The sequence below is a fragment of the Prosopis cineraria genome, unplaced genomic scaffold, assembly GCF_029017545.1.
Source record: "Prosopis cineraria cultivar Desert tree isolate PC_DT_omini unplaced genomic scaffold, ASM2901754v1 PC13, whole genome shotgun sequence".
In the NCBI taxonomy this organism is placed as follows: Eukaryota; Viridiplantae; Streptophyta; class Magnoliopsida; order Fabales; family Fabaceae; genus Prosopis; species Prosopis cineraria.
In genome coordinates, this window is record NW_026555344.1 from 2,860,681 (window position 1) to 3,004,859 (window position 144,179).

The following is a 144,179-nucleotide window of genomic DNA, read 5'->3' on the forward strand; positions in this document are numbered from 1 at the left end:
ACCTTTGAGGTGCATTAGGCACCCCATATTAGTTAGTGAGGTATTTTTTTTCAAGATCATTTTTCAAAAGAATAAATATCTTCCTCTATTAACAAATCACAAATGAAGGGAGATTTTTGTTCTTTTAAAAAATAATTTAAAAAAAATATTTTTTTATTAGTACAGGATATCTAACGCTTATTAAAAAAAATAAGGATAAAAATACACTTTAACCTTTGTTTCATTTTTTTTGTTCTCTGTTTAGTTTCATTTTTGTTGTAAGTTGTAACTCTTGTCTTTTTCTCTGTCTAATACTCTCGTTTAAAATGTAAACAATCTAGTATACATAAAAAAACTTTTTCTATTTTACCATTTGTATTTATTAACCTAAATTCTTTTGTAAATTGATCTCTAACTCATCATTAAATCTATTGGTAATTGAAACTAAGAGTTAAAAAAGCAATATATATTTTTATAAGAATGATATTAACATGGGATTTTTTTTCTAAAACTTGCTCACATTTAAAATTGAAAGGAGTATGTCATTTGCTCCTGTTATCTAGAATATTCTCCAAAAATCATATATCATTATTGTATATATATCTCAATCATTATTAAGAGATATTATTTGATATTATTATATAATTATTAATCATTGTTGTATTATTTATTTTCTTTGTGTATATAATGTACCCTTCAAACCAATAATAGATATGATATTTTTTAATCCTTAATTAGTTTATATCTCTCATTTTTAATAGCTTTCATGGTACCAAAGCATTAGAATATTATTTTTTCATAATAAGTCAGTTTTTGAATAGTGTTAGCCTTCGATATTATCGTCCTTTGTCACGAGTTCAAATGTATCTCAAATCTATTTTTTCATATCCACAAGGCAATTTTGGTAAATTGATGTTTGCATGTTCGTTAATCGTTGGATTGTGATAAAATTGGATCAGCAGATACAAAACATCCAATGCATCATTTTCAACTAATGTTATTAGAATCGGACTGGACATTAAACTGGTTAAGGTATTGGTTCACGGTTCAAAAGTTGGACCGGGGTTAGACCGAGGTCGAACCTTTTATAATTAAATTAATATATTTTAAATATTATATATTAAAAATTATAGAGAAAGTTGTAAAATAAAGAAATCTAATTACTTATAAAGCAACAATCCATCCATACTTGCTTTTGAAAAAAAAAATATCCCACCATAATTCAACATTCAATTGATCTTTTAAATTAAATTCTCCAAAACCATGCTGAAGATAGAAACATATCTTTCAACTCTTATTACATCCGGTGAATCCAAAATAAAAGGCTGCAAAACATTTACATCTTCAACAGCACCAATACATATATTTGAGAAAAAATAGTTAGTATTGATATATAAATAATAAATGAATAAAATATAAATTGAACTCTACTTTAATGTAAAAAGAAGAGAAGCATTTTGCCTTATGGACCTGTCCATAAAAGACTACTAAGTCAAAATTTATAGAATTAAAAGCAACATTCAACACCCAAACTCAAATGACAAAACCATTAAATAATAGAAATTAATTATAAACTATGAAGCATAAATAATGAGCAATCAAAGAAATCACGAGCTATGACCTGTTAATGAAAATATCGTGAGTTGGAAGTCACGAGTAGTCATAGAAGCTGAGCAATAACAAGCATTCGAAGAAAAGTCGAGAAATCATGAGTAGTCGAAGGGATCAAGACAAAGAGGTCAAAAAGATTTATGAGCAGTCGAGAACAAGTCTGATGACTGAGATGGTGAGACAAAGACCTGAGATGAGTGTGAGTTTGTGAGATTGAGGAAGAAAGGAGAAGAAGATGTCGTAAGGTTTTGCTTTAACTGTTCTGGTTCAGTGGTTTTACCACAGAACTTCTACATATGCCTTAACGTGAGCAAGAAGAAGATGAGAGCCTTAAGTTTAGAAAATTAGGAATTTACTCGTTTGGGATCCATTTATTCTATATGAATTCGACTGCTAAAAAATCAAGAAAAAGAAAGCAAAACGGCATTGTTTTGCAATTTTAGGAAGGAGAAAAAAATAAGAGGGAACCTCCTCAACCCCTTGAACTAGCGGTTCTCTCGATTTTAGCCGGTTCACCTCCAATTCAAGCAATCTGAGCGTAATTCCCTTTTCCCTTGGTTATGTGTCATTTTTGGACCGGTTCTTGATCGAATCAGCAATTCAATCCAGTTTTGATAACCATATTTTTAATAGTTAGATCGTTTGATTTTTACATAGTGTGAGTTATTCTATTTATACCGCAGTCTCTGGTTTGGGTGTTTTTTATCCTTCATTCCCTTTTGTAAGCTTATTTTCCTTAAAAATAGAACATTCATAAGTTACTCAATCTATCTCAATTACTTTAAATGATTGCAATTATCATCTTTGGTTGGAAAAAATGTGATATTACTTAGTCTACTTTAGGATTTTCTCTAGTTAAACTTGAAACTTTGTTATGCACGCTTATCTCTAGTTCCTTTAACCCATGACCCATCTGTTACCCTTATCTACTCCCACTAGTAAATCCACTTAGTATTTTGACTCTACTTGTTGCAATCATATGACAGATTAAGAAAATTTCTTCTCCTCTATGACCCCTAACTTTATTGCATATCTTATACACACTGTTGATAATTCTCAAAATCACATTGATATTGTCTCTTTATCTTCCTTGTCTATTCATGATACATATTTTATCCTTTCCATTAGTTTCAACCTTCTTTCTATTGGACAATTTGTTAGCATGAGTTATAATGTGTTATTTAACAAACGTAGTTGTGTTGTGATGGATTCTCAAACAGGACAGGCTGTTGGGACTGGGCATAAAGTTGGTCGTATGTTCAAGCTCACCTCACTGCACCTACCTAAGATCATTACTCCCATATTATGTGTTGCATCTACATCCTTTTCACGTGATTCTTTTCTTGACTCATGGGATCATCACCTTGCTCACTCTTCTTTGAGTAAATTGCATCATTTAATTTCTAGTGGTCTTTTAGGTCATATTCATAATAAGTCTTTACAATGCATTTCTTATCAAGCTGCCAAACAATTCATTTTGTCTTTTTATAAAAATGATTCTATTACTGCTTCTCCATTTGATTTGATTCATTTTGATGTTTGGGGTCCTGCCTTTACTCCCTCTATAAGGGATCCCGATACTTTGTGATTTTGTTAATAACTTTTCTCGTTTTACCTGAATTTATACAATGAAACATCGATCTAAATTACCTAAACTTTATATCAAATTTACTACTATGATTCATACTCACCGTTCTAAAGTTATCAAAATTTTTCATTATGATAATGCTTTAGAATATCATGACTCTAAATTACTTATCTTTCTTGATTCTCATGACACCATTTCTCAATATTCTTGTCCCTACACTTCTAAACAAAATGGTCGTGATAAGCATAAACATCATCATATTCTTGATTTTGTTAGCATTGCTCATTTCCTCTTCTTATGCTAAATGATTTTGGGTGAAGCAACCTTAACCTCTATCTTTTGCATCAATCAACTCCTATCTCCTATCATTGGTAACATTTCTCTTTTTGAGCATCTCCATAGTTATCCTCCTAATTATAGTTTTTTTAGAAGTCTTTACTTGTGCTTGTTTTGTTCTTCTTCTATCTCATGAGACAAACAAGCTTCAAGCTCATTCTCCTGTCTATTGTTTTCTTAGTTATGATTATGAGTATAAGGGTTATCATTGTTGGGATCCTCTCTCTCATCATATTCTCATTTTTTAGCATGTTGTCTTTTGAAAAAATATCAAGTTTTTGTCTCTAACCAATCTCTCATCATTCCCATCTTCTTTATCTCTTATTTTTACATATATTTCTTTTAATCTTTTTCCTAGTGATTCCAGTACAGACTTTTCTACTGAATTCGTTTCAACGCCATGCTTACTTCAAATATGCTTACTGTCACACCTCTTGCTCCTCTAACACAAGTCATGCCTACTGAGTCCATATCATCTATAGACTTTTGATCTATTCGTGTAAGAAATCCTCCCTCTTACCTCAATGACTACCATTATTCTCCTACCATTCTCCAATTTCATGAACTTAAATATTCTAAGGAAGCTTCTCGTGATCCTTTTTGGTAGCAAGACATGGATGAGGAATTGCATGCCCTAGAGAAAATGCATACTTGGGATCTCATTAATCTTCTTCCTAGTAAAACTTTTATTGGGTGTCGATAGATCTATAAAAACAAGACTCATTTAGCTCTTTAAAGCAAAGTGTAACATCATGGAAAACTAATCAAGATTTAATTAAGTAAAAGAGAGTAATTGAGTGAATTAATGTGGTGTGTGGCCAGAAAGGTCTAAAAGTGTGTTTGGTTGTGATTTCAGCCCTAAATATGAATTCAAAGTAAAGTTGGGCCATCCGAGCATCAAAAAGGGAGAAGAATTGAAGAAGAGTCTTTTGTGCCACATGTCACGATAAGAGGAACATTCGCCACAGCGCACAGAGGCAACCAAAGAGGGATGAGCCTCTTTGTGTCATACGTCGTAGTGCACTACCAAAATCCTGCTTAAACCAATTTGTGTTTGTTTGAAAAATTAAAAGAGAGAAGTGAAGAGAAAATGAGAGCACATAATTACCTCTACTAGGGCATGAATTTAGGACCCATTAGAGATATTTTGGAGCTTCTCAACACACAAGGTAGGTACATTATGCCTTTCTCACCCCTTTTCTTCTATTTTCATGAAGGTTAAAATTAGGGTTTAGGTTGGAAGAGTGATTTTCAATCCATATGAGCTATAGGTCTAAACATATTGATAGTTTTTTGTGAGTTGTTAGTGGTTGAGGACCTTTAATACTTGAAAATGACAATAAATAAGGTTATTGGTAGTGTTTGATGGCTATTAATGGTGGTTAATGGTTCATTAATGATAATGTGAGTTGTTGAGACCTAATAAGCCTAATGGGTATGATTGGGAGTGAGTTTATGACTTTGATGGAAAAAAATATGGAGTGGAATGTTAGAAATTTCTCATAAAGAGGGATATTAATAAATATTCATGTGATATAATTGTAGATTAATCAATTAGCACCATTCAAGTTTGAGAAGAAACTTCAAAAGTTGGTATTTTAATGGGTAAACTTTTAACCTCTCAAAGGTTTAAGGTAACCAGGAAAAAATCTTATTTGTATAGTTGTATGTTAATTATTTGTTTTGTTTTACCAAATCATTTAAAAATTCATTCAAGTGCTTGAGAACTTATTGATGTAAATGTTGCAATGTAATATATTGTGATGTGAATTTCGTATAGGAATGTGGAGAATTAATATGCATGTTTGTACAACTGTGACTGATGTTGATGTTTAAGAACATGTTTTTATGGAAATTATAAATAATAATTTATATGTGTTGTATAGTGGAGAAAATATGGTTATAGATGAAATATGATATGATTATTAGTTGAATTGCATGATATGTGTAATATATGCATAACATGATCATTGGCGAGAGTTTTCTTAAGAAGAGGAGTAGATTGGTGAATCTATGTGGTAATGACAGCTTACCGTTAGAATCGAAAGCTTGCCCTGGAACCAACCGTTAGAATCAGGAGGTAGCCATTATCACATGATTAATTTAGGACTGTCTCACTTATTCTTCAAGGGACTCAAGCCTAACTAGTCTACACTGATTTATAAGGAGGCTAGATTAAGGATACGACACCCCATAGTTATTAGTATTAGGAAAAACCGTGATATACAAGTGAGTGAGTTAATCTTGGCTTGATAGCTCCTCACAAGTGAAAGGCTAGGTTAATATGAGTTACGGACATAGCCACTGACAGCCACCGATTTTATGTCAGAGGTAATATAAGGTTATAAGGTTGGCATTGATCATGCATTTATAGTTCCAGCTATATGGTTGTTATTTTTATGACCCCAAAATGTGTATATTTATGACAATTTAAATGATAAGTGTTGCATGCCCAGTCAGGTGATTGTTATTATTATGGCTGAAGATATATTTGCTATATGTGCATGATATTTGAATTTATTGCCATTTACATTTATTTTTAATTGATATGTAATTGTATAGGCTAGGTTGACCTTGGTTACTGAGTGGTTGTACTCACCCCTTATTCTTTAATATTTTTAAGGCTTAGCTCATCAAATTAAGATTGAAAAAAACAACCTAAGGCCTAGGATTGAGTAGAAATCATTCTCATAGGCCTCTAGTTTTACTTATATGTGTATTATGATGGTTAATTTGCCAACTAGAATTTTATTCCATTATTTTGTCTACTTGCATTATAACTGAAAAATATTTTTTATATTTTGTACCTTGAGCTAGTGGCAATATGGTTGTAAAGTTTGTATAGAGATGAAATATGAGTGCAAGTAGGGTAAAGTATATTTTGATTATTTTGGATGAATATGATTTTATGTAAAAAATTACCTCCACCTTGTGTTTTGTGAATTAAGGGTTGAGGGTTGAATTTATGATATATGTGTGTTAGAATAATTGTAGTGTGTTGCACGAGTCTTAAATAGTCCATTGAGTATAGTCTAAAGGTTGGTATAACTTTTAGCATATGGGTGAGAGTTTGGACACCCTAATTGTGAGTTTTTGTGAAAAAAGAGTAAAATTGGTATTGGGTGTCTAGCTTTTAATAGAAAAATGATTTGATTGTAAAAATTGTGCCAATAGCTAGAGTTAGGAGAAAGCTCTCTACAGACACTAAGATCACCTCAATTAGATGTCGAATGGAGAAATAAGACACATCAGAAGTTCATCTAAGGTGCTGTCATTTGATAGCAAAATTTGCTATTAAACTCGTGCAATACGCCTTAGCATATATTACAGAGGTAACATACTACGGTGCATTTGCAGTTAGCTGCAGCGCATATGCTATTTTCTACACAGTTCACTGTTTGATATTATATGTAAATATTTTGATTCTTTCTTGATTCTTATACTTCCATAAATATTTTAAACTCTAATTTGAGAATATTAAAAGTGTATGGATCATTTTAAATTATGAAAATTTGGTAATCCTTCTTAAGTTTAAACCCTTGATTACCTTGAAATTGATAATTAATTATGTTTAAGTAAGTAGATTTTACACAACGTAAGGCCTACTTAGTAGCCCAAAGTTTCACTTAGGAGTATGGTATTGATTATGAGAAGACTTTTGCACCTATTTCTTGTATGACTTCTATTCGTAGCCTTTTAGCCATTGTTGCTATTAAGCACTAGACTCTTTATTAAATGGATGTTAAAAATGCCTTTCTGAATAGCAAACTAAAGGAAGAAGTATATGAAACCTCAACCCGAATATTAGCATCTGAAAGATAAGGTTTGTCATCCTTGTGGAGCTTTATATAGGCGTAAGCAAGCTCCCTATGCATGGTTTGCTAAATTTAGTAATATTATAAGTCAACTAGGTTTCATATGTAGTCCTCATGACTCAGCTCTGTTTGTTTGCTCTACTACTTATGATATAATTTTGTTGTTATTGTATGTTGATGACATAATTATCACAAGCAGTGATGATACGGGAGTCTAAAAGCTTAAGACATATCTAGGCTAGTAATTTAAAATGAAGGATTTGGGAAGATTGAACGATTTTCTTAGGCTTAAGGTCTACCATGGGAGAGATGGTATATCTCTTTCTCTAGTCAAGTATGCCATTAATTTGATATCCTGAGCTCACCTTTCTAACGATGAGGTTGAAAATACTCTTGTTGAACTGAATGTTCATTATACTTTCACTAATGGAATTTTATTGGATAATCCCACCTGTTACTACCAGCTTGTTGGGCACCTCATCTATCTTACCATGACCCATCCTAACGTTACTTATGCAGTCCACGTTATCATCTAGTTTATGTCAAAGCCTCGAACTACTCATTGTATAGAAACTCTTCAAACCATTCGATACATCAAAAGCACTCTGTATTACGAGCTTCACTCCTTTGCTAACTCCTCTCTTGTACTATAGACTTACTCTGATGCCGATTAGGGCAGTGATCATGATTATTGACGATCTATGATTGATTTTTATATATTCCTTGGCCATTCCCTTATCTCTTAGAGAAGTAAAAAGCAAACGTTAGCCTCTTGCTCTAATGCTGAAATGGAATATCATGCACTAACAGACACGACCACTGAGGTACTTTAGCTCTGTTGCTTACTTGATGGGCTAGGAGCATCTCAAAGCTCCTTTGCAAACATATTGTGATAGTCAAGCTGCAATCAAGATTTCCCACAATGATGTGTTTCATGAACGAACCAAATATGTTAAGATTAATTGTCACTTTACTTGGCAGCTTGTAATTTAGGGCACTATTTGACTTATTCAAATTCAAATCAAACATCAAATGATAGACTTGTTTATGAAGTCCTTTCATCTAGGCTGCTTTCATTTCTTCGTAGACAAACTTAAGTTGCTTTTTGTTAAGCCATCTTAAGTTTGAGAAGGGATGTTATCCAGAATACTCTCCAAATATTTTCTATTATTATTATATATATATTTCAATCATTATTAAAAAATATTACTCAATATAATTATATAATTATTCATCATTATTGTATTGTCTATTTTCTTAGTGTATATAATATACCCTTTAGATCAATAATAGATATAACATTTTTCAATTATTCTTTGGTTTATCTCTCCCTTATCTAATAGCTTTCAACTCCAATAAAATTACCATTGGCATTTTTTTATGGCCACTGAAAATATCATCAAGAAATCAATTTCAAGATCAACTTGTTTCAATGCAGCACATTTATCCCCTTACTAAAGATACAATAACCAAGCAGTAAGCATGGGTGTATCTCCTAAATTCTAATAGAAATTTATATCTACTTTGTCACATTGTAAAAACTAGTCTTTTTGTCCCACTGTACTCAACTCCCGGTTAGTCACTTATAGTATCAATATCATTGGGACTTGCTTAATTAGGATACTTAAATTTAGGTTGAACTTTTCCTTACCATTTTGTTGGATAAAATCAAAAATTACTTTGCCTTGTGGACTTCTTGTTTGCTGGTTAGGATACTTAACTATTAACCGAGAAATTACTTTGCCTTGTGAACTTCTTGTTTACTGGTTAAGATGCTTAGCTCTTAACCGGAAAGCAGCGAGTTTGAATAGGTAAAGGATTGAAACGGAGGGGTATATAATAATAAAAATAAAAAGTACTTCTATTATTTTGTTTTAAATTTGATAATGAAAATAACAGATGTATTCAATTATAATATAGGAGAATTTATTTAATCTTAAAATGAAAAATATACCATTCGTCATTTTAATTTAAAATATGTGTTTAAGTCTCTATTTTTTTTTCAAAGATAACGAATCATTTAGGATTTATAGCTTGACCTTGTCCACCCCCTTTTTATGATGCAGTGGACTTCAAATCATTTATTTAATTAATATTCATGTATCTATGTACAACATAAAAAATTATAATAGTTAATAATATAATACGATTATAAGGACCAGTAGAATTTACAATTTAATGCAGAGAGCCTTCCAATTCTATATTCTTGTCCAATCTAAATAATTACCGCTAACAACACCACATTAATAAATATATAAAAAAAATACACTCATAAATATTGAATAGTACATGTTTTTTTCTTTTGACTGCGTTAAAAAAATTATACAAAAAAGATTAAATCTTTAAACTCTCTACCTACATCCCAACGCACCATGATCAATCTACAAAGTTATGTCGATTAAAACAACCGTAATAAAAATAATTTGCTGGTAACCATTAGCACAGCCATAAATAATGTTGGCAAAAAAAATAGCCATCATAAAAATAATATTCTAATAACCCTTAAATTTAGGGAAAATGACGCCTAGATTCCCCACAACAAATGTAACCACCGGCAAGTCCGACCAAATGGTGAAATTCTCTTACAGTCCTTAGGTCTTTATGTGTGAATAAATTTGCAAGCAAAATGACCCATTTGTTTTGACTAAATTTTTGCCACAATCACCTTCCCCATTTCCACCATTCTTTCCCTTCCCTCCATCAAAGATGAGGGCAAAATTGTGGGTTCATTTCAAAGCGGTGGAGAAAGCATGAAAGAGCAGGAACACAATGTGGGTTCAAGCATTTCAATTTTTAGAAGCGAAGAACGAGATCCCTATTGGATTGGGGCAGTGTGGCAAAAAAAAATTAAAATTAAAATCTAAAAATCCCAATCACGATAGCGAACCGATCAAATTTGTTTAAGTTAAAGTAGACAGAATAAGTACCTTTTAAATGTCAAACTTCTCAAGCTTCCCTCAAGCGTTTGGACCTCAAGAGCTGACAATACAGATTAGTTTCCTCTATCAATATCCACACGAATAACTTGCCAATATGAACAACATGCTAGCACTCCTAGTAACTAACGTCCATCCGTCTGTGCAGAAGCCTTGGAAGATCTGATCTTGTGGCCTCAGTCAGATGTTCCTTTTCTTTTCTTTAGGCTATGTTCGTGGCTTTCAAAATATTTTGCCATTGAGAGTCTGTCTCTCTTAGGAAGCTCATCCCTCTCTATACTATATAGATTAGGGTTTTTGTCTTCCCTTATGAATTTTAAAAAATAATCACAATTATTTTGAAAATCATATCTTATCAATTAATTCTTAATTAATTTATATTAAAATAAATTTAATTTAATATTGAGTATGTCCAACAGTTCAATTCAAACTATTTATTTTAATTTAAAAGAAGAGCCAACGAAATAAGATTTAATTTATCTCATAAATTAAATCTATGATATCATATCTTATTTAAATTTATCTCATAAATTTAAATTATAAAACTGATATAATATCTTCTCATATTATGTTAGTTGTTTAATTTAATTTATCATACAAAACTAAACTTAAAACTAACACAATAATATAATATAATATATGTCAGACACTCACACAAATATATACTCCCTCTGTTTAAAAATGTAAAATATTTTTTGAGGAGTTAGATGTTAAAAAATATGAGACATTTTTAGTCTTTCGAAGTATAATCATTACCTTTTTTTTCAAAAGTATCCCTATTGATGGTGACTTTATATTTATTATAGGGTAGTTAATAGGGGTAAATATGAAAAGATAAGATTAGTTTGAAAGTAGGTAAGAATTTTATTGGGGGTGAGATTCGGTTAAAAATACCTTACATTTTTTAACAGAGGGAGTATATTTTTTAAATATATATATATAATATTATATTTTGAATTTTATATTTCATAGACATATATATAAATATGTTTATATATAGATAAGTATTTATCAGATAAATATTCAAATACATACATACATACATAAATATATAATTTATTCACCCTAGACAAAACATTACATTCATTAAATCTAGACATATTTTAGATTTAATGAACTTGAACATTGTAGCTGGAGTTAGGTTGTTCTTGTGTGTGACCCTGCAAGCCCATATAAAATTAGTAGTAAACCAATAATGCTACTAGCTCATAAGTCACAAGTGGTTTCTAGCAAAACATTGCAACTACCTAATTTACATAAAGATCGATAATCCAATGTAACCTATTATATAATCATGTCATATCCCTTTTATCAAGCAATATTTTAGTCAAGTGTGAGATATAGAGTTATCATTCTTCTTTAGCTGACGATTACTTTCTTGATCTATAAGTGAACTGACTATAGTAATGAAAAAAACCCTTTCTATTATAGTACGACCATACATTTTCTCAGTCTTACTTATCGAGAAGCCTAATAATATCTTTTAATTAATGTGAGGGATAAATTTTATCTTAACCACTCATATTTCTCTGCATGAATATCATTAAATTTAATCATAACTTTTATGATCACTTGATTAAATGTGACTTTTAACTAGGTCAAAGTTCAGCTATCATCATGTAGGAATCCATAATAATCTCAGGTCAAAGGGCTTAGTGACATACTTATATATAGAGCTGGAAATACAGGCGGCCTCGGCTCTTAAGGGCCTGAGTCCTAAAGCCTGGTTCTTCATTTTGAGCCTCATTTCTCAAACCTGACCTTTATGTGAAGGGCTTAGGGCCAAGCCAGCAAGCCCTTTTTCAAAAAATAACAAAATTAAAATTAAATTAAATATTATAAATTAATTAAAATATTTTAAAATTAAAAAAAAATTAAAATTCTTATAATTTTTTAGAAATTAAATAACATATTTAGAAGTCTAGTAATAAAATTTAAATTTTGGTTAAAAAATATTTTATTTTTTATAAATACACAAACATAATAATTATGAAAAAATAAAAAATATCATAAATTTTATACTATACATTGATATTTATTAAATTATATTAAATTAATTTTAGAATGAATTAAAATTAATAATAATATAATGCGTGTAGAATCAGGTGAGCAGGTCATTGGCTTCAAACACATGTTCCACCAAAAAAAAAATAACATAACAGGATTTGAAGGGCTGCTTGGGCCCGAGCCCTTTTTTGCAGGACTTATGAGGGCCAAGCCCTCAAGTACAATTACTTTAAAAAAATTATTTTTAAAGCCCGAACCCTGATTTAAATAGGACTTCTAAGCCTGGCTCTTATTCCTGACTCTAGTTATATGTGAAATAAGCTTATGACTTGTACCATGTAACTTTTTCATAATGGGTTGGTCCAGCATCTTGTATCATTTCAAGTGTCAATGACTTTAATTTATATTTTTATAATTAATCAAAATCAAACTAATGATCGATCAGAGACATTTAAGACAATCATTATAGTTTATTCAATAATATAGTCATCATGATGAATATGCAATTAATATAGTAATAAAAAAATTCATTAAATAATGTTCATAGTGTAATAATTGATCTTAGAATATAATTTTCAACATAAACATTATAGCCCAAGAGGAGCACATGCGTGCTAGGTTCATTTCTTCCTCTGCTCCATCAAGGGAAGGCATGAGGGAGCGGGCATGATGAGAAGGAAGGAACATGATGAAGAAAAGGACAATGCCCTTGCCATATCCCACACATTGCTCCCCCTCTCTTTATCACATCTCAATGTCAAACTCTCCTGCTCATTGCCTTTTCACTCTTTTCTAAATCTTTCAACAGTCTATATCCCCTCACTCCCTCTATCCCTTACATTCTTTAATTTCATCCTCCATTATCATTACAGCAATCAATCCTGCCCTTGCCGTCGCCATTAATGGAGGGAAGGGAAAGAATGGTGGTGCAAGGAAGACAATCGCGAGAAGAATTCATTCAAGACAAATGGATCATTTTGCTTGCAAACTAATTCACACATAAAATACCTAGACACTACAAAAAAATTTCACCATTTGGTGGGATTTGTTACTAGCTACATTTGTTGTGGGGGAGCTAGGTGTGATTTAAGAGAAAGGATTATTTAAAGAATAAAAACAGAAAACACGGGCAAAGAAGGGCAAAGAAAGGTAATTTCACATTATTCATAAACCATATAACTTCTTATAGCCTGATTCCTCTAATAATTTAGGTGAGAAACAATAATTTTATTTTATCCCCTATAAAAATTATATTTTGATTAATTTGATGATGATTCTCCAATAATTTATTATAAAATATTGAATGTTCAGTGATTAGTAAAATAATAAACATAAAAAATCAGTAATTTAATTTAATTATATATACACCACTGTTAAAATAAACCATATGCACTGAATGTCGGCCCATGTGAGCAGCGTCAAGATGATGTAAAAACTAAAAAGTGTCATTGAAGAATGAGGAGGGCCTGGCATGAATACAAGTTGCGTATTATCATGTATCAGGTGGCCGACGTGTAACAAGTATTAGCATTACATATAATAGCAGCGTCATAAAAAAATTATGAAAGATTATAAAACATTCAAAAAAATAGATTGAATTAAAAGTTATGATAATTCCAAAATCTACTGGCCAGCTGCATTCCAGCAATTTTCCTATGGCGGCTTAGATGTGGTCAATGATATTTGGAATTTATACCTGGGAGAGGAGAACCATAGATAAAGCCTATGGAAAGAACATATTCATGCCGACAAGAAAATTTACCTAAAAAAAAATTATCCAAAAAAAAAAGAAAAAGAAAATTTACAAAAAAAAAGTAAATGATAAAAAAAATTTAATTATCTACAATAAAAAATTCATTTATTTATACAGGTCCAAATGAATCAACTTAAGAATAGTTTTATTTTTTTTCACCTTTGAAAATAATTCCTTTTAGGCCTTTGGAAATATTATAATCTATTTGGCCAGGCTATATGTTCATTCAGTGGGCCTTATTTGTAATTATCCCTTTATACTTTATACATATATTTTTTTATCTTATTTATAAGTTATTTTCAATATTTTTATTAAAATTAAGAAAAATTTTAAACTTCATTAGCTCCATATAAAAATCCAACAAGGTTTTCACCTTATCCTTGGTAAATATACATATTTTAAAACAAAATAATCTGACATTTAATGACCTTTTTAATATTTAATAGGGACAAAAAGGTAAAAAGACATAACATAATCATTAAGGTATAAATAAAATTAAAATAAATAATCTATTTCTCTATCATATAAATTGGACTTGGAGAAGTTTTTTGATAAAATTATTTAGAATTTCATATTCAAAATATACAAAACATAAAATGTAGCCCATGAAGATGAAGGCCCTGTGGAATGTTAGCCCAATTAAAGGATTAGATGTTCGAACAATATCAAATATTTTTAATATTTTAATATGTAATAACTGTTTTTTTTAAAGTGCCTCTAATAAATAAATTATTTTATATTTATTTTAAAATAAAATATTATATTAAATAAAATATATATATATATATAAATAGTATTAGTTTGAGAATAAGTAAATACTTTATTTAGGTGAATTTTAGTTAAAAATACCTTACATTTTTTTATGAAAAGGAATACAAATTTTTTGGTATAATTTATTTTACTTGTTTGTATTATTAAAGTTTTAAATTTAAAGCAAATCTCTCACAAAAAATTTAAATTTAATTTTTCAAAAATTACCCAAATATTTTTTAAAAAATAAATCATATAATTTTTCTTTATTTTTGTAGAAATTACAAGTGTGTGTGTGTATTATTTTTAAAATTTACACTACTTCTCTTGGAGATAGACAATAATTTTTATAAACTTCCCTTAAATTTTACTGCAGTTAAATATGTTTTATTTTTAGTAGTTACTCATTTAATCTTATTTATAAGATACAGAGATAATATTTTTTTTCTTATATTTATTAGGCACATTAATGATTATTGTGTCTATTTTAACTCACCCTTATGTCCTTATTAAATGTTGAGAAGGTTATTAAAAATATTATAATATTTTATTTTTAAAATATGTGTATTTAATAAAAATAAAATTAAAAACTTGTTGAATTTTTATATAAAATTAATAAAGAGGTTTAAGACTTTCTTTGAGTTCAATAAAATGTGTTAAAATTGACTTATAAATATGACTAAATAGAATATTTTTATTTATGCATAATATTCTGAGCAATTAGTTTCTTTCCTGTTTATCAATTCAACACTATCCATTAAACACCAAGGTTAATTAAATTTCCCTTCCAATTTTATCGGAGGTCCTTGAGGGGACAAGCTTAATATATTAATTAAATATGCTCCATGGAGACAAGTTTAATATATTAAGTATTAACTAAGTATAATCGATTTGACTCAAGTTGGGGAAAAACAAAAGACTAAATTAATTAAGGCATAATGCGACTTTGAATACCAAGACGCTTAATCTGGAAGACAATACGTTAGAATAGATATTATAAAGAAGGAGCACTTCTCATGAATTAATGACACCTGTGTTTGCTTTAAGGAGGGAACACCACTAATCAATAACAATACTTGGTGTTTGTTTCATTTTAATTGGTCCATGTCGTTGAGATATCTCGTATCTGTATGAACTAAGAATGCTGAAGACAAAATCTGAAAGAAAACAAATACTTAAGCTATTTTAAATCAAACACATAAAAACATCACCTTAAAAATAAATTAGCATGTGGGACGGATTTCCAATTTGACTGACCAACACAACACGTGGAACAAAAAACGAAAAGAATATCCAACGGTCAACAAAGCAGTAACCATTGAATTGGACCTCATTGCTTCAAGTCAGTCACCATAAAGATCAACACATTTACACTTGTCATGTTTCAACTCGTTGTTAGGGTAAACATAGGCGAGTTTTCTTCAAACTTCACTTAAACAAGTTCCATTTGTATTGTACCTATAAAGCCTAAAGTTGACATGGTACTTTTAAACCATCGCCCATTAGTTTACAGTTAAATAATTTAATAGGATTAGTTAATATAAACACGCCAATCCAGAAGGCTTGTAGATCAGGTTGTAAAGTTTAGACATGGCCTATTTACTAATCGAGTAGGCTAGGATTAATTTAAGCATGGAAGGTTTATAAAGATTAATTTTTGATAAAGATCAATAACATGACGTCAAATATTATTTATTAAAAAAGTCTTTAATAATTTGACTTAAAAATTATGAATTTTTCTTATTTTACTTCATATTGTATCTATTTAAAACGCATATTCTCACCACATGTTATATTTTACTTGTACTTAATTACTATTATTGATTATAGTTAAACATTTCCACTACGTATTAGACAATATAATATAAAAAATGTGTCTATCATGAGTTATTTTCACGGAAAAGATTTTCTTGCAAACATTTGTCATAAATAATCAATGTCACATATTTAGAAACGGTGACGGATGATGCAGAAGTTCTTTACTAGTCTACTAATCAGGTCAACTCTAAATTATGCTAGAATAGAATATAGGCCATCTGACATACTCCTAACCTATTTCCATTTCTAATTATTCTACACAAGTGAAAAGCTTTTCATTTAAATAATTTTTTAAGGAAATCAGCAACATCACCCATACCAATATCAATATCCAACGTAAAAAAGTACAGATAGCAGCACTGCTTATAATTTGTTTTCCTCTTGAACATTTGCTTTTTTTTTTTTTTTTGAATTAGAGAGGCAGCTACTAATGATCTGAAATTATAAGAGGAATGGGACCCACAACCTCCCACTGACCCACTTGAACATTGAGATATTGATCATGTACATTTGTGTTAGACAAATTAGTAGTTCTCCTCCCTCTCTTTGCTGAAACATATCTGTTTATAATTGAAACACCATCTCTTCTTATCAGGTACTTTGAGATGTGATAATGTCAGTTTCTGACTTATTGCACTCTTTATGCATTCAACCTTCACAATACACAACAATTTTTACATTAACAAGGTTTCTCATCTTAATACACTCCTGTATTTACTCTGTCTCAAACTCTCACTCCCAACTTAAGTTACAATCTTGATTTTGCACCATAGAAAACTTGTCAAAATTTTGAAGCTTGAGTTTATGATCTCCCTGGTGCTTTATAATGTTAAGCTTATTGATTTATAGACAGAGAAAAGAGATATGCCTAGGCATGAAAAAGATGGCCATCAATACTGTACAAACCGTATCTGCTATGGCAGCATTTAGCAAAAGCATAAAAATGTATTAATCGAATACTGATTAAACCCTTTGGAGATATCAGTAACTGTATTCACCTGTATTAATCGATTGCACATTAAAAACTTGCTTTTCAGAGGCACCCGTTTCAGAGGTCAATATCACTAATTGAAATGATAAGCCACAGACACTTCCAGATTATAATCTCAACATAATTGGTAATTCACAAAGCAAACGAAGGCAAATTCTCATGAACCAAGTTCCTCACCTTAACCTTCAAAGCCCCACTGATTTTCTGCACATTCTCAGCAATCCCAAGCAGTTGATCTTCCTCCATCTTAGTTGCTGAAGAAACCAAGACAACCTGCGTGCCACAAAGCTCATCATAAATCCTCTCGAATTCTTCCAACACTTGCTTCACAATCCCAATCTTGTTCTTCTTAAGCAGCATCTTCACCAAGACCACCAGATGCCGATGGAACCCCCCCTGCTCCACCAATGCCCTCACCATAGCTGGCTCTTGAAAGTTCACATCTTTCAGAAACCCCATGAGCCTCTGAACATCCCTCTGAACCACGTGAAGAGAATTGCTGCTTTGAGCTATGTCTATGACTGCTGCAGCATACCCAGTAGCAGGTTGGCGATAGACGATTGGATTTTGAGAAGATGGGGTGCGAGAAGAGGAAGAAAAGACCAGAGAAGGAAAACCCTTGTGAGATAAAGGCTTGGTTTTGGAGGTTAAGTTAGGTTTGGAAGAGGAGGAAACATGGGCGTGGGATTGTGGAGGGAGGTTAGGTGATGAACAAGGAGTGGTTTTGAAGTGACAGAAGTCACGATGAGTTGAAGGAAGGGAAGGGATTTTGAGGGTTGAAACAGAGCTTGAGAAAGTATCCATGAGGGGAGGGAGAGAGAGGGGTAGACGATTTTGGGGTTTGGATTGTTGCGGAAGAAGAAATTCATACTCGAGGGGATAAGTTTTGGCCACGAAGTCTGATGTTGGTGGGGGTTTAATTGACAGCAACCATTTTCCGTGAATCGATTTTTGTCTGTTTAACGTGAAATTCAAGATGGAGGCCAGGAGTTTCATCAGTCGCGAGTTCACCTAACTTCATCAATTTTTTTTTTAAATAAAAATAATTTGTATTATTTAATGGACAAAAAATTATCACATCCCTCTAAAATTATCCTTCAATTAAAATTAATTTTTAATTATCTTTAATTTATTTCTATATAATATCTCTCTATTGTATTATTAATAAAAATATTTATTAAATAAAGAATTTAATATTATTGACATTTTATAAAATATCCTATATTTCAAATTTACACTAGCTGACAAAAAATGTGTTATATTTTGAAGTAGGGTAGCGCATAAAAAAAATATATATGTACCCTTATTCATTAGGCTCTTCTCCCCTTTTTCATTAAATAGAAAAAAATTCATAACATAAAAAAATATTAGAAAAATGTAATGTTTCAATTTTTTGCTAACAGTAATTTTTCCATACTAATTCCCTATTAACCTGAGTGAGAATTTTAAAATCAGTTTTTTAATGTTTAAAATTAGAGGGTCTTTTTTTTTTTTTTTTCCTGGTATGTTGCCATCGAGTTGGTGGGTGGATGGTTTTTGTTTTGGGGAAAGAGAGAAGGGGGCCAGGGGAAGACCCGGTCATTGGATAGCTAGTAATTTTGGGCCTGAGTCATACTAAAGTCCAACAAACAAGAAAAGCTTACACCAACCTGAAGGCCCATAATTCTGACCTAAATATAGGCCCATAAATGTTTTGGATTTTCTTTCTTTCTTTGGTTGAGATTCCCCATTGTCCACATCACAGTCCACACTTTCCATTGGCTACGAGGTTGCTCAATAATGAAATTGCAGTGTTAGCTCAATCCTTGACCTTGTAGCTGGTGACTACAACCGGGTAGTCTTAGAAATAAATTATGATCTGCTTAATATTTATACTTAGTTCACAAAATTGATTCAAGTTTATCCAAAGCTCAGCCCAAAAGATCTGACATGTTCAATTTTAAGAACTAGATACATGTTCCATGTACTCTAAAAGATTTAGGAAATGAAATATATTGAATATCCATGGTTTATAAATATTACCAATTGTGTGATTTTTTGATTTTATAAGTGATGTATATGGGAAGCAGTTTCAATTCCTTCATTAAATGTTCTTCCTCACAAATTCTTTGGCTGTAGTAGCTTCCTATTTTTAAGAAGAAGTCAATGGACAGATATATTGGGGAATCTGTGACAATGACTAAGGAAGCTCTGCAGGCCGCAGATGCCTCAACTTTGAGAGCAAGTGAAAGATGTTCGTTACCAGGCTGCGTAAGTTTTCCTTGTTCATCCTTACTATGTGTGTCTAGTTTTATCACTAGCCTTTTCCCAAAAAAAAAAAAAAAAACCTTTACTATGTGTATTTTAATTTTTTTTGGATAAATGTAATGATTTGTTGGAGGATGATGTGATTGCCTGAGAGCCTTTGTGCATCGACGAGCCTCTGTAGAAGTAGCATCAACTTAACCAATAATTTTGAATTTGATATTTGAGTAATCTTTTACTTCACAATCCATGATAAAGGTAACTACTTAAAAATTTAAAAAAATATAGTTAAAATTTTTATTTTTTGAAAAAAATTATATATCTTTTTAATTATATTTTTATTAAATATTACATATATGTGTTTTAAATCTTTTTTAAGGAATAATAATGAAACAAGGGTATAATATTTTATACATATATATATCACCCAATATTATATATTTTAAAAAATAAAATGTCATATATTATAGGCCAAACGAGTTTATTGAGATTTGACTTGACTTGGACTCAATTAATCAAAATTTAATGAAACAACAAATACTGGATGGACGGATGCAAATGCGCATTAAAAGGGTTAAAAAAAAAAAGGAAGAATGATAAAGAAATTTTAAAAAATTTAATTAATTTAAATTTAGTTTCAAGTATCAAATCTAAAAAATTTATAATGTATAACTGTATTATGATAAATTTATAACTTATTTTTTAAATTTTTATATAATTAAAGAATAAAAAAATTATTTTTTTTAATTAAAAATTAAAATATAAGTTACAAATTTATTATAATAAAATTATAAAATTATAAAATTTAGTTAAAAAATTTTAAAATTTGACACTAAATTTAATTTAAATTAATTCATCTTTTTGAGAGACACCTCAATATTCTCCAATCAACTTTTAGATTAAAAAGGAATCTATGAATAGTTCAACGAGTCATGAGATATCTGAATCAATCAATAATAAGATGTCAATCAATTAAGATTCTTTCACTTGAGAGATCTTATTACCCTCGTCCCTAAAAAAAAAAAAAAATGCTATTATTAAATATTAATACTCAAGCCGAAAAATTTCAGTTTTCTCAAATATAAATTAAAACATTTCACTTTTCTATATATTACTTATATCTTTTTTCTAAAAAAAGGTTAGTCTTTTAATTATTATTATTTAAAATAATATTTCGAATTGTTTAAACTAAATACAAAATATCATTCTTTATTAAATTATTTACAATTCATTTGAATCAATGAAATTCGAATTGAGGCCATACTTGTCTAAGTTTAAAAAAAATTAAAATTTATATCCTTTTAGATCACACGTATGAAAAAAAGCTAATAATTATGTTGATTGGTTGCTAAAGTTGGTAATATGAGGCGAATTTGTAAGCTCAACCTATCATCTTACAAAAAAATGTAGGTTGAGTTTAAAAAAATGGGTTCACATATAACTTGAATCCGCAACGGCCTAACCTTGCAAGTTGGCGGGTATTTAAAATAAAAGATAAAGAAATCACATGATCATTCTCTCAACTCTCATCATTATTCAAATTATTAAAATAATTCAAATTACATGCATATTACCTACTACCGTTATTACCTATCACATTTAATTAGCTAAGAAAACTATAAATCCAAGACAAGTTGAGTGCATTGGTGTAGCATGCATCTGACCAAAATTTTTTTCACAATATAATTTGAGTAAAATATTTTTAAATAGGCACAAGCAATATATTTATCTATTTTTGCAATAGTGCTCTTTTGAGTGGTATATAAATCATTTTTAACTTTAGAGTCGTTTAAAATGATTTATATATCAACATTCATATTCTCTTCAATGACTTTTGAATTACGAGTTACTAGGCTATCAAGCTGTAACCAAATTTTAATTTATTTTTTCTTGTATTGTCTTTATTAATAAATTTTTTACTTCAATAAACTTAGAATTCCTCAGCTAACAAAAAAAAAAAAGTTAGCCTGTGAGCATTTTACTCAAATTAATATTAAATTTAATTTCACTTTCTAGACTTTTACATGTTAATTATATTTTCATATTTAATTGTATAATGCTAATAATTAATGATAGATAAAGCTTCTAACATCATAATAAACTTATAATTTAAAAACTAAAAAAACGTATATAAAAAATATTTTGGTATTGAGGGGTTAGTGTGGGTTGGTACTTGGTAAAAATATAACCCGCATAAAATACAAGTTATATCAATCTGCTTTACCAAACTTACAACTAGTTACAAGCTAGTCCTCCAATTGACCCGTATTATCAATTTTATTGGCTGCTGCACTAAATTTCCAATGTCAGTTTGATGTTAAGATTTTTTATGAGCCATCACTTGCATGCAAAAACTTTTGAGAAAATTTCATTAAACCCCTTTTGACCAAATTTATTCTCAATCAATCCATTGAAATTGTAAAATATCAATTTAGTTCTTGTAAGTCTCATTTGGGCTAAATTGAAATCAAGTTTTTGGGAGAAATGACATAAATAATGTAAATCCTCTCGAATAAAAATAACTGATATATAAAAAAAATAAATAAATGATATAGAAACAAATTACAATTTTTATTAATAGTATAACACCACTATGAATAAAAACAAACAAAGTTAGGCACATGAATAACTTATGTAGAGAAAATGAACAACTAACATATAGAAAATGAACAAATGATATAGATAAAATTTGCAATTCTCATCACTATCATAATATCACTATGAATATAAACAAATAAAACTAAATGCATAAATAACTAGTATAGAAAAAATAAATAGTTAATATATGTAAAATTTGTAACTATCATTAACAACATAATACCATCATGGATATAAATAAGTGAAATTAAATGCATAAATAATTCGTATGAGAAAATGAACAAGCATTACATGAAAAATAAATAACTAACACAGGGAATTGGGTTATTTGTATCATTTCTCAAAAAAATTTGATTTCAATTTTGCCCAAATGAAACTCATACGATTTGAAATGATATTTTAGAATTTTAGAGCTTGAATGAAAATAAATTTGGTGGAGGGGTTTAACAAAATTTTCCCAACACTTTTTGTATTAGAACATAACTTAGTTTATCACTCACCTGCAAGGATTTCTCCGTAGTCTTTTATTAAATTTCTTTCTTAAAAAAAAAAAAAAAAAAACTGTGATGGGAGATGACTCATTCAGGCCTTTCGGTCAACGAATGGTTTGCCTTTTGGGTGGGGGGTGGGGGTAGCAGGGACGAAGAAGCTGGATCTTGTTGTGGACGTGGGCCTTCAACAAAGGTACACCAATTCTGTCGGTGCCAAAAACAAAAAAACAAATAAATAAAGCTGTTCTATTGAATTTATTTGATTTAGATGCTCCATATTTAGTCGATAAATATATTCAATAATAAATAATAATATACAAAAAGTGAGTAAATAAATTAACTAATTAACATTTCACATATAAGGTTACGTGTTTTGCCAATTTATTCATTGAGTGCACTATTTATTAGTGTACAGAATGAAAATTCAACTTCAAAGGAAAGGAGTTGACCAGTATTTCTAAGAATGTTTTTTCTTCTTTAATCGAATTTGATGGTCATTTCAATGACCGTGGATAACCCAAATTAATTGAAATCTGATCATCTCTTTAACACGATAGCAGGAGGGCCCATATTCTGTTCATGCTAGAGATGGACTCTTTATTTCCACTTTATTCCTCTTTGAAATTAAGTAAATAGATAGGACATCTGAAACAATTAAAAGTATACTTGAAACTCATCTGGATGTGTTTGATTATCAATTTTTGCCCATGCATATGTAGCAAATTCTCACACCGATGGCAGAATTTGAGTCCACAATCTTTGTATATTATGAATCAAATTTTTAGCAATTAGACTACTTTCATTGGCGGTCAGTGTCCCTTACCCTTACAATTAAATACTCATAATATCATGCCTGGCTCGCTATGTCTTGGAATTTATGACATTCTGTTCTTCATTGAGGCACGGATAGGCAAGGACCGCGTTTTATTGTTGGAGTGGAAGCGGTAAAAATGAAGTTGTTTGAGTCTCTGAACTTATGTTTATGAGGTAATTTTAGCACCATGTCAGATTAAAACAGGTTAAATATCATCATCCCATTCAGAAATCCCATTATTTCTATCTACCACAGCATGATCATGAGTGAAGGACTTTTGTATATATAAAAATAAATATGCAAAAAACAAAAATGTAACTATGTGTAAGGTTGGTATATCCTGTTTACTGGAGTGTTCAAATACACACAGAGACAGAGACAGTTTATGGAAGGAAAAAATTATTTTCATACACAGTTAAATGATTCTGTCCCATTCTCTCTCTCTCTCTCTCCCTCTCTCTCTGGTTTTTTTTTTTTTTGGTAAAAAGGAATATTCATTCAATCAGAATAAAAATTGCAGAAAGGTAATTATATTGTGTCATTCTTTTTTACAATGCATGAATGTACTACAATGGAGGATTCATTTCTTTTTTTTCTGTTTAACTTCTTCTCTCTCTCTCTATTTTTTTGGTGTCATTTTAATGACTGTTTGAATCAATTTTTGAAGCCTTAGTGAACCTCTTTACAATAACACGGGCTTTCAGCTTGGAAACCAGAAACGGCTAAGAAGACGCAGACAACATTATACCTAAGGAACATAGTTAATAAATCCTGGTCACCATCATGAGTTGTTTCAACATCCCTTTTGCTTCAATGATGCAATCGGTAGAAAAAATCCATTTGAAACAGACGAATCAATGATAATAGTAGCATTAAAAAAAAAAAAAAGAGGGACGAGTGAGATTGAGAACTTTAAAAAAAGAAAAGCAATGAACCCATGGATTACGGCAGAAATTGGGAACGAACTGATGTGAACTATATAGACAATTTCCAAATCTTCCACCACCCAATGACGTAATTTCAAATCCCATTAAGGAATTAACTTTAAGCAAACCATCATATGTCATTTCATAAAGAGATTACATTATACTTTATACTGCCAAATTAGATTATACTGCTTTTGTTTTTAAAAATTATAATAGACTTGTCCTTAATTTACTTTTCACATAGACAATAATTTTTATATAACGTGCACAATGTCATCTACTAATTTATGAAGAAGTGTTGGGAATATTTTATATTCGTATTAAATACACATCTACTTCAGGCATTTTGGTGTAATAAATGGCAATGTTGATGCAAGTGATGTTCATAGTAAATGATAATGTGCGTATCAGTGGGAATGGAGCCCTGCATGCCATGCCTCAACTAAAATATCCTCAGAGTACAATAATTCCCCGATAATAGTGACAAAATAATCTGTCTGTGTTGTAATGCATGGTACCCATAATTTGGTAAAGCAATAAAAGTGAGACGAGGACTGTGACGCATTTCCTTGCCTATTTCTTTTGCCACCAGTAACTCAACATTCAGTCTGGCTTCTCTGTCTCCCAACATCTCGTCTTTTTCCCAACTTCTTCCCTCTTCCCCTCCACTAGCTCCCAACTGACCCCCTCACCGCCAAAATCCTTCTTGGACCAAACTTGTGTCTTTCTGCAGGGAAAGAGATTAAGCTGAGACCAAGATTTGAGCCTCTAGTTCGTCCGAGGAAAGGAAAAGCAGAGGCTCTTTGTTTTCCATTTTCTTCGCCATCAAATTTTTTGCTGGTTTCAGGAAGAGGAAGATGAATCAGGAAATGAATGGGGTTGATGTCGAAAGGTTTCAAGAGAATGGGCATGAGAAAATAGATTACGTGTTTAAGGTGGTAGTGATAGGGGACTCTGCTGTGGGCAAGACCCAAATTCTCTCAAGGTTTGCAAAGAATGAGTTCTGCTTTGACTCAAAGTCCACCATTGGTGTGGAGTTTCAGACTAGGACTGCCACCATCAATGGCAAAGTCATCAAAGCTCAGATCTGGGACACTGCAGGCCAGGAAAGGTTCAACTCTCTTCTCTCTCAATCTCTCTTGACCCTGAGTTTTCCATATAGTACCAACTAGATTATTATTATTATTATTATTATTATTATTATAATCAAACAATTTATACCAAATTGACCTTGGATTTTTAGAGGCCATTCTATCAAAATCATACATGCTGTGAACTCAACTCCTAGTATTTGAATTTTGAAATTTTCCTTCCCCAGGGCTACATTGTAACAGTACCAAGTAGACGATTATTGTATTAAAGCAATGTAATGCCAGGTTGGCCTTAGACATCCTAGGCATTTTATCAAGCACAAGTTGTTGATAGATTAGTATTGAAATCTCCCTTCCCCATACTTACTTTGGCTTTCTACCAGCCCCCAATAAGAACTCTGTACATCCCTGCAAGAGATTTATCCACACAGATCATGCCCAGTTCTGGAAACCACATTTGACAAGCTATACAGATAAACTACTATGGAAAACTTCAGCTGAGTAGGTAGGATCTCGTATCAAATGTAATTGCAAATTTTCCTGGTGATAATATTAATAGGTACAGGGCAGTGACAAGTGCATACTACAGAGGAGCATTAGGGGCAATGCTGGTGTACGACATAACCAAACGGCAGTCGTTTGATCACGTAGCGAGGTGGGTAGAGGAGTTACGAGCACACGCGGATAACTCCATAGCGATAATGCTAACAGGGAACAAAGCTGACCTGGTGGATCTGAGGGCGGTGTCGATGGAGGACGCGGTGGAGTTCGCGGAGGATCAGGGCCTCTTCTTCTCGGAAACTTCGGCTCTCAGTGGGGAGAACGTAGAATCTGCGTTCTTCAAATTGCTGGAAGAGATCCACAGGGTTGTGTCCAAGAAAGCACTGGAATGTACAAATGGGAACGCCAATCATGGTGATCATTGTGCAGCCACGCTTAAAGGATCCAGGATTGATGTGATCTCGGGTCCTGAATTGGAAATTAGCGAGATGAAGAAGTTATCTTCCTGTTCCTGTTGATGGGCAGTGAAGAACTTTATATGTATTTTTCCCCCTCGAAATTCGGCTGTGTGGCTATCAACCTCGTGAGTGTACTCTACTTTTCATCTGAGGCATTGCTCTCCATACTCACAATTTAAGAGCACTTGCTCTCTTAAGCAAATATGACATTAGTTCGAGACAGAAATAGAGTTAATTAATGAATATTCAATCATTCAATCTCTGATTAACGAACAACTATATTGTCTACAATGAAGCAAATTTGCACGGCTCGGATTGCTGGTGAAATACTTAAAATGTTCCTACGAAAAGAAGCCGAGGGAGTATAACTTTTGCGTTAGATTCATTTTCGATACACTGCCTTTCTCCCAAACCCTGAACACAGACAAGTATATCATAATTTCAATCACAGCCTTTTTTTGATAGAAGGAGATATATCAATCGAAAAGATATGGTCCACATGGCCATGAATCATTAGGAAAATGACCACGAGTGAAAATTGAGATGAAAATACAAGAAAAATAACAGTCATAAAAGAAAATATCTTGTTCAACTGGGTTGCGAGGGAAGCTCTTGTTAAAATTGGTAGGATTGAAAGGCTTCTTTTCTTGACATGGGATGAAAAGGTTAACGAGAGTCATAATTCTTTTATAAAAATCCATGTCATTTTGATAGGCTTTTCAGTTGGGCCAACACCAGGAGGAGGAACTGGACCCAAATTCATGCGCGGAATGCAATCGGTAACAAAATAGGCCGTTGGGAGTAGGCCCATGTGATCATGTGCATGTACTATGGATTCATGTAATTGAAAAATTGCCTTTGTGAGGAATGAGATGTTTTTTTTTTAATAAAAGGCCACGGAGAATCGTGTAAGAGATTAATATCTAGTCATGTCTATAGTCATGTAATTGAATAATTGCCTTTGTGGGGAATGGGGATTTTTTTTAATAAAAGGCCATGGAGAACCATGTAAGAGATTAATATCTAATCATGTCTATAGTCATGAGGCTAATACAATTGGGGGATGGGTTATTAAAGATGCAATATCAAAATGATGATAAGGCATCTTATGAGCAAGAAGATTAGCGCACTGGTTGGCTTCTCTATAGCTATGGTCAAAAGTAATCATTTAATCTTTCATAATGAGATCCTTAATATTTTTTATGATTATGGAGAGAGGATGGTTATTGTAAAAGGTATTATTAATAAGCGATAAAGCCTCCTCCAAATTTGAGTATACGTTGATTTTAGAGAGCTTCTCACCCTATCTTAGATTAATTGATTATCTTTGTACAAGTGAAGTCAATGTTGATTTCCATAATATCATCTTTAGAGTAAATCTTCCTGCATCTAGTTTTTCAAATATTACAACCTACTTTGGTAAAAAGTCTCTGCTAAGGAATTCTTCTTGTAATCAAATTGCTGTTTCATTCTTCGTGTTCTAAGTTATTCAATCCTGCACATTAAGAAAAAAAGGTATTAAGTTTTGTAGGAATTACTAAACTTTTTCATACCTCTTTAGCTTTCTTGCAATCACGCAAAATATGAATAGAAGATTAATGAGTTACAACCCATGGGGCAAGAATGTTGTTGCAGAGCATTTCCATTAGTATTCTTGTAGTTTGTTTAGAGACGATCCCAAGCACCTTCTAGAGGAAATATTTAATTTTTTATAGGTGAGCTATCTCAAGATCTTAGACCAGACATCAAAGTGATTTTGATCCTTTCTAGACTCCATAACTTTTATGCAGATTTAATAGAGAAGTTACCATCAGAAGAGGATCTCCAAAAAAGAACATCATCATTAACCTGATAGTCTGTGGGTTGCATAAGTGCCATCTCTCTAATGATATCAGAATTGAGATAGCATTTTAAAATATCCATATTCCAACCGCAAGAGGTATTGCAAAAATCCAAGGCTCTTGTATGGAGAATAGAGTTAGCATTATGAAAAGCATATCTAATAAGAGGATCAAGAAGGGGGGACCACTTATCATACCAGAATGATATATAGTAACCTCTACTACTTTCTAACCAATATGAGACATAAACTTACCCAAACTTTAGATGTGCTGCTCTGGGTGTAAAAGTAAGAATTAGGTTTAACAACCATAAGGATAATAGATTTATTACACTTGTATTTGTTGTGTAACACTCGCACCCAGAGACAATTAGGTTTAGTGATTTGGCCCCAATAAAGTTTCATGATAAAGGACATGTTATAATACTTAAGTTTCTTAATGCCAAGACCTCCATCTTTTTTATCAGAGGTAATGCAATCCTAAGATAGAAGATGGAGTTTTTGTCCCCATTTGAAGAATCCTAAAAGAAAGTTTTGGAAATATTTTTCAAATCAGCCAAATGTTGTATAGTAAAAGCATAGGTTGCATTGTACAACTAGGAAGAGTAGAGAGAACATATTTGATAAGCAAAAATTTTCCCACAATATTAAGATAACTTTTCCAGTTAGCTAAGCAACAGTTTGTCTTTTCAAGCAGAGGAGTAAAGATGAGCTTAAAAGCCTTTTCATGAATTAGGGGGATTTTACGGTATTTCTTAAGATTTTCGGTAATGGGGATACCCAACTCCTTGTTGATGTGAGAAGCTATGTTGATATTTACATTTTTAGAACATAAAGGTTTAGATTTTTTAGTATTGATTTTCTGTCCTAAGGCACTATAAAAGTAAAAAAAAATTGTTGGATGATCATTGCTTAGGATAAAGATAGTTTTGCAAAAAGCAACAAATCATCAGCAAAAAAAGTGAGATATAAGAGGGCCATTAAGAGTTAACCTAATAGGTTTCCCTTTATTATTGTCATTGCTATTGAGAATGCAGTGGCTTAAACATTCAATGCAAAGAATAAAAAGATAAGGAGAGAGATTATCTCCTTATCGAATGCCTCTAGAAGGTTTGAATTCTTTAGTTAGTTTACCATTCTAGAGCACTTGCATCTTTGTAGTTGAGATGGAGGCATGTATTAATTTCCTAATATGAGTATCAATCTTGACAGATTTGAGAGTATTATCAATGAATTCAAGGACATTCTATCAAAAGCCTTCTTAAGATTTATCTTCAGTGCCGTGAAGCCTTTTTTGCTCGTTTTATTTCTCATAGAATAAATAATCTCTCGTGCAATTATAATATTATCACTACATTGCCTACCTTAAATGAAGCTGCAATGATTATCGCTAATAAGATTAGGCATACAAGCACAGAGCTGATTGGAAATAATTTTGGTGATAATTTTATAACTCATGTTACATAAAGATATAAGGTAAAAGTCCTTCATACAAGTAGGATGGTCAATCTTAAGGGTCAGCATGATGAATGTATCATTTATTTCTTTAATAGAGTTAGGGTTTCTAAAGACCCTTTTGACAAGATTTATAATGCCATGCTTTAGATCCTCCTAATAGGAAATGAAACCCTCGTTGATGCCATCAAGGCCTGGAGCTGTAAAGGCCCTAGTGTCAAAACAGCATTCTTGATTTCATCATTAGTCATATCTTTGTGTAAGACTTGCTATCAAAGGTAAGAAAGAGTAGGAAAACTTCTTTTAGATGTAAGTTTAGGTTTAATGTTCTTTCTTGTTTGAAAAAGTCTTCGAAGTAGGAAACAATTATGTTTTTCAAGAATGCTTTGGTTCTAGATCCAAGTATCATCATTCTCTTTAAGAGATAAAATCTAGCTTCCTAATAATAGACGTGGCATGGAAGAACTTAGTGTTTTGATCTCCCCTTAATAATCATTTACATTTAGATTTCTGGAATCAGATCAACTCTTCTTGCATAAAGACCTTGTTATAATCTTCGTAAAGAGACTTTTCAAGCTTTCTTCCCAAGATTTTGGAATGAGGATGTTGTGTGTCTTAGATAATATAATTTGACAGTTCAACACAAATAGTTAGATTTCTTGTGTTTATTGTTTTCTAACATCCTTAAAGTTTCCCTTTCCCTTACAGATTTGGTGTTGGTGAGCACAGGCATCTTTATCAGATAGACCATTTGAGTCATGCTAGGTGGGATGGGATGCGTGTTTTGATTGATGAGTTAAGCTAATCCATGTAGATTTATTAGTTTATTTAAAGGAGAATCACATGCGATTGCTTTAGAAAATTATTCATAGATAAAGACTAACAACAAATTTCATTCGAAAAAATCAAGTCACGTTTGCATTGTAATAACAATCCATTTTGTATTAGTCCTTGTTTATAAATAATTTCTTGACCTGTCCTTAAAAGATGATTTTCCCTTATTTAAATTAGAAGTAAGAAGTTGTTAGACAAGTAGCCAATGTTAATTCTCCAAGTCAAATATAGAAAGATTATTTTGAAGTTTTGTATATAAATTAGGTAATACCTAATGGTCCATTTTATAGGACTTTGTTAATTGTTTTCATGACATTAAGTAAACTAATTAAAAATAACAAATGAAAAAATATTTATGATTTTTCAAAATCACCCTTTCATTAGTATATCAAAGACGCATCAAAACCAAATTCTTGCACCAACAATTAGGGCCAGCCCAACTTTTGGGCTTCAAACGATATGATGCACGCAAATTCTTACATGCTGATAAGGTCAGTCTTATTTTGAACTTCAAATATGTGTGTAAATAAGATAAGATGAAGTAAGTAATAATTATCCAATTTTAAATTTTTTTAGAGGTTGATATAGTTGGTGATTCCAAGTATTTGGTAAGATTGGACCAATGCACGGCCACGGGAACAAGTGGAACAATCACAGCATATTAATTCTTTATTGGCTCGCGAGGCTTAGAGAAAGGTCTAACAGATGATATCATAACTTGGCTCTTGGTATATAATGGAGTCGATTTGTTCGATAACATGATGGAGAAAATGTGTGCAACCAAGTACATTAGGTGTTATAGGAAAATAAAATCTAATAACTACTAAATCCTAATTTTAAGGGTGAAATTATCGGGACCAATGGCCCATTCTGTAGATTATATTCAACTTAGACCAATCACCAATGTATTCATTATTCAATTCCTTTCTCTATTTAGTGCAAAACAATACTTTTACTATTCATGTAAATAATATAATCAAAATCATTTATTCTCCTTCAGAATAAAAACTTAATTTTAAAATTAAGAATAAATAATAAAAAATATAATACATATTAAGTTTCAAGATTATATATGAATATTTGAGATGCATCATGTATCCATCAAATTAACCCTTTTTAAGAAAAAATAAATCAATTTCTTTGAAGTTGATATGATTTAATGAATTTGTCTTGATTTATATAATCTATTAAATAGAAGGATTTTTATCAAATGAAATTCTATCAATGAGAAGCTTCCTTCTTCTGGCACATGATGTGGGGTGCTTTGAAATGGAAGGAAAATAAATCTTAAAAAAGAAAAAAAGAAAATTGTATGGAGTTCGAGTTGCTTCCTTCTTCCAATCAATCTAATCCTTTTTTCCTAAATACAAATAGGAATTACATTTCCCATTTAAATGGAAATCGCCCCCAAAAATGCCAAATTAAAATCTTTCTGCCAAGTGCCAACCAATCAATTCCAATGCGTCCAATCTCCGGGTTATGTACAAAAAGGCCTTTTTGGTCTTTTGCATTTTTCATCCATGTGCACTTCTGAATTCTCCACTAACACCTCTCTGACCTTGGAGTTTCACCACCATCGAACGACTGAGATTTCGCGTTGCTCTTCACTCTGAACAAACCGTACAGTTTCCGCAAATCCTTCACTGTAGAGAGACCCTCTTCACACCGAGATAGCTACTCGCGATTGTCTTGAATGATGTGAAATCACAGAGCGGAAAATGAATATGGACGTCGACCCGACTCGGCCGAAGGAGGTTCGGGTCGATTTGAATCCTTACTGGTCAGCGTGAAAACCATGATTCTCTCCTCTGCGCAGCACGAGTTCAAAATCCCGTCCATGAAGTTCAATACTCCTGACAAGCTCACACCCGTTGATTTCTTCTCCATCAGGAACCGATCGAGGTCTTTCTATTACGATGATCGATTTAGGCGTTGTTTTTTTCCAGCAGCAGCAGCTTCAAATCGGAATCTCCAGGGACGTTTGAAAGGTCGATGTCGTATACGTCGTATTGATGAGAAATTTGCCATGGCGGCCACGAGCTCGATTTTCCGGTGCCGGATGGTCCGTACAAAAGGAAGCTCCGTTTTCCATACCCGACCTATCGTTGGTGGTAGTACTGTCTAGCTTGGAGGAACGATTCGAGGTCCGATTTTTATCTTATTCTTCAGATCGGTTTCCATGGCGATGGTATCCATGGTTGATGGATGCGTGAACGGAACGGATTTCCACCGGACATTCCCGTCGCCGCCGATGATTGGGCTCCTGCATTCAGGTAGAGCTTCGAATCACGTTTCCTTGTTGCTCTATTTCATCGGCAACGGGGTGGTGGATGTGCTGGAGATAAGGCCGGAGAATTCTTCTCTTGTCGGCTTTTCTGATTTTCAGTAGTACCAGCGTTTCTGTTTTCGACTCTGATGTTTGTTTCTTTTCTGCTGCTTCGTGAAACCAGAAAACTCTGGCTCCAAGAAATTTATCGCCGATGGTTTGTTTGGGGTCGAAACCGGAGAAGGATGTCGTTCGGCTGGCCTTTTCCCCAGATGAAGTGACGAGGTTGGTGAAGTCAGAGTCTTCGAGGGAAGGCAGCGAATGCAGATAGAGAGAGACCTTCTCGGAAAGCTGATTCTCCTTCAAGCTCTCGTCGAGCTCTGGAACTTTGAAGAACTGGTAAACATGGAAGTAGTCCTGGACGGTTCGCCATAATTTCTCTTCACAGTATAGATGAATCCAGTTTTGAACCGATCATCAACCCGAAGAAAAAAGAACGCAAGAAAATGAAAACTATAAGAAGAATGAACCAAACTGTGTTGTAAACCAGCACCGCGATGATGGAAGACCAATTTCCCAATTGAGCTAAGGCTGAAGCTTCAGGAAAAATGATTTTCTGTAAAGCATAGCTTTAAATTTTTAGTGGGAAATCATTTTGGTATAAACGGTGTTAGAGAAGAACTTGATGAGCATTAACAGGACAGGGAGTGAGGCTGAAGGAGGGAAATGTAGAATTGTGCAGTGAATGGAGAAGAGGAGGCCTATCTCCTTATTTCCCTGGGCGTCAAACTTAGCAGCAATTGAACGAATGACTAGTGTTGTTTACGCGCTCTATTTGGGTTTCTTTCTTTGACTCGCCAGGGGGATAAATATGTCACGCATCTCCGTCGTTAATTAGTTATTAATTATAATATATTATTTCCATCTTCTACCCATGAAGAATCAGTATTGTTTCGACGAATATCTTGTAAATAGATAATTAGGAGATACGCCGATACCATTTTTGTTTAGGTTTTGCCTTCTTTTTGGCCACTTTGTTAATATTAATATTTTATTAAAAACTTGTAATCAAATATCATTTGATTTGATTTTTTTTTTTTGATTTGGTTGTTGGCAATGAAAAAAACAATATCATTCCCTTTTGGTAGAAAAATATTTCTCTTTCAAAATTGTGAAATGATTTGGTTATGGTTGACATTAAAATATTTTCGCCATTGATTTCAAATAGAAAAGCTAACTATCTCTTGCAACTTTCATGCATCTTAATATCCAATCAACCGCGTCCCCGGGAAAAAAGATATTTTTTTTCTTTGGATGGGATGAAACTCGTCAAATTATTTAAGGGATTGCTGGTTGAGAGGGTAAGAATAGAAAGACAGTCAAATTTTTTTGAGAAATAATGAATTTTTTCACGGCTCCATTCACTAAAGGGGAGTTAACCCTCGTGCTTTCCTAACAATTTTAGGAAAGTAGTTAACTTATTTGGATAGAATTTACATAGATTCTATTTCTCCGATATTTACTTATTGTATACTTATAATCTTATCTTTAAATATTTGTAAAATAAAAATCAATTGAAGGGATATTTTTTTCTCTCTACTGTAGTTTTTTCAGTATAATAGCAATCCTTCCCCTGAAACACTAGGCTTTCGAAATTCAGTACCATTTTAACTAACTGCGGGTTAAATTAGGGAGGCAAAACTTGCCTTGAAATCAATTACCGCCACAAAAAATGCCAATTGGTTCAAACAAGACACTGAGGGTCGAATTCAAATACCCAAATATCCTTCCATTTTAAATTCTTCTACTGTTTTCTTGTGGGGATCGAACTCTCTAAATAAAATCTCCAAACTTAGAGAGAAACTGATCATCTTAATTTGGTAGTCAGCTTTATAGCTATTACACGTAATGAACATTTGCGTGTACACTTGACAAAAACAAAGTGGCATGCAATCAGAGGAGGCACGAAGGCTCTTTTTAGGTTGGAGTCATTGGTGGACGACTTTTTCAAACTCTATCTGCTTTTCATATTTATTTGCCTCTTGACAAGTCCGTGTGAATAATATTGGGGACATAAACGAAATTATTATAAAGGCTTAGTATGTTATAATTATGAATTATACAATTTCATTAAGATTAGGTTTTACATTTATTTAATAGTGGCTTGTCAAAAAAATCATTTCAATATTTTTTTTATTTTATAGCATATGCAAAAATCATTTTTTTTCTTATAGCTTTCCCATAAATAAGTGATAAGATTTTACTAAAAAAACAACAATAATATTATAACATATATTCCTAATATATCATATACCGCAATTAATATCATAATATAATTATTGTTGTAACACGAAAGATTAATAGGTTTCTTGTATAAAATAATTTTTTTATGAGGCCTAAGGAAATTGCCTTAATGGCCTAAAGGTTTACATGGCCGTTTCTCCTGACCTTCCAAACTTAAGCAATCAAACCTCAACCATCCCATTCTAGATTCATGTGATTGCTTCATATTATTTATTTTAACATAAAATACATGATATAAAATCCATCTAAATTGATTGGCCAGACCATGAATCAGTGAGCTTGTTTCCTAGCTAGTTTGATCAAGAGCTTTGTATAAATTGATCGGGGATGAAATTTTATATTTTTCTCTCTTGTTGATCATGAAATGACATCATTTTTGAGTTAAAATAAAAGAAAACAAAAAATTAGTCCATTAGATTTTATACTAACAACTTTATTTTATTAGATTATGTGTAATTTATACATAAATGTTTTATTTACATACAGGTGAATTTAATGTTGTTATTTAAATGTAACTCTTTTTATAGGGTTATATATAAATATTTTTATTGAATTATATTATGTTAATCATAATTGGATTGATGTTCCGTTTAACTAGATCATTAATCCTTGAATTATACTATCTTAATCAATTCAATAACTAATTTAATTTTCAGTAGCAGCTTAATAACATGTTACTCATAGTCCTAATATAATTACATATGGGCAGGCGCTTTGGCACTGACATACTAGAAAAATTGTATGGTGAGGGACAAAATTTTTGCTCAAGATAAATGATGATTTTTTTCAAAATATCATTTTAAATATTTATTAAATTATATTCAAATTAAATTTTTTTTAAAATTAATTGCTAAAGAATAGGGCATGTTACATAAATTTATAATGATGTATTAATAAATCAGTCCGAAAATAAATAAAATTTCTATAGTTATTGAATTTTTTTTTAATTTTTTATTGAATAATTTTTTTTATCTTTAGTAGATAATTTTTCTGTAATAAATTTTTTTATTTAAAAAATAGAGAAATTTATTTTTTGAATTATTGTTCTCCTCTCATTCTAAAGCTATCATTATTTGAGATTACAACATATAAATTAGGTTTGAGTTAAATAATTTTTAGGGAGATAAGTGAAAATTTTCTTTTGAAAGGGGGCAATTGAAATTTTTCGAAGGGGACATTGAAATTTTTCTAAGTCATCTAGTAAAATTTTTTTTCAGTCTTGTGGGGGGCAATTGCCTCCATAGGCTAATGAATAGATACGTCCCTGCTTTGGCACGTACGATCTCTTTTCCATCAGCTTTTGTTTGAATTTCCTGCCTTTTTTTTCCTAATGGTCTCCTTGCGAGCGATCAGTAATCCTGGCAATCTGAAAGATTCCTAAAGATACTTTTTTGAAAAGATAACAGGATTATAAAGAAGAACATTATTTCCAAAGTATGGGATGGTTTCAATCAGATTATGTTTGATTTGTCTCTTGAAGATTAAAAAGTAGATGGCGCAAAACTGCCGACATAATGTTCTGATTAAATCTCTCTAAATAATTTGCTTATCATAATATTTGAGTTTCTAACAATGTTTTGGTTAAATAATTATTTCTTCTTCTTTTTTCCCGCTACGACTCTTGATATGGCGGTGTCATCAAAGTCAAGTTCGACTCAACACCTCATGAAATAATGATTCAGGAAAAAAAAAAAATAGGTTTGCATGCATCTCCTCAATGGTATTCGTTGTTGAATTAATGTAAAGTTTTGGCTAATGTTCTGGCCACCTTGAGCGTGACGTGAACATTTGATTATGACCAGTTGATGCCAAGGGCCCGAATTCATAATAATTAGTATATTCACAGTTAAGGGATGCTTAAAATTTTAGTTTATTAATTTTAAAATATAAAAAAAATGTTCACTTCTTTTTAAAATTGATTTTCCTTCTAATTTAGCGTGGAAACATATTTTTCCCAAAAAAATATCTTTTGCTTATATACATCAAAGTTAATGAAATTTTAGTTCAAGATTAAAAAAAAAAAAAAAATTTTAACATTTCATCTCGCTCGAGATGTTAATTTTTAAAGTAGGAAAAAGATAGCACCAAGTAATCATGTCAGTATGCTATTACTGAATAAAAAACAACATAATTTCGATTACTAATTTTAATTAGCTGATGTGAATGTGATAAACAATTAATCTTCACCGCAGCTATAGTGACAATCAACAACGTACCAGTGCCCAAAAAAAAAAAACAGCACTCAAGATATGATAACAAACTTTATGTCCGATAGAAATTTGATAACAACCAAGTGATGAATTGCATATGTCGCATACACACACATAAATATTAATAATTAATAATTGTTATAGAAATTATTAACATGATGTACATGCATAGTTCACCACTTGGAGATGGCGACAGACATGCATATTCCAACCACGGTTAATAATGGTGGTTACATTACACAATCCAACGTAACTATCCATGGACAATATAATAGTTTCTTTGGGAGGGTAGACAAGTTAGGATGGAAATATATAATTTTAAAATAAATATGTTAAATATATTAATCTGACGTATGAAAGTACAATAATTTAGCACAGTTGGGAATTAGAAGTTAACGCTGGCCACATCATTAAAAAAAAACCTTAAAAAGAGATCCATTTTTTCAGGAGACCACATGAATTTTTTTTATTGTGTTTTTGTAATTTAGGTTCCTACTTCCTACACTCCATCCTTATATCAGGCGAAAGGCCAAGGAAGTGATTAGGCAAACAAAATTATTTAGCACAGGCGCAGTCTATTTTTCTTTTCTTTTTTCCTTTTTTTTTTCTTGGAGTGAAAAGAATCGCAGTCCAATTAATTATAATATGATTCTACCACTTGTCGCTCCATCTTCCAACCAGCTCATTAGATTAGAAGATGTAATTATTCATTAAGTAATTCATAAATTAAACCATAGATATACTTTTTCCAGTCCTATTTATAAAGGGGGAGAAATTTTTTTATCATATTTATATGTCAATAATTAATTTTTTATAAAAAATTTCTATTTTACTGTCTATTAAATATTAGTGAAAAAAATTATTAATTTGTGAAATTTAATAAGAATAAAATTAAAAATTTATTAAATTTTACGTATAATTAAAAAATTTTAAGATTTTTTATTCTAATAAAATATGCTAACAATAACTTATGAATAAAGCTTAAAAAATACTCAGTAAATCAATATTCTTAAATTCGGAGTCAATAAAAGTTTGTTATTTGATTGAAATCACATAAAATTATAATAAATTTTTAATTTTATCCCTGATAATGTAATAATTAATATTATGATGGTAATAAAAAATACATAATAATAATCTATTTTATTTTTATTTATATAATTACTCAAAAATATTATTGAGAGATAGAGAGGGCATGTTCGTTTTGCAATGGCAAAGTGAAGCACAAGAATCTTTCAAAACTTGGAAACATTAAGAGTCATTGGGTCCAATCTTTGAAATAATAATATTATTATTGTGTTATTAATTTTTTTAAAAAAGCATTATAATCATGAGTAATGTCTTAAAAATCAAACCCGACCGACTGATTTAATCAAGGGCAAGTGAATTGTTCAACAATTGAAAAAATCGGTTGGAAACCGAATGAGTTCTGTTAAAAAATCAAACTAAATTAAAATTAAATTTTAAAAAATAATTTTGAAAATTAAATAAAAATAAAAATTAATTAAAACAAAGAATAGCCAAAAATGTTAATATTAAATATTATGGGCCTGAGCTGCAAATTCTACAAAATTGAAGCTCCAGCCGCTAACGTTTGGGGCGCTCTCCTCACTTCCCTTTTGATTTAAGCGATGTGGGACTGCATGGAATCATAGTAACTATTGTTGCGCACACATTAATGCATTCTTTCTCATTATTTTTTTTTTCCATGACTTTGTTTTATTTTTTGCCCTTATATCTTTGAAACTTTTTTTCAGTTTAAACACATCTATTTAGTACTTATACTTTTTATTATTTATTTATATTTTTATTTAAATTTGATCTCTTAAATTTAACTTAAATATGCATTCAAAAAATATCCAACATTATCATTTTATCAATGTCTTTCTTAATTTTCAAATAAAAAACTTCATTTATAATTAATATTAATCATGTATTCATCAACAATAGATCATTTTATCAAGAATTTATTAATATTTTTTAAAAATATAAATATTTATATGTATTTCTTATTTAATTATGATTCATAAATTAAAAATATATTAATTTAATGTCAACTAGTGTAACCATGGTACACCTAAGATTGAATCAATAAATTATGAACCAATGCCTAATCCAGATCAATGACTAATTTAATTTTTAAAACCTTGGTCATGGGTCATCGTGACTTTGGCTTTATGTTCACAAGCATTTCAAGGTTAAAATAAAAATGTCCACTTGCAATATATTCTGATACTTGTGTCTAATAGAAATTATATAACAATATCATGAAAATTGAATTGATCAAAATACTAATTTATGATTCATTAGTCAACTCATTATCTGAATCATGATCCAACTAATCATGAACAAATTAATATATTTTAAATATTATATGTTTAAAGTATAAAGAAATAATCATATATAGCAACAAAAATAAATATTTAAATTTCAAACAAAATAATATAAAATAAAAAAATAATATCTATCAATATTACACCATTTTAATCCAAATATGTACTTATTTATAATTTATAACTTTAATATATACACACACACATACATAATTCATATATATTTTTTATATTCTTTCATTTCATAATGTTTATTAGATATAAATATGTATAAATTATAATTCAAAAATATAAATTATAAAAAAAAATACAAAATAATAAGTTCAACCTATTTTACTGGCTTTGATCGATTTAAGGCCAGTCCGATTTCTATAACAATGCGATATAGACTATAGTATTCACAGCCCACATGATAGGACCTTCGTATTTTCACGGAAGCTATCATTCCATGTGCTGTTTTGGACTCTTTCAATCCCGCAGAAATTGCAAAGGAAAAAGAAGAAAACCCCCACAATTTGCAAGAGTAGTATTATATTTTTTTTAAAGTATGTTTTAGATTTCTCCGACCTATAATTAATTTAGTCTTTTGAATGTTACGAAAATAATTTTGAATGAATATGCTTTTACTGCAGAATTTTTTTAACATTTTTGTTTTATGTTTAGACCTGTTTTAATTTTTGGTTTGATGGAAATTTAACTTTGATTTAATTTAATCCGACTCAATTAAAAAAATAATTTTTTGATTTAAACTGGGTCATTAGCAGTTCAGTCAACGGTCTAACCGATCCAACTATCTGATCCAATCAAATTTTTAAAACCATGACAAATTCAAATGATTGAGGTTTGTTTTCTTAATTGTAATATCTTATTCTCTCAGGTGGGAATGATTCTTCGAGTTGAAATTATGTGGGCATACCCTTCTCTTTGAGCCACCCAAATTATTCAATTTTTACATGATGTTTTCAACTTTATAGCGTATATTAATAATATTAACTCATGTATGGTTTCGGTCGTATCATTTTGTAGTTGCAACACATTTGGTAATCTTATTAGTCAATAAAATCGCAGTATTATATGACTCATACATCCATCCATCTATTATAAAGTATAAACTTAAAGCGTGTGCTACGAGAAGAATTTCAATCTTTTTAATTGTTCGATCAAGACAAGTAATTTAATTTACTTAAATTCGATTCACGCCCCGAAAAAAAAAAAGTTATTTAGGATGTACTTGATTTCCATTTTTTAAAAATTTATTTCAATTTTAAGAAAATAAAAAAGCTTGTTCAGATAAGTTTTTTAAATTTAAAAAATTAAAATAAAAATAACAATAAAATCTTCCAAATTATGACAATCTATTCAAATTCTGTGTGAATAAATTTTAAATTGAAAAGACTATTTAACATTTGTTGACAAATTGTGATTCATGTTCAATTCTTGCAATTTTTTGAATAAAAAATATTATTCATTAAATGAAGTTTGTTATTTGGAGAACTTATTTTTAATGATAAAATTACATTTAACAAGTTATAATTTTTTGTTTAACTCTTGCAATTCACAATACAAGATTATTATTTCTTAAGTAAAAGTTATGATTGAGACCTATTTTTAATAACTGAAATTACACTTAAAATTATAATTTTTATTCAACTCTTACAATTTATAAAACAAAAGTTATTATTCCTTAAATAAAGTTGTGATTAGGATTTGTTTTTTAATGAGGTAAAACAATTTTTTTATTTTAAAATTTATTGACATAAAGTTTCTGAAAACTTTAGTGAAATTATGATATTTTGAAGAACTAACTTATCATTTATATAATTTGAGAGATTTTATTATTTTTTAAAATTAAATTACTTTCAAGACGTTGATGTTTTGTTTTGATGTGGGTAATATTTTTGGGATGTTGGTAAGGGAGGTACGTGTCAGTGCTGAGAGAGGAAGGCATGGAAATAGTAGTAGTAGTTGTATCTGCCAATTGTCTGGTTGATTAAGTTATACCACTAATTAGGTTAAAATTAAACAAACATAATTTGACGTCTCTTATTATTATTTATTATTAGTGTTTGATTGTTTATTGCTTACTGAACACGTTATTAGTCGTACTACACAGGCAAACATCACATTAACAAATTTTGTGGCTTACCATCAAATCAGCAAATCAAACATGCATTTCTGTTTTCTCTTTCATTTTTCATTTGGGTTAACCATCCGCCTTATTCATTAAACAAAAAAATCTTAAGGTACTGAATGAAGCTTAGTTGTGTCATTTATTTTGTTAGGCTGTGTTCCAATGAGGAATACGGAAAATTCTGATAGATTGGTTAAAAGTTACTTTGTTCAATTGTGTTATGTGATGTAATGCTGAATATTATATTACATGCGCATCACCAATACAGCGTTGATCACATTGTCTTTTGTAACGTTTGGTTTTGGTATTTTTATATCCACTTATTTATATGTATTTTTACCTTAGTAAGCATTGTTTTGAGGAATCTTGCATCTTTTCCTATCCCACCAATTACCAGATTTCATAGATAGATTTGTATTTGTTTATTTATTCATTTTTGGTTATATTCGTATTAATTTTTTAATTATATGTTTAATCTTTCAAAAGTGTTTCGGGCCTAATGGATTAAAAATGAAAAGATTGATTAAGTGATGTCTAAGTCTAAGTCATGATGAAAAAGGTCCAGGCCCATGTACTAAACCAAGCAAATTCCACGCTGTTTCTTTTCTTTTCATACAATTTCATGAAAGTCATCCTTTCCCTCAGTATTTAGTACCCACATAATAATAATTTCAACTAACTTTTGTTAATTACAATGTATAATATTCCCTCTGTTTTTAAAGACAAGTAAATTTTAATTAACCCGCACAGTTTAAAAACTTATTAATTTCAATAATTATGTCTGAAATTGAAAAATTTACACTAAAATGTCCTTGTAACTAATACTTAATATTTGTGCTAATTTAAATTACTTTTTTGCAAGAACCATATAAAATTTTTGTTTTTATTAATAGACGGAGAGAATATAGTCATATTTCTTTGAAAGTAAATGAAATTCTATTTTCCTGATCTGAACTTAATATTACAAAGTCATAAATTGCAAACACCATCCTCAGTTCGTGCTGTTTGAGATTTGACATTTTGCTCTAGAAATCCTACTCATTCCATTTAATAAAACAAAGTAACAAGCTACCCCACATGTTTCTTAGTAGTTAGTACAAGGGTAATGAGCCTTTACACATAAGATTTTAGGTTGGGTATATACGAATAGGGTGCAAGATGGTTATATATATATATATATATATATATTATTTTTTGTTTAAAAATATAAGATATTTTTTAAATGGGTTAATATTCAATAATACAACACATTTTTTATTTTTAAAGATATAATCATTATCTTTTTTTAAGTGCTCATATTAAATAAATTATTTTATATTTATTTTAGATAAAATATTTTATTATATAGGAGTAAATATAAAAAGATGAAATTAATTTAAAAATAAATAATTATTTTATTAAAAAAGTGTGATTTGATTAGTCTGTCTTATTGAGATATGTTTGTGTATGTAATGCAATAAACAAAGCTTGAGGGCTCGGAACTCAGGAGAATTCTTGCGAGGTGGAGTAAAATAAAAAGTGAAGTGAACTGCAAACTGGTATGATCGGAGACACACCGGTTAATCGGGTCTTGGGATTTTGTTGCAAACTGGGCGACATTCCACCGACAATCGCTTAGCTAATTGGGATCCAGATGGGACTGGAATTTTGATGGTTTCACGGCTTGCATAATGTGGAGCTCCTCTCAAATTGTGCTACAGCTATAAATCTGGTTGTTAGAGATGAGACTTCCACCAATTCTTATCAGGAAGTCATTGATGATATAAAAAATTTACTCAACAAAGATAAGTCTATCTTGACTAATTTTATATATAGAGAAGCTAATTGTCTAGCTAATTGGTTAGCTAAAAATTGTCATACTCTTATTAATGATTTTATATTTTTAATTAAAAACTTCCTTCATCAATAGGGTGGTAGCTGATCAAAGGTTTTTGCTTTTTGGCTTTGGATTGCCGCTATTGTTGGTGGATTTCCTTTTTCAATTAAAATAATAATAATAATAATAACAAGTCAGCGATGATGAGAGAGATTGAGGGGCCCATAATGAATGGAAAGCAAGCTTCTTTGACCTCAAGATCCCAAGTCTCTTATCTCCTTCTCGCTATTGCCTTGCATTCTCTTTCTGCTGCCTCGCTTGAGCGTCCTTTTGTCTTTGCCTCCCAAATCACCGGCTGCCATAACACAGTATGGCCGCCACGCTCAGTTTCCTCAAACTCCCTATTGTACCTCAAAATCCACGTCGATTGTCCCTCTCAAAGTTCCCATACCCCTCTATCTCTGCCAAATTGACGACCCCACAGCAGGATTTTGATTTTCCGAATCCACTCAAGCTCCTAGACCAAAACTTCAATACTCTCAAATCTGCTGCTCTTTCTCTCTCTGCGATCAATGTCCCTTTCTTAATTCACCCCGAGGCAAGCCCCTTCACCTCACGATATACCTTATATGTGTAATGCGTATTTGTTGATTTCTTTTCTGGGGATTTTTTTTTTTTTTGGGGCAGGATGCCATTGCCGCTGGTGGGGAATTTGGGATATTGGAGGGAAGAACATTTGCGTTGATACATCCCATTGTGATGGGAGCTTTCTTCTTCTATACCCTGTGGGCTGGGTATTTGGGGTGGCAATGGCGGCGAGTGAGGACCATCCAGAATGAGATTAATGAGCTGAAGAAGCAATTGAAACCCACTCCGGTGACCCCAGATGGGAATCCGGTGGAGGCACCGCCATCACCTGTTGAACTCAAGATTCAGCAACTCACTGAGGTACTAGTTACTAGTACTCCTAGTCTTGCAAATTTTGTTCTTGCTCTGCTTGCTAGCTAGCTTTCTGTAATGAAATGTACACATGACCTTTTCACATAATGTATGTCTAGTTTTAGATAGACTCACAAGGTAAAAGGTGCGAATGATATTTGTGTCATATGTGATAGGTGGTTAGACATATTGTGACACGTTCATTTTAGCTGTATTAATTATTTAGGATCAAGCTGCAATCACTTGGTTTAGGCAAATAGATGTTGGTGTACATTTGTAGGCACATGCACGTGCAAGCCTCATTTTTTGACACCCAAAACTAATTTGATTGGCCTAAATATTATTTTTTAAAATTTTAATATTTTTTTCATTGTTGAAAAACAGGAGGTAAATTAAAAAAATGCGAAAGATATGATCCAGACAGTTTGTATTAAATTTGGATAATACAAAGAGGATATATACTAAATCTAGATTTGATTTCTATCATTGATGGCGAGCAATTGACTAAATTAAGGAGAAATATTTGTTTAAGTGTGTACAAACCACGGTATGCAGTGGAGGCTTTACTGTCGAGGTTATATTGCATTGCTTTTGCATATCATGGATCCAATAGGAGAGAAGTTCTGTAAAGCTTATTGGAGAATGAGTTTCTTTTTCGCATAATATTAACTAAATGATTTGAATGGGAGATTGGTTCAAGCTTCTTAGGGCTTCAACATTGTTTCTTGAGTTAATGGATGCAATATTGAAATGTATATTTATGTATCTACAAAATCTCATGTAAATGGTTCTGTTTTAAGTTATAAACATTGTACCTTTTCTTTAAAGCTTACTATTCACAAGCCATATGAACCATACAGTCAATATTGGTATCAATGCCTCTATTATACTATTATTTCTAATTTTCTATCTGTTATCTCTACGTTTTTACTATTTGAACTTAAATTTTGAATTTTTGACTTGAAAATTTTGTCCAAATCAATATATAATTTTTTCAAGTTATTGTTTATCCATGCATTGCACAAAGAAGAAATCTAGTTTAACAAACAAAACTCATGGATTATTAAACAATGATTTGCGGAGCTCTGATGAGTACCCAATATATATATTGGCAACTGAAATTCAGGAGAGGAAGGAACTGCTGAAAGGATCTTACAGGGACAGACACTTCAATGCTGGATCCATACTTTTAGGATTTGGAGTGCTTGAATCTGTTGGTGGAGGACTCAACACTTGGCTTAGGACTGGAAAGCTATTTCCTGGTCCACATTTGTTTGCAGGAGCAGGTATTGTTTTTACCAACTTGCAACTATAAATTCATATTTTATTTTAACACTGGCATTTCGTCCCCATTCACTTCAACTGAAAATAGTGGAGGTCTATAAATAATTCTTTTAGTCCCTGTGCTTTCACGTAAGTTTATGTCATTTACCCCTCTAAAAATGTTTGTTTCCAAAGTTGTTTGGTTTTTGTTGGAAAAGTGTTAAACCAAAGTTTCGCTATCACAGCTCAAGCAGCATTTTTAAAACGCAACCAGATCAGTGTTGAAAAATTTAGATATGCAAAAGTAACTTAAAAGTGACTCAACCACATACCAAAACTTTCCGGATCAAATCTAGGCCATTGAGTTTGAAATTTTTCTTTGGAAATTAACCACACAGCTACTCAAATCTGACTAAACCGTCCGATTTAATCCTGAGCACTCCCAACAAATCAACAATTCATATTGGAATGTCTGCAAGAACCCATAATAATAAAAAAACACAACTCAAGTTATGACCATTCAAACTCAATATCGAGATTTTACTTGGGTGTTCTAGAGCTCCACCTCTATGAGATCTACATGTAAATAGGTGAATCCCACCTTTCTTTCTCTTTTTCTATTTTCACTTTAGCAATAGTTTATTCATTTATAATCCGCAACACAAATTGCAATATAAGTAGAAAATGATTATATTCTGCCTTTCTTCTTTTGTGGGGGGTGAAACAGGTATTACAGTTTTATGGGCATTGGCAGCAGCACTCGTACCAGCAATGCAGAAAGGAAATGAAACAGCCAGAAATCTTCACATTGCCTTGAATACACTGAACGTTCTGCTCTTTGTATGGCAGATTCCCACGGGAATTGATATTGTGTTTAAAGTTTTTGAGTTCACAAAATGGCCTTGAATGTATATATGATCTCTAATGTAGTTCATCACTTTCTATTTTCCTTCAATTCAGCTTTGTTTTCTCTAGCAACTTCAAATCAACAAAATTTTGCACTTCCCCTTCCTCTCTCATCAATATTCATTCAATCAATCATCAATATATACTATAAAATGTATAGAAAGCTACTGTTTTTGAAGCTATGAATAGTGTGACTTATTTATTAATTTTTGTATAATGCACGAGAGTTACATCTAACTTGTACACTGTATTGATACGCATCAAAGATTTACATTGTACTAGATTCTAATTTAGTATGAGTGAAGGGAATACATTCATATATTGTGTTTTTTAACTATTATTATGTCAAAAACGTTTCAGTGCAAAAATGAACAAGGGCAAGCGGTAGAGTGAAGCTTTATTCTTGTTCTCTCTCTACTTGATTTTTTCTTCCTTCCTGTTTCTGATTCCTTTTGTTAATGGTTGTGTGGAACGTAAATATGTTTGTTTATTCAGACGAAAGATCTTTTGTCTTTCGTCTGTATGAATATTGAAACATTGTATGGAATAAAATCTTCTTATGAATGAATCCCTGGCACAGATTCTTCTTGTCCACGCGTAAAAAAATGGTAAGGCATCAAGTTTCACTACTTTTAAAGTCCGTAATTTAAACAAGTGGGGTTTATTTCATTATCTCGAACAAGCCCAAACATATGTAAAAGCACAACTAATCAAGTAGGCATGAATTTTTTCAAGTTTTGAGTTTATCAGGCTAATTTGAATGCCCAACTGTTGAATTTTTTAAATTTAAAAAAATCAATTTTTACTTTAAAATTAATTATTTTTTATTTTATAAAAAATATATAATATATTTTAAATATTTAAAAAATGCAGAAGACTCAATTTTTTAAAATAAAAAATTTAGGGGTCTTAAAGTTTAAAAATCAATATTTAAATATATTTTAAAATTAAATATTATTTGAAGATATTTTATATATTAAAAATAATAAAAAATATAACAATAAGATTTTTTTTAATTTTTAAAGAAAATATCTGTAATAATATAGTCAAATATATGGACAATTAGTATAGAATGAACTAAAGTATAAAAGATTAATTAGTTTTTAATATATATATATATATATATATTAAATTTGTATTCAAGTATTGCACAAAGGCCAAAGTCAATTAAGTTTAGTTCAAATGGACCTGAATATAAAAAATTTAATATCTTATCACGCTTAATCTTAAATTTTTTTTTATTCTCATTTAAGTTGGCTTGAACTACCGATTCTTACCAATTGGATGTTAATTCTAATGAATACTAAGAAAATTATTGAATTTACTAAGTTTCAAAAAATGAGATGCCCAAATTCATTATGTTAAATCAGCATGACCATATTGATCACAACTTCATTTTTTTCTTCTTTAGGGGGGCAGTCTTTGCATTTTTATTGTCTAAAAAAGGAAGAAAAGTGAGGAAAACATTTAAAACAAAGAAAGTTTTTCTTCTCTCAGAGAAAAATTGTCAAAACCAAATAAGTAATGATTTTCATTCATATATTAGTCTATTGCCATTTTTAGTTTGCTATTAATATTAATTTAATTGATGAGGGTGCAACCTATGAAACCTCTAAAAATACGAGGATCCACCTTACCTAGAGGTTTAATTATTACAAGAAAAAACTATCATAGTCCCACTTATAGCACCATAAGTTGTGTTTGCTTTTCAAATATAAAATTTTAAATGTTATTATTGAACTCCAAAATTGTTTTTTGGAAAAAGTCAAAAATTTGGAAATGACTTAATATTCGTTAAATAGGGTAGATAATTCAAGCAATGGGAATGGGGAAAAACTATGGGAGGAGTACTTTGTACTGGAGTTTGACAACATTCAGTAAGTTACTCTGGCCTTTTTATAAAAAGTAAATTAAGAAACTACTTGAATAATAGCGAAAAAAGGAAATTACTTAAAGGTCCTTCTACTTATATTTTCACAAGAGAACAACTTGAATGCCGCAAAACTCATGGTGTCATTTAGTGAGAAATGTGAAATACTTGTTACTCGAAGTCACAAATCAGATATTGTAAGCCTTCGGAGAATTTAGCATTTTGAGACATAAAAAATGTGAAGAAGATGCTTCAAAGAGTATAACACTAGTGAAATTTACGGCTGGCATTTGAAGACTTCCCGTGAAAGTTCTCAATTATTCACGCGCTCCAATTCCAATGAGCTGGTATCTTGAAACCACCATAGCGGGTTGGAGGTGACATGAGAGAAGTCACCAGGAGAGAATCTTGGAAAAACATATTTTTTTAGCTCCTTAAAATAGTGACCAACCCATCTCAAAGTCTCTGTTATTTTATTTCTTGAGAATCAATTCTGGAAATTATAGTCAACTTCAGTTAAAGTCTGTTTTATTATCTAATATTATTGCCATGTTAGCAACACATCATTTTTAGGGATCTTGATCGAAGTTATTGACTACAATTTTAAGAAGTATTTACCTGATGAAAAAATCACAAGAACCTTGACTCGAGCGGGCTAAAACTCAAGGAACAAAAACTATGCTTCGTCAAAAATCTTTGAAAATAAATGATTGTTGATGGGAGAAAGGGACCAATGGGACAGGTTCTTTTCTTGTGGGGAGGATGACTTGAAAATTGAGATGGGATTCGTCATTGAGAGTAAAGAAGGCAGCATCCCAATCTTCCTACCTCAGCAAGCAAAGTCAAGCTAAAGCTCCTTCATTTTTCCCCAGTCCCACCTTTCCTCCTTTGCTTCCATCTTTACAAGACACGCTTTAAGAATCTCTCTCAAATTACTGTACTGTGCTTAAGTTGAGCTGATGTGAAGCACTTGTGTGAAATTCACTGAACTTAAATCGCGCTTGACATTTGAGTCAACCCTACAACACAGCTTCTGCATGAACGATTTGGATTGAATATCACCACAGTAATCTAAGTTTTCTCGTCTCTAAATGAACGGCTCAACTTTCAGCTCATGCATGCATGCATCAATTCTTAGACTTCATTCTAGTACAATTTCACTGTTAATCCCACTAGGCGATCAGACAGTCTGGAATTTCGAAATGTAAGATTCTGACGCGGGAATGGTGTGGGAGAACAGAGAAGGTGGTCTGGTTGTGAAGCGAAAAACATGGGCCAAAAACAAAAACGTGGGGTCCGACATAAGCTTGTCTCTTCAGAATGACTCCGACGGGATTCCAAGCTTGAAACTGTGAGTTTGTGTCAGCTGGAGGTGCTTATTGAATCCGATGCTTTCCCCATTTCTTTCCCTGCCTTCTCCTTCAATCTCAATCCCCGCCTTTTTTTTTTTTCATGTTTCGGCTCTGATTTTATGTATATCAGCTGCTTTTCCTCGTTGGGATGATTCTATAAATGACACTACCCCTGCTTTTGGATTTTTGTGTCGTCTTCTTCTTCTTCTTCCTTCCATTCCAAACCAACCCTCCCTCTCTTCCTCCTCATGGCTAACCAACCTCCTGTTCGTCCATGGTTTCGCTTAGCCTCTCTCCGAGCTATACCACCGGCTCCGGCCCCTGCTCCTGCTCCGGCTCCGGCTCCGGCACCTGCGCCTACCCCTGCACCGGCACCACCACCAGCACAGCCAGAGACGCGGCCGACGGTGGTGAGACCCACATTTAGGACAAGTTCCGCACCGTCATCGCCGCTGACTCGAGCACCGCCTCCTGCGGAGGAACCTGTTGCTCCTCAGCCGCCACCAGTGGAGAGAAGGTCTTTACCGCCGTCGCCGGTTCAGAAAGCTCCTTCCCCGGTTCAGAAAGCTCCTTCTCCTGTTCAAAAGGTTCCTTCTCCGGTTCAAAAGGGGGCATTCCCGGCGGCATCATCGGTTCCACCTGACGTGAATGGTAAAACCCAGTCTCCGAAGACGATCAAGCCAGCGGTACAGGCTCCCACCATAGAATCGCCGAAGGTGAAGCCCATTACTGCTCCTCCACCTTCTCCATTGGTTCTTCCACCTGCGGTGACAACAAAGACGAGCACCGAGACTGAGCGGCCGACGGAGGCAGAGGCGGAGCAGAAGACGGTGCTGTTTCAGAAGACCGTGGAGAAGCCAAGACAGAGGGTCATCAGTGAAAAACCCAGCGTTCTGCATCATGAAAAACATGGCGGACACAGAGAAGTGAAGAAAGCAGAGGAGTCTGGAATGAGGGTTATAACAATTTCAGGGGAAAATAGAGGAGCTTTCATGGAAGTGATTCAATCCCCAAACAAACTCAACAAGAAAGGAAACAAAGAAGGTTCCGAATCGGAGAAATCCAGCGAAGAAGGGGAGGGAAAGAGTTCGGAGAAGAAGGGAAAGAATCACAAAGGAAAAGCATCGTCATCATGGCCGATGACAGCATTCTTGAACAGCAACGTGCAGAGCGTGAACAACTCGCTCATGTACAACTCATCGTGCACCCAGCACGACCCAGGAGTGCGCTTTGTCCTGTCCAAGAAGCCACTGGGAGATGGGTTTCAGATCAAAGAACAGAAGAATTGATTTTTCAAAAATAGAGTCTGATGAATCGTGTCTGTCCTTGTTTAGGCACATATATATGCAGAGAAGAATAAAAGATCAAGATTAAGGTGCATTGTTGGTCCTGAGAGGAAAGGGAACGGATTCTTGTGCTTCTCGCAGAAGATGAAGATTCTCCAATGCTTCAATAAATGAAACAAACTAAAAAGATGCAGTTATGAGATTAGTTTTTGTATGAGAGCGGTTTATAATCTGCGTATGGGATGGAGAAAGTATGTGATAGTACGCATTATTATTGTCATAAATTTTAATTACGATCCTTTGTTATTGTTTGTGACGTGCAATGCAATCTTGTTCTGCATGGAATTTGTTGTGACCGACATTATGCAGTTCGTTTTTTTTTTTTTGGCCAGAAAGTATTCTTCATCCAAACGGAAAGGAGGCCGGAGCCAAACAAGAGTTCATGACAAACAGCCAAATAAAAAACAAGAAGAAAAGAAAACAGAAAAGCAACATAAAGATAAAACACATTCAGCCAATGCATTCAAGATCAGCCTCCTGTGCAGGCCGTTACCAAATTGCCATAATCTTGAGTCCTTAGTGAGAAAAAGAGCTAGAGGAGGTGGTGGTGTAGGCACCCTAATCAAAGGTTCCAATTTCTTTAAAGCTAAACCTGCTTTCCTCTCCTAGGAACTAGGGAGAAAGATAACGAACCTAAGGACTCTGTCATATCTAACAAATCATTAATCAGAGTAGGATGTTGCCAAGCACAAGAGCTTAGAGATTTACAAGAAAAGACTTTTAAATATTTCAGAGTAATCAGTCTCACAAATAATGTTCACATTTGGCCAAGAACGAGCAATCTCAACAGCCCTCATAACACCATAGGCCTCGGCTTGGAAACCCGAATCTGCTGCTACTATGTCGTACCAGCCAAGTGAAAACTTACCATCATTGTCACGAGCCACTAAATCAATTCCAGCTTTCCCATCCGACTTTCTGTATCCACTGTCGATGTTGAACTTTATGGACCCATAAGGTGGTTTAGACCAACTATTTTCATCAGGACGCTGAACACTGACATCAGCATCAATGTCAAGCCTTCTTTTACATCCCAAAATTCCATCATCTCCGCATTAGTAATGGAAATGAGATCCCCAAGGTCCGAAGGGTCATCATCAAATATCATCCTGCAACGGAATTTCTAGATATTCCAGCAAAACCATAATATATATATTTATATATGCTTTTCTATAATTATCTGAAAAATCGTTACCACACAAAAGTTCAGATAGCCATGTCCTAAAAGAGAAAACAGTAAAAGCATCCAGATTAAATTGCAGATAACAACCAAACCAGGCATATTTCACCCAATCACAGTAGAGAACAAGGTGTTCAAGGGTCTCCGGGCTTTGCCAAAAATACTGCATAAAGGAGCCTGCTTACAATTTCTTTTGAAGAGAGCATTGTTAATAGCCAACGCAGAATACAGCAGTCTCCATCCAAACTTTTAAATCTTTGTAGTTACATCAAGCTGCCACAAAATCTTCCATATCGAAATATCCTGCAATTCCGAACTAGGGGGGTAGATCTCTTCCATTCCCATCTATACGCATTTTTAACCCTATAATCCCCAGATTTAGCACCCGTCTAGGTAAACTTATCTAGTTTTCTAAACAAAGAGATGGGAATATTCTCAATTAATCTCAACATATCATCCAATAATTGTTCAAACCGATCACAGTTCCGCACATCAGCAATCAGATAGATAAGTGTGTCATCTACAAACAGACAATGAGTCAACATAGGACATTGTAACACCCTAACTTTATATAAAAAAAACTTAACCAAATATCATGGTAATAAAAAATTTAAACTAATAAAAATAATTACCATGGTATAAAGATTTAAAGTCAATTCTCATATTTGTTTTGAAAAGATGATCACAGTAAAAAAAGAGTTAATCTATATTTTAAGAAACTACGATAGTTATAAAAATTTTATTTATTAAATAGATATTTAAAATCTAACCTTAGTAAAAATGATTAAACTAGTTAAAAGGGTTACGAAAATTATAAAAGTTTGCACTTACTATTTAAAATCATAAATAACACTCTATCATGGTAAAAAAAGTCTACCATGGTAGATAAAAAGAAACAAAAAAATAAAAATAAACATTCCATTCAACAAAAGTCTAGGCTTACAGAAGCTTGCAGACATGTGTGTCACATCCCAACATAAATAATCAAATATTTACTTTAATAAATGACTTGATACTTAGAATTCAATTAAAATATTTATTCTAAATAGATCCATTAAACAACTTTTATGGCTTTAGGCCTTAACTAACAATATCATTTCCAGTCACCAATAAACAATGAATAATTTCCAAACTCTACCCAAATGACAAATGAATCCTATACTAATAAATGATTATTCTACAAACTAAAATGGGGTTTAAAGCTTACTCAAGCTAAGCCCCAAGCTTTTAAACACTTTTCCTTTGCTCTGCTAAGCTTACCTGATGTGTTAAAGAGAGGGATGAGCACTAACGTCTCAGTAACCCAAAGTTTAGTCATACATGCACAAACTACAATCACACAATTATACAACTAATATACAAGTGAGTGCATAAGAATTATGCAATTATAACATAAGAATTTCATAGGATATAGCTCATTAACATGTCAATATGCAATACCAATAATCTCCTTTTATTACTCCGTCCATCCTTATTCTGCTAACTGGAACTATAGGCTTAAATACAGTCTGGCCTACATGTTGGATTGACCAAGCTTCTCCGATGCTTGAGATATACCCAGCCAAATGTATAAGCCCAAGCTCAGACTATGGCTCCCCTCCTTAAAAAACCCCAACTAGAAAGTGTCACTATCTCACATTCCCACTTTACAAACCTGACTAGGTAAGTATTGAGGAATAGAGCTTTGAAAAAGGCCAAGCATTGTGCGCGCAGTGGAAGCAAACCATGTAGTCATCTAAGTCGTATATACATCAACATCATCATCTCCTTATCAACCCATCCCCCAATACATGCTGCACATATACAACATTCACATGGCATACAAGCATGCTTGAAAAGAAATATAAATATCTCATTTAATCAACTCAATTTACAAGCATGCTTGAAAGAAATAACTACTCTTAAATAATATACAATTTCCATCAAACAAACATTATTAATCTGCATTCACAAGCATGCTTGAAAGGAACCAACAATAATATATAGCTAAGCTATAAGCATGCTCGACAGGATTCAAGTAATATATGAATTTCTCACAATTAAATTTATGATTATACGCATTTATTATCAAACACAGAGCTTACACACATACAAAAAAAACCCAAGTTACCTGTTCTCCTTGAGTTAATAAGTAGTCCCATAGTAAAAATCTAAACAAATAAAAGCTCTTAGTAAGACTCTACAGAAATTGCATACAAACAAAAAATTAAGATACAATTTAAAGTTAATAAATATTACTTTAAAACTATTCTGAGGTAACTTTAAAATTATTCTAAGACTTTAAAACTATCCTAATTGACTCCAAAATTTCTCCTTTTTTTTTCTTAAGACCCATGTCCTTTTACAATTTAATTAATTTGTTAGATTAGTCTGAGTTCATGCTAAACTCTAATTATATAAGTTTTTCAAATTAAATCTTTAAGTGTTAATCTAGATTATTTTTTTAAATAGATATAAGGCTATACGTGACTAGGGAAGAGTAATTATTAAAATTCCATAAAAGAAGCTAATTATTATATTATATAATATATGCACACATGGTGATAGCCACTGTAAAGAAAAGGAGAAACGAGGAGGAAGGACTATTAGTATATATGTTTATAACTCAAAAGCTGGAGCAAAGAAAAGGAGTTATCTCAAAAAGAGTAAAGAAAAGGATAAACGAGGAGGAATGACTTGACCAATAATTCACGTACTGTGCGTGTAGGCATAGATTTATTATATATGTATGAGGCACAAGAGGAGGAAAACGAAAGAGAGATGGGAGGACAGACAAGGAAGGCTACCTGCGAGCGCGCTTGAAAAATAGTAGGCGGCCGTGTTCAGAGAAAAGCGAATAAAATTAAATGAACGTAGGGGTAGGGTTTCGTTATAGTTTAGACCCTTAAATTTATAACCTTAAATTAATTTTCTTTTCATTAATTATTATTATCTTTATAATATTTTAAAGATAATTTTAAAATGATTCGATATTTTTTAAAACTTAACAAAATTATTTAACTTTTAATATTATATATGTATAAGTTAGTTTTAAACATTTATTAAATTTAATTACTTTAGTTATTAATTTACATATATACATATATACATATATGTATATACTATTGTCTTGTTATTTTATGCCCAATCCTTAATTCTATGCTCTTTATGGTGCCTATCAATAATTTAAGACCAAATAAAATTTAAAATGTTACGGACATGATCTCGCAATGTTAATAACCATTAGTTCACCCCTAGTAGCATAAGTGTCAAGCATTGTTGAAAGCAGACGCAATAATAAATAGATATAGGAAGAGGAGATCCTCTTGTCTCAATTCCCATTGGGGAGATATTGCTATTATAATTTTTCCAGAGAGCTGGATATTAAATTAAACATTTCTAACACTTTTCATAATCTATAACACCTATTTCAAGCACAAACCCACTTTCAACATTACATTCTACAAAAAATCACATTCAAGTCTGTTGTAAATTTTATTCATGTCCATCTTAATAGCGAATTCATATTTATCCCTTTGACTTCTTATTCTTCAAATGGTAGAAAACTTTGTGAGTAACGATAATGTTATCTTGGATGAGTCTATTTAGAACAAAAGCATGTTGACAATTAGAGGTGCAATAATCAATAACCAATCTCAACCTATTAGCTTCGATTTGGGCAATAATCTTGTATGCAAAATTATACATACGAACAGGACGATATTGAGTCATAACCTCAACGTTATTCACTTTGGGATCAAGATCAAGTTAGTCACATTAAGTCTATCTAGATCAACATCACAATAAATAAAAAAAAATTCAGATACCATAGCAAATAGAGATGATTTTACCTCTTGCTAAGAAGCATGGTAAAAATGACCATTGAACCCATTAGGTTTGGAGCTTTGAGACTGCCAGGCTAATGAGCAACTTCTTTAACTTCCAATTCAGTCACTAGGCGAGTGAGAATTGAATTCTGCCCCTCAGATCTTACACAATCTTATGCTCTTCCTTTTGACTTCTCTTGAATACTTTTCTTCCTTATAATGTGTAGGAAAAAAATTGTTAATAGAGATGTACCTAGAAAAAAAAATAAGGTAAATGCATTTCTCATTTTAATTTCTGCAACTTTATAAAGCATTTGATTCTAAATCACCTACTAAAGTTCTTAAATCAATAATAAAATTTGAATATATGACTTTATGAATTATGGATTAAATTCTTACCAATTCAATTAACATTCCCCCCCCCCCCCAAAAAAAAAAAAAACACCAAAACATTTGAAACATAGATCTGGCGTTGCACCCACCAACAATAGAAGGGCTTGCTACATGGGCCAGTCAGTGAAGGGTCCTAAACATTGAATGCATCATTTTGCTTTCTGGAGGCCCAAAAAGCCCTAGAAAATTGACTCCCGGCATACGCTGTCCTGGTGTCCTTGGAAACAGATATATGAATAGCTTTATCAAACTATTCTCTCAATATTAATGGGCGAGATATGGGAAGGGAAAAGGAATCAAATGGTAACTCTTCAACACAGAGAAAAATCCTTTTGCAGCAAGAGCGAAAAAAAAGTTAAATGCAATTGATATAACTGTTTAGTATCCAGTACTATTGATTTATATTCGAGTATTATGGACTCCGATTAGATGTAGGTTTTTTTAATATTATTTTTTCAATCTTTGAGGTTCATATCTTCCTTAAAAGAAATGGAGCTCATTCTATTAAACCAAACCAATGTTTGAATTGTGTATTATTTGTTGGATGTATTTAGTTAACTTACTGTTTAGTCTTCAATTAGATTTCTTTTTGTATGAGGAAAACAAATGGAACTTTAAGCACTTTTCTTTTGTTGTTTATCAAGAATCAAGAAAAGGCTCAAAATAAGTAACTTGGGTTTATATTTTAATTGTGTGCAAGAATCTCCAACAAGTTACATCACTCCAGAGTTACATGACAGCCAAGGGGTTATCTTTATTTCCTGTATTTGCTTCCTCAGAAATTGCTTTAATTTCATGGCATGCACGAGTTTGTAAGCTTGTAAAATGGAAGGACTTCAAATGACCCACAGGACCATATATATCCACAAATATATAGGACATATACTCTACGTAGTATCAACTTTAGAAGGATAACATCAGCCCAGCTTTACCAAGAATCCAAAGCATTTGTTTTGTTTTTATGGCAACACTTTGACCCATTGAAAAGATCAATTGTGTTACGAGGCATTTGCAAACAAGTCGCTAGGGGTCAAAGTAACACAATCATCATTGGTACTCTTTCTTACTTTTCTTGGGCCTTTATTCCCCTTGCCTTCCAAGCCACAACTAGACGTGGGCTCAGTTATTTGCATAAAATTTATAACTTATGGATAGTTTGCTGTATGTAATTTTTATGCCATATACTGATATTGATAATATTGTAAGTTAAAACCATGAATGTGTGTATTGTAATCATTTAGATTTAATTTAAATAAATCATTTTATTACTAATCATTAATTTTTATGAAGTTCTAATGCTAATATATGATCTTAGATTTAAACCACGTACAACAAATCTAACTTATTTATCACAGCTTTCTTTGTCATAACACATTCTGTTTGTGATCTAATCACATCATTCGCCTTCTTCAATTTACACGCTGTAGAAAGTGGATAGCCAATGATTTCCTTGTGCAGCATACATGAGGAAAAACTACATATTTTTATTATTTTCTAATTTGAGAAACTTCAAATTGAATGATGTATGTTGTTCTATCTGCTACTTCAGGCAGCATGTTATACTATTCATCATGCATGAATAGTGCGACACATCAGTCATTCCCCACAGAATACAATATATTTGCATCAGTGCATGCATGACAGATATGTAGAGAAAAATAAAAGAAGAATATATGGCAATCTGTAGAGTGGAGCAAGAATAAGGACCACATGTTGAGGAAAGGAAAAGGAAGGAACAAGGGGTGTCACCCAATGCAGAGGAGTGATGATAAGTGGTTGGAAGTTTATAGACTCAAAGTTTCTGATTTCACTGTCTAATTCAGTGTCCACAGCTCTCTTTCCATGGCTGTTTGGTGAGTGTCTCTTTCACAGGCCAAGAAATTAAATTCTCTGTATATAACAGCAGCAATGAAGACATGCGAGTTTGGTGTCTTGTACTCGAGATGTTATTAGGATGATGAAGTCAATCTTTTCCTTTCATCCCATTCGTCCCCGGCAATCCTAACCTCAATCCCAAAGCCTACTGTGCAAAAAGACACAAAAAAGATCCACCCCCATGTCTCTCTTTTTCCTTTCCTTTAATTTATCGCACAACTGACCATAACCCACAAGAGAGGGCAATGGATTGGAAATGAGAAGGGGATGGTCAAACAACAAGTGGAAGATAAGATTAATGGAGCAAGTAGTGGTTAAAAGTGTGACTGTGTAACAACCAGCAATATCACATGCCTAGTTTACATTAATGAGTAAGTGGGCATTGGGCGAGGACAATATTATGAGGGTACTGTGTGTTGAAATCACCTAATGCTGAGCAGAAGCATACGTTATATCAGTCTAGTAATATTGCAGACAACATAACAACCCTAGGGGCGAGTAAAAGCATGTACACGTTATCATTTATAAGAGTGATTAATTAAGGATTTTAATATGCGATTAAATTTGGAAAAGCTGGTGGGGACAGGAAGCCTGTGAGGTTGTTGGAATATTTATAAAATATTTACATATTATGAATTTGTATTAATTAGATATTAAGTCCAAAATAAGTTGGTATTTATAATCTTGTGTAGATCATGACAAGTGGACCACATCAGGGGCGGTCTTGATCAGTGTGGGCTAATGCCCTCCTAAAATGAAAAAAATTACATGGATATATATGATAGATTTTGCATCTTACCTCCACTCATCTCTATTTTTTGTACCTAATAGAATATAGCACTGTTGGAACCTTATACTGAATAAATTGCCTCCACTAGTCTAAGGTCTTAGATCCAGCATTGGATCACACAAGTGAACTCAATTGGCAGAGGCTTAACATACAACCCTGTAGCAGTTAATTATTTTTTATCTCTTAATTGATTGAATTAAAAATAATATAAAATTAATTAATTTATTGTTAGGGTAATTATAGAGTTGATCCATATAATATAATCAGTCAATAATTACCACACACGATGCTTTTGTCATTCTCTTCATTATCTTTGTACTTTTTGTAAACTACAGGACGTAATGAATTGTGAATCTGTTTACATTTGAAATAATTGAAAAGCCACACTTAATTATGAATTCTTCATGTATTCATGTTATTTGATTTATTTAAATTGAGATACCAACATTAATACGGTGAGATCATGCCGGATTGAAACTTGGTGCAGCGTGGGGAGTGTACGTACTTTGAATGTTGTTACATGGTTAGGGAGAAGAGAGGAGGTGGCGCCTTAATTTGGAGCGTTTGGGGATGAAGCAAAAGATAAGGGTGTGACACAGTCACGGTACTTTTACGTCACCAGCTGTGACCCTTTTGCCTTCTCGTTCAGGGACACACGTGCCCTTGTTTGACACCCCATCCCCTTCACGTTATCACCCCTAATCTCTTTTATCACCAATCAAAAAACATCGTTTTGTTAAAGCTTCTCCATTACAACTGGATTTCCACTACTCGTTCACCATTTCTATGTAGTCTAGGTTATATTTGGACGGTTCATATATATTAAAGCTATTAATTTTTGTTATTTTAAACAATCAAAATCATATAAATTTTGAATCAAATGTATACGTGACCAAATACACAGCGAATTTGAATGAAAATTTTATCCTATTTATCAAATTAAATTATCCAATTCAATTTCAGTATCATTAGCTACAATTTGACGCAACTTTTTAAGAATTATATTCAATGAAAAAAATATTTAAAAAAACATCAGAGCATTAATTATATGAAAAAAAAAATCAACATCACCAACACAAGTTGACAAAAGGTAAGGATTTTCGTCAATAAAACATGTTGTTTAGGTTTAAATGCCAGTCCTTGACATCAAGATAATCTCCATCGGCGCGATTTGTTTCTGATACTCGTAAACAAGGACAAAAAAGAAAAAAGAAAAGAAATGTTAGCTACACGGTCTTCTTATAGTAGTTTTTGTGCTTCCCTCAAATACTTCAAAAGCATCTTTCTCCGGATTCTCAAAGAGCACTCTATTTCCGGCAATCCAAAATTTAAGAAAAATTACCGCGATGGGTTAAAAGTAATCATTATATATACTTAATAATTCTTCATCATTTCTATATAATTTTAAGTTAAAAAATCAATTTAAAATTTTAAAAGAGATTAAACATATTAAAATAAAAAATATAAATGATGGTGATAGAAACAATATATTACATAAAAATATCAAAAAAATAATACTATAAAATAATTAAATTTTCGTTGACAAAAAATTAAGTTTTAGTGTTCGCAATTTTTTTTATATAAAAAAATAGAGAGAAAAAAAAAAAGTAAAATTGTGGGTTTGGCTATGATGGGCATTTGATCATAGCCCGACCCAAATAGCCAAATGGTTCCTGAAGAGTTGGACTTGGCAGGCCATCGTCCTGAAGTTTACATGTACACAAGAAATTTTCAGGCGCTATTTAAATTCTACCTTTTGGAGATTGAGTTAGAGATCAAATTCAGTTACTTTTCCCCTAATATCCAGTGATCTCCCTTGTCTCCATTGATTGATGCGTCTTGAATCCGGCACGCAATGCCACTTCCTTGCCCCCACCACATTCGGTTTCGGTCTCGTCTCTGAATTATCATATGCTTATTGCGACCTGCAATTCTCTTCACCAAGTATCCCCCAAAAGGGAAGTTCGAAGGGGGGAGGGGGGGGGGGGAGATGGTTAACCAGTAGCACATTATTTTCAGAATTTCGGCTCATCGATAAATTCCAGAGAAACCCAACATTGGTGGCTCGTCAACAATGCTATGAACCTACAAACGTGGCTTCCTAAGGGACCCACTCCTCCGATACGTGGCTTTACCTTATTGCCGTCATCCAGTTGGTCCCTTTTATGTGTTCAATTCGTGTCATGATCCTCATCATGTTTTCCCTTCCCCGAGTCACTCCCTCTGCAATTTCTTAGCTTCTCTGGCCAACTTTCAGGAAGAGAGACACAATGAAGGTGATGTCAACTCTGCATATACCCTTTTTTTTTTCTCATGCATAATCAATTCTACTTTCTTTTCTGGCTCTTGGAAGGACCACATATCTCACGCTGTCTCTAAATTTTTCTGCCCTCTTAACTTCATGTTTGTCACAGATCTTCAACTGGGTGCACAAGAGGTTTCATCATAGCGCTTTCAAAGGTTTCAAACTTCTCTAGTCTTCAAATAAAATGCCCACTCTTTGCCTTGTAAAGTGCCCGTTTTTAATGATTACTTTGAATCTTTTACTTCTTTATTCAGATGGGTTTGCTTCAAACATTAAAAAGACTGAACCTACGCTGAACGACGCGGATAGTCAAGCTTTACTGAAACAAATTGCCCTTGGCGATGTCCTTGATGGTTGGAAAGATGGCATTCTGACCATTGGAACCCTTGGTTATGATCCCCTTGGGTCCTTTAACCAGCAGAAAGAATACCAGGCTCTGGAGAGTGAAGATGAACCAGATGACGAAGGTGATGGAGGAGAGCACACCATTGTTGATGGTGATGAAGATGTGGATTATAATGTTGAACATGAAGAACTGAATCCATTGATGCACAACACGTTTGAGCATAACTATGAGGATACTTTTGAACCAAACCACGGTGCTAATGCTAGTGAACAGGGCTTGGCTATGACCCTCAGTGAGAGTTTTCTGACTCCCACTGTGGTATCTCATGAAATCACTGAATTAAGCGCCATGGAGACCGATCAGAGGAAGAAGAAAGGGGAAAGAATAACACTAGCTGACCTCTTCTTGGCTGATTCTGACGTTCAAATGAAAGTGGACCGTGCCAAAGTTTTGCTGGAGCCACATGAAAAACCAATCCTTAAATCAAAGCATGGACTGTCATTCACCAAGAAGTTCTTTCCACTTGTGAAGGACAATTCACACCCTGTGAAAAATATACAGCGAGTAAGTTAATCATGCCTCTGGCTCTCACACTTTTTCAACGAATAGAACCTTTATTTTCAAGGAACATAGTAAGAGAGTTCCATTCAATTTTATGGGATTCGCCTGTATTCATCTGATCAAACAATTTGCAATGTTGTAGCTGATGAAGAAGATGTTAAAGAAGAAAATCCATCCAGAGCTTGATGTTAAGAGTCTCAAACAAGCGGACCAGGAAAATCAAGAAGCCAATGACTCTACTACTTTGCTTCCAATTTAAGGTATGGCAGCTGCAACTTTTATTATCAAAAATTGAAGCCTAGCGATTTCTCTTTGTTTATGAAAAGATGTTTTCTGTTCTGAATTATTTGTAACCTGGGATTCATAAAGTTGTTTAACGCACTCTGTTATCTTGAAATTCAGAAATGAAGTACTTTCATATTCTTTTAAAGTTTTTGGTCTTAGTGGAATGATTTTGTGTAGGCGTGAAAGGTGAAATGTCTCTTTGCTTGAAGTTTATCTGTTTATGTCCTTTTATTCAAATTATATGCTAACTAGCAAGAGAGTGTTATCACTATACCTAACAAGACACTACTCTTAGAACCGCATACAAAAGCTTTCCAATTTCCATCAAGCTTAGCTTAGCTTAGCTTGGCATATTTCTATCTACTATTCTTGTATATATGCATGCATGTCCCAAGCTAGATTCAGGACCGAAAAGCCTCTTCCCCAAGTGTCATTTTTCATGGTGATAGCTTGATTATAGCTTGATTATTATCATTTCTAATTCATGGGACCCTCCTACAAAATAACCATGAAAAGTCCAACCAAGAAGGTCGAAATAATCACATTCCAATCCTCCTTATATCCAGGTCATAATCAAACCGTCGCTTTGGCTTTCTATTTTAGGGACAGCATGTAGTGTTATAGCGTGCATATTCTTGAGAGATTATCTGATATAGTGTCAGCTTGAATCATAATTATCAATTAAATTTGTATCAATTCACCATTTTACTTGAGAGAGTCTATATATTTTATAGCTTCGGCCACGGAATCTGCTTCTGGCCCTCTTTGCCTGCTAAAGTGCTAATATAAGGGAAATGTGGGGACAGATCCATTCATTTTATCTGTATCAGCACGTAAAATGCTGTTTGTATTCTAGTTTCTTGACATTTTTCATACTAATTAATTAATGCTGCATTTGACAAAGTATTGAGAAACGTAATTTTGTAATTAGTAGCTGATTTAAAATATCTTCCTTCTATCCTATGTCATTACCAAAATGGGTTAATTCCTAAGTAATTAAATGCGCGGCTTTGAAAATAGCTGATTTGTCATGTCATACATTAATTAATTGTATTGTGGTAATTTACATGGAAAATGTTTTCTTAATATTTCTGATGTGGACATCTATGCATGTGAAAAGCTTTTAATAAGCATAAATCATCCCTTTTCCTTATGGTAGTTGTCACTTCTGCATTGGTGCTGTAAAATCAAGGTGACATGATAAGCATTTTATAAGGTCTCTGAACTTACTACTTCTACTCCTCACTTTGAATTTTCAACTTACTGATAAGATGCTGCTACCCCTCTTCACTGTTCATTATGACCACACACACATGAATGTTGGGAGTTGATTTGCATTAGAACAGTGGAAGATATTGGATTTAAATTGTTGTCTCTTTTCTCTTGTGCTGTTGCAGGTACAAGCTAGTTGGTTTAGCTATGGAGCTAGAATCTGTGTTTATCTTGAAACCTATTTTTGTTAAAGAAACATAAGAAAGATTAGGTACTTGATTGTGTATTTTAAGAACAATGCGTTGAACCCTGTGATTCTGCCTTGTGATATCTCTATGTTGTATTTGGTCTCCTTCATCTCTGGCTGAACATCGTTGTAGCCTGACAGTGGTTGTCTCTAATATCTGTGGCTGTGGTTCATATCTTCTCTTTCTGCATTATGATGCAGTTTTTTATAAGGTGCTGCAAATATTCTAGTAACAAAGACATTCGAATTTTACTTCCTTTAATGATGCGTGCTACTTTTTTTTTAGTAAAATGCTTTGCCAAATTATATGTTGCGTGGCCATGATCGGAGCTTTCAAAATGAAACTATGATGTTATTTTCTAGGGAAATATATAATTTTTAGTTCCTCAGCTTTTTTTTTTAATTGTTGGTTTAATTATTAAACTTTGACTTGTAATAATTTAGTACTCGTAATTTTTTAATTTGAAATAGCTCAGTTATTATAATTTTTTAACTTGATAGTCAAAATTCAGAGATTAAATTAATAATTAAGAAAAAATTTAAAAACTAAAATTTGTATTATCTCTATTATTTTATATGATCTAATGGGAAAGAAAAATATTTTTGATGTGATCTTACCAGTAATTTTGGTTTTAGAAAGATCACATTGTGCAAATTTTTCTTCACAAATACACGTAACATCCTCTGCAAAAAGTTCCATGCCAAGTCAACAAGAGTTTCTTGCCAAAATATTGGCAAGAAATGTAATACAACAAATGGGTTAAAAATCTTTTGACTAAAATATATTTGGTAATAATGACAATCCAATTTGGAAATAGTGCGCACTCTAACAATACAATATCACTTAAATAAGGGAGAGGAGTATTAGACTTGTGGATACTTAAAATTTCATAGTGTAGCAAATGTTATACAAAATGGTCTAAAAAGAATTAGTAAATTTAAGACATGTTTGTCTTCGTACCATGACTTTCGCCATAAAAACAAACACATTAATAATGTTTAGAATAACATTGATATAAATAAATACAAACCCTATCACGTATTTATTGGTGAGAAAATGTTGAAAGAAATTGTTAAGTACTCCATCCATCCCTAATTATGAGCAAATTTTAATCGTTTTGAAATTTTTAAGAAAATTAGTTAATCTTCAATCTCCACTATTATATTATGCTTTAGATTTTTGTTATTTAAACGCCTTTGTTATTAATGTTTCACTTTGGTCCTATCTAATGATAGTAGTTTAAAAGAGGCAAATTTAGAAACATCTCTTGATTGTATCTTAAATTGGATGGTTTTTGCTTATTAAAAAAAAAGATTAAAAACAATTTTTAAAATTCGTTCCACCGAAGTAATATCTTTAAAAAATCTCAACTATAATAAAGTTAATTTATGAAGTATTAGTGTATTTATATAGAAAACTAACCAGAAACTTAAAATTTAGTACTGTGACTTCATGATAAAAACCAATGCATATTTAAAAAATCAAAATCATTACCAGTGAAATTTAAATCTAGTGAAATAAGTTAGTCTCTTATGATGTAATAGATTAATATTTGAATCTTCTTTAAAAAGAATATCTATTTTTTTTTATTTTATTATAAATGAACATTATAATTTATTATTAAAATTTTAATAATTTATAATTATTATTAAATATTATTGTAAGATTTTTAATTATCATTTTCCCTTGAATTATTATCGTTAAATAACTTGTTCTCCAACAAATATTAATGTCTTGTCAAAAAAGATGTGTAGTTTTTTCACTTTTTTAATAACAACAACAATAAAAAAGGCGTGTTCAGCGTGAACACGATCCCATTACAACATAATGAAATATGACCACCCAGATTCAACATGGAAACCCAGAATATGTACCCCAAAAAAAAAAAAAAATTGCTTCACAGATCCTACGATCTCAATCCTCAAACCCAAATTCTCTTAAATGTTTATAATAATAATGATCACAATAATTACTGGCACATTTTTTTTTTACCTGAAATAAGTAGTGGTACATGAACATTGTTTTCATCAATGCAAAATTTGCAGTCTTCTCTTTCATTTGAGAAAGATTCCATTCATGAACCCTATATATTTTAACAATTAAATGGGTCAACGTTAATAACGATGTTTCCAACGACGTAGTTTCATACCGTGTACAAATTCTTGAAACTCCTCCCCGACTGTTGAAGAAACGTTTCAGGAGAAGAGGAAACTGCTATTCGGAAGCCCATCTCCATCACCTGGTGAGAGAATCTCTTCGCTACCCCCTTCATCTTCATTTTTCCCATTAATTTCTGTGATTTTCTCAATCTGAAGTCTCTAAATTTATTAATTTGTTCTGGTTCCAACCTTTCTGCCTTCTTCTTGAATGTTTGTCCTGAATAATTTGTGCGTTGGGTTTCTGTTAACTCTCTGTGAGCAGATAAGAGGCAGCAATGGCTTCAAAAGCTTTTACTTTTGAGGAGGTGGCTAAACACAATCATAAAAATGATTGCTGGATTATAATCAATGGGAAGGTGAGTTTCTTAATTCCAGTACAATGGCGTCACTTCAGTATCACCGGTTTTTTCTTGAGCTGTTTATCTATAGGTACTATGTTTTCAGTTGCTCAGGATGAGCTGCTTTTGTACTAAAGCACTGATTATTGATTTGACTATTATCGATAATATTGAATTTAAAATCTTTTGGTACGAAATTTGACTTTGAAATGATCCTGGATGACTTCATATTATCTGGTGTATATTTGAGATTGGGTTTCAGGTAAAACAAAAATTTATGCATGTTCCTTGAAGGAGAGATTTCTCCGTCCTTGAATTCGATCGTTTGTGTTAGTCATGATTATTGATGACTCAGAGGCTAATACTTAAGCTAGATGAATACTGATATCAGTAGAAGTTGTAGAAATGACTTCTTCCTATGATTGAGCTGGCGGATAAACAGTTACCAGTAAGTAAGTGGTTAATTTGACAGTTCTCTAAATCTAATCATGATCAGTTATGGGCAACTTATAATGAATTTTTGTGGATATTGTTCTGAAATCCAAAATATTTCTATAATTGAAATTTTTTCTTCAAATGGCGTTGATGTGAATGATAAAATTCAGGGAGTAAAGTTAGTGTACAAAAAATATACTTCTGTATTTTAGAATTTGAGTCGCTCCGATAGACAACAGGAGTAAGTTCTTGAAGTCAGAAACCAATACCACTTTTGTCCGAAGAAAAAGAAGAAACCAGTACCACTTGAGGCAACATGCTCAGAGCTGCCAAGAAACCAATATGCATAGGGGATTTTTAATCTCATGATTTATTTGTTGAGGCTGGAAAGCCTTTTCTATAAGTTATTTTGACGTGAGAGATTAGATTTTCTGAAACAATATTTTCTCATTTGAGGTTTTAGAACATACCATCGGAATTACCTGGTCTTGAGCCTTTTCCTTATGTGGCGTGATTGTCTTCATTTGAACACTGCACCTCTGCCTACTGGCTATAACTGTTACCAATAAGTCAAAAAGGGCAAGTCATTGAATAAAGCTCAATTGGTACAGTTCCCTTCTGCTGCATGATGAGAGTCTTTTAAAAATAATTGTTGAAACAAATGAAACAGTAAGTGCAAGTTAGAAATTTAGCAGTGTTCTGAAAATCAGACTTGTGGCATCTAAGAAATATAGCATATACAACGTTTGTAGCTACATAGACACAGTTTTGGGATCAGTGGACAAGAGCTGTTGTTCATTGGAGAGCCATATTATGTCGGTCAATAGGCACAACAAATTCTGGAGATTGTTGGTTTATCAAATTTTAATTAGTTCCCTAATGACATGATTGCTTGTCCCTTCATGTCCAGTTCAACATTGTGAGGAAATTATATTTCTCTTTGGCTTTTGCATATATGATAGGCCATCTAAATTGGATCTGTTTAATCCTTGACATTCTGGAACGGAAGTTTTTTCGCTGTTAATCTAGGCAACTTTAAATTATCTCAATTAATTGGAAAGTGGAAGCAGTGGCAATGTTAGTTTCATATTCAGCACTTCCCACTGAAGAAGTGCGAGGAATGAAAATCATGGAATAGAATGGGATCCAACATAGTTACATTTGCTATTGGATGTCATATGATTGAAGCCACTGAATTTAAGAATCCGCAGTTTGCAACTACTGGAATTTCTCCCTCTATCCTCTTTTTCTTTCCCCCTGTTGTTGGTATCATAGAATCTGAAGTAGAATTTCTTAGATTTGTTATCTTATATTTACCTAAATAATTTGCTAGTTTACATGCATTTAACTGCATCAGGTTTATGATGTCACCCCATTTTTGGAAGAACATCCTGGAGGTGATGAAGTTCTGTTGTTAGCTGCTGGTAAGTTTTTTGGAAGTACATATTTAGAAGAAGTGGAAGCTTGGAAGGTATGTCCAAGTATTTAGTTTGAGTGAGATTTATGGTTGTCACTTCCAAAGAGAAGCTCCACATTCCAGCTTCACTCACAGTGAAAAAAAAAAAGAAGATTTTGTTACAATTCAAAAGGAGTTTATTTCTGTGTAAAACACATCAAAACTTAAAAGGGGGTAATTACTTTTAACAAATAAATGCTTTTTTGGTCATGCACAGCTAGGCCAAACAGGCTTTAAGAATGTTATGTTGTTTTCACAGAGAAGGATGCCACAGATGATTTTGAAGACGTAGGTCACAGTGACTCTGCGAAGGAGATGATGGAAAAATACCTAGCTGGGGACGTTGACGTCAGCACCCTTCCAGAAAAGCCACAATTCCGATCACCACCACCAAGACAAGCACCTCCACCTCCTGCTGCTGTTAGTGACCAATCTTCTGGAGTTGCACTCAAGATCTTACAGTATCTGATTCCATTGCTGATATTGGGCTTTGCATATTTTCTGCAATACTATGGTAAAAAAGCAAGCCCAGCCAATCCCGAGCTCTGACTTTGAGCTAGAACTTTGGTTTTGGGGTGGATGTATTGGTATTTACAATCCTTAATGTTTGCAGAACCGTAGATTTCTGTTGTTCTTGAGTATCAGTTATAGTGATTGTTCTATCTATCACATGATCATGCTTGCAAGGCCTAGCTTTCATGACCGCATTGTTCATTATGTTGCTTGTGCTTTTAATGTGATTTGAGTTTCCTATTCACATCTAAAATAGATTTTAAATTAATTAACCAATCTAGTAGTACTCTGCAGTCAATCAATGAGGTTGATTCAATTGATAAAAGATCTAATCCATACCTGACGTAAGTGTGGGTTTGAGTGTGTTGCCAATGGGAGAGTTTCATTGACCTATAATTAATAAGTGTTTTTATAAATGCTTTAAGTTGTGCGTTCTTTCTCACCTTGATGAATTTCGAAGAACAACTTACCTAAGGTGTTCTTACCTAAGATGAAGTTAGCCGTCGACAGGTAAGATTTTTCTCAGTTACATGAGGTTGAGGAAGTTTTCGGCCCCAAAAAGAGAGTTTTTTTATCAACTTATTGAGCTCGTTCTCTGTGGAAACCCAACAACAATCCATGAGCCCATGTGATGATTTTCCGAGAAGAGCTAGCCGAAGGCCAATCTTTTTTTTATGATATTTTGTTTGGCAAAGTAAACTTTCTTTTTTTTTTTCGTGAGATACTACTCTCTTGAGGTAGATACTTACGTAGCGCCATTCATGTTCTTTCAAAATCTAGAGTAGTTTGGTTCCCCACTCTAAAATATTAGAAATGGTATGGTTTCAATAGGCAGAGGCATGATTGATGGTAAATCTTGCTTCTCCCATTCTATTTTGGCCAAACAAATTACTAAATCAAGCAGTGAATCTGCTGATATTAACCAGTGCGTTATTTTTGTAAAATAAAATTATTTTGAGAACTTTAGGCCTCCTTGTTGGCTGGTATAAATAAGGTTGTCCAGTCGACTTTTGAAAGATAAAGTGAAAAAAGCAAGTTTACTGTTTCAGTTCGTCTGTAGCTTATACCAACCGATTTTTTTTTTTGTGAGTTTTTTGGTTAAAACCATACAATAACTCTTTAAAAAAAATTCTTACAAAACTATAATTTATCTCACAAAGTTTCTATATAAATATGTAAAATTGCTTTAAATCAAAGGGTATAAGGGTTCGGCCCAATCGCCCCATGTTGTCTTGTTGTACCAATCCAATCCAACCCTCACTGGATTTTTTTTTTTTTAACAAATCGAAGCCTAACCTTTTTATTTCTTCTGAATGACTTAAATCTAACTGAATTAAGTCAAACTTAAATACAGTGATTGGAATAATAATTTAAATTTCTTGAAATATATAATGGGATGAAATGGGAAGAGATAAAAAGACAGATAAGCTTTGTACCCAAAAAAAAAAACAGAGGTAAAGATCCATTAAAAAAAAACATATATGTTTGGTTTCGGCCACTTTGGTTATTTTATTTATTTCTAGCTCTTTACTAACGACCCATTTTTTGGATCCTTTTTTGCTTAATGTGTATCTAGAAAGGAAAAGACTGTTGGCTTTGGAGATGACCTCACTTATTTGTTTAAAAAGATTAAAAAGAAAAAAGCGCACACACTTTAAGTAAAGAGGAACGAAGTGGGATGTTAGAACAGGGTTGGGTTGAATCCTTTGAGAATGGGACAAGAAAGAAAAGAAAAAGGGCAGTGCTTTGAGTCATATCACTTGTCATTGTTTCACTGTTCCAATAGCTGTTGTCTAGCCGTGCAAAATGTTTGAAAAACACTACAATCTCTCTTCTTTTTATTCCTCTCTATATAACTCATTTTTAATATATTTTATTAAAATAAAAAAATTAAAAATCATTAATTTTAACTAAAAATTTAATAAGTTTTTAATTTTTTTAATTAAATATACATGTTTTTGATAATATACATTCTCTTACTAATATTATTAAATAATTAAAAAATTAATAATATAATTTATAAATAGAACTAAAAAATGTATTTTTTTTAACTTTATAAATGAAATTAAGGAATTATAGGATATTAAATTATTTGATTTTGTGGGTGTGTGTGTCCTTTGATTGGGAGGTGACAAAGGGAGTTACTTTTCATGACTACATGCTTTAATTCCTTTTAAGATTCTACCATCCCCTTTTTTTCAATTTCATTTTTTACCCTTTTGACAAGTCCTACGCCTAGCAACTTGGTCAAACTTTTGTGCAATGAATGTTTGAATAATTTATGCATTTGTCTTATGGCTTTAATTTATGCGTTGTCACATATGCCTTGAAACTGTTAAAGGTTTTTCCTATTCCATTATTTTTTTAAAAAATGCCCCTTATCTCTCTTTAAATTCTGAAAAATCTTTTATTAATTTGATCAAACTTTGTTATTGGTGAAATTTAACATGCAGAATTGAAGACAATAAATAATTCATGAATGAATCTCATTCAAGTCGTGGATCACATGCAAAAGCGATTTTACTAATGCTGGTGTTTGGAAGAAGTTCATGAAGGGGGTTTCTCCGTAATACCATAATTATTACCACTTAAAATTCGTCAAAATTTGGCTTTTTTTTTTTGCAAATACAAAATAAATAGATAGAAAATAAGACTATAGAGCCTAAAAAGAAAAGAGATCTAAAAATTGGCTACGATAACCCTAAAATTGGAAATAAGGCAGCATTTACCTCAAATTTTGCGTTGCCATTTCATGGGCTGATTGCTAGCATTTCACAAGCAAGTTCTTTAAACAACGTGATTTTATTATTTATTTATTTACTTATTTTTTAAGAAAACGCTGAGGACGACATGGACAAAGTTCGGAATTTTGACCACTTGACCGAAAAAATTTATGACTTTGTCTATGACCTATCAAATTAAAACACTTGAGTCATTGAACGAAGCTTGGCAGATAAACTATTTCGCAGGCTGCTAGCTTAATCTAGAACAGGTGTTCAAAGGCACTCTAATCTTCTGTTATTAGTAAGCAAAACCAATAATAATTATTTTATTTAGAACAGGTTCATCACGCCAGGTTTTTTTGAGTATCTGACAATATTTGCTAGATAATTACTTGCCAAAACAAGATATCTGACCAAACTAACTTCTTTTCTCACCTACTCTCATGAAATATAAGTAATTTGATATTAATTTTCAACCTTGACTTGTTGATCAGGCATCATTTTTTAAAGGTGAAGTCAAAAAATTACGTTCATTCTAGGTCATACATATTTCAGAATTAAAAGAAATATTAAAACTCAAGAAGAAATTGTTAAAATAAATTGAGACCATTTAAATTTAATTTGGATATTTAAAAAAAGGGGGGGGGGGAGCAGGGAAGCCAACTTTAAACCCTGAGACTTCAGTGTCTGATAATAGGCACAGATAAGTTAACTACTTGCTGAAAGTAGAAACCTGGCCTTGCGCATTGCTTTTAATCCGATATGTATGGTTTTTCCAGGCGGCTATGCTGAAAATAATTGGAAAGATCAAAGGCCAAAAAAAAAAAAAAAAGACCAATAATTCTTATAGTGATCCACACATAAAGCTAAGGAAGAGGAAAAGACAATCAATGTTCGATGGTGTGTGTGTCGTTTACTTGTGAGAGAACAAATGCTGTGTAAAATAGACAATGATCACAAAAATTATTGCAGGAAATGGCAGCACTAAGCAAGAAGAGTTACTGGTTTTGATTTGTCTCTCAGTGATAGTGTGTGGAAACTGGAAAGAATTGCGAGATTTGGGGGATATGTAAATATGCTAATCACACATTAATTGGATGGAGGGCTAATCCGATAATGATGCCACAAACGGTCAAGTTGCACCCAACAGACTCTTACGCTTATGGGATTGTCGGAAAAGGTGGTGGGGGACGTTTGTGTCTGAATCGTCATTTAAACGTTGTCTGTGTTCTTCCTTATAATGCATTGTCTCTTCGCACAATCTCTCACTCCCAAACAACTAACCATTATTTGTACATCTGCTTTTGTGCATGCATCTAACCCTGTATTATTGGGCACCCCCACGTTGCAAAGTTTTCTGGTTTTTTGTGTTCAATACAGTGCACTAGTTTATTTTCATAACTTCCATAAAAACTGTATGGACTCGGACATTCTCTGAATTTTGTTAGACTTTTATTTCCAAAGGAGGTTTATAGATTTGAAAATAGAGAAAAATGCATTGGCCTTTTTCCCCCCCAAAAGCCATCCACTTTAATTGATTACCTCTCACAATATTAGTCTCGAATATTGAGAAAAAATAAATTTGAGGTTCCAAAAGAACTATCCAAACAGGCAATATATAATTTCTCCATATATATTCAATAAAACTTAAAAAATATTGTGTGATTCAAGCTCTAAATATGTGGTTGCATTAAATACTCATTTGAAAAGTTTTGCTATCCATGTGGTCCTTCCAAGCTCCACCTAGATTAATCATAGTCTAATGTGGCTTTCGAATGTCTAGTGGTTTGATCCGGAAAAAAAAAGTGGTTCACTCTTTAATAAGCCATGAAGAACCCTTAAATACCAAAGATCTCTGTGGATTTCTTTGTAGGGCTTTATCCCTTCTCAAGATTGTTGTGAAAACCTTGCACAGATTACACCTAACTTTATCCTGTCTCTGACTTTGTCTTCTAGGCCTCCTTTGGCTAGGCTTGCGGAGAAAGATTCTCGTCTTTATGACTGTAGTATAGATGTCAACGTAGTATATAATATACATTGCTTTAAGTTTATGATAATTTAAGACTATGTTTGGATTGGAGATGATCGAGGGGAAATATTTTACTGCTACGTCTTCCTTATTTGACAGTTTTATACAAGTGAGTAGGTGAATGGATAAATATTCCGCTAATCCTCCAAATCGTTCCTTCTTATAGATGGAGCAACTTTTTATCTTTTGTTTCATTTCCTTATCCAAACACGCCAAGTCATGATTCTGTTCCTTGTGGTCGATTCAGGTTAGTGTCCGGGTTCTGTGAGATACAGGGCAAGACTTTAGTAAGAGAGAGGTTCATGTTTTATAATTGAAGCATTTAACTTCATGAACTGTTGGCAAGTCCCTATCAAATTTACAGAGGAAAGAGATCTAAATGCTATGTTACATCATTGTCAAGGGCTCTACATGTTGTTTCATTCCTCTTAATGACATAACCAAATGGGAGAAACAACTGATCAGCATTGTACACATGAGGCCTCACTGTTTAATCTACGTCTTTCATTAGCATTTACTAAAGTTTCAAATACCTTTTTCAATGAAAGGAGAAATAGGATTAATTAAAGCAATTGGTGATTGATTTCTCTTATCTAGTTCTGCTCATGGTCATCTGATTAATCTTATCTAAGTTCAATACTTTGTACTTACAATGATGTAAAGCAGCCTTCTACAAAGTAAGATTGCTTAGTTGTACATGACTAAGGCATAATCATAACTAAAGGGGGTCAAAAGCTTCTATCTTAGCAGTTGATCTAGTGATCTTAAATACTAAATCAGGGTTTAAGCAAAAGTTGATGTGACAATAATGAACATGCTATGTTACTGTCATTTGAGAGTAAATACTTATAAATACCGTATATATAAAGTTAATGATAATGATACAAGTTTTAACTGTCTTCAAAAAGAGAACGTCAGTGAAACCAGACGCTTGAAATAGTCAGAAAGGTGCAGAAAGAACTCAAAGTTGTATCCTTGTTAGCCAAGAATGACTCGTACGTTGTAACGCTGCTGAGGTTACACAGGATACATATAGTATATATTCTATTTTCCAATGAGAAAGGAACGAAAGGGAGGGAAAACAGAAGTCAGACAGAACAAAAACATCAATTTCCTTATCTCTGTGTCGTGCATGGGGTTGAAGCTGTCCCCTGCAATATTCACATTGTTTCCCAAAAAGTTGGAACATCATATTGAACTGGCTGGTCCCCAATGAGGAAAACAAACATCCTTCTTTTGATAAGATAGCCTCAGTTCTTATCCTGCGAGTCTGACTCTACAATTTTGTAGCCATGATCTCCATGTATGCTAAAATATTTTCTTCTTTTTTTTCCCTAGGTTTCACTTTGTTTAGCTCAAATACTTTCTTATTCAAGGAGAAAAGTTTTAAAACCACACAATGAAGTAAGGGGAGAAGAAGAGACTGATTTAGCATTCTGTGGTATTCAAATTATATATGTTGCTCCCAAGTTGTAGTTTAGTGCTTAAAAGAATTCTGATTTTGTTTAATTATGTTCATTTTTTTAATTTAGATACTATCAGTCTATCAATGTATAATGTATTAGTTGATATAAGAAGAATTAAAAAAAGCTCACTAATTATGGATCTTGGTCGTACAGCTATATATATGAAGAATGGAAAATCATAAGTAATCATCATCATGATAGTAACCATTTATTCAAATGGGAAGAAGCCCACTTTACTTGAAGCTGATTTGAAACTGTCCTAACATAGAAAAGAAGATTCAGAAACAAGCATAGCAATAAAGAGGTATTCTCTTCTGCATGTGCTAAAATTGAGTTAAGAGTACTGCACCTTTTCTCTTCTGTCAATTACAGAGAAACCCTCAAAGACAAACTTGAACATTTTGCACAAGTTACAGTGGTCCAGTTTGTGACAGATAAACAAGTCAACAACAATATGTAGAGAAATAGGTGGAAGAAACCAAGAAGGACAGCTACATGTGTCTGCAAGAGTCGCAGTTACCTAGAAAAGCAGAGGTAACTATGTACTTTGTAGGAGCAGGATAGATTTGCATCGATGCAGACTACACGGATCTTCTGATCTTCGCTAAGATAAAACAGAGGTATTTTTTTTTTTTTAATCAACGAAAATTTAGACAAGTTGGGAGTTGAAGACCCATCAGAGTCAAGATAAGTCTCAAGACTCAATAAATATTTGTTGAGATATTTACAAATTATCCATCAACAATGGCCTCACATCAAGATATAAGTTGCATCTTTATTAACTTGAACAACTTTCACCGTTATATTCACACTTGTATGTTCCATGGAACAAGCATTGCAGTATGTGGCTAAAAAAGGAACATTTTAGTATCAGTTTTGTTTTTTACCAAGTCCCATTTGGAAACAGAAACAGACAGAAAGGACTAACATGAAGCATCCAATGTTATTATACAGGGTTTAGTTTGCTGAATGATGGGTTTGGATCAGATTCTTGCCATTGTGATGTTACATGATGGCACTTTCCCATTCCAGCTCTGTATAGTTGGAGTAATTTTGTGTATGATACACATGTTGATGTCAAAAGATCCTTCCAGTTATCATGCTTTTGCATCTGAAATCTGAGTTAAATAGAAATCTAAATTATTGGCATCAACGACCAGTAAAGATTAGAGAACGAGATAAAGTTTCATTATCATCAGGAATAATATTTTAAGACGTTAAGTGGGAATAAATAAACTCATCTGCATAATATCTGTCAGTCTAATCGTGTAATGTCACCAAATCAATTGTGTGGTGTGGTGTTCTCACTTTTGCTTTAAAGATTCCTATTCAAGATGATATTAAGTTGACAGATTTCTTTAGTATCTAAAATTCTTCTGGCCCTTCCATTCATATATGCCATGCTAAAAGTTCAATTTTAAGTTCTTGTGGTGAGTAACCGTTAGAAGATATCTGAGTTCTGATAAAGTTATTTGTAGCGTGCGAGTGAATCTACATTGACATTTGATGGTTAAAGAAGCTTTTCACCGGAAGAATAAAACAAAAAATTTATTTAACAGAATCATATCCCCGGAAGTATAGCATTATGATCTTTGACACTTTCTTTTGTTTGTTTTTGGGTCTGAACATTGCTGGTAATGGTATCCCTCTAGCCTCTGTCGCTTGTGCCAAAAACATAAAGAATGATGAGCTTCTCGCTAGTTTATCTTTTGTTTTGTTTTGTTTTGTTTATCAGCATGTGAGGGTGAGAGAGGCGGTATAAATTAAACTCACAACACTGTGTTAATTTCACCAATATTTACAACGCCATTGCTCATATCTTGCATAATACAGAGCTATATAGAAGATTCGTACTTCAAACTTTTTAAGTTCTGAAAACATAAAACCTTAGTAGTTAGTACCCATCGCAGGCCAAAACCCATTATCCTTCTTCGTTTAATATATAAGTTTTAACTTAATATTAACTTATTTAACAATGGCTTGTCCCTAACCCTCGCCTAGGGCGTACTTTCACGGTGAGAGGATTGGCCATTTCGCAAGAGAGCCTCAACACCTCTGAGAGATCAACTTCACTTTGATCCGACGGTACCCATTCAAACTCGTGCAGAAGCGTGGCCACCCAAAAGCACACCGTAGCAAAACCCAAAGTCTTGCCCGGGCAAACTCTCCTGCCCGACCCGAACGGAGCGAGCCTCAGATCCGACCCGAATATCTGGAACTCCATCTCTCCTTCCTTGGCGGCGAACCTCTCGGGCATAAATTCCAACGGGTCACTCCATACTTGTGGGTCCCGCGAGATGGCCCACATGTTGACCATAGCTGTGGTCCCCGCGGGGACGTGATACCCATCAATGGTTGTATCAGTGACAGACAGGCGGGCCCACGACAGGAGTGGGCCCGGAGGGTGCAACCTCAGCACCTCCTTCACCACCGCCGTCAAATACACCAGTGCTGCCACGTCCGCCTCAGTGACGGCACGTGACCTCCCTACCACCTTGTCGATCTCTGCATGAGCCCTCGCTCGCACATCAGGATGAAGCACTAGTCTCGCTAGTATCCACTCGATCAAAACCGCCACTGTGTCTGTCCCCCTAAATATCATTTCCTTAAAAATTACAAAAACCAAAAATAAATAAAATATTTTAGTTTCACTTGCTAGCAGGGGGTGGGCGCATTCTCGAACGAAGTATAAATTAAAAGAAATCTTCTCACCCAAAGTACAGCGATCATGTCGGAGTCGGTCAATTTATCAGGTCCTTGGAGGGATAGGAGGACGTCCACGAAATCCCGGTTCGTTTGGGTTTTTTGGGCTCTGTGGTCGGCGATGATTCTGCTCACGAAGCGGTTCACCTTGGGGACGAGTCGGGAGCACCTGAACCGGATTTTTTGAGCGTCGAAATCGGCCAGCCAGGGCAGGTGGTCCGCCCAATTAAGGGTACCCAATAAGTCGTACCCTTCGTCCACTAACGCTCCAAGCTCGACCATTTCGCTGTTCGACTCGTCCAGCCTATAACGCTGTCCAAACACCGAACACATCATGCTATTAAGGGACGCCTTCTTCAGCACCTCGCGAACTCGCAAGCCCTCTCCGCCACTTTTTACGAACATTTCCACCATTTGGGCGGCGATTTCGGACCGTTGAGATTCCGACGCCTTGATTTGCTTAGGGCAGAAGAGGTGAGTGGCGGCGATCCTCCTCAGAGTCCGCCAGTAAACCCCATAGGAAGCGAACCCAATAGCTCTATTAAACATCAAGCTATACGCCGACTCTTTGACGGGTCGGTCCGCAAACACCGAACTGTTCAGAATCTCCTTCGCCAAGTCCGGGTGGCACGTGACTATCACCCTCGTTTCGCCGAGACTGAAGGCCATGAGCCTCCTGGCTCCGAAAGCTTCTGCGGCGGCGGCGATGCGGCGGTGAGCAAGCGAAGCCATAAGACTCATGCTGCCAAACAGAGGCAGCCCTTTCGGTCCAGGAATTGGTAATGGAGAACTGGAAGAAGCAGAAGGTGGATGATTAGTTGGTTTGGATTTTGTGGTGGAGTAGTACTTGCCCCAAGCAGGACCACCGGGGTGAGACCAGTGAAAGAGGGAGATGATGAACCAGAGGAGGATGGCGAGGAAGAAGAGGGACCAGAAGAGGTTGGTGCGAGTACATTTGGAAGCTACGGCCAAGAGCCACATGTGATCGATGTGAGTGGTCATGGTGGCGAGTGTTTGATGAATTGCTCGACGGGGGCAGAGCAAGGGAAGGAAATTGAGGAGTGCTTTTCGTGGTGTGGAGTGAGGCAAATGTGGTGGAGTTTGTTAAGAGTATATATAGGGACTGGGACAGAGTGTTGTAACAGGGGAGAGGAGAAGAGAATAGGCGGTTTGGGGGAAATTAAACAAAGAAAAACCGTTTTGATTGCGTTAATAAGTTGTTTTTTTTTTTTTTAGATGATTGTAGTTCTGTGCGCAGTGCGTACTGTATAACGGAAATTTAAAATAAGTATTCACGGGGTATTTATTGAACCATCGCATATTTTATTCTTCCTTTGACACCAGAGTTAAGACTTACTCTCTCCATTATTAAAAACATATAAAGTATTTTTAATAAAAAAAATTTCTCAGTAAAATAATTATTTATTTTTAAATTAACATCACCATTTTGTATTTATTTCGGCTTAATATAATATTTTACTCTAAAATAAATATAAAATAATTTATTTATAGGAATATTTTTTTAAAAAAATATACCAATTACATCTTGCAATACTAAAATTATCTCATATTTTTTGATAGAGGGAGTAACTGATATGACTGTTTATTTTATACACATAGATATATAAATCATAGACTTCCAATAACTGCAAAAACTTTTGCATTCATATTTTTATTTATTGTTTACGCAGTCTGTTTCTCTAAATTTATTGTATCTAATTATTTCTATAAGTAACTAGATATAAAAATTTTTTCTCTCTTGTTTTTTAATAATTGGTTTGGATTGTTCACTAGTATAAAATATAAAATTTATGAGATACTTTTTATATCAGTTGAAAGGCAAATAGTATAAAAAATTGAGGCGATAATATTTTTGTAATTATGTTGAAATATTTGATAGTTTTTATACTAGGCCACCCGATGTAAAAACCAAACTTTTTACACCGAGTGGAGTCACTCGGTGTAGAAAGTTGCTTTTCTATATCAGTTGGAGGTTCACCTGGTGTAGAAAGCTCACTTTTTACACCGGCTGACTCCACCCGATGTAAAAAGTTCATATTTTACACTAGGTGGAGGTCTACCTGGTGTAGAAAATTAACTTTCTACACAAAGTGAGTCCCACCTGGTGTAAAACATTTATTTTTACATCAATTAGAGGTCCACTCGGTGTAGAAAATTTTTTAAATTACCCTCCTTTTTCTTCCCACACAAACTTGCATAATCTCCTTTTCCTTCATTTGCTCTGCTTCAACCCTCTCCCTTTCTCTCATTTCCCCCCCTCCTCCCTTTTGTAGCCGGCGCCCCCTCTCCCTCTCCCCCTCACTGCCTGCCCTCCCCCTCCCCCTCCTTCTCACCGCCCCCTCCCCCTCTGTTCCCCTCCCCCCTCCTCAGTGCCTCTACCCTACCACCACTTCTTCTCCCCTCCTCACTCTCTTAGTGCTAAGTCATTGATGCAACTACCGCCACCCGGGTATGTCTTGAATTTGAATTTTTAAATTTCATAATGTTTAAATTTAGATTTTAATAGTATCGATTGTTGTTGGAAGTATTGTTAATGGCTTTATAAGGTCTCAAGTTATTGCATGTGATCATTTATTTGATTTAAAATTGTTAATTTTCTCATGTAAAATTTTCTAAAACTTTTGAAGAGACTCTGTCAAAATTTTTTTTGAATTCATTCTTTCCTCTAAATTGCCTAAATTTAGTTTTTAATGATATTGATTATTGCTGGGAGTGCTGTTAGTAGCTTTATAAGGCCTCAGATTATTACATGTAATCATTTATTTGGTTTAAAATTATCAATTTTCTCTTATAAATTTTTTTAAAAAATCTTGAGAAATCCAATTTTCACGGAAGACTCTGCCGAAATTTTTTTAAATCTTAAGTTAATTAGGAATTTAGTTTCTTGAAATAGTTTGAAGGTAATAACATTAGTTATATTCTTTAGGAGGTGACACATGGATCATTGTTGGATGAATGCTAGACGAACAAATGATGAGTATGATAATGGGGTGAAAGAATTTTTGAAATTTGCTAAGAAAAATGTTGTTGATAGTAGTGAAAGGTTCTATTATCCTTGTATTAATTGTTTGAATGAGAGGAGACTAGTTGTTGTCGAAATAAGAGAGCACTTGGTTTGTGATGGGATTTATAAAAATTATATGATATGGATTTGGCATGGTGAACAATTCATGAAAAATTATAATAATACATCTCAATATGTGAAAGTTGATAATCTTGATGATAGAGTAGAAATGAATAAAGATCGGTCAGAGGACATGATCTGTGATATTGGGGAAGAGACTTTTGAACGAGCATATGCGTATGATAACTTGTGCACTGACGTAACGAAGCCTCTATATCCGGGGTACACTGATTTTAGTTTGTTATCTGGGGTGTTAAAACTGATTACCTTAAAGGCATGAGCTGGGTGGAGTGACCAAAGTTTCACATGGTTGCTAGAGTTACTTTAAATAATTTTTCTGAAAGGCAATGCACTACCAAATCATTATTATGATGCCAAGAAGATATTGTGTCCAATAGGTATGAAGTATAAAAAAATACACGTATGTCCTAATGATTGTGTGTTGTACAAAAAAGAGCTTGAAGGGGAGGAGAAGTGTCCGAAATGTGAGGCATCATGATACAAAAAGAAGGGGGCTCCTACAAAGGTCTTATGGTATCTTTCAATTATACCAAAGTTTAAGCGTTTGTTTACAAATACTAATAATGTGAAGAATTTGATGTGGCATGCAAATGAGAGGATATCTGATGAAAAACTTTGACATCCAGCCGATTCTCCTCAATAGAAGAAAATTGATCATTTATTTCTTGAATTTGGCAATGAGCTAAGGAACTTGAGACTCAAACTTTCTACCAATAGAATAAATCCTTATGGTAGTCTCAGTAGTATACATAGTTCATGGCCTATTCTTTTGGTAATTTACAATCTGTCACCTAAGTTGTGCATAAAATGAAAGTACATAATGTTATCTATATTGATTTCGGGACTAAAATACCCCAAAAATGATATTGATATTTACCTAAGACCTCTTATTGAAGATTTGAAAGTGTTTGATGCAAATCAGAAGGAGAATTTTAAGTTACGTGCTATGATCTTTTGTACTATAAATGATTTTCCTGCATATGAAAATTTGTTTGATTATAGTGTGAAAGGTCATAAAGCTTGTCCAATTTGTGAAAAAGCACAAACTACCATCAACTTCAACATGGAATAAAGACAGTTTACCTTGGCCGTAGAGGTTTCTTAGACGAGATCACGCGTATCATAAATTGAAGAAAGATTTTCATAGTCATCAAGAACACAATGATACTCCAGATGCTTTGACTGGGGATCAAGTGTATGAACGTATGAAAAATATTAATATTGTCTTCGGTAAGACTAAAAAAAATATTGGTACAAAAAACATATGAAAAAAAATGTCTATCTTTTTTGACCTCCTATATTAGCACAATCTTGAAGTGAGGCATTATATTGATGTTATGCACATGGAGAAAAATGTGTGTGATAGTATTATTGAAATGCTTTTGAACATACCAGGTAAGATTAAGGATGTGTGAATGCAAGATTGGATTTGAAAGAAATAGGAATACAGGAAGACTTACACCTAAGACCAGAAGGTAAATGAACTTATTGTCCCCCAACCTCTCATACATTGTGCAAATATGAGAAAACAAGTTTTTGTGAGTGTTTACATGAAATTAAAGTTCTTTCAGGGTATTCTTCAAATAGTATGAAGCTTGTATATGTGAAAGAGTTGAAACCGATAAGTTTAAAATCTCATAATTGCCATGTCTTGATACAACAGCTATTACCTTTGGCTATTCGAGGTATATTAAAAGAAGATTTAAGACTTACAATGACTAAACTTGTTTCTTTTTTAATGCTATATGCAGTAAAGTTATTGATCCCCGTAAATTAGAAAAGTTAGAACAAGAAGCTTGTACTATCTTGTGCCAACTTGAGATGCACTTTCTTTCTACATTTGTTGATATTATGGTTCACTTAATAGTGCATCTAGTAAGAGAAGTAAATTGTGTAGTCCTGTTTATTTGCGATGGATATACCCAGTTGAGAGATACATGAAAATACTGAAAAGGTATGTCAGGAATCCATATCAACCTGAAGCATCAATAGTTGAGAAATATGTTACTGAAAAAGCTATGGAGTTTTGTTCTGATTACTTATCAAGTATAGAATCAATTAGACTTTCTAAATCTCATCATGAGAAAAGGCAATATGGTCAAGGCACATGTAGAGTATCAATGAAGAGCATGAATCATGATGAATTATAAGAAGTACATTTATATATCTTGAATAATATTGAAAAAGTTAAACATTACATATCTTCTCATAAAGAACTTCTAAAGGTAAAAAATTATCGAATGAGAATGATTGAATAAAAATTGTTGAAAGAGCACAATAGGACTTTTGTAGACTAGTTCAAGCAGAAAATTTTGAATGAAAGTGGTGTTTCTGATATAGTTAAATGGTTGGCTGGAGGTCCTAACTTTAATGTTATATGTTAGAGTGCCTATGATATTAATGGGTATTCCTTTTATACAAAGTCCTTGGATGAGAAGAGTACAGTGTAAAATAGTAGAGTTATTATAATGGCTGAAGCCGTACACTTCTCTAGTTCAAAAGATAAGAAGCCTAAACTAGCATCTACGACTTATTTTGGAGTTATTAAAGAGATTTGAGAGGTTGATTTTATAAAATTTAGAGTTCTTGTTTTCAAATGCAAGTGGGTTGACATTAACATTATTCATAATGATAAGTTAGGATTTACAATAGTTGATCTTAAAAAACTAACTTTTGGAGATGAGCCATTTATTATGGTAAACCAAGCTAAACAAGTTTTCTATGTTATGGATCCAGCAAATAAAAATTGCTCAATAATACTTAAAGAAAAAAAGGTGATTGATAGTGATGATGATCATGAATCAAATTTTGATATTTTTAAAACTCCTAACTTCCTAAGTGGGCTACCAATTTTACATGTGGTAGATAAAGTAGATGATAAACATGTTATAAGAAGTGATCACCATGAAGGGATATGGGAGACTATCCCTATATGAGTTTAGTTTTAAAATTAAAGTATGTTGATTTAATTCAATTAAATTTATATTATGGGATTTTTTTCTTAATTATCTTATCTTTGGTTATTTTTTAATTAATTTCATTTATTTGAATTAATAGGAATATAGAGAATCAAGGTGATGGCACTCAGAGCCAACCCACTACAAGCTAATCAATTGGTGATGTTACTCTTAGTAAAGAGCTGAGTCAAGGCACCCCTAGTGAGGAGTCAAGTCAGAGCCAGTCTGTGAAGAGGCGGAGACGTGGCACACAATTGAGAGATCTAACTTTAAGAAGATCTGGCACATAATATTGTTATTTTTATATTATAGGATACACTTAAGGAGCAACAAGCCCAAGGAAACTTCATTCCAGAAGGCAAAAATGATATCTTAGCTGTTGCTATAGGTAAATCAGAGTATCCAGGTCGTGTGAGGGGTGTTGGGGATGGTATGGGCATTAAGGACTACTTTGGAGCACATACACGTCCCGATTCAGGAGGTGTAGTGACTAGAGAAAAGCTTGATACAATGATATCCTCTGTGAGGCAGCAGACTAAGGATGAGTTTAAAGCTTCATTTGCAGCTCGACTTCTACAAATGAAAGAGCAAATGAAGGAGGAGATGATGAGCTCATGATAGGAGACAACTGCTGAATCGGTTCACACGTCTCCTGCATTTCATAATACAAAAGGAAGTAATGTTCTTGAGTATGTGTCAGAGGGTCCTTCTGGTGACAACATTGGTAAACTGTATGAGATATTTCTAGAAGATCCTAATAGACGCTTGGTTGCTATTGGGAGCATCTACAGCTTAGGGTCAACCATTCACCATAAGCAAATTCAAGATGATCAAGTAAGAGCGATGGTTGCAGATCCAAAAATGCCAGATGCTTTGGTTCCATTCCTTATTGATGAGGTGAAGACTGTGGTTGAAGCTATAGGCAATTTTATCCTATGGTCCAAGACACTTGTGAATCTAGTTTAAGCTGTGGTACAAAATTTCATAAATTTTATTATGTAACAACTTTCTAATATATGTTTTTTATTAGTTATTTCCTTTCTTTTTATTATGTAGAAGCTTTTCTCGCCGAATCTCCCGAAACTTCCATAACCCTCATTGACTCCGCATCAGTGAATGATTTTAATGGCATATGATTCATTATTTGAATTTAAGAGTTTAGAAATGGATCTGAAGGTTGTGGTTAAGAAAGACATGATAGTGACAATTGAACAGAAAGATTTGATTCGACTTCTGTTGAATAATCAGCTTACCATACCACACATTAAACTATTTATGATGTAAGTATGTTTTTCTTTAATATAATTGCATTGTTATAAGTAAACTTAATCATCAAGTTTAATAAACTAAGATAATTGTATTGTTATAGGTACCTTCATCATTTGTGCATTACATCGGCAAAGGTGTTAAGTTTGGATTCCTTTGCTCTCATCAAATGACAGAAAAATGTAATACTCCAGAGTTAAGCATTGAGTACCTCCAACAGAGAATATGTGAAGTTAAAAAGGATATTTTTATGGCTCCATATGTGCACTCGTAAGGATCAATTTATAATTAATAGTTTTTTTTAAATATAGATTTACTTTAACTTGTGTCATTTTTAACAGGGATCATTGATAATTATTTGTTCTTTCAATGAAAAGCAACACTGTTGTCTTTTTATGCTCCCTCTATTACAAACTTGGAAAAGAAATGAAAAAGATGATATACTTGTAAAAATATTTTTACTAAACTATTTAATTTAATTTTTTTAAAATATATTATTTACTAACTTGGTGATCTTGATCATAAGACAATAAAAACATATCAAAATGTAGTCTTACAAAAGTATGGATATGAGCTCAAGGATCCCACATGGATCGAGCTAAAGGTGATACTATACTTTATTAATATGTTTAATTCTTAAGATTTTTTACTAATTTCTTATGATTTGTTTTTATACAGAGTCATAGACAATCGATGAGGACGAATTTATGCGGTCTATATGTCATGAGACACATGCTCAATATCATCACATTAGGTATGATCGAATTTATAAAAGAGGTAAATATATTTTTAAAAGTTTTATTTTATTATGTTATTTGAGATTGATTAATACGCCTATTTTGTGAATCAAATTTTTGATGTTTAACAATTCGGATGCATTTCCTGAAGCTAAAATTGAAGACATCTGCATGCATTGGGTAACCTATTTTGTGGAGAACTTGTGAGGTTTTTTGTTAGTTTTAGACAAGTTTTAATTTTAATAGTTGACACAATTTAGATAAATGTTAGTTTTTATAATAGTTAAATAGTTTTGTATAGTTAATAAATACTTGATAAATAATTATAAATGAATTAAGCTATCTGATTTGACAATTTTTATGCACAAGAGTGGGTAAAATTGATAAAATAAATACAGTATAAAAAAATTAAATACTTTTTACACCGGTTATTACTATAACCACTGTAGAATATAACATTTTTTACATTGGTTATGGCAATAATCAGTGTTAAAAGTCTAGTTTTAACATCGGTTGGTTGGATTGTCAATCAATGTTAAAAGTTCAAGTAATTTTTTTTATTTTCTTGTATATAATTTTCAACATTAACTTTATAACTGATGTAAAAATTTTATAACCAATGTAGAAAGATAACTTTCTATGCTCTCTGAAATAATATCACCTTTTTAATCACTATAAAAAAATCATTTTTATATTAGTGGTTTCTCGTTTCTGATGCCAACATCATGTCATGTCCAAGGAAAACTAAAAAGATGATAGCTAAAACAATAGAAGAAACTTCGTACATGTATTTATTCTTTTATGATTGAGAAACATTTATACAGCGGGCCAAAAAAATGAGCGTTGGCAAAAATATTATTCAGTAAGTTTGGATTCTCTCAGTTTCTTGCCCTCTCTGTATCTATGTTTACTTGATAAGTTTATTACCCTAGAGTACAAAGGATTCTAATTTTTTTAGGCCACGTACCATGCAGATATTTTAAATGTGTGTTAAAGTTAATATAAATCCTTTCCTGCGGGGAACAAGATGCTCCCCTGTTAAAAAAAAAAAAGAATGACAGAAAAAATCCTTCTAAAATAGAAAAATAATAATTTAGTCCATTAAAATATGATAATAATAGTGAGGTCTCAAGAGACTTCTTTAAAATTAGCTTTCTGCGTAAAATTACTTTAGTACCCATATGCAACTAATTTTGATATTTACAAGTTTAGTATAAAATATTTACAAATTTGATTCCACTAATTACCTAAATGATTTAGGAAATTACAACTTTATATAAGCAATTTTCTTCATTTAGCAAAGTCTAGCTAATTTTATATGATTTACAAATTTAGTATAAATATTTAGAAGTTTGATTTCACTAATAACTAAAATTATTTAGAAAATTACAATTTTCTATCAACAATATCCAACTGATTTTTTATCATTTATAAGTTTGGCATAAGTATTTGTAAGTTTAGTTCTATCATTGACTAAAATAATTTAGAAAATCACAACTTCATAAATTGCATAGGGGTATTAAAGTAATTTCACAAAGAAATATATTAAAACCTCACTATCATTATTACATTTTATATAACTAAATTATCTTTTTTTTCTATTTAGGAGGGATTCTACTGTTGTTCTTCCATATCCCGTAGAAGAACTGAGATGAAACTGGTAAAGATTCTTTACTCCATCTCATGTCCAAATAATTTGGATAGCTTTCTTCTTTTTCCATGTAAGAAGGCATAATGTTTTGTAAAATGGAGAGAAGTAAGAATTTTCTTTTTCTTCTTTTTTGTTACCCCTTATTGCTTTCAATAAATATAAAATTATTATTAATAGAAATACTTTAAAAAAATAATAATTATACTTTAAAAGATTAAAAATATTTTATATTTTTAACATCCAACTCTTTAAAAATTATCTTATATTTTTAAATAGAAAAAGTATATCATTTTATTAAAGACGATCTTGTTTGTGTCAGTAGTAGGTGCCAAATAAAAAAAATGCACATAATACAGAAAAATGACTAATTTTAGTGTAATAATAATACCAAAACAAACAAGCTTAAAAAGCTTATCCACTCCATTATCTTCAAAGCAGCATTTATCAAGTTTTAATGATAAATGCAGCAATTAGTCAATATTTTTATGTATTGATTATATATCTGAATTTGTATGAATACTTTTTTTTGCCAACAATTTGTATGAATACTTTAAAGATATATTTTGAATCAGAGAGAACAATAACATTGAGGAATGATGAATTTCTGTTTGCAAAAATAATAATTTTAAAAGAAAAAAGAGCAGCTGAAGACTTGAAATTTCAAATTTCATAGGCTAAGCAATACATTTGAAAGAGCGCCGCCACTGAAGTCAGATCGGATCGAGTGAAGGACACGCGCCCGAGCCTCTTGGATTCTCTGCGCTCGCTTTTTCTACCTTTATTTTACTTAAATTAAAAGAATCGTTAACTTTCTTCTGGTCGAAGAAAATCGCATTACATGAAGATGACGCCCGTGATCAGGGTCCACGCGCGTTTTACTTCAAAAAAAAAAAAAAACAGATTCAGAAGATGTGATTTATTTTATTATTATTCATAAAATAATAAAAAAAAATTATGCAATATACAAAGTTTCTATAAATTATAATTTATAAATAGCAGATTTATTACAAAATAAAATTCTGCCCCTACGAGTCTTGATGTATAAAACAGTGTGTAGTGACATAAAAAACAAAAAATAAAATGTATTGAAAATCCTATAAGTCATTGTTTGAGTTAACAAATGATCGGGGTTCTATAGTTATTTATATATAATGTAAAAATTATGGGAAAACATAGCGCATGTGTTTCAAGAACAATGTGACAAAGAACAAAAAGCTATTAAAAAAAAAAAAACATAACTAGCTTAATATAGGTTAAATATATAACATGAAAGTAGTGTTTATCAGCTAAACAGAAGGTGACTTCCAAGTTCCAATCTGTGTGGTAATGTTTGGGAGTGTTTTTTTAAAGATGAAATAGGATGGATGGAGGCATTATGCTGCTGTTCGGAAAAATAAAATTTTAAAAAGAGTGAAATTGTTTGAGATGACTTTTTAAGTCATTCCTTACCATCTCCAAATTCTTTTTTTTGTTTACCTCCAATTTAAAAGGTCAGGGATGAAATGATATGATATAAATAATATTTTTATAAAATTATTTTTATTTTTCTCACCTTATCTAATTCTTTTACTCCCCTTACCTTAAAATTAAAAAAATTAATTATATCTATTCAAATTTATTAATTTTATATTATTATTAAATAATAATTAAATAAAATTATTTCTTCTTTTAATGAAACTTCCAACTTCCTTTATTACATTCCACTCCATCACATTCTATTTTATTAATGATCATTCTATTTTATTCCATCATATACTTTCAAAATACTTAAACATTAAATTATTTAGGAATTATAAAATTGATTAGAAAAACGGAGAGATTGGAGGTGAGAGATGGGGGAGGGCCCGCAGAATGATGGGAGGATAGAGCAAGGATCGTACATTGGGTCTGGGCACTCTCCCCGGTTGCCACGGTATGGCTACGTTCATCCCTTCTTCTTCTTGTCTTTTTCCATCCTTCCATTTCGCCTCTTCTCCTGCCTCTCATGGGCGTTTCCAGGGATTGGATTTTAACAACATGGATTAATTTATATTTTTAAAAATTATTACATTCAAAATATCAAATCCATTACCATTACCTTCGGGAGGAGCCAACTCCTCTAGTGGCATCCCATGGGATTAGGTACTTTGATAAAAAAATATAAAATATTTTTTAAAAAGTTAGATGTTAAAAAATATAAAATATTTTTAACCTTTTAAAGTATAATTATTATCTTTTTTAAGTATCCTTATTAAATAAATTATTTTATATTTATTTTAAAGTAAAACATCCTATTAAATTTGAGTAAATATGAAAAGATAAAATTAGTTTGAAAACAAACATCTACTTCATTGAGATTTGATATTCAATTAAAAATATTTTATATTTTTTAATGGAATGAGTAACAATTAATAGATTGTGATAAAACTATGTCATGATTTTACCTCACTTTTCAATTATAATTTTCACTTATACTCACTTCAAAACTTAATTTTCAAACTCAAACCCCAACACCTTAATAAATCAATTCTCTCATCACTAGTATATATGTTTCTTTTTACTCCTATCCATATACATTAAATACAAAAAAAAATTACATGATTACTTATTTTGTTCAATCAGGCGGGATCAAGCGGGGGAAGAGTGGAGTCATTATAGTATACTCTCTCCGTTTAAAAATATAAGGCATTTTTTGATCAGTTGAATGTTAAAAAATATAAGGTATTTTTAGACTTTATATTTATTTTAAGGTGTTTAATAAGGGCGAATATGAAAAGATAAAGTTAGTTTAAAAGTAGGTAACTATTTTATTGAGGGTGAGATTTTATTAAAAATGCCTTACATTTTTTAATAGAGAGAGTATAATTTATGAATTAACAATTCTTTTATAAACTTTATAATATTATGCGTAAATTACATACATGGCCATGTAGATACATATTCCATCCGATCTCATACATAAGACATATTCTGAAAGGTCCATTTGATTTTATTTATAAGTTATAATATGATTTTTTAAGTAATATTTAAAAAGTATTTTCAAAATTATTTAAAGAAAAAATAATATGACATCACTTTTTGAATTTGTTATATGATGATATATTTAAAAGGAAAAATGATAATAAAATCCCTATGTAATATATAAATAATAATTTGATCCCTCAAAATGTTATAATTCCCCTGAAGTTCCTAAATACTTTTTTATCATTAATGAATTTATATAACCAAATTGCCTTTATTGAAAATAAATGATTCACAAGATTTGTTTAAATATTCATAACTTTTCTTCTTATATTCGCAAGAATGTAATAACAAATAACTACCTCGCATGTTAAATTTTTTATTTGCTATTGCATTGTTGCGAATATAAAAAAAAATTATAAATATTTAAACAAAATTTATAAATCATTTATTTTCAACAAGGGCAATTTGACAATTTATATAAATTTATTAATGACATAAAAGTCTCTAAGGACTTCAAGAGAATTATGACATTTTGACGGATCAAATTATTATTTATATATTTTAGAGAGATTTTATTATCATTTTTCTTATTTAAAATTTTACATACTTTTATTTTTTTTATTTTTTATATTGGTATTGATGAGATAAATAGAAATAATTTATAAAGAGAATTGGATGTGGATATATATATCTTGACTTCGATCTAATTTCTCCTTTTGAACACCCGACTGCCATAAGTTCCTTGACCCAAAAACTTAGCCCCTGGAGATGGTGGAATCTTTTCCTTTATTTTTAATTTCTTTGCTACCAACTATTTCAACCCCCTTTTTTAAGGGGAGCATCATCTAAGTGTATTTTTAGTCTTATTCTAATGCACCGACTTAAAACACATCCTTTTATTCCTTATGTTATTTGAAAAATACATATTCAAACACAAAACTCGAGTCTTTAAAAAAAGAAAATATAAGCAAAAGTATTTACACCCAAATTGTGAATTTGAAGACCCAGGCTCAACTTAATTTAATTAGCTTTAAAATAATTAAAGAAAATATTTACGAAGCCTTAGCTACTAAGTCAAAACTATCCGCACTCCAGTCATGATAGAGAAAGTGCTTCCTAAATTCAATGAAACTGATGATCATGGGGCTTGGGCACCAAGTAAAGATCATCTATAAATAGAGTAGCCCTTTCTCAACAATGGGTCAGCATTAACAAATTATTAGTCAAATTCCCAGACTCCACATCTGCTGTTTTATTTTATTTTTCTTTTTATCATGTAATTTTAGTCTTTATTTTTTTATTGTACAGCCATCATAACCCGCCACCTCTTTCTTTAATTAATGCATTTTTGCTTCCCTGCATCTACATTAATTTTCTTTACTTCGCATTCTCACATTCGGGTGAACTGTAGTAAGAGAACTCGGATTCTCTGCATTTGGTTAAAAGTCAAGTTTTTCCATCCTTTTGAGACCCCGCATTTCTGGCATACCTTGCAACACTGAACTTGTTTTTTTTTATGAACAATTTTTAGCACGTCCGATGAGACTCATATGAAAGAAATGCCTAGGACTCATAAAGGATCAATATGTTGTTGGAAAGAAGAGACCTGAGTCTTATAACTCAAAGAACATGGCTGCACATGCAAAATGTGAAATACGAGCTAAGGAAAGGCAAAGATCTCTATTACAAACTCTAAATGAGGGGGCTAAGGAACATCTTTGCTATGTTGTCTAGATCGTCATAAGAGCAAGCTCCAATAGGCTCGCACCTTCAGAGAATAGATGGACTCGGTGGGTAGTCTTTTAAAGTATCCTTCAACCAGAAGATTAATAATAAGGATTGCTATAACATCTCTCAAAAAATAAATAGCAAGTCTATTTTAATAGCAGGCCTGTTCAGCCACAAAGGCCAAAGCCATGGGGGCCAGTAGAGGTATCGGGGCCAGAGCCACTGGAGCCAGCATTATCGAGGCTAGAGTTATAAAGGCCAAGGTCATTGAGGCCAACACCAAAGGAGCCAGTGCCATAAGAGCGAGAGCCATTGGAGCCAACACCATCGAGGTAAGAGCCATTAGAGCCAGTACCATCAGGGCCAGAGCCACAAGGGCCAAAGCCATTAGGGCCACCACCATCAAGGCAAAGCCATTGGGGCTAGCACCAGATGAGCCAGAGCCATAAAGGCCGAAATCATTGGAGCTAACACTAAAGGGGCTGGAGCCATCGAGGCCAACACCATCGGGCCAAAGCTATTGAGGCCAACACCATTGAGACTAGAGCTATTAGGGCTAGCACCAAAGGGGCCAAAGTCACAAAGACCAATGGAGCCACAAGGGTAGCACCAAAGGGGCCAAAGCCATTGGGTTATAGTTAAAAAGAAAGACTAGCAAGGCCACTAAGGCCAAAACCATAGGGGCCACCATTAAAGGGGCCGAAGCCACAGGGGCCAGTATCAGAGAAGTTAGCGCCATAAGGGTTGAAGTTATTAAGGCTAAAATCACAAGGGCCATAATCAAAGGAGCCGAAGTCACAGGAGCCGCAACCATAAGGGTCGTTGCCACAAGGGTTGAAGTTAGAAAGGAAAGTTTTGCAAGGGCCCTTTCCACAAGAGCTCTCTCCTAAAGGGCTCTCTCCACAGGGGCCTCACAGCATTTAGATTTTACAGAACTAGTCCTTAAAATCTAAAAAATCAAAGGATCAATTCTAAAACTAACTCTTGATGTCCTAAACCTTAAAAAATTTGATCCTAAGCTAGACCACATGGTCTTTAATCCTCAATCACAAGGACGTTCTTCAAGAAAAATATTAGATCAACCATCAATCAAAATGAGAATGAATCGATTCTCTAAAACATATCCATACAAAATTGGCCTATGAAGGCTTTGACCAATTTATATGCGGGGACATTGTTTGCACCCAAATTATGAATTTAGATGCCCAGGCTTAACTCAATTTAATTGAATTTAAAATGATTAAAGAAAATATTTATAAAGCCTTAATCATTAAGTCAAAACTATCAGCACTCCACTCATGATGAGTGGCCATGATAGAGGAAGTGTATTCTAAATTCAAGAAAACTGATTGTCATGGGGCTTAGGTACCAAGTAAGGATCATCTATAAATAGAGGAGCTCTTTCTTAACAATGGGTTAGTATCAACAAACTATCAGTCAAATTTTCAAACTTCATATTTGTTGCTTTATTTTATTTTTCTTTTTATCATGTAGTTTTAGTCTTTTTTTTAATTGTACGGCTAGCATAGCCCGTCATCTCTTTCTTTAATTAATATATCTTTTCTTTCTTGCATCTATATTAATTTTCTTTACTTCGCATTCTCACATTCGAGTAAAATGTGATAAAAGAGCCCAGGTTCCTCATGTTTGATTAAAAGTTAGATTCTTCCATCCTTTTGAGACCTTACATCTCCGGCACACCTTGTGACACTAGGCTTGATTGTTTTTTATTACGAACAAAATTTTTTTCGTTTTAAACAATTTTATGAGCAGTGTTAATCATAAATATATATATTAAGAAAATTTATAACTAGCTGTATTATTCATAAGTTACTATCTACATTTCTCGACTGATTACTTTTATTATGGTCTATTTTTTTCATTAAAAAATGTAAGATATTTTTAATTAAATTTCACCATCAAATAAAGTAATTATTTATCTTCAAACTAATACTATATTTTTATATTTCACCCTTACTTAATAAGATATTTTACTATAAAATAAATATAAAGTGATTTATTCATTAGGGGTACTTTTTAAAAAAATACAATCATTATACCTTAAAATAATAAGAATATCTTATATTTTTTAATATTCAATCTTTTAAAAATACTTTATATTTTTTTAACAGAGAGAATATAATGTTTTTCATTCAAGAAGTACACGATTTCTCAACTATTTAAATTTTTAACATCATCTGCAAAAGGATATTCATCACTCTCAAGCTTACTTTAATCATTTAAAAGACTAAAATCAAGGTCTCTATTAATTAACTCCTATAGGCCAAGTCTCTTTAACTTTATTTATGTAAATTACTATATTATCTATGTACACTCGCCTAATTACATTTACAATATAATACTCTATTTCCATATCTAAGAGAAACTAACATGTTTCTCTTTGTTTTTATTTATAAGTAAAATTACAAGTTTCAATAAACATTTATCACTTTTTTTTTAAATTGTCTCACATAAAGTCAATATTTATTTTTAATAAATAAATTTGTTTCATTAACTGCATGAATAATTTAGTCTAGTTTTTTAATTTTTAGACATACTCTCTCTCTCTCTCTATATATATATAAAGTCTTCTAAAACTTTTTTTGTCCCTAAATATAAGAAGTTATTAGTATATTTTTAATAAATGGACCATTATACCCTTATTAAATTGAAAAGAAAAAATATAAGTACTCTCATTAATTTATCTTGAAAAAAAATTATTTTTTATTTACAATAATTAGGGGTAAAATTAGAATGTTTTTGTGCTTTTAATTAAATAATTAACTTTTATTAGTTTGTGTGATTCGGTTAAAAATATCTTCTATATAGGAATGGAGTAATTATTATACTTAATTAACTTTTTTAAACTTTGTGAGTTGGTCATTTTCGCTTATGTTTAGAAACAAAGAGACATGTGAAAGCCTGCTTTTTTATGTACAAGGAGCATATTTCACCAACAGCAGGTATAATCTCCCTAAAAATATTAAAGGCATGAAGAAGCATTTTAAAGAAAGAATATCAATAAAAGACTGCTAAAATAACTTAATATCATATAAAAATTTGAACAGATTAGATACTTGTCAAAACTTGAACTTTATTTGTTAATTGTTAATGTTTAATTGTTAGAAGTCATTGATATTAAATTAATGAATATTCTGATTTATCATCCTCCTATTTTCCTTTTCCCCCATGTAATTGTTTTGACTTCTTCGCTCAAGGAAGGGTGAACTTAATTATGTTCTTGGCATAATTATGGCTTAATTCTTCATTGAAGGCAGGAACGAATATTAATCAATTAACCCACCAAAACAAATTTATTATGCTGTTTAATTATTCATTCACCATTTCTCTGTCTATCAATGATCATTATTAATTCATTAGTCGTTAATTAATCTAAAATCATTTCCTCGACCTTTCCTAATTAAATGATCTATAACTACATATGAGATCGCCGAACAATATCATTGACGGCACAAATATTTTAAGTTGTGGATGAAAAGGCGAAGAAGCTTAACAATTAAGACTTCTGTACAATCCCGACAATTACAGGGGACCAAAAACAAAAAAACCACGTAAAAGATACATTTTGGTAATGTCATCGTGAAAACTGGAGACAGTGACATCATTCCAATGGATAATTAAAGTTTGACCTTTGATCTCCCTGTCTTGTTTTCGATATATATATATATATATATATATAAATATTTCTTCTTTACGCCAAAAATCACGTATTTGGTGAAAACAGATTTTTTTTAAAAGCGAAAAAAAAAAGAAAGAAGTGAAGGATTGGGATACCAGATACCCAAAAACAACAAATGAAGCGAAGGGATATTTTCCTTTTTCTTTTTATTTATAATTTGGCACGAATAAGTGCCTGTTTGGATTTGTGTTTAAAATCAATTAATTATACGGAAGCCATGTTTTGACAAAAGTTACCCAAACACTTATATTATATATTAAAATTAATTATGAATTCAAAACTATACAACAACAAGCCTTATTTCATTAGATAGGGTCGGCTACATAAATTATATAATGTCATTGTACTCTATCAATTATTAAGCTCTTAAAAATATTATTAATTAAAAGATCTTATTCAACAACCTTCAAAAGGATTCCTTTCAATCTTTCATTATCCTTCTTAACAAGGCATGAATCCAAAATTATATTTTCATAAAAATATCTAAATACTCATTATACATGTTAAAATCAATTATGAATCTAAAATCATGATTTTCTTAAAAATACTCAAACACCTCTTATTATGTCAAAATTAATTATGAACCAAAAAATATAATTTATAAAATAATTTATATGATTTTTTAATAGAATACTTGAAAAATTGAATTGAAAAGTAACTAGTTGTAGCTTATGAGATAATCATAGTTTTGAGTTCATAATTGATTTTAGCATGTATGGAGGTGTTTGAATATTTTTAAGAAAGTCTTGATTTTGAGTTCATAATTAATTTTGGCGTGTATAATAAGTGTTTGGATATTTTTTTTGAAAACATGGATTTGGATTCATAATTAATTTTAATATGTAGTATGGATGTTTAATTTGGATATATTTTTACAAAATTATGATTTTACCTCATTTTCAATTCTACTTTTCAATCTTGCTTTTCAACTTTACTTTTTGATTCTGAATATAATCAATCTTGTTAATCAATTTTATAAATCAATTATACATCACATAATACAATTAATTATATTCTAGGTCAATTATATTAATCAATTTTTTCCACAATCCATTATATCCAACTAAAATTCAAACATATCCTAATAATCCTCTCAGTTAACTTAAGGAGTACCAAAACACCTCTAAAAAAAAAGGTTTCGTAGTTTCAAGCTCCAATACAGTAAGTGTGAGTATATATGTATTTTTTTTAGGCCAAAAAAAAGTATATATGTATATCTTCTCTACAAAAAAAAAAAGAGCTAGATTAAGGATAAAAAATTTAAAATATTTACACACGCACATATAACTAAGTATCACTCAACAACAATACTTTCACTAACAATAAGTGAGTTTTGTTTGTCGTAAAATATTTTTAACAGTTAAAGGAAGTTTACACGGTATAAGATCTCAATCATGAATTATGCCTCTTTAAGGTTTAAGAAAGGTTGGTGCGTGTAGCTTGATGTATCCAGCTAGCTCCTACTGTACTTTCCAAGCTGATAACATCAATTATTTATTAATCATTTTCAAAATTAATTAATCCCAAAAACAAATCAACTTTGAGCATGACCGAGTCATGGCTCTTTTCATACTCCAAAAGGTAATTATGAGTTTCACTTCATCACTACAGCTAACTTTGATGATTTTATTAATCACGCTATTTCTTCATGTCTTCTTAAGAAAACATTAAACCAACGTATACGATGGCATCGTCCTTACCGCCAGCAAGAGCAGCCTAACTTCTAGGAAACCTTCTAATGGTGGATCATTTTTTGGAAATCAGTGACATCTTAATTTAATTATCATTTTCCTTCTTAATTTAAGAACATAGCAATAAACGAGACAAGACAAGATTCATAGTTGAATTATTATTAAACTTAGTGTTTGATCATAACTCGCTTAGGATATTGCCTCGCATCTTTCTTAGATGCCACTGCCGAGCAGAAGAAAGCTGGGAATTATTCTCCAGAAGAAAGAAAGAAATTTCTTGAGAAGCTTCAATGGAAGTTAATAGGGAACGTTTGATGAAAAAATTATTATTTGTAGATGACTATTTTTTTGGAGTTTAGTGCTTGTAACTTAGTCACAACTGTCCGATGTTGTATATTTTTTCAGCAACTTAGAAACTTAAGAAATGGGTCTGCTATTATTAGGATTCGTGCAACGAAATTAGTTTGTTAATCATCTTGATTATTCTCAATCAGCATAAGTTTTCGATGAGTTTCATGTCACTTGCCTTGAACTTGACGAAGGATTGCATGAGACCTAAGGTTTCGTACTTAAAAAATAAAACTATTTGCATGGAATGATAAAATATTCATATACGTAAGGTCTAGGGCAAAAATATTGATGATGAATATAATTGACATATGTATAAACCAAACAATAATTTGTATAGAAATGCATTTTATTGCTGTATACATATCCTTTTCAATATTTCAATTTAGTTCTTATCATCATAATTATTTTTGTGATTAGATTCTCTAGCTTCACACTCAATTCAACTTCCATCCAATTACATGTTAATTACTTCTTGTTAAAATAATACTGATAGGTCTGAACACAGATAAAAACCGCTGGTATAAATGCAATGCATGGAAGACCAGGTAATTTATTCTTCAAATGAAATCTATTGGTCCATATTGAATTGACCATATCTAGATTTGAAAATCAAGAATCGAATAAAAATTTGAAGAATACATACTAATTTTAAAACTGCTGCTCTGACTCTAAAATGATGCTCTATATAAAATATTATTATTGTATAATTTTTAAGAAAAGAATATGACGAGGATGACAAGTAGAGGTGGAAGCATTTTCATCTATTTTGTGATGTATAGTTCAAAAATGCAAATAAATTGATACACGCATCAATGTATAAAAATCTATATATAATGTCCCCTGTCATCAAAATATACGTAAGAAAATATATATGCACGTTGTGAAACTCTAGATCCATGATACACAAATACTGATACGTATATTGAATACAATACATATTTGATACATCAAAACTTTTCTTTTTAAAAATAGAGGATATGATACATTTTCGACATGTGTATATGTATTTATAAAAAAAGTATAAAAATATAATTTCAATTTAGAAAATATTCAAACTAGTATATATATATATATAGTCCTTTATAGTAATACCATGCAAAATATAATCATTAATTGTACTTTTAATCTATCTATACTTAATGCCTACCCCTTAATTCTTGTTAATAGGTATAATATCAATATATTCTCTTCTTTGACCATCATCTGAAAAATGGATAGCTTTTATATCTAGTTCTGCTTGTAGCTTGCTTAGGGTTTATAACTTTATATATATCACAAGATTGCATTCCCACATTTTTATAATTAAGAAGAATGTAAACTGTATTCTTTTGTTACATCTAAAACTTAATTTTTTTAAGGAAAATCTAATCTTTGAATTTAAAAGAAGTTAAAAAAATTAGCAATAAAAAGTTTAATATCATGATCTTTAATAAAATTTAATTTCTTAAAAAAATTTCTTGAAAATATTGGCTTTGAAGTATTGGCTTACAATCTAAAAATATCATTTATGTGTCAAAAATTAAAAAATAATATTCCAATACTTTACAGATGTGTATAAGAAGTATTGGCAAGTATTGGTATCGAATACAACACCGAGACAACTATGTAAGGTAATTTGAAGTATCAGTGCTGCATAGTTTCAAATGAGTCAAATTGGAAAAGTATTTGATATTGAAAATGTGTTTTTAATTTCGGGCCAGCTTTGAATCTTTAACATGTAGATAGACATATAGTGGACGAAATTAAAGAATGAGGGAATCGATCAAAAGCCAAAAATAAATGTTGATGTGTCTTATATATGCGTGGACAGTGGTATCATGATCAAAGCATCAAACTTTTGGTTTGATGATATGTGTCAAGTCCTATATAATAAGTGGAACGCAACATTAACATAGCCAATCCTTTGAAGAGGGGGCTTGGAATGAACTTGACGATTACCTTAATCTCTTGAAGTAATTAATGTTGAATTAATTAAGCAAATTATAGTGGGATTTTTTAATTTGCCCTTGCAAAGGACCTAACCCACTTGCATTTATACACATGATCATTGGATTCGACGCCATTATTAATCTACGTCTTAGCTTTAAATTAAAGGCTTTTTTGGGTTATGGGGAGAAATGACTCAAAATTCAAGAGATTTTTTCTATAAAAGAAAAAAAAGGAAAATCATTCATTTGTCTGCAAATTTTTTTTTCAGAAATAATAATAATTATAATAGTTATAATTATTATTAAAGGGGAAGAGAATATGTTCAACAACAACAACATCAATAAAGGAACCGTGGTCCTTTCATGGACTTTGCTTTTTCAGGGTTTTAAAGGCATGCACGCACATATGTATAAATTGATGCCAGCTTCATTTTGACCTATTAAAAAACAAGAAAAAAATATTCAATATTATACTGAAAGCACAAGTACACAGGAGGCAATATTTTCAGAGATTTGAAATTGGGTCCTACACTTGTTTTTGATCTGTGCTTGTTCTGATTCTCCTGAGATATCATGGATCACTTTAACTCAAAGTTTAATCCACACATATGCATAAAGCTATACCTATATCATTTTATTACCTTTAATAATTTGTAAAAAGCGATAAAACGTTTCTATTAACTCTATTACCCATCTATAGATATCTTAGTTTCAAAGATTATTAATTATCCCCGTGGAGATATAGTTGATGAGGATATCTATGAGCTGCTTCACCCACTAAAAACCAAACAAATTAAAAGAAAAGGAAGTATGGTGCTTTGTTTAAAGGAGAAGCACCTTTGTATCTGAGTACTTTAGCAAGTTCCATAATCAAACCAAAGTGCAATCAACTGCATTAATTAATATAAATAAAGAAAAGAAATGAATAAAAACAGAAGCATTATCTTGAGCTCATAATATTCTTGTTTCCTTTCCAAAGATTTGATTCTTAATGTAAAATGAATTAGTATTTAAACCTACACTGAAGTTGCACCTCATGCACGCACGCAACTTGCCTTCCTAATATTCACCACCATATTCCAGTTCACACACGAATACCCTCTTAGCTATTATAATAATAATTTATATGCATAACTTTTTTTTATCATTTAATTATATTCTTGCAGTTAATTAATTATTTTATTTGGTTGGTGCCAAACAACTCAGTAGTTCCATATATATGTATACAGTGTAATCCAATCAACAACTTTGCATTATTTTTTTCACCCAATGCACTATTTCGTTGAACAACCATACTTCTTAATAGATTATGTCTTCGATCGCCATGGATAAAATCAATAGTTTATAGTAATTATAGGAGATGATCACTGGTTAAACTGGAATAGTATATATGCATGCTTGCTGATTAATGAAGGATTACTTCACTCTAGCCCGGTGACCAAATTTTCAAACACTCCCACTATGATTATTATATTTATTCTATAAAAATTCATGTGCATGTGCATGTGCATGCAGATATATAGTTAAGTGTATATATGCAATTAAGTATTCATTGATCGGAGGTTTCCCGCGAATTTCCTGTGGGCTGCTTGTAAATGCGTGCATGTGCATAGACCTTGATTAATAAAAGTATTTGGATGTTTAAGTGTGATGAATAAACTTGAGTTAATGTAAGAAGTCTCATATCAAATAAACTTAAATTTGATAAGTAATATATGATAAAATAAAAAGAACCATAAACTAAAATATTAAAATTTTGAATTACTAAGATGTAACGTTCTTCCACTGCTTCTTGCTTATGTTAATTTCTCTCATTTGCAAGTGGTCACTCTATTCCTAATTTAAAAAAAAAAAACAAAGGGATGATACTGATCATATTATTGCAAGGAAGGGAGGCTAGGCCAATGGTTTTTAGGATTTGTTTCAATGATCACACCAGCTAATAATTAGTAAGCAGAGTGAAATTAAATTATTGAAAGCGAGAAATACAGGAAGGAAAAGGAGAAACAAAAGTAGAGCAAGAAAAGACAATTGAAATGGAAATAGGAACGGAAGAGGACGCCAAGTCGGCAATAGAATCTTCAATCTCATTTGCAGCTCTGGGACTGTGATCTCCAGATTTGACCCTTTATCGTGAAACCACCCAAATGTGTCACTCCCACTTTAATGCATTCGTCAATTCTCTTCTCTCGCACACAAATTATTTATAAATCTCTTTCCTTCCACTAATGTTAAACATCCATCAATCCATCAACTAATAAAAAAGCATGTTTCGTTGTCTCTTTAATTTCTTTCTTTTTCTTTTTCTGTGTATATTGTGTGATGAAGCACAATTCTTCACCCTGTTTTATTTGTCTTCCTATACAGGGGAATTAATTTGCACCACCAGGTTGCATTGACAAAAAAAGTCAATTTGAGTAAAGAGAAAAGTCAATCCAAAGGAGATTTTGATGTCCATTTTAATCGTTTTTCGATATACAAAATGACATCAATAAAGTCAATATATAGTTCACAAAGGATTATTTATTGAATAAGTGAGCAAATTATTCTTAAATTTTAGATTCAATAGCACTAAAGATCTTGAATTTTTCTATTATAAATTATGCTCAACTCTTAAAAACAGTACAATCTGGCCATTGTCATTAACAAAAGTTAACTTCGACTATTAATTAATCAAAAAATAATTTTAAAAATTATAAAAAAAGAAATAAATTTTTTTAATCTTTTTCTATAATTTTTTGAGTTATTGTCTGTAATTTTTGAATTTTTTATTTTAATTGTTAGTCATTTTTTATAATTTTTTAGGTTTTTTATGTTATTTTTTAGTCAATTAACAGTCAAAATTAATTTTTTTTAATGACAAAGGTCAAATTATTACCATTTTTAAAAGTTGAACAAATAATTTGCATAAACAAATTTAGAGTCTATAATATTACTGAATTTAAAGTTTAAGAGTAATTTATTCATTTAAGGTATTTATAATTTGAAGGATTTTATTCTTATTTTGTTATCTCTGTGTAACTTTTATATATTCTATATTAAATAAGGGACAATGTAAAAATAAAAAAGTCATTCAGTCAACTATATATCAATTATCAACTTAAGAAAATGATGATTTAAACTAAACCTAAAATTATATTTCATCTATTCGAATCATCATATCTTTTGGTTTATTATCATGTCGGGGTTTTCTCCTTATAATGACCTCAACCTCTTGTCATAATTCTCTTCTCCAACAATTTAGTTTTAAATATAACAATAATAAAAGTTTAATTTATTGGGTCAAACATATAACATAATAAAAGTTAGATTCCAGATTGAGAAAATGGATGCAGAAGGGTGGAAATCTTAGGTTCAGAGATCATGATAAAGACTTATTAGTATATCAAAAATAAACAAACAGCAAGTGGAGTTTTGAAGTTTTCACTGCATTTTCTCCCATTTCATAAATTTAATCCCACAGAAAGTATCATCCGATCCCCACTTCAAATTAAAGTTGGGAAACTTTCACTGTAATATTCTATCTCTGCAAACTAAGCGACAAGGTAACATATCACTTGTTAAACTTGTCAATTACTGTTCAGCTGTTAGCTGAATAGCTTTACAAATATATTTTACTATAGAAAATTAAAATATATAGGATTTCAGAGTACTTCTTATAATTTCAAGAGACTCGTTTATATTTAAATTTCTTGTGCGGGATTTTTTCAAAGTAAAATGAAACAAAACTATGATGTCTATGTAGCGTGTGTATGGGTGAATTACATACAGCTTTTAAAATTAAAAAATAGTTTTCTACAAGTTCCACCCACTTGTAGATATTGAACTTTGACTTGTAAATGAAATTGGGAACGTAATTTAATTTCTTTCTTTAGTAAATATAAAACTAACTATATTATATTGCAATTTCTTCACGGTATATCTTCACTGCTGGCTGCTTCAGCAAGCTATATGATCAGCAATATTGACCCAAATTAAGTGTATTAGACTTTGACTAGAATTTTTTGAATCCTATTAACTAAAATTATGTTCCAAGGTTTGGTATATTCCGGACAAGTGCGCATTTTTTGGCCATCAAGAAGCTGATGCTACTTTGACTGGTTCTGGTCCATAGTTGGAATTGATCAACACACTAAATGAGGTGGAAAATGCTCTTAAACAATTAATACCTAATAAATTATATATAGGGTGAGATTAAGTAACTATTTCATGTGCAGGGATCTTGACAGGAATTAAAAACTCGAATTCACTATAATATGAATTTTAATAAAAAAAATAAAAGGAAAAAATGAGTGTATGTGTGTTTAAAAGAAGAAACAAAGTTACTTTTACTTACTAAAATAGAATGGATTGAAAAAATCAAGATAAAAATAAATTAATTCACCAATCCTTTCATGATAAACATAATAAAATTCATTAATATATATTAAAAATGTGGGAACCATTACACCCTCCAAAAATATCATAAATCATGATTCCCAATCTCATACACTAAATTACCTATCCCCCTTATGAATGTGCTTACCTATCTTATTCGATCATCTTATTTTTACCTTAATTTTTTTCAATCCATTTCATTTCATTCTATTCTAGTAAACAAAGATAACCTAAAATTTATACGCAAATCGTCCTTTCACTATCTTTTTAATCGCATGATTAGAGATTCTGACAAAAAAAATTGATGATATAATTGATGATATAAGATTTTGAGAGATTCAATTTTCACTCATACAGTATAAATTTAAGTCAAGTGTTATTTTTATGATATTAAATCAAGTGTAATTTTAGGTATATATGTAAAATTATACAAAAACCCTTTTTATATATGCTAGGAGAGTTTGAAGTAGAGCCACTAAATGGACTTTAGTCCATCTGATTATCATAAAATTTGTCACTTCTTCAAATCTGACCTTTGTTGATCGGGCACAGGGCCAGATCTATAAGCCTTTTTTTATTCTTAAAAGTAAAATTTTTACATTATAATATTACATATTTTTTAAAAAAATACAAATTAGAATGTTCAAAAATTAAAAATAAATAATATAAATTTAAACACACATTTTAAAGTTTAAATTTAATTTAAAAATTGAAAATATTTTATTTTTAGGAGTAAATAAAAAGAGCCTAAATGCTACTTGAGTTGATTTTTATAGGGTCTAACTAGGCCAAACTTAGAAGCCAATTATGCCAAAAATCCTTAATTTTTTAATCCCAAACACTTATAAAAATAAATTTAAATGTGTGGCCTGTCAAACCCTATATGTATTCTTTGCTCTAGTTTGAATTTTCACTCTTACAATACGAGCTAACTTCATGTTACTTTGAATTCCTTTTCATACGCATTAAAAAATAATTCATACACAGACGTTGCCTAAATTCACAACTAGTCTTGTTTTAGGTAAGAAGCATATTTAATTTAAGAATTAAAGTCCATTTTTGCCCCTAAATTACACTCCAAAAAGCACTCAATACCATATACTCTTCTTTAATCCAATCAACCATTTAAACTTTCAAAATCAGATCACCTAGTCCTGCCATTAAATTATTGAACGCTGGCCATCAAATGTATGCGTGTTGACTAGTTTTGCCTACATGTACGCCCACATGTCACTCACATCCTCCACCTGGCAAATGAGCCAAATTTTTTTAAGGGAAAAAAAAAATACTCCCTCTCCTTCCAGCCAAAATCCAAAAATCTAACCGAAAAAGGCAAACGAAATTTGTGAACTCGACGAGAAATCGAACTCAGAACTCACAGTTTGATTCACCCTGACAGATGGAGTATGCTCAATCAGAAAAGGAAAAGACAAGAAGCAATCAAAATCCACTACTAGATTCATCACTTGTGCAAACAAATATCACTTGCATCTCTAACCCTATTTTCGTAGAACTTTTGGTCTCCTTTCTTCAAAACTTCAATGACTTTCGACCCGTCAAACCAAAATAAACCCAGCCACAGTCAAAATCAAGGAAAAATAAAAGGCAGGAACAACAACCAACCACCACCATCCGACAACACAAATCAAAGATAAGATGAAGGAGGAAGATGGAAGCAAAAAATCTAGAAAATCTATAATTCAAATTTTTAATGCTCGGACAAGAGGAATGGAGAAGATGGAAGAGACAAGTTCGGGCAAGAGGAGTCGAAAAGGGCAATTTCTTGAACATGAAAGAGGAAGATGGATGAGAGAAATGAGAGGGCCACATAAGCTAAGACGGAAGCAAAAAAATGGACACCTCAGATGACACCTGTGCATCACTTAAACATCCATAGCTTCATTTTAATGATAGAATATTGGGTAATCCGGTTTTAAAAGTTTAAGGGGATTGATTGGACCAAAATAGAATATAAGATACTTAAAAGTATACTTCAGGGATACAAACGAAATTTAATCCTTAATTTAAAGCCCTTCCTATTGCCCCATTTGATTATGTCCACTATGAAATATTAAGAGGCATAAACTTAACTTTGACTAGAAATTTTTTGTTTTTAAAAATAAAACCAAAAATATTATATGACAATAAAAATTAATGAGTCGCTTGTCACATGACATTAGTCTCATTGTTTAAAGTTGCAATGAATTTAATATTGAAATTGGCCTATACTATTTCTAATTATCTTTTTACCAATTGTTTCACTCTTGTGCATTAAAAAATACTCTCTCTATTAAAAAATATAATGTACTTTTTAATGAAATAGATATTATAAAATATAAGACATTTTTAATGTTTCAAGGTATAATCATTATATTTTTTTAAAAAAAATGTCCCTAATGAATAGATTATTTTATATTTACTTTAAAGTGAAATATCTTATTAAATATAGGTAATTATGAAAAGATGGTATTAATTTGAAAATAATTAATGAGTTTACTGGAAGGTGAGATTCAATTAAAAATATCTTATATTTTTTAACAGAAAGAGTAATCTTTAAGGATGACTATTCTAAATTGGCGCACATTGGAAATCACAATCATGAAAATTGATTCAAATCTAGTTTAATATGGCAATGAAATTGATCCAAACGAGTTTAAGTTTGGTCGATGCAAATTTCTCACTACAGTCAAAGCTCATTTTCATTCCTACGTCATTCCTTGATTTATTACTTGGAATTTATAGAAAGAGAGATAGAAAATAAGATTTGATGTCGATTTATTTTTTTAAAAAAAGACTAGATACATTTTTCCCTTACTATAGCATCAATCCAAACGTATCCTTAAAGAATATTATGTACATTTTTCAAATTTCTAAATATCTAATCTGAGTGTCGAAAATAACCCTAACTTGATATCAATGTGATACATGATGATAAATCATGGAACTGCAAATGATAATATCACCGAAAGAGGTTTAGGTGATCCACAAAGAGCCACAATGATAGGCCCATTAAATTTTTTTGAGCCCACAAAACCATTAGATGGCTCTAATCCTAATCGTCATCTAGTTGTGTAAAAATGGTGCTGAACATAGCTTAATAGGCCTAATTATAAAACCTTGTATAGCCCTTCGTAATTAAACTTTTGTTAGTCAAAGACTTTATCCAATCCCATAAATTTCTTTTGACTGAACTTTTGCCCAAAGAATGGTAGGGAGCAAAATAAGCCATCAATATCAGTAGCTATTCCCTTTTTTTGGGAAAAAAAAATGCATATTTTGCGATTAGTAACTCCATTGCTTTATATTAAAAAGAAGCATTGCTTTTCATGATGATGGATTACATCAACAATTAATATTTTTTATTTGCCAAAATCACCCATTAAATTATTAAGGTGACCCTTCCATAAGTAAAAAATGACTAAATTATTAAAAGCAAAACAAAATATTGCTATATCATCATGCCTATTCTCATAAGTTGTATGATCTAAAGGAAGATAATTTAGTTTACACAAAGGATTAAGGGGACAGAATAGAAATCGAGTTTTGTCAGGTATCTTGTTTAAAACATTTTTATTAATTTTCTTTACTTTTTCATTCATATTTTTACCACAAGTTTTATAACCTCGCTTATCCTTTAAAAAAAAAAAACAGATTTCATCCGAATATCTCCTCCCTTTGATCCCCTCTAACTAAAATGGGAATAAGCAATACTTAATCCCTCGCAAGCCTTAAATTGTAAGTATCATTCCCTTCGAAGAATAGCTTATCCAAGTATTTAAAAAAAAAAAAGAAAAGAAAAGAAAAACAAAACATGAGACAACAATTCACAATAAGTAGTAAGGCTCAAAATGAGCCCAAATTTGGTCCTCTGAAAACAAGGTGCAATGTCATTATTTTTTTGACCAGCAAATAAGGTGCAACTTAAGCCCTGCTTTTATCCTACAATACAATTCCAATTAATCAAAACTAAACTCCTGAAATGAGCTAAATATCATTCCTGTATTGTGAACAATTCGGCTCCCTACAAGTTTTGATTCAGGACTGGCGTCATTATATTAAAGCCAATAAACTTATAGACCACATAGAAAGAAGCAGCGTAGGCTTTCTGATTAATTTAAACATTACATAAAAATTTATTCCATATATTCTCAGATTTGATGAACATGTTACTGGAATGGGCATCATGTTATATTCGAAATACAGGTAAATACTTGCAAAGAATTCAGCAACTTGTTTAGGAACAATATCACCGCTCGAGAAACATAAAATTCATAAAATTCATGAAGCAAAAATTATGGAAACAAGGGTTCGAACCATATCAAACTCAACAACTTGAATCAGAAGACATTTCACAGGAAAAGATATCTTCCGAATCCTACACATCAAATAAGCAATAACTGAAGCATAAGCTAAAAAAACGGATATCTTGGTGGGAAAGAACCAAAGTTAACAAAAACAGTGAGGATGCATATTTTTCAAATTTTGAAGTATATAACCAAAAAGAGTGAGGTTTATACTTTATAAAAGACGTTCTCACCATCAAAATCATCCTAGATGACAATTAATTTCGTATGTTAGACATTACTGTTCTATGGGCTGGCCTGACTCTTGGGTGGTCACAGGGACAGTCATCTGAGAGATCCCAATTAGGAGCCCATCAATGTCAACAGGGAGAAGAAGCTTTTGCCACATACATCCTGTGGAAATTACCCCATGTGGTTCAATGATCATGACAATATCATCGTTTCTATGCAACATTCCAATTACCGTCACAGAGCTACCTTCCTGTACATACCTGCCCATATTTATGGAAATGTCAATTCATAAGATCTACCAATGAAGCCAGGATCCCAATTGGATCCTTTCCAAACATGCAATCATTGAGAAAGTGTCACAAAATAGCACGACAGTACATGAGGCCCACATTTTTTTTTCCCACACTTGTACTCTTTCCTCTCTATTTCTCTCCAAATATATTATATACAGCCACTCCAAAATTACAATAAATCTGGATTTGCATAGAGCCATGGACCTGTATCCAAAATGTGTTAGAAGCAATTAGCAAACATGGCATTAACTGTTCAAATTACAAATGCTCACTTCAAATGTTATCATCTTAGTGTCTTTATCCTGTTTCAGCGTTTGAGAATTGAGACCATCATATGTCCTATGAGCTGATGTACATGCTTAGGATTTAGGAGGTGATGGTAAACACATGCTATAATATAATTTCAATCTTCCATGAGTATTACCCTTCTTCTAGACGCAGAAATCGAGCTTCAGCGGAGAGGTTACGGTCCTTTAACCATTTTCTCAAGTGAGGAGATAAGATTCTGCATTGTCCTGTGGTATGAATAATTTGGCTCTCTGCAATTAATGGTATAACCCTGCTGCCGGAACCGGCTTTCACCACCACTTGTGTCCCAGACTTCTGGTCTGTTATGTAAAAGTCTGTAGAGAACCTCTGTCAGGATTAACCAGAAGAATAATATTAAACTTCATCAGCCATGGGTTACTTTCAATTATAAGTTCAAATAAGCTGCTGAATTAGATCTTTCGGATAATCAGATCAACTAAGGCACAAAAGTCAATACAGAATGCTGTGCTATTTGTCTCATCCATGAAGTGGCCATTTTCATCGCAATGCCTAGCAGACTTTATGTCCACCATGGTAGGATGATGTGGTCATCATTCTCTTTGTTATGTGCAGAAACATAAGATCAGGAAAAGGAGTGCTTTCTTGACATTCATGACTAATATAGGAGGCAGGAAATCAAGGGAGAGGCTTCAGTAAAAGAAATTTCATACATTTAATCTAACATAACTAGAAGTGCTTGCTGGGAAGCAAAAGTCTAAGATATCCCAAATTAGAACAGGAATTTCTTTTTTTTTTTTTTCAATCAAACATATTATATGAAATATTTGTAATGGTCATGATAGAAGGAAAAACTTTCATAAAGCAGAATTGAATATCAGTAATGAGAGGGAAAAAAACAAACTGACTTGACTTCAAACTAGATGAAATATGGAGGGGGAGAAAGAGAGAATGGCACAGGACTCTCATTCGTCCTTTTTCTTAATGCCAACTATCACTAAAATAAAAGCTTTACAATATACAGATATTAAGGCAAGGTATCATCACCGTCAAAACCAGGTAATCATTTATTTTAGAATCGTTTTGCGTGACTAAATATGAATGAAGAGAACGTGGCTGACGTTGAACTTTTGCTAGAAATAGAATCATCTTCATCTTTTGCCACTCCCAGCAACCCAAGCTTTACTGTTTTATGTTTTTTTCAACCTCACTTTGAGACCTATATCAGCACCACCTTATTTCCCACATTGTGGCGCCTAGATCAGTGCACAAATTAAACAAAAAATTCGCCTCGTCTTCTATGATTACAATGCCAAAGACATGACAAGGTAGTTTTGAAAAAATGAAATTAATGAAATGTCCACATCTCAGCCAGAAAATTCTGTCAACTCATATTAATTGATGAACAAGAGGTCAGAACTAAACTAAACATACTTATAAAAATAAGCATTGTCATTTTCATGAAAAACAGAGCTGGAAATCCTGAGAATAAGAAATTTGTTAAAAAAAAAAAATTAGTCCTAGTAACTCACATACCTCACAATAAGCTAAATTCCAACGAAAGCATGATTTGTTTATATTCACTGGTCTCATGCTAAATCCTCTGCATTCATACAAAAGGGTGGATGCATAGACGCATCTGGTTGCCTTTTCATATGAAGATTCCAGTGAGACACTGCCACAAGTTGCAAGCTGAAATCGTCATCAGTACCAAATGTGATGGGACCTTTAATTAAGTAGAACAAAATATTAACCTAATTCTGATAGCGACTTTGCAACTGATAAATTGCAACTTTCCATGCATAATGAGGAAAGTCATGAAGTAAGATCATTTTAGGAAATAAGTTGCTAATGTGACCACATGGAAAATCCTTAATTTACTAAGACTAAGAAAGAGGCAGAAAGGAGCAGACTACTCTTTCTTTATCTGAATCAAACAACAAGCACAACAATACATTGGCATAGTTGTCTCAAGGACTTCTATGATTCTCACTGCAAGCATAGAGCCACGGAATTGACAACGTTGACAAGGAATGCGACCATTCTAAACAAGTATATACACTGTCCCTCAAATTCAGCTAATTGCTGTAGATGTGCTTTACCCGAGAGAAAATAAAGTAGAAAGTGGACTAATTAACTGTAGGAAGGAGAATGAAGTATTGATGAAAAGTACATTTACAGGATCCATGAACTTAAACGTGAAATGAAGGTTCCTGGGTGCAGCTAAGAGATGCTATTAGCTTCCAAAGTTTTTCTTTTAAAACAGGAATCGTTAAACCAAAACTTCATTTGAACATTGATTATCTCTCAATTCTAGCAGAACATAACACATCCAAAAACAACTATTCTAACTGCTAAATGGAGTCAAACATGTTGATAATACAAGAGATTGAAAGAGGAGTTATTCTCTTCGATGCCGACAAGTATAAAGCAGCAGAGTTTTACCCTCATATGTCTTGAAAGGATTATTCGTCACTTTTGAACTCCCTTAATTCCCCATTACATGCTATGACAACCCAGAACTTGCAATCAACAATAGGAGTTAAGGTTCACAGAAATAGTACCCCGGTTATCTTTACGAGCTGACCCTCTTTAGCACGGCGAATGTCAGAGTCAGGAAAAGAGCGGAAGAAGAGAAAAATTGCACCTTTTTTCCTCCAGTTGTGGGTGTTCCAACCTATGAAAGCGAAAAAGAGAGAAAAGAGCAAAACGAAGGAGACGAAGAAAGCTGCATTTCGAACCACAATGAGAAAGAAGACAGAAACGGCAAGACCCAACAAGAAAAGGGGTATTAAAATGTAAAGAGCGAGGGTTGGAATGGGTTTGAAGCTGCAAAAATGTTTTCTATCGTCTCTCAAAGCCGCATTGGACAAATTGTTCATCACGACTTACGAATGTCCCTGCAATTTCATACGCTTTACCGAGCTAGCGAGTAGAGGGAAAGACGAGACTTCGGGCAGGAGACTGTCAGGCTGAGAAGGCTAAGCTGGTAAGAAATGTCAAATGATGGCTTAAACGATTGGTCGTTTATCTGGCAATTATCATGAAAACGACACCACCTGGTTTTGGAATGCCGGTAGCTTCTTTGCTTTTAACGAATATCCGAGTTGTTTTAGATTGAAGCCTTATTGGGCCTAAAAGGGGTAGATCTCGTAAAAATGTTTTGTGCATTTATGAGCATTTAAACTTGATGAGACATGGTCCATTTTATTAGAATCATCGTCTATTAATTGGTGAGTGTAGTCTTAACGCAGAGGTTACAATTAATTATAATAATGTTTTCTCATGTCGTGCAACCCAACTGGTCATTGACAGTAATAGAATGCTGTGTCGCACTCACCTTATTTCCGATGTCAAATGCCATTTGAAACCAGCCAGCATGCCAGTGTAGAAGCAAATTTCTTAACGATTAAATACAAAAAGCTTTGGTTTGGATTCAATCCTGATCATATTACTACCTCCAGGTCTGTGTTTGAACAGGTACATCCGTACATGCATGTAACTTGCATTGCTCTTTACCTGCCATTTTTAGTCTGCTAAAAAACACTCCTAACAGTGCACTTGGATTAAAAATAGCAGAGGAAAAGTGGAAGAAAAGGAAGGTTTAGTTTGCATATTTGTCCTCATTCAGATTTAAATCAAACATCCCATTTCCTCAGACCTTTTGACCCTTTCCTTAATCCATTCTTATGCCCTTCAAGTTTAATTTACTCGATGCAAACTCGGCATTGGCCATTACCTAAACTCTGAAGATGTGAACAGAAAATCTTCACTTTGTTATGTATGGCCCTCGATCTTTTCCATGTAACTTCATAAGAACAGAAATACGGAACTATATATCACCATTTGCAAAACTTCCTTCACTGTTTCATTCAGGACCACAAGTCCCACCATTGATAACCAGTGTCAGACTGGGCCAAGAGGTCATCCGCAGATTCAAAATTTCTCCAAACTTCTTGTGATGTCCTGGGACAATCAGTACGCTTATCACCAAAGTTCAGAAGCGTAGGTTTATCTTCAACCCCAAAATAGCCTGTCTTTATGCTCCGATCATTATCTGAAAGAATCCCAAGTGTCTGTCCTGATCTTTCTATTGATGGACTCGGCCTCACCTCCGCTTCACACTTGATGGCCTCTTCATTACCATTATCACACTCTCTATCTATCATTTTCACATCTTTCACTTTCTTGCGACGAAAGGTTTGGTCTTCCAAATCCTTGAGCTTCTGCAACTGTTCAGGATTGCACAATCGTCATCATTAGCCTCTGCTTGGAAAAGGGTACCGCATTAAGTGACTAACATGCAATTCAAACTACGAAAGAGTGTTTTGCAGTACCTCTAGTTGTAATGCATGATTCTCATTCTCAAGAGCCTCGAATTTGGAAGCCAAAACGTCGTAATTGGCTCGGAGAAGAGAGTAAGAACGTTGAAGGTGCTTGGACTTGGATCGAGCTCGTCTGTTCTGGAACCAAATGGCCACCTGGCGAGGCTGCAAGCCAAGTTCTGAAGCTAGCTGCGACTTCTTTGAGGGGTCAAGCCTGGACTCAGTCTCGAACATGGACTCCAGTAACTTTATTTGATCCTTACTGAACCTTCTCTTGCAATCGCTATTCTTCTTGTTCCCGGAGTTCGATGTTCCTGTTGATGATGAAGAAGAAGAATAAGTTGGTGTGGTGCTGAATGTTTCTGGTGCTACAGAATGCGAGAATTCGCAATGGGCTGACATCTTTCTTGGGAGTTCTAGAATTGAAGCAATAGTGGTTGAAGATGTAAAGAGGATTTGACGATTTCGTATTAAGATTTATTCGTGTCGGGCGATTTTATCTTGGCTTCGGCCTCTTCACCTATTGCCTTTTTATAGTGCCTCCCTGCATTGTTGGCCAATGTCCAGTGTTTCTGATATTTGCAATATTTTTTAATAAAAAGAAATGGGCTCAAATATACGAAGAACACATGGAGTATTATTTTTATTTTTATTTCTTTTCATTCGCGGAAGCGATCCCACCTGCAAATATTTCTGGTACTACGATGTAGGGGGCAAGAGCCCAACTAAAATTTTCATTTTGCTGTATTTTAATTGTATAGTTTATATAAATGATTTTCATTATTTAACAATTCTAGTTTTAATATTCTCGTAAAATATATCTATACGTATGCTATCGTTCTAAAAATTCTGGGCTCTTGTCACTACAGACAAAATATTTTTCCCTCTAGCCAAATGAAAGTTTTGATACTTGTAACTTTTTACTACAGAAGATAGGATTGTAAAGATACAATAGGTGTCGCTAGATTAAAAGTTTATTAACAAGTGTTCATCAACTACAAATGTTTCCCACGCCTACCTCAGCTGTCTGGGAATCATCCGTTCCGTTTTTGGTTTATGCAACAGATATCCATCAAACTAATGTATTAAATTAGATTTGGTACTTCACTGTTTTAAACACATGCCCTTTTTTTAAATATATATATTTTTCTACTATTTAGAGGTCTATTTTATTAAACAGTTTTGTTGAATTCTCTGCATGGCAACTAAAGTTAGCTTCATTAAAAACACACACAAATATATTAAAAAATAAATGTTTTCGCCAAAGTTGAGTTGATATAAACTTGCTTTTACAACATTTGATTGTTATTTATTAACCTTCCCTTTTTAACTCATCGTGTGAGAGAGAGATGTCAATTTGTGTTGTTAATTGTTGTCATTTCATCTTTATCAGAAGTTCTGATTCAGTCATGGTTAAAAATTCAATTATCGAGACCATGATAGTACTCATCTCCCCGTGAGAACAAATTATTAATTATTGAGGCTAAATAAGAGGAATTGAAAAAAAAAACTTAGAATATTATTATCTAACTATTTTTCTAAATGAATAAATACTTCCTCTGTTTTAAATTATAAAATATTTTAAAAAATAATATTTTAAAATATAAGACACTTTAATAAAAATAAAGTTTTATTAATGATATTTTTTTTATATAACCCTTCTCATATATTATATCTCTTCAATATTCTTTTATCAATCGAGTATTAAATGAAAATGTTTTTAAAAGTTTATATTCTTATCTTAAAAAAGTAAAATTGTAAAGTATATTTAATAAGTTTTATTAATATATAAGATTTTATCCTAAAATAATTTATAATTTGAGACGAAAGAAATATTAAGTAGAAATGTCTTACTCCCTTTGTTTAAAAATATAAAATATTTTTAATCGAATCTCATCCCTCCAATAAAATAGTTACCTACTTTTAAACTAACCCTATATTTTTATATTTATTCATATTAAACACTCTATAATAAATATAAAGTCATTATTAATATGACACTTTTGAAAAAAAAAAGTAATGATTATACCTTGAAAGATTAAAAATACCTTACATTTTTTAAATATCTAACTTTTTAAAAAATACTTTATATTTTTAAATAGAAGGAGTATGTATAAAAGAGATTGAATAATTCATTTGCAGCACACAATAAATAAATAAATATAAATGTCACTTCGGGAGAATTGAGATTTCACATTTAAAATTGAAAGATTTACAGTTAAATCTCATAATTTTAAATTAATGATAATTAAAATTTTGATAAAATATTTTATAAAATAAATTATAAATATCAATTCAAACATTGATAAATAAAAATTTTTGTTATGATGTAAAAGTTATATTTGATATTTAATTACTTATCTATAATTAAAACTATTATATTTATAATTATCTGAATTAATATTTTAAATTAATTTTTTTAAAAAAATTATCAAGATTTTAACTGTCTTTAGTTTAGTGTCATCGAATCTAGCTGTAATTTTCCTTTTACAATTTTGGCATGGAATTTTAATGTTCCCCCACTCTGAAGACGAGTTCATATTCAAACTTTCTCAAATTCCTAAATTCGAAGGTGAGAAAATATCCAATCTCGGAGCCAATCGAACAAGTTGGCAAGGACACGAATCTGTCACCGGTCACTTGTCTCCAACCATATTCTGCCACGCGCCCATAGCCAAAGCAGAGCATCACTTTTCGGAAGCCTGCGGTTCCTCTTCCATGACGTGGCGTAATCCAACGGTCCTCCTTGAAAGTCTATTGGACACGTGGCATTATCACCCCGATGTCGTATCCGGTGCGGAGGTGTGTTTTTATCCGGTACAGTACATCTGTCCCAATCTCTTCGTCTTCCCCTATCCGTTTCTCTTTATCCTCAATATATTTGTATTTTACTCCCTCCATTCAAGGATTTCGGCTCTTTTTTTTTTTAAGAAATATAATATTAAAAAATATAAGATATTTTAATATTTTAAAATATAATTAATATATTTTTAAAATAAATGTTCTCAATAAATCAATCATGTTATAAAGATTAAGATATTATGTGAATATTCAATATATTAAATTCTCCCATATCTTTTAGTTTCTCCTTTTGTTCAAAATATAAAGCATTTTTAATCGAATCTCACTCTCAATAAAATGGTTACCTATTTTTAAATTAACTCTATCTCTTCATATTTATCTCCATTAAATACCCTACAGTAAATATAAAGTCACTATCAATAAGGATACTTTAAAAAGGCAATGATTATACTTCAAAAGATTAAAAATACCTTATATTTTTTAACATTTAACTCCTCAAAAAATGTCTTACGGGGGGGTACTATAATATCTTTCAATTTTTATTATCTTATATTTTTTATTTTAATTGATATATGTGTACCTATAAATGGAAGACATATCAATTATATTCTATATACTAAAATAAAAAAGAGAAAATTGGCGCAGTGGCCATAAAATATATAGCCCCTAAAAAATGTGAATAGAATTTATAAAAATTTAGAGCATGGCCCTTTACAAATTTAGTTAGAATGCGATATTCCTTCTCTACCTAACAAAAACTCCCCTTAACAAGTATCTAAAATTTTCAGTGCTATATATCCAAAATAGAAACAATATATCGCACATAACTGGTCCATGATTTAGAATTTTGTATAATATGCACCTAATAATTTAAAACAAAATGTAATATTTTTTAGATAATAATAATGTTTGTAGGAAAACTTTTAGGATTCCACATTGGTGAAAAATATAATTAAAACTGCTGATTGAAGTTGGTTTTGCTTCTCATTTCTTGAGATAGGAGACTAAGTTGGGATCTTTTATCTATTATTTACTATCTTTATATTTCTTCATAACATCTTCATTGAATAGTGTTCATTTATTCATAATCTGTGATTTGTTATCAATGATCATGAAACTTTGTTTAGATTATTACCAAAAAACACAAGTCTCTCATTGTTCATGATTTTTATTTTATTAGTTTATATATTTGATTCTTTGAGATAAGCTAAGAGTTCAGAATTTTTTGCAAACTATATTTGATTTGTTTTGAGTAAATGATTATGTGTTTTTTATGTTATTAATTTGTAATACTACATCATTGATATATGGCTGTAAATTAATGATAAACAAGTTTATGTATGATTATCTGGTTATATTGATTTGCAATAATATATCAGTGATATACAATATACAAGCTATATCAATGAAAACTTACCAACATCATGTTATCTTGTAGATATAGGGATGTTTAATATTATCATTTTTTATTGTGAAAAATAGGATTCAAACAATCATTATGTCGATGGTTCATACATTGAACTGCTTGTAGAAGATTTTTGCATTACACGTTCCCTAATGATAAGGCTTGTTACTTGTTTATGATCACCATGCGTGACATCAACAACACAAGTATAGTCTCTAACATACCGTCTAATGACCTAAACTTAAGCAAGAAGAAACCATTAAGGCCTACACATACCATTTACAACTATCAACACTGCAAGCAACATCAAACCTCTGACCATTTGATTTAAGAGTTTTGTATTCAAAATTCCTCTTCACAGTTAAGAGTTGCAAAACTTTTTGAATATCCAATTTACTAAAACATGCATCTCCCTCATTAATATCGTCCATTTGCAAAAACTCATCAACTCCACTATAATGCTTATTATTGGTAAATGTAGAAGAACACAAAATTAAGGAACTAGCTCCTTAATAACAAGGTTCAAATACTTATTGTATGGGTAAAGGTCCATTAAAAATAGAGATAATCAATGGAAAGTTAAAAAGATTAAAATTTCTCAATGAATTAAAATACCATATCAAAATCATTGTTATTTTTTACTTCTAAAATGCTATATGTTAAAGTTTCAATATCAAAAGGCACCATCAATTGGACCTCATGACTTGCATTCAATCATAGTTTTTTGTAGATAATTTCCACGACATTAAGGTATAAAGTTGCATCTTCCACAACGCTTTAAGGTATGAATCATTGATATAATGGTTGTTCGAATCACATTTTTCATCATAAAACATGATAAGATTAAGCATATTCATATCTATAAGATAAAATTGGTATCTGTAAGTTTTCATTAATATGGCTTATACATCAATTTTCACTGATATACTATTGTAAATCTATATAACTAAATAATCAGATATAAATTTGTTTATCATTGATATATAATCGTATATAAATAATATAGCATCATAGATTAGTAACACAAAAAATAGATAATTGTTTGTCCAAAACAAATCAAACATAGTCTGTAAAAAATTATAGACTCTGAGCTTATCATAAAAAATTAAATATATAAACCAATAAAATAAAAAAATTATGAACAATGAGAGACTTGTGTTTTTTGATAATAATCCAAACAAAGTTTCATGATCAATAATAACAAATCATAGATTATGAATATAGTGATTCCTAAAGTTGTCCACACATAACATGGAGTGAATCTTGAAGTTATTCATGGATAAATATAGTATGGATCTAAAGATATTCACATATAACATAAGGTGGATTCTAAATATTACCACATATAATACAAAGTAAATTTTGAAATTATTTACATTTAATATATCGATTACTAAGGATCCTAAAGTTATCTATACAAATGGAACTTAAAGTAGATCTTAAAGTTTATATCCACACAGTATATTGCAAATCCTGAAGATACTACCTTATTTTTAATTCATTGTTTATTTATAGTTTGTTTAGCTATCTATATATATAATTTTTAGAAAAATGGATCATGAAATTATCCATGTAAAATATCAAATGGAGCATGAAGTTATCCATATAAAATATAAAATGAATCATGAAGTTATATATGTAAAATATAGGGTTAAGGGTCAATTTTGCCCCTAAAATATACATGGAAGGTCATAAAGATCCTAAACTTAATTATAAGTCATTTATATCTCTCAACCTCAAATATTTTTTCTTCCAACACCCTGCCATTTCCTCTGTCTACTTTTCTACTAATGGGGCCTACTTTTAAAATTTTTTCAATGTTTTTATAATAAATATTACTTTAAGCCCCACATAACTTTTTTTTTTATATTTTTATCTCCTCTCTCCTCTCTCCTCTCACTCTCATGTCTATCTTCATCATCTTCATCCTCTGTCTCTTCCTTACTCTCTCCATGTCTCCCTCGCTCCTTCATTGCCTCTCTCTCTTCCATATAAATATGCAACACACGTTGTCAATGAGCCTTGCTAGAGCACCATAAAAAAAACTCCTATACTCAAGACAGAAGAGGTGTGGTCATGGTGTATGGTATCATCCTCATCATTATCTTACTTCTTATTTTGTCCCTCACCATCCCCACTTCTCCTCTCTCCCCCTTCTCTTGAGGTCCTCTATAGCTCACTATACTCAAGCTGTCTTTTATGATCTCATCCTCCTCTTCACTAATGCCATTATCTTCATCTGGGTGCACCATAAGAGATGCTAGAGAAGATGCTCCGAACTCCACGCCCTACTTGTTCGAATAAAGCTAGAGGCGATATAAGTGCATTGTATAAGATGGCCAGATACAATGGCGAGGCTTTGCTACACTTTTGGGAGTCGTTCGATGTAGTTTATGCACTAAACCAAGGTAGTTCAAGAAGTATGGTGAAAGTGAAACTAACACAGCTAGTAGAACCCAAGGAAGATAAGCACGAGCTCGAGGAACATATCATGCATTTTATATAACAACATGCATGGACGTAAGGGGGGAGAGAGAAGGGTAGAATGAATGAGATAATGAGAGTGTGCTGAGAGGAAGGAGAGAGGGTGATGGAAGGGGAGAGGGGGTGGAAGGCAATGAATGGAGCAGAGAGAGAGAGAGAGAGAGATTTTTCTAGTATATAAAAATAAAAAAATAGTGGGACCTACAATATAATATTTTATAACAAAAAATATTTAAAAATTTGAATACGAGATCCACATTATCGAAAAATGTACTTCCTCTGTTTAAAAATATAAGACACTTTTAATCAAATTTCACCCCAATAAATAGCTACCTTCTTTCAAATTAACCCCATCTTTTCATATTTATCCCTATTAAATACCCTACAATAAATATAAAATCATTATCAATAAGGCACTTTTAAAAAAAAAGAGAATGATTACATCTCGAAAGATTCAAAATACCTTACATTTTTGAACATCTAACTTCTTAAAAAATATTTTATTTTTAAATAGAGGGAGTATATGCTAACATTAGGGGCACGGGAAAAAAAATTTTCATGGTTGAGAGGCACAAATGACCCCAAGTTGAGTTTAAAGTCCTTGGTGATTTTTTGTGTATAGTTGGAGAGTAAAAATGACATTTAACCTTCAAATAAGTGCATTGTGAAGATTATCTACATATAATAGAAAATAGATTATAAGTTATCTACAATTAAAATAATTTATTTATCTAAATTTTTGTGGATCTTAAAGATATCCACATATAATATAAAGTAGGTCCTAAAATTGCCTACATTTAAAATAATTTATTATTTTATAATTAAAAATCATAACTACCAAAATCTCAACTTGTTTATTTGTTATAATCAAATCTCAATTTTCTATTTGAGATTACCAGCATCGCGTGTGTGATGAAACAAGGCTATTGTTTTCCTCTTTTTTTTTGGCTAGTGCAAGGCTGTGTGTGTGTGTGTAATAAAAGGATTCTTGTTTATAATATATATATATATATATATATAGTCCATTGTTTATATATGTGCCATAGCCCATAGGTGTGTGCATTTATTTTCTTTTATTTGGTTTGCTTCAATAAGATAATAGACATATTATTTTAATTCTATAATTAGATAGCTTGAAGTCACGTCAATTTAAATTTTTATTATTTTATAAATGATTAATTTATGATCATAATAAATTATATGGCCAGAAGCCATGTAGGATTTTGTTATTATATGGCCAAAAGCCATATTTCATTTTATAATTATTTGGCTAGAAGTAATATTTAATTTTGTGATTATATGGCTAGAAGCCATATTTGATTTTACAAATACATGGTCAGAAGCCACATTTGACTTATCATTAAATGTTTAAAAGTCCTAGTTGATTTTATTATTATATAACCAGAATTCATCTCTATTTTTACTATGACTATCATGTGAAAGGATCATCTTATAGGTCTAATGATTTATATAAACTTTATGAAATTTTGAAGGACATTTTGATTATTAATTTCATTGTTTTAACTACCACAATCCAAAGAGCTAATAATTCAAGAGAAATTATCGTGTTTAAGAGATTATTTTCTTATAATCCTAAAAAATATAGCCTATAGCCATATAGACACATTGTCTATTGTTTATTGAACTCAAGGAATGCCAATTTTAGTTATTATAAAGGATCATGAGTTGATGAGGAAAATGTCAAAGAATGATTATGTTGGTTTAAAGAAATTCATTCACAAAGTGTTACAATCAAATATTCAAATATCATTGTGTTTGCAGGTTTAAGCAAGTGTTGATTTGTAAATACTCATAAGAATGAGTAAGTTATTTTTCTCTTTCTATGCATATGTATATTTCAAATTTGAAAACATGTCTGACATTAAAATTATTTTTCTTATGGTATACGAAGATCTATTTGATAACTCTTACATATACATATTATACATATGATGCATTTTGATTAATGATAAAGTTATCTATGAAGCTATCTATACATGTGTTAATAGTTGTAATTGAGATATCATATTTAGGATTCAAATAAAAAGACTCATTAGAGGTACAAAAGTCATACAAGATGTATATCAATTAAAATCATGAAAAATATGAAAGTGACTATATGTGGATAATTCTTATATATTATTTTGTTGAGTTAATTCCTATCAAAAAAATTCCTATAAGTCATTTTAAGAGTCCTCAGAGATCAATTTTGAAAGAAATTTTGATGGAAATAATCTTCTCTCAATAAGACTCTCTAGAAACAAATACACTAATTTCTTTTCTTTAAAGTCTTTATAGTTAACTTGTTGACTTCTAATTAGAATGATAATATATGATAATTTTTATGGCCAAGTATTGTGAAATTTAGATCTAACTAGATAAATTCGGATCAATATATAAGAAATAAAATATTTGAGATCATCTTAATTATTAAAAATATCAATACTATAGAGTTGATTGATTGTAAAGGCTAGAAAGAAATAGCAATAGTTATAAGGTATTTGTAGAAAAATATAAACTTTGAACTACTCACATTTGCTTCATGGAGAACTTAATGCCAAAAAAAATGCTTTTGCATAATATGTAGAGAAAGGGATTAATAATCCTTTTTTTTAAATAACTAGTGTTATTGTTTATATGTTATATTAGGTAATACAAAATCGATAGTATCTTTCAATGATTTCTCATACCTATGAAGCAAAATTTATTTATGATATGTTATTAACATGAGTTTCAAATAAGTTATCAAGTTTTAAGGATTTTTGTTATATTAGATGTCATGTTAAGATTGTAACCAAAAGTCTATAATGATTGACAAACATGTTTTAATAAACTAAAAGTTTATTGTTACTCTAATTTAGTATACTAAAAGTATATTGACATTATTTGGCATGATCGGTTAGATCATCCTGGAACAATATTAATGTAAGAATTATTAACAATTCACATGACATCTATAGAAGAACTAGAAGATTCTTTCTAAACAACTAATACATTATATGTTTCAAAAATTCTTATGTCCTACTTAAGGAAAATTATGATATTATTACTAGCAATAATTGGTATTGAATCCCATATATTTGTGGAATATATTGAGTTGAAATGGACCCATTTATATATCATGTGAACCATGCAAATATTTATTTAATAGATGCATCTATAAGATGGTTATATATGTATATCAGTTCACAGCCAGGAGTTTGTAAAAGAGAAAAAACTATTATGTGCACAATTTCTAATATGATGATCAAAATGAATAACTTGAAAATGCTTGTAGTTTCACGTCTTAGGCTCTCAATGATTATGAGATGAAGAAAGGTCTATTCATTAGAATGGCCTAACAATAATTATTTATGCCTCCAATAAGATGATTAGATCAAAATTTATGATAAGAAGATTGTAATTGCAATACTTAAATGCATCAAACCAATAAAATATTGTAAATACCTCTCACTATAATTTGGCTTTCTGTCAAGAACTAAAGATCGAGATTTTGCGATAAAGAAGGGAGAATGGACTTTTAAAGAAAGTTGGGAATAATGCAAAAATTTTTATGGCTTAGTGGAATTTAATTAAGTTGTGCTGTGTGGCACAACTCATAGATTCAATATACATTGCAAGCATTTAGCTTGCTAATACAAAATAAGATTGAGAACAAATGTTGGTTAAGATTTTTCTTCTTCTTGTTTTTTTAAATAAATCACAAGATGTTCTTAAAGGAAACAGATGGGGTTAGAACACTTATATTGCATGGTTTGTAATCCCAAAATAAGGGGGAGATGATGAAGCTGGAAATGAAAATTGAATGAATGCATTCTATATATATTTTATAAATCCTCCTACATATCATATACATACAAACCAGAAGTTCATAAGGTGTTTGCATTCATGAAACATTGGAAAATAAATGCCAAAAGTAAATATTGATGTAAAGAAAATTATTAAATTTTTGTTCTAACTAATAATGCTCCAAGGTATAAAGAAAAATAATTGAATCACACCTAAAGTGTAAAGTGCAAATTGGTTCCAAAGAGGGAAAAAAGACTTATAAAAAGAGAAAAAATGAGCATAGAATCAAGATGATCATATTAAGGAGGCTGCCATTCTAAAAGAGACCGAGACATAATGAATTTAAGTCTTCAGAAGAGGATCAAGTACCTAATAATAAAAAAATATTTAAAAATTATGTCATTGTGAGAAATGACGGAACTAAAAAGAATAAAGTTGTCAACAATACTTTCAATGAAAATGAAATATTACTATCAAATAAGGATTTTGATAGAATGTGAATAGAAAGCTAATCAGATTAAAAAATGGATGCAATACAAGTACGATATTATACATGAGTATTTATGCCAAAAAGAAATATGAAATGTCATGTGCAAAGCTTTAGTTTTAATATAAGAATATTGTACAAAAATTCAAAATATGTATTAATATATTATGTCATGGATGAAATGATTTTTGACATGTTATTAGTTTGACAATATACAAATTTGATAAGTGTCTACTAAATGGCAGCTTGTTTATATGGCTTCTTGTACATTGATATTTATTTGAAAATCCCAAAAGGATTCAAGATGACAAAAGTTTATGAAGATTATTGAGAAATTTTTCTTTGTCATTATATTTGTTCTCATGATTATATACATATTGATTTGCATGAGAAATTGATTGATTGAGTATTATTGAATATCCTAGAATAGTTTATATGAACACTTAATTGTTAAAGAAAGATATTGAAATATTAGGTAATTAGATGGGAATCGAGATGGTCTTGAAATGCCATATATGGATGATTTTATATCATAATTTATGATAACAAGGTATCGTACTTGGTATGATATGCTTGGGAAACTATTATGTATGGTTGATTTACTAAACTTATTTATGATTAAAATTAATTGATTATGCATATGTTATATATGTCTAGTTTGAACTACATTGACTTTCGAGAGATTATTTATTTATAAAAATATATGTACATTATGATTGTTTATTAGTGATTTTTATTATTACTCCCACAAAATATATGACAAGTGTTACTCCCACAAAATATATGACAAGTGAAAAATGTTTTTATATCCAAAAGAGATGTATAGAGAAGATATTTCAAAATATTACATGAAAGCAATTTTTCATGTACAATCCGGTTGAAAAAGAATATCAACTTGTAAAGGCATTGACAAGAAATATTATTCAAAAGATTGACACATAAGTTAGGATACAATGACTCAAGAATAAGGAATGATATTATTATCAGGGAGAGTAAAAGTTATGTTGTACTCTTTTCTTCTTAACCAATGTTTTGTCTCAATGAGTTTTCCTAGTAAAGTTTTTAATGAGGCAGCTTGACCTAAATTACTAACTTTAAGTACTTTTCATTTACAGGCATAGATACATCAATTAAAATAAATAAAACAAACAAGATAATGATAACAAAAAGATATTGGTGAATCTTAAATAATGAATATTCACATAATATCTTGATATTCATAACACTCACCCTTGAATATTTAGATATTGTGTTTTGTTAAAATCTTATTAAGAAAATCCAATGAAAAAAGAACTTAACAAGAGGCTTGAAAAAAATTAAGGTCAATCTTAATTATATAGATTTTTTTTAAAAAATAAAATATTTTAAATTTAATTTAAATAAGTTCGGCTCGTCAGGATTATCAATTCTAATCCATCCCATCTTAATTTTCGTCTTATCACAAACACGCGCACGCACACGATCTATAATTTATTTATCACGAGTCTTCCACTCTTGACACTTAACTTGTTGTCATCTGGGCTTTGTCTTAGTAGGCCCACGCGTGAAATGGTAATCAACATTGTTATATGGACTTAGACCATTCAAATGGATCGGCCCATTAACACCAATGAATCAGTTACATCCATGATCACGGATCCGGTCCAACAAGACTCGGCTCCCTCCGGTCCCATTCAACCAATGAAATGGAATGGCATGAAATGGGGGTCAAATCTTGAAACCCATATATTTTAAGCTACGCTATTTTTTAATGTTATTCTTAATTTAAAGAGGCTGTAAATTTTGCAATCCAAAGGGATTCAAATTTACAAAGTGACAGAAATTGGTGGTGATTTGATGTTAAACGAAAAAAATGTTGACTTAGCGCAAAGATGATATGGAAAAGAAAGGTCAAAAGTATGTCTCACCTCTTTTCTGGGTTGCTTTTCATTTTTCAACCACTCCCCCATCATCTTGAGGCACGTGAGGTGCCCACGGAGGCACGTGGATGAGAATGAACGCATACCCAGGCGAGATTTCTTTTCTTTCTTTTTTTTTTTTCATTGGGACTCACCAAATCTTGCTTTCGCAGCAGTTACTCCCCCCATTTCTTTTTGTAGGTTCTATTTATGAGAAAAATTGTTACTTTTAATTTATTTTTTTATATCAATAAAATTACATTTGTTATAATTAAACATCCTAAATTACTTTTTATAATTTTTTCATTTATAATCATAAAAAAATAATTAATAAAAATTTAATTAACATAATTAATAAAATACATTGTAGTCTAATTCTTTTATTTTTAGAGAAAATTAATATAATTAACTGATTTTTTTAAATTATGTGATATAATTTTTTTCTTTTACAAATAAAAATGAAGAGAGTAATTTATAAGATATTTTGTGGGGTGACTATATATTTCACAATGTATGTGAAGTTTTGAAGAAAATAAGTACTCCTTTTAATTTTATTTATAAGTCATTTCTACTAATTTTATCAATGCCAAATTGCCAATATAATAAAAGTAAAAGGAATAAAAGTAATTAAAATTTTAAATATAATTGTCAAATAAAAAGTAAATAAATAATATGATATTTTTTTATTTTTTTCTCTTATTTTTTAAGAATAGTTTAAGAATTTTAATTTAAAAATAATTTTATTCATTATGATTTATAAAGTGAATTAAATTATATTTTAAAAGATGATTAATATAGAAGAGCAACAGGAATGAACTGTGAACAGGGTAGATTTGAGAAAGAGGGGCGGTGCGTTTTGGGAAGCACAGAAATCGAAGAGGGAGTGATTACTGATTTGTGAAAAAGGGCCTTTGAACTCTGCACCTGCAATCGTCCTCTCCCCTTTGTCACTCTCAACCCCCCAACACCCTTCAGCTACACGCCATTCACTAAACACCGCCTCGCGTGCCGCCCTCTCATTCCTACGCCGCCTTATTCTATTCGATCTACGTCGTCTCTATTTAAAAAAATAAACCATGCTCACAAGGGATGGACAGTTGGTTCTCACATTTGGAATATATGGTACTGAGTTTTTTTTTTAAAAAAAAAATTGTGTAATTTAATTCTTAAGTGTTTTCACAAATCTTTTTCCCGGGACAATTCAAGAAGATGCTGCCATGACTTAATTCGCTGGGATTCTTGCACCCTCATCAATGCGGCCAGCTCATAATTACTGTGCTATTATGAACTCATATTCATGTCGGAAAATGATTTCTCTTTTAATTAATCCTCCACATATTCAACAGTGGTGGCAGTCGTACTAGGTTTAGACAAAGCTTCCCGTCTGATCGCATTGACTTTTCTTCAAACCCCTCACCTCCCCCCCCCCGGCGCCTTTCAATTTCAAACATGGCGTCTTCCCGGACTCACAGCAAAAAATTATTTGCATATGGTTGTAGAGTTTTCGATGCGGCTTGATTTGAATCGGTCAAAATCGCATATAGTTTTTACTAAAGAAATACACACATAATCAGACGCACGCTTTTAATTAGGCTAATGGTGAAGAATGATTTAATAATGTGACGTGATTTGGTATTGATATTGGTGATTATGTACATAAATAATGAAAGGAGGGAAGCGGAATCTGTATCTATATATGCATGACACGCAAGAGTTAATAGACCTGCGAATAATGGTATAGGATTATTAATTTCATGTGCATGGAATATAAAAAAGAAAAGGGGGGGAAAAAGGGAGTCAGAGGAGTGGTTGAGGGCTGAGGGATGAGGAGGCCCATGAGGGAATCGTATTTAATTAAAATAAAATAAAAAAGGTGTTGTTGTTTCTTGTTTGTTTGTTTGTTTGGGATTGGTACTCATAAATAACGAGAGAGAAAAGAGAGCATCGTGTGGCGTGTAGCTTGAAGGCCAGGCGACATCACCGAGGCAGGTTTACCGACACATGGGACGATGGGGTCCACCCTCCTCCTCTTTTTTATTTCAACTGCTTTTCACTCTCCCTTCCCATCCGAGCTTTCCTTTTTTTTAAAAACGCGCGTCCCAGTTCCTCGGCGACTATTCTGCGTCCTCTTTTCGTCCAAACGACGCCGTTTGGTTTAAACAAAGTTAGGCCCTGTGTGAGTGACTGAGGAGTCTACTCTCTGTCGTCTGCCTCGCATTTACATCATCGCATGCTAAGCATCTCCTCATCTCCTCGTCCGTTCAATTTATGAGTTGGTCCTTCTATCACCTCAAATTATAAAATATTTTTAAATAAAATATTAAATATCAATAAATTTTATTAAAAATATTTAATAATTTTATCTTCTTAAAATAAAAATATAAATTTTTAAAAATATCTATCATTTATTATATTAAAAAAAAGAGACATGAGTTAATTATAAATAGAGAAATAATAAATTTAGAATTGATACATTTAATAAAACCTTAATCCATTTAAAGTATCTTATATTTTAAAATAAATAATTTTTTTAAAAATATTTTATAATTTGAGACGGACAGAGTATTTTATATTTTTAAAACTTGAAAAGGCTCGAACATAATCCGACAGTTTAATTTATCTAAAAGTAACTGTGACAGGTAGTGATGATGATGTTAATTGCCAACACCCTTCAACCTTTTCTTTGCTTGTTTTAAAATCAAAATCATATGCAGATTTATCAAACTTTTTTCTAAAATATAGTTATTCTTTTTAATTGTATGAGATTTAACTTCTCCTGCGCAGCATCTAGCTAATGTTTTTTGTGCTTTCTGTTGAGCTTCCTCGCCTTCGAAATTAATTTCCTCTTCTCAACGTGACACCACATTCAATGCCTGTCCTAACTCCACTTCCAAACAACTCCGCCCACCCACTCTTCCCCTGAACTTCCTCGCAAATTAAGTTTACGTCGCACAATCAACATTAATATTTATTATGAAATATTGATTTTATAATAAACCATATGCTATGAATTAAAGTGCAGTTTTCCTTCAAACTACAAGCAAACCCCATGGCCTATACGTTCAACTACTCTCTTTGTTACTCCTTCAATTGATTTACTAATTTATTGGTGCAATGAACTGGTTAAAATTCTTATAAGCAAGATAGTGTGATTCCAATTATGTACCTTCAGACAGCTATTTATTTTTTATTTATAGCCACCATGTTGACGTAATCCTGATTTTTTGAAGCCTAATCAAGTTTGGTATTGTATTGTTTGGAAAGGATGCGATCTCTTCATCTTCATGGAATGGCTTTTATTGCATGCCTTACTTTTTTTTTTTTCATGGCAGATTGTCAGTTGAAGATATGGTTAGATTAGAATGAAGTTATCGGTTTTGAGAGTTTCTATGTTTTGATTAATAAGTCATTTTGTAGAATGTTAGGAGTAATTAATGTATTTATCCTAAATATAAGTCACTTTGTTGATGAGATTTAAGGCACATGAGGTACTTGAAGCTACCGAAAATCATTCTTAAATCTAAGACCATTTCAGTCCAAAAAAACTGAAGACCATATTTTGTTCGAGTGCAAATTATTTATCTGATCTGCACAAAAAAGCTAGAAAAAAAAAGATAAAACATCAGGGCCAAGAAGCCCGCTATTCAAATTATACTATTACAATCAATTATGATTCTGTATCTGAGATGATAATCTCATTATCCATATTATGAACATATATAGTCTCATAAGTATAGCTTCTCGTAATTAGAAAATTATAAAAATGATGCAATGAGCTCCCTTAACATCACACACGCAAACACACATGCCCCCTCTAGTTTTAATTAGAGGGTAAAAGTTTACTTTGTCCTATATTTAGGAATAAGATGGCATAATTATTTTTTCTTCCTAGCCTTGCCACTCTTTAACTATAACAAATTGTTGACATACTTTTAATTTCCATATAGTAGTACTTTATTATAATAATTAATTTTAATAAAAGACAAGATTAGACAAAGTCACATATTTCTGTATCAATGACTAATACATTCCTTAATAACAGTAAAATTAGTTAACTTTGTTTTAGAATTAAAAGAAAAGAGAGTATATAGACATGAGATACTCCCTCCAGTCTCATTCATAAGGTACATTTTAAAATATTTAGTTGATCTCATTTATATCATGATATGATTTTTTAGATAATATGTAAAAATATTTTAAAAATTATCCTTCATAAAAAATATGTCACTTTTTAAATTTATTATATAAAAATATATTTAAAATTGTGCATATTTTTTTATTTTTTTTAATTTTAATATAGGTGAGATTGGTAAAAATATCCAATGAAGAAGCGAAATGAATAACGTTGGATGTGATGGGAGGCTGGCGTTTAACGATTAGTTTTATATACATTTGAAGCCGGGGACCATCAATTTTTCCGGAGCAGCACTTTCTTTCTTTCTTTCTTTTGTTTTGTTTGTTTTGTTTTGTTTTTTTTTTTTTTTTTTTTGACCAAACCCGGAGCAGCACTTTGAAAGGGGTTTACTTGATACGAGTAGATTGGTAGAGTCAATGGAGTTACAAGGACACAACATCATCATAACCTTATAATTAATCTGCCAAATCCAACGGTGGATATCATTGATTTTGATAGCTACACATTCACTGATTCACATACACACAGCCCCATACGTACAGAGAGAGAGAGAGAGAGAGATGCATGGAGTCGTGGTCATTTCTGGAAGTGTGAAAACCAGCTGGTAGGGTCCTCTCCTGCTCCCTTTTTTGTCCTTTTCGACGTTTTCATTTCACTCTTCTTCTTATAACCCACCCTCTCCCTCTCCCTCTCTATTCCCCTTCATCCCTCTCACTCTCTCCATACCCACAAAAGTGACTAGCTTTTACTATGTCTCTCCCCCAGCTAGGGTTGAAGATGATGAAGAAGAACCCCAGATGGAAGCCTTGTGTTTTGAGGGGAATGTTGTCTGGCTCGAGGAGGACGTGCCCTTCATCTCCACGATCGATTTACTTTTTATTTGTCGTCGTCGTCGGACCAGGCTTCATTCCCCCCAATTATATGTGCTTCTCCCACTTCATTACTTGAAAGGGTCTTCTTAATTTTTAAGGTTTGATCTATTATATTCCTCTACTCTCTCTCTCTCTCTCTCTCTGTGTTCTATTAAAGTTTTGTTTTTTACGGCGTTATCGGGAGACCTGAATCGCGGGTTTTTGTTTTTAGAGCAATTGAAGATGTGGGTAATGCGCAGATTGGTGTAATCATGACCATTTTGACCAATTTCTCTGCTTCAACAAAAGGCTCTCATCATTGCCTCCTTTTTCGGATTTCATCACTTTCTTCTTTTCTCTCGGATCAAGTTATGAATCATGATGATGGTATTTTTGTTGTTGTTGTCAGGTTTCTTCGATCATCATTACCCTATCGATGAGCTCTTCTTCTTCTTCTAATCATCACGAATTCCAGTATCCGATCGTTCTGTTTCTGGCATTTTTTTTTTCCAGATCCGGCATGCCCAGCTCAACAACTCCCCCTCCCCCACCTCTCTCTCTCTCACACACACTCAGAGAGAGACTATCTTTGATTTTTAGGGTTTCATGGGCTATGTGTAATTTGTGGCCCTAGTCTCAACAAGTCTTGCTAGCCATGGATGAACAAGCAAATGTAGACACAACTTCTATCAGTCATTTTCCGGATGTCAACTCTTGGCGACATAACTGAAGCCTAACATGATTATAATTAAATTGAGTTCAATAATGAACCATGTGCGTGTATTCTCCCCATGATTAGCGATGGCTATAGACTCATAGAGTAGGTTGCTTTGTATTCTCTGCCATCTTCCATCGGATTCCCCAACCTTTTCTAAATCACAAAAAAAAAAAAAAACAATGTGGAGATCTAAGCATATTACAGCTATGCACAGTCCTGTTATTTTTGCAAAATCTTTAACCTTTATAATTAATCAAGTCCAATAATCAACCTTCTTTGTTCAATGTGGTGTCTCAAAAACTTCTGTTAACTTTTTTTGTTAATTCTTATTCTTTTGCTTAATTTTCTCCTCAATCTGTACCAGATTGTTTAGTAATTACCAATAGCTATCATGGATTTTATTTATGCGCATATAAATGTTTATTTGAAGACATTGCCACTTTGCCTTGGCTAGCTTTGATATCTCCTCATTAGACATAATATTGAAACTCTACATTACACGGCCCTTGAAAGGAAAGTCATTTTTTAACTGTTCCATGTACAAGATGGCGTCTTCTCACGGGTCAAGTTTCAAATTCATATTTTGAGCTTTAATTTAAAAACATGCGCTCCAAAATGGAAATGACTTACATCTTCAAAAATCAATTTTGAATTGAAGAAACAACTATTTATGTTTTAAATATATGCTTTATTAAAACATACTGCTGATAAATGAGTGAGCTTCATTATGCAAGCACACAGTATTGGCACTGCCCAGCAAGCATTTTCTGCCTTGCATTTGTATTGGAATCAATGATTAAGGTAAAAAGGGTTTTTTCTGGTGTTTCCTTTCACATAACCTTTTTCACTTGCTTTTTCTTTTGTGAGCTGCAACACAGGGGCTTGGAAGAGACAATTTATGCTCAAATATTATATAATATAATATAATATAATATAATAGGTTTGAATCAGAATGATAGACAAAGAGTCAGCACCTACAGCTATATAGACACATGTAGGGAACCCAATATGACACTAACACAGTCTTATTCAGCACTAGCTATATCTACTAGCTACTTTCCTTTCTCACACTCATTCTTGCACGCAATATGTTTACTTCAGTGAGGCAATTATATATCACCCATCGTCTTACTTTGTTTTATCAACGATCAATTAAAAACACTATTTCTCTACAACTTTCCAACTCTGAAAATATGATGCTCATATGACCTCACTATGAGCCACAAAACAACAGCTTTTAAGTACACTCTGGTACTTAACTGCAAAAAATATTAGCAAAACATTACAGATACACCAAGCGCTTTAAGTAAGTAGATCTTAATCAACAAGTATATATATATAAATATACATTACCGTTAATCAATTTCACCATGTTATTTCGAACACACACACACATGATATGAAAGTGGTGGGGATGTAGTGCAGTAATTTGTGTTGTAAAGAGAAGAGAATGTGAGAGAAAGGTGTCTGAAAAAGGAAGTGGGTTTTGGGGAAATGGAACTTTTTGACCTTTGCAGAACACAAAGTTGAACGTACTGCAGGAGGGAGGGGGTAGCTTTGTGTTGTCCCCATGCATGCATGCATACATCATGAATGAATGATTCGTATGAGAAAAAGAAAAGAGAACGGGCCATGAAGTGTTAAATTCTCTTCTCCCATGCATAGAGATGCAGCTTTTCCGGGCACAGCCTTTTTCCTCGAATAATTGAAACTGTGAGAATCATGCAGATCACATATCAAAGTGATGACCCCATCAACTTTTTTCAAAGTCTTTCGCACTGTTTGGATAGGAAGTTGATGCGCGACCTTATTGTGTTGTAGTCTTTGCTTGAATAGTTAATATTAGGTGTACTCCTCATTCCCCACATCTTATATGTCCATAGCCATATATAGCTTATTAGGTCGGAATATTGAATCTGCATGACGTTCTTAATATTCCTCTGTAAAACGAAGATGTATAGTTAAAACGAAGCGGATGCAAATCTACAATCAAGATTAAAATCTTGTAGTATTGGGTGCCGTGCACTTATTTTTAATTTTCTTTTAAAGAAAAGCGAAAGACACTCTCTGAAGATTTGTTCTGTTTAAGAATAGTAGAGAGAGTTACAATTGAATTATATCCTTTTGACATATTCGGGTGGGATCCAGGACCAATCAGAATCTTTTCTGCTTTTCGAGTAACATTTGAATGCTTTTTAAATGAAGTGAGATACAACATTTTAAAAAAGTAGTGCCAGAAAATACGTTCTTTTTTTTTTTTTTAAAGATTGAAATCCAGACCATTCTAATACAATTTAAATAATACACACCACCAGATCGCATGCTGAGTTTGAGTACATGAGTTGGATCTGGTCTGGGAGCTAGGCAATGTTGGATTTGACCTTCTCTTTTTGTGTCATCCCTTGGAAACTTGGGCCCTCATCCTGTTCTTGATCATAAAGGTCAAATACATCTTTAATGTTTGTTAAAAGTGGAAGGAGACCAGGCCCAAAAGGAAAGATGATAGTCTTGCACCTTGGTGGGAACTAATTATTACGCAGCCCAAAACACTAAATTGCTTGATGTTTTGCCGACCTCATGCATGCCAAATATTAGTCCTTCATAGAAGTGACAAAATGGAGGAGTGAGTGGAAGTCACGCAGCTTATGATGGAAGAGCTGACTCGATGGATTTAAGGACTTGGTCATGAATCACGAGTAAAGCCTCAGCACTATAATCTCCTCCATGTTCCTCGTCCCCATTTATTCCTAAATTCCTCGTCTCTCATTATCACGCTTCATGCCTATCCATTCCTCACCATCCCTCCATTCCTATCACACATATATGAAACTCTGAAGCACAACTAACCAAGAGGGTCATCTTGTTGTTGTTTGAGCTTGAGATTAATGAGGCGATCGATGGTGAAAAAGGGGGAGGAAGTTCCGAAAGGGCATGTGACAATAAAAGTGGGAGGAGAAGGAGAAGTGAAAGAGAGGATAGTGGTGCCAGTGATGCAGCTGAACCATCCTCTATTTGGTCAGCTCTTGAAGGAGGCCGAGAAAGAGTATGGCTTCTCTCAGGAAGGAGCCATTATCATCCCTTGTCCCCTCAACCACTTTAGGTACGTCCAAGCCTTGATCCTCCGGGATACTTCTCTCCACAACCACCACCTTCCTGCTGCATGCTTCAGGCTTCGATTTTAAGCCCAGTCTCTGCACAAATCAACACTTGTACTACCTCTCTCTGCTTTGTGTTGCTGTACTCAAAAGCTTGCCGTTATGTAAAATTTCACATATGATTCACATGTCTTGTTTCTCTTTATCTCCCTTTAGTTTATTAGTCAATAGCATTGACAAATCTCTTGCAATCATCCAACCTTTTATTCAAAAACAAGATAATGTTATTTTTTGGTCTGTTTTCCTTTGCCTATGTACATCATAGCTAATTAATTAGTAATCGTAAAGCTGACAAAGATTAATCTAGTTGATAAAGATCGATTTAATATTGCACGAGAATATGGATTTTAATCTGGTCACTAATAGCATTTGATTTGCATGTAAAGTATAAAATGTCTCTATAAATGTTATTAACCAGAGTTGGCTGCCTTGCGAGCCAGGGACGATGATCGATGGACAGTTGCAAATTTTTGGCTTGCAATTTGTAATATATAAAAAATAATAAATAAATAAAGACGGAAAAAAAAAAAACACCAAAGTACTCGGAGAACATCCCATCAACTCCATTAGATCCCATTTATGGTCTTACGAGAAGGTATATCTTCTGTTGTGATGCATTCGCTTAACGATGCCTTCAGATTTGTTGGCCCAAAAAAAAAAAAAAAACAAATGTCTTCAGATTTTCCTTTGCAAGCAGCTCAAGGGCAATTACTTGTTCCTAAATATTTCAGAACCCCACGTCAGAAATTGATCTTCTTTTACGCACGTTACGAAAGGCAGAAATTTTCTTTCTTTTGATGACTTTCTATATTTTTGCCTCATTGGATGGAGAGGACACAATCGCTGGTGTAATGTCAGACCAAGTTACATTCAAATAATTGCCTTAACATTAAAACTCGGCAAAAAATGTTTACTCATAACTTATATTATGTGCTGATAACTCCTATGCTATCAACTTGTCTATCATTCCAGCCAGAGTTATTTGCACATAATTCAAAACTCAAGGGGTTATCTATAAAAACAAGTTCAAGGAATACATGATCACCAATTTGTCATTTTTCATTAGTGGGAAAAAACCTAATTAATGATAGAGTTTAACTGAACAAGTTGCAAAGTTTAGAGAGTTCTTTGTCAAGAAAGGTGAGGCAATTTATTGACATATAACTTAAAATTAAAAAAAAAGTATGATTTATAGCCTTTATACTCACTATTGAAAATTAATGATGTTAATATTGATATTAATATTTACAGCTTGGGTAAATATTTACACATCTAACATTGGATGCGAAAGGTTGGTCATTGGTCATATGGTCCGCCAACTTTAACATCCCTTGCAAGCTTATAGATTATGATTCTGACACTGCGTGACCTCCAAAGAGAATCCAAGCTGCAAGTGCAAAAGGAATTAAATCTCACACCAAATCAAATATCCAGAATTACCATCGACAGATCCCAGCTGTCTCTGTTCTGGTCAATGCTAACACTTCTTCATACTTAGAAGCATATACAAAGCCCCAAAGCTGCATGATTGGACCAGTGCTTCGATAATTAATATTCTATTTGGGTAAATGTTTCAACAATTATTTTTTTTTTGGGGGGGGGGGTGGTTGGGGAGAGCGGTTGCATCTACCTCTGCTTCCTTAACTTCAAAGTCCTGAGAACGTGCAAGGCAAGGATTTCCATAAGTTTCTGAGACTGAACTAGACCCATTCAATCTGAAGTACATATCATACAGTTTGAAAAAGGGACGAAAAAGAACATATCAGGTAAATGACATCAACGAAAGGCAGGATAATAAGTTTAATAGGAGTGAATAAAAAGATAGCATAATGCAAGATAGAGTTCTTACAGATCACCATCCAAATAAAGCGCAAAATGACCTCCCCCACCAATCGCTAGAAAGTCAGTGGTGCAGAGCGTGAAATAGCGGTTTACCCCTGCAACATTGTGCTTAAATTAGAATACAGCTGGTTGTTAGCAAAAATATAATAAAATAAGGAACATAACTAGTCAATAGAAGCATCTTTGGAATCCCAATCCAGGGCATAAGTGGTATGCTAACACCTTATGCCATAGTGTCACATGTATTGCATTTCAATAAGTAGATACCTGTTGGACGATATACAGTAGGATGGCCAGGGGTGTCTGAGAAGACAAATGTATTGTTTGTTCCCTGCACAAAATCTAATGTCAATGATATATATAACATGCAACAACAATGAAAATAAGTTGGCTAAAGGAAAAAAAAAAAAAGCAACAATGCAAATAAACTAGAGAACATTACTAATATAGTCTGTAGGGTCAGAGTTAAGGCAGGACCTGATATTTTCTCTTGTTTGATGGCTCTAGTGGTGCTTCAACCAAGCCACCAAAAACTGCACCTTTGCGATCTCCAACAACCTGGAGACGATAATATTGTTTTGAGACAAGTGAAGAGCTTACCCCGACAAATTGAACGACTCAAGAATGCAATATCTTTGTTAACGTACTAACCAATGAAGGTTAGCGTGTTAAACTGCACCAAGCACTGTAATTGAGTGGTCAAATTAAAAATGAAGAATGACTTTAAATTGAACAGCACGGACATTTAAACCAGCAAGCTTATGAGCATGGGACATAAGCACAGTAAACTATTGCGACCATTGAATAACAATGAACAGGACTCTTAGAATGGTTGATAACGGCATAAGGTTCAGCTCAGCCAAACATCCGTACCAAGTCATCAAGGCCAAGAATAGGAAGTGTCGTAGACATTGATGTATGACAAGATCACCACAAAATAATATGATCTGGTATTAAATGTTTAAATAATATTTTGAAATAGTAATCACAAGTAAAGAAAATAAAAACCAACTATGATGCTCAGTGATATACTCAATTTGCCAATATAATCCAGTCTAAGTAAATATAACGTTGTCCAGTCAGAAAAGATAATTTATGCCTTTCATTTTTTAAGTTAGCAGAATTAAATCGATTCACACTCAGAATTTATATTGCTCAGGGGTTAGTAAACTGTACCAGCAAACTCAAGCCAGGCCAAAGCATGCTTCTCCTGTAAAGAGTTGAAAGAGATATGCCATGCCTCCATGTACTGCAGGAAGTGAGAAGAGTGGTCATAAAGAGACTTCACAATCATTATTTATTTATAACAAGATGTTGGAACTTAAAAATAGATAGATTCTTGTTTGCACCAATAAATCTTCACTCTCGTATTACCTATATAGCAGCATCCATTTCCTCCCATGAATAAGAGCTGGAAGAGAAGCATAAAGAACATTTCTTGTTTTCTCTGAAAGGAGCACTGAGGGTTCAGAAATTTCCGGGAGATCATCCGATGGTACGTGCTCTTTCTTTGGTTCAACAAGCCTCATCTCAACGCCAGATAACTGAGAACCATGTCTACCATCTAATTTCATCTCAACATCATCCGTGTGCTCTTGAGTGCGGAATCTAGTGATTCTTGCAGCTTGGTTGATAGCTCCACGAAGTGATTGCTTACCCCTAGATAACAAACTTTTCTTTCCACTATTTTCCTTCATGGCTGAGTCGGATGGAGGGATATCAGTTCCACTTTTATTGTCATTCTGCCCATCTGAGTTTGCATTATCTCCAGAATCTGAGGAAGACAAGAACGAATAGAGGAATGCAGAAAAGGATGAAGTATCAGGGCCATCAAATAAATTCTGGCTGCCACCTCGATAAGTTGACTCCAAAACAGTTACATTTGATATGTCCACATCTTCCTGAGCAAGCAATTGGCAAACAGATTTTAGCTGGAGATACCTCATAATTTCAGTTCAGCACATAATTCCCAGCAATGAAAAATAGAAGTCACATAAAGGGAAAGAGAAAACTAGCAACATGCTCTATTTGACCAACGAAAATGATATGCTGTATCTATAATTCAGTAATGGGTAAGAGAGAAAAAAAGTCCATAATCATAGCCAAGTAATCAAAAATCAAATGGAAAAGAAGTGGGAAATGGAAATTACATTGCACAAAAAAGATCACAGATTATGACCAATTTGGATGGATAAAAAGGCTAATGAATTGATCAGGGGAAGGAACAAGCAGATGTTCAAGATAAGAAATAGAGAGAAAAACGGAAGGCAAGAACTTACAGGAGGAGGAGGAGGGGGTTTAGAGGGTTTGTCAGAGATGGGATTGAGTATACCAGTGGTGAGATCCGATACAAAGTGAGCCGCTTTGCTCCGAAGTGATTGCTTTCTTCCCATTTCTACACACAGCGGATGATTCCATGAAATATTTCCACCTCAAAATTTTGTATTGCGAGCACAATCACATTGGCATCGCCTTTAGACACAAATTCCTAAATTCCATCTTCCACTTTTGCTTCATTTCGGGAAAATTGACCCCCAGATCAGAAATATCCCGTAACCGGCGTCGAACATGGGAGAGAGTATCGTTGAAGCTATTGAATTTCTTGTTGTAGGTGCAGCAGCGCTTTCCAGTTGGTGTGTCATCCAGCACCTGCAGCTCGGAATAGTGATCAGCCCGCTTATTTGGATCGGTTTGATTTGGATACTTTATCCAACTCAAGCGAGCCCTTTTTCTTCTGAAGCCGAATCATTCCATTTCCACGTAATAATTCAGAGTTTCGACGACGTTAACGTTGATGAAAGTTGAAGGTAAAAAATTGATATTGCGAGGTAATTGACATGTTGGGGAAGATGAAATCACGAACGTAAAACATTGACAACATAACGCGTGTGCCTACCTTTCCCCTTTCCCCTTATATTGTAAACATGGGGGAATATAGTACAACATACAACTTACATTAACGCATAATAATATCAATAAACATTTTTTGGATTACTATTAATTAACATTTTACAATCAAACTTCATCTGTTCACATATCAAAGACGCCGAATTAGGCAACGTAAAAGTTACTTTTTATATTTATAAGTTCAAGAATAGTAACATAATTCATTAAATGATACTCCTACTAGATATATATATATATATATATATTTTAAAAAAAGTGCATTCCCTTCTGCAACAGGACCTTAATCAACTACGAAAATTAATAGTTGACCAATTTTAATCCATTTCAAAATTAATTCAGATATCGTAGGATTTTGTTACCCACATTTAATGGTTTTTGGGCCTGGGCCCCGTATGTTTGATTGAAGGAAAAGGGGATTAAAATAAGGCTTTGATTCTTATAGTTTCGGTCAACACTGGTCAAGGTCCCTAAAATTTGTAACCATTAAGACTTCAGTCTTTCGGCCGTTAACAGTGCTAAATGATATTAATGTGGCCCATCTGAATGCCCAGATGTCAGACCAAAATCAAAATTCCCTTCCCCGAGCAACACGAGAAGGAAGACATGGGAACTCACAAGAAGGATATGCTTGCGTGCTCCATTTGGAATCTGGTCAGCCCATTCTTGCCGATGCATCTTCCTCGCAACCAGAATGCTTGGATCATAGACCCTAACAAGTGCTGGACCTAGGAGGATCCTCTACAGCCAAGAAGCTCGTCGATTTGAAGTCTTCTGAACATGACATAGACATCGTAGAAAGCATTTTCTGCTTCTGCCTTGAGGTCAGCTACGATGGCATTTACAAGGAGGATCACTAACTGGTGGAAGGTGAGCGATAAAATCTTCATATTCATCTTCTAGGTCTAATGGACATGAGAGGCGTATCTTAGACAGGTTTGACAGCGGCATCGCCTCGGGTTTATAGTCCTTAACAAACTGCTTGCAATCTAGAAGTTTTTTAGCAGAGCTCATGGCTGGCAATTGCCCTTGTCTCCTTTGGATCATAGCCTTAAACGAAAGGTGTTTCTAAAATCCTATTTTTCTAAAATGCACGGCCCCCCCCCCCCTTTCTTTCAAAAATCCTTTCCCGTATAGTTCGTTGGCGGTTCTGAGACTCGGACCCCTCAGTTCGATCTTGTGTGAATTCTGCGTCAGCATTGTCCACACACATCACCAAGCAACCATTCGCTTCTCTCCTAAAGCCGAATTGAGGCTCTGTTCACTAAGAAGGAATATAATTCACAATGAGGCCCAGCACTTTGTCTGGCTTCTGCCATTGATGCAGCCCCTGACCTGGACCCAACAAGATTGTCGAAGCTCTTGCTGAGGTTCAAGAAGTTGCCGAGAAGCATTAGCTTTAAGGCAAAGCTGACGCTATTAATGCCCATCGAAAGTGTTATTGTTGAAGCCGACGGTGCAGTCGAGCCTGGGCGTTAGGGGTGGTTGGGCTGAGATAGATTTTGATTAAATAGATCCGAGTTCGCATGAAAGTAGACTTATATAAATTTTTTTTTTCAAAATTTAGGCATGAGACTACCTAAAATCCAACTTGACTTAAAAGTATGTTTAAAAGCTTACTTAAAGGTGTGCCTTTTAAATAAGCTTATATAATAAGTTTTAAAAGTCTCATATAAATTATAAGATTATTAAATGTTATATATTTACAAACTGATTTGCCAATTAAAATACATCATAAGCAAGAAGACTATCAACTACAACACTAACAAAATTTAAATCAATACATGCATAAATCCAATATAATTAAAAACATAACTAATAAATTGAAAATGAAAAAAAAATATTGATTAAAAGAAATGGTGAACCCACTATATTATAAACTCATCATAAAAAATATGATAAAAAAGAAAATAATCGAGGAAGAACATAGTGCTTCTGAGTTTCAAGTTTTGATTTAGAAAAAAAAATGAGAAGGAGTTGAAGAAAGAGGGTAGAATTGATTACATTCAAAATTTTAAATTAAATATTATGCATTACATATTATATCTACATATATTATATAATAATATATATATGTAAATAGACTGACTTATAAAATTTATAAACCAGGCCCTATAAAAATAAACCTGACTTATTTATCTAAATAAATTTAATCAAAAGTTTAAATTTAACCTGGCCTAATTGGAATAAGTCAATGGCTTGGCTTACTTTTATCCTTACTGGGTAAGTAGACGTTTAAACAGATTACATTGATTTTGTTCAACACCATTGGTTAGAGGATTAATATCTTAACGGTTTCAAACTTTAGGGATTATTTTCTTGAAAAAAAAACTTTAAAGACGTTGATTAGTGTTGGGTGAAACCATAACGGCTAAAGCCTCATTTTTCTCAAGAAAAAATAAAAAGAATTCTGAACAGGGGAAAAAACCAGCAACGGGATTCGAGAGCACAGTACCGAACGTCCGGAGCTGGAGGTTATTGGGGATGAGAGCAGAGACATCAGTTATTTTTTAATACTTACAGTATCGAAACTCTCACCGTCAAGACTCCATGGCCCAATGGATAAGGCGCTGGTCTACGGAACCAGAGATTCTGGGTTCGATCCCCAGTGGAGTCGGGGTCGTTGAAGCTTTTCCCTCCCTTTTGGGTGAACCTTTGGTATGCTTCCTCATGTAATTTCCAGTGAATTGAACTTTGATCCCCTCCCTTGGACATGCATGTGATTTTTGATCATATTTTTTTCTTCCTACATTTGTATTGTGTGGCTAGCCAGTTGATTCAAATAAAAGTGAACTCTGTCATTACCTTTCAATCAATTAACGTTTGTGTTTGCTTCATCCATTGCCTGCAGTGAGAATATTGGATATGTATCTTGAGACTTGGGATGATGCATCTCCCATAATTTGCCATTGTTTCCAAAGTGCTAACCAAAATGGTTGGAAAAGTAATGTAACAGAGATGCCCAATTATATATATTTCTGCCATATTGAAGTTCTTCCTAATATTTGTAGCTCTTCCTGCCCAGGACGCGATAAAATATAACGCAACTGGACATCAACGATCAATGATGACTGAGCATAATATACATGGTTAACTCATGGTACTGTGCTGTCTGGAAATTTCAGTGATTTGTTTGTATGGAAGGCAACAAGGATGAGTCATTGAAAGGCATAAAACAGATGAGAAAAAGAAACTCAATTAATTATATTTAGTGGTTTAATTATAACAAAAACAGCTATTGAAGCGGCTTGAAAACTGTAAAGTAATAAACAACATAGAAGTAGTTTGGGTGAGAAAGATTGAGGCCATTTTCATGAGCGCAAGCCGCCGCCGCCAACCCCCCACTACTAAATAATGATGAAGTGTACGTGCATTGAACCTTAATGAAGCCAGCTTTCG

The 144,179-nt window shown here is 32.3% G+C and overlaps 11 protein-coding genes, 1 long non-coding RNA gene, 1 other non-coding gene and 1 pseudogene across 20 annotated transcripts; 8 read left to right on the plus strand and 6 right to left on the minus strand.

Annotated features, from left to right (window-relative positions):
* Positions 1 to 13,753: 13,753 nt before the first annotated feature.
* LOC129290529 (ATP synthase delta chain, chloroplastic) lies at positions 13,754 to 18,481 on the minus strand. 5 transcript variants are annotated; one of them, XM_054927318.1, is made up of 2 exons: positions 17,762 to 18,479; positions 13,754 to 14,034 (listed from the first exon to the last, which is right to left on the minus strand). In XM_054927318.1, exons 1-2 carry the CDS (start codon positions 18,386 to 18,388, stop codon positions 13,996 to 13,998), a joined length of 666 nt encoding a protein of 221 aa, XP_054783293.1. In that variant the 5' UTR covers positions 18,389 to 18,479; the 3' UTR covers positions 13,754 to 13,995. The 5 variants fall into 5 exon arrangements, with proteins under 5 accessions (XP_054783293.1, XP_054783295.1, XP_054783294.1 ...); XM_054927320.1 differs by having other exon boundaries at positions 13,757 to 13,968; positions 17,762 to 18,477; XM_054927319.1 differs by lacking the exon at positions 13,754 to 14,034 and adding an exon at positions 15,766 to 15,901 and having other exon boundaries at positions 17,762 to 18,478.
* A 6,766-nt stretch (positions 18,482 to 25,247) lies between these two features.
* Positions 25,248 to 26,960, plus strand: LOC129291188 (ras-related protein RABA3). The gene is made up of 2 exons (XM_054928425.1): positions 25,248 to 25,768; positions 26,308 to 26,960. The coding sequence occupies exons 1-2, from the start codon at positions 25,515 to 25,517 to the stop codon at positions 26,765 to 26,767; spliced, it is 714 nt and encodes a 237-aa protein (XP_054784400.1). The 5' UTR covers positions 25,248 to 25,514; the 3' UTR covers positions 26,768 to 26,960.
* Positions 26,961 to 32,476: 5,516 nt separating this feature from the next.
* On the minus strand, positions 32,477 to 34,103 carry LOC129290916 (AAA-ATPase At2g46620-like; annotated as a pseudogene).
* A 10,075-nt stretch (positions 34,104 to 44,178) lies between these two features.
* Positions 44,179 to 47,076, plus strand: LOC129291297 (uncharacterized). The gene is made up of 4 exons (XM_054928581.1): positions 44,179 to 44,494; positions 44,584 to 44,844; positions 45,962 to 46,121; positions 46,826 to 47,076. The coding sequence occupies exons 1-4, from the start codon at positions 44,267 to 44,269 to the stop codon at positions 47,002 to 47,004; spliced, it is 828 nt and encodes a 275-aa protein (XP_054784556.1). The 5' UTR covers positions 44,179 to 44,266; the 3' UTR covers positions 47,005 to 47,076.
* Positions 47,077 to 50,364: 3,288 nt separating this feature from the next.
* On the plus strand, positions 50,365 to 51,821 carry LOC129291415 (pollen-specific leucine-rich repeat extensin-like protein 3). Its single transcript, XM_054928737.1, has one exon. It carries the CDS (start codon positions 50,475 to 50,477, stop codon positions 51,513 to 51,515), a length of 1,041 nt encoding a protein of 346 aa, XP_054784712.1. The 5' UTR covers positions 50,365 to 50,474; the 3' UTR covers positions 51,516 to 51,821.
* Positions 51,822 to 61,409: 9,588 nt separating this feature from the next.
* LOC129291446 (protein TILLER ANGLE CONTROL 1) lies at positions 61,410 to 64,834 on the plus strand. Its single transcript, XM_054928798.1, has 5 exons — positions 61,410 to 61,892; positions 62,031 to 62,076; positions 62,176 to 62,831; positions 62,971 to 63,088; positions 64,511 to 64,834. Exons 1-4 carry the CDS (start codon positions 61,887 to 61,889, stop codon positions 63,085 to 63,087), a joined length of 825 nt encoding a protein of 274 aa, XP_054784773.1. The 5' UTR covers positions 61,410 to 61,886; the 3' UTR covers position 63,088; positions 64,511 to 64,834.
* Positions 64,835 to 66,630: 1,796 nt separating this feature from the next.
* Positions 66,631 to 69,678, plus strand: LOC129290342 (cytochrome B5-like). Its single transcript, XM_054927091.1, has 4 exons — positions 66,631 to 66,815; positions 66,995 to 67,088; positions 68,863 to 68,929; positions 69,221 to 69,678. The coding sequence occupies exons 2-4, from the start codon at positions 67,008 to 67,010 to the stop codon at positions 69,508 to 69,510; spliced, it is 438 nt and encodes a 145-aa protein (XP_054783066.1). The 5' UTR covers positions 66,631 to 66,815; positions 66,995 to 67,007; the 3' UTR covers positions 69,511 to 69,678.
* Positions 69,679 to 77,451: 7,773 nt separating this feature from the next.
* On the minus strand, positions 77,452 to 79,489 carry LOC129291162 (cytochrome P450 78A3-like). Its single transcript, XM_054928380.1, has 2 exons — positions 78,405 to 79,489; positions 77,452 to 78,297 (listed from the first exon to the last, which is right to left on the minus strand). Exons 1-2 carry the CDS (start codon positions 79,395 to 79,397, stop codon positions 77,662 to 77,664), a joined length of 1,629 nt encoding a protein of 542 aa, XP_054784355.1. The 5' UTR covers positions 79,398 to 79,489; the 3' UTR covers positions 77,452 to 77,661.
* A 29,660-nt stretch (positions 79,490 to 109,149) lies between these two features.
* LOC129290658 (uncharacterized membrane protein At1g16860-like) lies at positions 109,150 to 113,055 on the minus strand. Its single transcript, XM_054927511.1, has 4 exons — positions 112,550 to 113,055; positions 111,522 to 111,677; positions 110,143 to 110,354; positions 109,150 to 109,685 (listed from the first exon to the last, which is right to left on the minus strand). The coding sequence occupies exons 1-4, from the start codon at positions 112,865 to 112,867 to the stop codon at positions 109,472 to 109,474; spliced, it is 900 nt and encodes a 299-aa protein (XP_054783486.1). The 5' UTR covers positions 112,868 to 113,055; the 3' UTR covers positions 109,150 to 109,471.
* Positions 113,056 to 113,452: 397 nt separating this feature from the next.
* Positions 113,453 to 114,779, minus strand: LOC129290659 (homeobox-leucine zipper protein ATHB-12-like). The gene is made up of 2 exons (XM_054927512.1): positions 114,323 to 114,779; positions 113,453 to 114,217 (listed from the first exon to the last, which is right to left on the minus strand). The coding sequence occupies exons 1-2, from the start codon at positions 114,710 to 114,712 to the stop codon at positions 113,858 to 113,860; spliced, it is 750 nt and encodes a 249-aa protein (XP_054783487.1). The 5' UTR covers positions 114,713 to 114,779; the 3' UTR covers positions 113,453 to 113,857.
* A 17,106-nt stretch (positions 114,780 to 131,885) lies between these two features.
* Positions 131,886 to 132,996, plus strand: LOC129290444 (uncharacterized). Its single transcript, XR_008588383.1, has 2 exons — positions 131,886 to 132,280; positions 132,394 to 132,996. It is a non-coding gene; the product is annotated as an uncharacterized LOC129290444 (long non-coding RNA).
* A 2,780-nt stretch (positions 132,997 to 135,776) lies between these two features.
* LOC129290917 (auxin-responsive protein SAUR32-like) lies at positions 135,777 to 136,061 on the plus strand. The gene has a single exon (XM_054927982.1). It carries the CDS (start codon positions 135,777 to 135,779, stop codon positions 136,059 to 136,061), a length of 285 nt encoding a protein of 94 aa, XP_054783957.1.
* Positions 136,062 to 137,201: 1,140 nt separating this feature from the next.
* On the minus strand, positions 137,202 to 140,740 carry LOC129291098 (uncharacterized). 4 transcript variants are annotated; one of them, XM_054928251.1, is made up of 8 exons: positions 140,156 to 140,740; positions 139,251 to 139,777; positions 139,053 to 139,125; positions 138,354 to 138,434; positions 138,144 to 138,207; positions 137,884 to 137,971; positions 137,665 to 137,688; positions 137,202 to 137,421 (listed from the first exon to the last, which is right to left on the minus strand). In XM_054928251.1, exons 1-8 carry the CDS (start codon positions 140,267 to 140,269, stop codon positions 137,331 to 137,333), a joined length of 1,062 nt encoding a protein of 353 aa, XP_054784226.1. In that variant the 5' UTR covers positions 140,270 to 140,740; the 3' UTR covers positions 137,202 to 137,330. The 4 variants fall into 4 exon arrangements, with proteins under 4 accessions (XP_054784226.1, XP_054784227.1, XP_054784225.1 ...); XM_054928252.1 differs by having other exon boundaries at positions 137,202 to 137,554; positions 140,156 to 140,739; XM_054928250.1 differs by having other exon boundaries at positions 137,665 to 137,749; positions 140,156 to 140,738.
* A 2,584-nt stretch (positions 140,741 to 143,324) lies between these two features.
* TRNAR-ACG (transfer RNA arginine (anticodon ACG)) lies at positions 143,325 to 143,397 on the plus strand. Its single transcript has one exon. It is a non-coding gene; the product is annotated as a tRNA-Arg (tRNA).
* Positions 143,398 to 144,179: the final 782 nt, after the last annotated feature.

Excerpts from the sequence above, each read along its gene's own strand:
- LOC129290529 (XM_054927316.1), bottom strand. The coding sequence starts at position 18,388 with ATGGATACTTTCTCAAGCTCTGTTTCAACCCTCAAAATCCCTTCCCTT. Across the intron at positions 17,247-17,761 it reads GTGGGGCTTTGAAGGTTAAG|GTTGAATGCATAAAGAGTGC; the intron begins GTGAGGAACTTG and ends TGTATTGTGAAG.
- LOC129291188 (XM_054928425.1), top strand. The coding sequence starts at position 25,515 with ATGAATCAGGAAATGAATGGGGTTGATGTCGAAAGGTTTCAAGAGAAT. Across the intron at positions 25,769-26,307 it reads GACACTGCAGGCCAGGAAAG|GTACAGGGCAGTGACAAGTG; the intron begins GTTCAACTCTCT and ends TAATATTAATAG.
- LOC129291297 (XM_054928581.1), top strand. The coding sequence starts at position 44,267 with ATGGCCGCCACGCTCAGTTTCCTCAAACTCCCTATTGTACCTCAAAAT. Across the intron at positions 44,495-44,583 it reads CTTTCTTAATTCACCCCGAG|GATGCCATTGCCGCTGGTGG; the intron begins GCAAGCCCCTTC and ends TTTTTGGGGCAG. Across the intron at positions 44,845-45,961 it reads AGATTCAGCAACTCACTGAG|GAGAGGAAGGAACTGCTGAA; the intron begins GTACTAGTTACT and ends ACTGAAATTCAG.
- LOC129291415 (XM_054928737.1), top strand. The coding sequence starts at position 50,475 with ATGGCTAACCAACCTCCTGTTCGTCCATGGTTTCGCTTAGCCTCTCTC.
- LOC129291446 (XM_054928798.1), top strand. Across the intron at positions 62,077-62,175 it reads TCATCATAGCGCTTTCAAAG|ATGGGTTTGCTTCAAACATT; the intron begins GTTTCAAACTTC and ends TTCTTTATTCAG. Across the intron at positions 62,832-62,970 it reads CTGTGAAAAATATACAGCGA|CTGATGAAGAAGATGTTAAA; the intron begins GTAAGTTAATCA and ends GCAATGTTGTAG.
- LOC129290342 (XM_054927091.1), top strand. The coding sequence starts at position 67,008 with ATGGCTTCAAAAGCTTTTACTTTTGAGGAGGTGGCTAAACACAATCAT. Across the intron at positions 67,089-68,862 it reads GGATTATAATCAATGGGAAG|GTTTATGATGTCACCCCATT; the intron begins GTGAGTTTCTTA and ends TAACTGCATCAG. Across the intron at positions 68,930-69,220 it reads AGTTCTGTTGTTAGCTGCTG|AGAAGGATGCCACAGATGAT; the intron begins GTAAGTTTTTTG and ends TTGTTTTCACAG.
- LOC129291162 (XM_054928380.1), bottom strand. The coding sequence starts at position 79,397 with ATGACCACTCACATCGATCACATGTGGCTCTTGGCCGTAGCTTCCAAA. Across the intron at positions 78,298-78,404 it reads ACATGATCGCTGTACTTTGG|GAAATGATATTTAGGGGGAC; the intron begins GTGAGAAGATTT and ends GTAATTTTTAAG.
- LOC129290658 (XM_054927511.1), bottom strand. The coding sequence starts at position 112,867 with ATGAACAATTTGTCCAATGCGGCTTTGAGAGACGATAGAAAACATTTT. Across the intron at positions 111,678-112,549 it reads AGCTCGTAAAGATAACCGGG|CTTGCAACTTGTGGCAGTGT; the intron begins GTACTATTTCTG and ends TGACGATTTCAG. Across the intron at positions 110,355-111,521 it reads GGAATTTAGCTTATTGTGAG|AGGTTCTCTACAGACTTTTA; the intron begins GTATGTGAGTTA and ends TAATCCTGACAG.
- LOC129290659 (XM_054927512.1), bottom strand. The coding sequence starts at position 114,712 with ATGTCAGCCCATTGCGAATTCTCGCATTCTGTAGCACCAGAAACATTC. Across the intron at positions 114,218-114,322 it reads ATCATGCATTACAACTAGAG|TTGCAGAAGCTCAAGGATTT; the intron begins GTACTGCAAAAC and ends AATCCTGAACAG.
- LOC129290917 (XM_054927982.1), top strand. The coding sequence starts at position 135,777 with ATGGTGAAAAAGGGGGAGGAAGTTCCGAAAGGGCATGTGACAATAAAA.
- LOC129291098 (XM_054928249.1), bottom strand. The coding sequence starts at position 140,269 with ATGGGAAGAAAGCAATCACTTCGGAGCAAAGCGGCTCACTTTGTATCG. Across the intron at positions 138,435-139,052 it reads GGCCTGGCTTGAGTTTGCTG|GTTGTTGGAGATCGCAAAGG; the intron begins GTACAGTTTACT and ends TATCGTCTCCAG. Across the intron at positions 137,555-137,664 it reads TTGAAGTTAAGGAAGCAGAG|CTTTGGGGCTTTGTATATGC; the intron begins GTAGATGCAACC and ends CCAATCATGCAG.